At 34.3% G+C, this 114,767-nt stretch overlaps 12 protein-coding genes and 1 non-coding gene across 18 annotated transcripts; 10 read left to right on the top strand and 3 right to left on the bottom strand.

Moving 5' to 3' along the window:
- Positions 1 to 2,930: 2,930 nt before the first annotated feature.
- Positions 2,931 to 7,830, top strand: LOC18098010 (outer envelope protein 61). Of its 2 annotated transcripts, none has more exons than XM_024600254.2 (11): positions 2,931 to 3,193; positions 3,666 to 3,896; positions 4,072 to 4,128; positions 4,237 to 4,365; positions 4,532 to 4,609; positions 4,711 to 4,781; positions 5,106 to 5,155; positions 5,268 to 5,451; positions 6,025 to 6,616; positions 7,007 to 7,150; positions 7,426 to 7,830. In XM_024600254.2, the coding sequence occupies exons 1-11, from the start codon at positions 3,098 to 3,100 to the stop codon at positions 7,570 to 7,572; spliced, it is 1,779 nt and encodes a 592-aa protein (XP_024456022.2). In that variant the 5' UTR covers positions 2,931 to 3,097; the 3' UTR covers positions 7,573 to 7,830. The 2 variants fall into 2 exon arrangements, with proteins under 2 accessions (XP_024456022.2, XP_024456021.2); XM_024600253.2 differs by having other exon boundaries at positions 2,932 to 3,193; positions 5,253 to 5,451.
- A 4,719-nt stretch (positions 7,831 to 12,549) lies between these two features.
- On the top strand, positions 12,550 to 14,093 carry LOC18098009 (uncharacterized). Its single transcript, XM_024599032.2, has one exon. The coding sequence runs from the start codon at positions 12,922 to 12,924 to the stop codon at positions 13,432 to 13,434; it is 513 nt and encodes a 170-aa protein (XP_024454800.1). The 5' UTR covers positions 12,550 to 12,921; the 3' UTR covers positions 13,435 to 14,093.
- Positions 14,094 to 18,863: 4,770 nt separating this feature from the next.
- Positions 18,864 to 22,601, top strand: LOC18098008 (uncharacterized). Its single transcript, XM_006384624.3, has 4 exons — positions 18,864 to 19,572; positions 20,034 to 21,014; positions 21,600 to 21,647; positions 21,801 to 22,601. Exons 1-4 carry the CDS (start codon positions 19,372 to 19,374, stop codon positions 22,215 to 22,217), a joined length of 1,647 nt encoding a protein of 548 aa, XP_006384686.1. The 5' UTR covers positions 18,864 to 19,371; the 3' UTR covers positions 22,218 to 22,601.
- Positions 22,602 to 25,576: 2,975 nt separating this feature from the next.
- On the bottom strand, positions 25,577 to 26,654 carry LOC18098006 (uncharacterized). Its single transcript, XM_006384622.3, has 4 exons — positions 26,344 to 26,654; positions 26,153 to 26,261; positions 25,972 to 26,033; positions 25,577 to 25,797 (listed from the first exon to the last, which is right to left on the bottom strand). Exons 1-4 carry the CDS (start codon positions 26,461 to 26,463, stop codon positions 25,684 to 25,686), a joined length of 405 nt encoding a protein of 134 aa, XP_006384684.1. The 5' UTR covers positions 26,464 to 26,654; the 3' UTR covers positions 25,577 to 25,683.
- Positions 26,655 to 27,987: 1,333 nt separating this feature from the next.
- On the bottom strand, positions 27,988 to 33,495 carry LOC18098005 (putative phospholipid:diacylglycerol acyltransferase 2). The gene is made up of 6 exons (XM_006384621.3): positions 32,002 to 33,495; positions 31,275 to 31,497; positions 30,318 to 30,601; positions 29,765 to 30,101; positions 28,970 to 29,238; positions 27,988 to 28,660 (listed from the first exon to the last, which is right to left on the bottom strand). Exons 1-6 carry the CDS (start codon positions 32,445 to 32,447, stop codon positions 28,177 to 28,179), a joined length of 2,043 nt encoding a protein of 680 aa, XP_006384683.3. The 5' UTR covers positions 32,448 to 33,495; the 3' UTR covers positions 27,988 to 28,176.
- A 13,058-nt stretch (positions 33,496 to 46,553) lies between these two features.
- LOC18098003 (UDP-D-apiose/UDP-D-xylose synthase 2) lies at positions 46,554 to 49,482 on the top strand. Its single transcript, XM_006384619.3, has 9 exons — positions 46,554 to 46,975; positions 47,074 to 47,166; positions 47,333 to 47,440; positions 47,990 to 48,104; positions 48,186 to 48,319; positions 48,409 to 48,510; positions 48,600 to 48,692; positions 48,797 to 48,932; positions 49,026 to 49,482. The coding sequence occupies exons 1-9, from the start codon at positions 46,700 to 46,702 to the stop codon at positions 49,136 to 49,138; spliced, it is 1,170 nt and encodes a 389-aa protein (XP_006384681.1). The 5' UTR covers positions 46,554 to 46,699; the 3' UTR covers positions 49,139 to 49,482.
- A 5,737-nt stretch (positions 49,483 to 55,219) lies between these two features.
- On the top strand, positions 55,220 to 60,293 carry LOC18098002 (BTB/POZ domain-containing protein At3g44820). Of its 2 annotated transcripts, XM_006384618.3 has the most exons (4): positions 55,220 to 55,651; positions 56,028 to 56,097; positions 57,986 to 59,185; positions 59,269 to 60,293. In XM_006384618.3, the coding sequence occupies exons 1-4, from the start codon at positions 55,602 to 55,604 to the stop codon at positions 59,830 to 59,832; spliced, it is 1,884 nt and encodes a 627-aa protein (XP_006384680.3). In that variant the 5' UTR covers positions 55,220 to 55,601; the 3' UTR covers positions 59,833 to 60,293. The 2 variants fall into 2 exon arrangements, with proteins under 2 accessions (XP_006384680.3, XP_024454641.2); XM_024598873.2 differs by lacking the exon at positions 56,028 to 56,097 and having other exon boundaries at positions 55,222 to 55,651.
- A 320-nt stretch (positions 60,294 to 60,613) lies between these two features.
- On the top strand, positions 60,614 to 60,695 carry TRNAS-GCU (transfer RNA serine (anticodon GCU)). Its single transcript has one exon. It is a non-coding gene; the product is annotated as a tRNA-Ser (tRNA).
- Positions 60,696 to 65,308: 4,613 nt separating this feature from the next.
- LOC18098001 (AP-2 complex subunit alpha-1) lies at positions 65,309 to 76,237 on the top strand. 2 transcript variants are annotated; one of them, XM_006384617.3, is made up of 27 exons: positions 65,309 to 65,806; positions 67,499 to 67,630; positions 68,034 to 68,159; positions 68,356 to 68,418; positions 68,506 to 68,603; positions 68,695 to 68,902; positions 69,097 to 69,168; positions 69,249 to 69,341; positions 69,813 to 69,914; positions 70,054 to 70,151; positions 70,446 to 70,527; positions 70,654 to 70,742; positions 71,294 to 71,399; positions 71,498 to 71,563; positions 71,698 to 71,804; positions 71,900 to 72,004; positions 72,094 to 72,214; positions 72,357 to 72,539; positions 72,650 to 72,880; positions 73,144 to 73,224; positions 73,367 to 73,531; positions 73,642 to 73,728; positions 73,824 to 73,949; positions 74,943 to 75,023; positions 75,111 to 75,182; positions 75,474 to 75,553; positions 75,636 to 76,237. In XM_006384617.3, the coding sequence occupies exons 1-27, from the start codon at positions 65,675 to 65,677 to the stop codon at positions 75,772 to 75,774; spliced, it is 3,045 nt and encodes a 1,014-aa protein (XP_006384679.3). In that variant the 5' UTR covers positions 65,309 to 65,674; the 3' UTR covers positions 75,775 to 76,237. The 2 variants fall into 2 exon arrangements, with proteins under 2 accessions (XP_006384679.3, XP_024455469.2); XM_024599701.2 differs by having other exon boundaries at positions 65,359 to 65,806; positions 72,647 to 72,880.
- A 3,644-nt stretch (positions 76,238 to 79,881) lies between these two features.
- Positions 79,882 to 87,435, bottom strand: LOC18098000 (DDT domain-containing protein PTM). 2 transcript variants are annotated; one of them, XM_024600260.2, is made up of 10 exons: positions 87,294 to 87,435; positions 86,225 to 87,204; positions 85,156 to 85,869; positions 83,717 to 84,947; positions 83,252 to 83,540; positions 82,956 to 83,080; positions 82,359 to 82,825; positions 82,223 to 82,251; positions 81,432 to 81,989; positions 79,882 to 81,336 (listed from the first exon to the last, which is right to left on the bottom strand). In XM_024600260.2, exons 2-10 carry the CDS (start codon positions 87,043 to 87,045, stop codon positions 80,408 to 80,410), a joined length of 5,163 nt encoding a protein of 1,720 aa, XP_024456028.1. In that variant the 5' UTR covers positions 87,046 to 87,204; positions 87,294 to 87,435; the 3' UTR covers positions 79,882 to 80,407. The 2 variants fall into 2 exon arrangements, with proteins under 2 accessions (XP_024456028.1, XP_024456029.1); XM_024600261.2 differs by having other exon boundaries at positions 86,225 to 87,095; positions 87,294 to 87,432.
- An 11,942-nt stretch (positions 87,436 to 99,377) lies between these two features.
- LOC18097999 (DNA repair protein RAD5A) lies at positions 99,378 to 108,218 on the top strand. Of its 2 annotated transcripts, XM_006384615.3 has the most exons (20): positions 99,378 to 100,175; positions 100,369 to 100,502; positions 100,724 to 100,859; positions 101,014 to 101,067; positions 101,150 to 101,296; positions 101,382 to 101,533; positions 101,612 to 101,696; positions 101,786 to 102,052; positions 102,193 to 102,339; positions 102,426 to 102,581; positions 103,397 to 103,464; positions 104,028 to 104,150; positions 104,227 to 104,326; positions 104,432 to 104,544; positions 105,148 to 105,426; positions 105,546 to 105,746; positions 106,066 to 106,159; positions 106,284 to 106,355; positions 107,052 to 107,150; positions 107,466 to 108,218. In XM_006384615.3, the coding sequence occupies exons 1-20, from the start codon at positions 99,612 to 99,614 to the stop codon at positions 107,586 to 107,588; spliced, it is 3,114 nt and encodes a 1,037-aa protein (XP_006384677.2). In that variant the 5' UTR covers positions 99,378 to 99,611; the 3' UTR covers positions 107,589 to 108,218. The 2 variants fall into 2 exon arrangements, with proteins under 2 accessions (XP_006384677.2, XP_024455783.2); XM_024600015.2 differs by lacking the exons at positions 106,066 to 106,159; positions 106,284 to 106,355; positions 107,052 to 107,150; positions 107,466 to 108,218 and having other exon boundaries at positions 105,148 to 105,422; positions 105,546 to 105,689.
- A 271-nt stretch (positions 108,219 to 108,489) lies between these two features.
- On the top strand, positions 108,490 to 110,771 carry LOC18097998 (uncharacterized protein C227.17c). Its single transcript, XM_024599009.2, has 3 exons — positions 108,490 to 108,717; positions 108,826 to 108,944; positions 110,384 to 110,771. Exons 1-3 carry the CDS (start codon positions 108,615 to 108,617, stop codon positions 110,498 to 110,500), a joined length of 339 nt encoding a protein of 112 aa, XP_024454777.1. The 5' UTR covers positions 108,490 to 108,614; the 3' UTR covers positions 110,501 to 110,771.
- A 1,259-nt stretch (positions 110,772 to 112,030) lies between these two features.
- On the top strand, positions 112,031 to 114,411 carry LOC18097997 (AT-hook motif nuclear-localized protein 1). The gene is made up of 5 exons (XM_006384613.3): positions 112,031 to 112,677; positions 113,186 to 113,253; positions 113,381 to 113,512; positions 113,610 to 113,771; positions 113,947 to 114,411. Exons 1-5 carry the CDS (start codon positions 112,323 to 112,325, stop codon positions 114,262 to 114,264), a joined length of 1,035 nt encoding a protein of 344 aa, XP_006384675.3. The 5' UTR covers positions 112,031 to 112,322; the 3' UTR covers positions 114,265 to 114,411.
- The last annotated feature ends 356 nt before the right edge of the window (positions 114,412 to 114,767 follow it).

The raw sequence follows: 114,767 nt of genomic DNA, 5'->3' as shown, positions 1-114,767 counted from the left end.
TTTCTCGAGTTGACTCGAGTTAACCTATGAAACCCAGGACCCGACCTCCAGGCCGGGTTTGATAACTATGGTTCAATCAGATCATCAGTGATATAAAAAAATTGATGTGAAATTTGATGATGAACGCAAGGCATTGATATTACTAAATTCTCTATCTATTTCTCTCATGTATGAAAATTTAGTTACAACTCTAATGTGGCGAAAAGAAACACTTCAATTGGAAGAGATTATAAGTGCCCTATTAGGCTTTAATTTGAGGAAGAAAATCAGTACTGAAAATTCACAAGGTGAAGGGTTGGTGAAGAAGAGTAATCAGGAGCATGGTAGAAATAAGTCTCGAAGCGAATCGAGAAACAATAAAGCTTAGTCAAAATCCAAAAAGAGAAAGGGTATAAAGTACAAAAAGGATCCGTCAAAGTCTGCAAATGTAATGGAAGAAGACTTAGAAAGCAATGACAAAGATATGTTTTTTTATTTCATATAGTTTAGATCATCTCATAAATTCTTGGATATTGGATATTCGACATGCTATTATCACATAACACCCAATAAGGATTGGTTAGACACCTACAAGTTAGTTAATTATAGTTCTATTCTAATAGGTAACAATGATCCATGCAAAGTTGTTGGAATAAGGAATACGAAAATTATAATATTAGATGATGTTGTTAGAATATCGTGTGAAGTTAAATATATATCAAATTTGAGGAAGAATTTGATTTTATTAGGCACTTTAAACTATAATGGGTTCAATTTGAAGTCTGAAGGTGGAGTATTGAAGGTTAGTAAAGGTGTTATGATAGTGATAAAGGGACACATATTGCTAGGAAATATTTATAGACTACTAGATACCATAGTTGTAGGTAGAGTTGCAATTGTAGAATTTGAGTCAGATAACACAATTTTATGGCATATGTGATTAGGCCATATGGGTGAGCGTGAGATGATGGAGCTTCATAAGAAGAATGTATTGAAGGGTGTCAGAACATGTAAGCTTGATTTTTGCAGATATTTTGTTCTTGAAAAACATAATAAAATGCATTTCAAGACAACCACACACAAGACATAGGGGATTTTTTTGTATGTTCATACAGATGTTTGGGGTTTAGTAAGGGTAGCATCACGGTGATGATATATGTATTCACGAAAGGTTTGAGTGTACTTCATGAGATACAAATCAGAAACGTTTGCCAAGTTCATAGTGTGAGAAGGTGGAGTAGAAACCAGACAGGGAGTAAGATCAACTGTCTTAGATCAAACAATGATATTGAGTACACATATTCAAAGTTCATGGAGTTGTGTGAGCAACATGGGATAAAAATACACTTCACAGTATGTAAGACACCACAATATAATTGTGTAGTAGGAAGGATGAACAAAACTATAACTAAAAAAAACTAATCACCTAAGGCATTACTAGATGAGAAAGTAACATAAGAGGTAGAGATATGCAGTCCAGTAGATTACTCTATTTTCAGAGTATTTGGATTTTCAGCCTTTATACATGTGTTTAGTGAGGAAAGGTCGAAGCTTAAAGCAAAGGTTTACCATATGAGGAGCTATTTGTTGGAGGTTTATGGTTTAGTCTCTACTTGCACTATCTACTACTGAGTCGGAATATATAACAGTGGCTAAGGCTACTAAAAAGCCTTATGGCCTATAGGTTTGATCAAAGAACTGGGTATTCAGTAAGGTGAAGTTCAGTTGCGTTGTGACAGTCAAAGTGTCATTTACTTGGCAAAGAACCAGGTGTATCATGCAAGGACCAAACACATAGATGTGAGGTTTTATAGGATCTGGGAATTGTTTTTTTAATAAACTAATACTTGATAAAGTTCATATTTCTAAAAATACAATAGACATGTTGATAAAGTTTGTTACCATAAATAAGTTCAAGCATTGCTTGAACTTAATGTATCATGTAAAGTTTCAAGTTATGATTATTTTACTTTTCTTTTAAGGGATGGATATTTATCAAGGTGAAAATTATTATAATTTATGACTTATATAACTATATATTGTTTAATTATCCTTAACCAATAAAATCTTAGTAATTACTCCTTTACTTTTGCTGGTTTAACAAGTTCATTCCTTGCTAGAAAATTCAGTTTATTAAACTTACTTTTATAAATTTAAAATATTATACTATTGCATTTTAGAGTACATGATGCAGAGAAGGTGTAAATAGAACTTTTATTATTATTATTATTGTGACTGTATAAGTATATGTGTGTAAAAACTATTATAAGATGAAGTCTATTAAAAGACGATTTGTTCGTTCATACATATGAGATTTTTTTTATTATTTATTTCACTTGAAAAATAATTCAAATGAAATAAAAAAAATTATATTTATCAAGTCAATCATAGTAAATGTGTTTATTTATACAAAAATCAAACTAAAAAAAATAGTAAATACAATTTATTCCGTGCATTAACAAAGAGAAATTTAATCTATGCTTATTTTTAATCCCAAACCTGAAATAAAATATTATAATATAGTATAACAATGATTTTTTAATGATTGATGCAATACTAACAGATATCTAGCATGTATACCGTATTGGATACAATACTTAGGTTCTTATAATTAATTTAAAATGAGATATAGATGACCTAATTAAACAAGGGAAAACCTGGAAAGGGGACAATTAGAAAGATCATAAAGATCAAGGACTTATTCGCTAGTCACTATATATATTAGGCTTCCGAAGAGGCTTTGCCATTCCAAAATCCAAAACATTAAACAAAAAAAAAAAAAAACAAACAAACAAACATGAATCCAATAACAAATTTACTTAAAAAGTGTTGGGAAATTTTAGGTTTTAAAAATTATTTTTAATATTAATGTATTAAAAAAATATTAATTTAAAATAAAAAATTGAAAAAGCTTTAAAAAAAAATTTAAAATATTTCCGAAACATAATGTTAAACACTACTTTAAATTTTGGAAATTTCCTTTCTCTCTCTCTAATTAACAGCTCTCTTAAAAAGCTTCTTTAATTTCCTTGCCTATATTCTTGTTCTTCTAGTTTTTGTTCTCCGGTTCTTTTTGATCTGTTTAAGCATAAGTTGACAGAGAGAAAGAGAGTTGAAGATGTTTAATGGAATGATGGATCCCGAGCTGATAAAAATTGCTCAGGAACAAATGAGTCGAATGACGCCCGCGGATTTCGCCAGGATCCAACAACAGGTTCGTTTGTTTTTGTTGTTCTAAGGATAATTTTGATGTGGGTTTGTTTTTATTTGAATGGATTGACGTGTAGTTTAGTTCAATTTTGAGGGGAACTGCTTTTTCTTTATGAATTTTGTTTTGGTGATTGTTTTAGCATGGAAAGCATGAATCTTGGCTGTTAATTTTGTGTTTGTGATTTTTTGTTGATTTTAAATTATGGGTTTTATTTGTTTTTCTTTGCTTTCTTTGAATCAGTGAAGATTTTAGTCTTTGGATACTGCAAGTTTAATTCTTTGATTCGGGGCGTTGACTTAGATGGAAATAACTGTTCATTAATGGGTCATTAAGCACTCAAGATGAATAGATTGTAGTGCTGTGGTTCTGTTTAAACATATAACCTGAACTGAGTTTGTGTAATAGATCACTAGAAACTGGTTGCCGGTTTATCTGGTGTTGTTTACATCTCTGGTCGTATTGGTTTTGATTGCAGGTAATGTCTAATCCTGAGTTGGTGAGAATGGCATCTGAAAGTATGAAGAATATGAAGCCTGATGACTTGAAACAGGCAGCAGAACAGTTGAAGCACACGCGCCCTGAAGAGATGGCGGAGATTGGTGAGAAAATGATGAATGCATCACCTGAAGAGATTGCTGCTATGCGTGCTCGAGCTGATGCACAGACAACATATGAAATAAACGTGGCGCAGATGTTGAAGAAACAGGTAAATTTAAATCATAAATCAGATGATTTGCTGTTTGTGTGCATATTGTGTTTTATGTAGTGGTTAATGTACTTACTAGTGTAAATGCAGAAGGGTAACTAGTGCTGATTTTGCTATTGAAGATGAAGCTGTTTTTGTGTTTATTTTACTGATGTAATTGAATCTCCTTTGGCAGGGTAATGAGCTGCATAGCCAGGGAAAGTTCAATGATGCTTTGCAGAAATATTTGCTTGTAAGTGCTGCATCTTTATCTTTCTTATTTTATAAGTATCAGCTCTTCTAGTTGGCATGTCTTTTGGATTTTGAACTGATGAAATTCTTTTCCTCCCTTATTTCTTAGGCAAAGCAAAATCTAAAAGGAATTACATCCTCCAAAGGCAGAACACTTTGGTTAGCATGCTCTCTTAATTTAATGTCTTGCTACTTGAAAACAAAGCAGTACAATGAATGCATAAAAGAGGGCTCAGAGGTACAACAATCCACTAACAAATTCAGTTTACATAGAGAACAGATAGTAATAATTATACTTTTAATATAAATTGTTGATATGAATAGGGTTTGTTCCTTTGCTTGCAAATCATTTTGTTTTTGTGTGAGTCTTTCTTCTTTCTCATTGGATTACTGTATCACTTCAGGTTTTGGGATATGATGCCAATAATGTTAAAGCTCTTTATAGAAGGGGTCAAGCTTACAGGGAACTAGGACAACTGGAAGTAAGTTTGTTTGTGCATAGCTTGCAAATGGTAGTAGTGGTTGTAGGATTTCGCTGTTTATTGTTTGATAAGATATCTAATGACTCCCTGGTACATGTTAGGATGCTGTATCTGATCTTAGAAAAGCACATGAAGTTTCCCCGGATGAGGAAACTATTGCAGACATTCTAAGGTATTATTTCATCTGGAATTCTTAGACCATTGGCTGGGCTGGAAGTTGTACAGTTTGATATTTACTTCCCATATGGTATATGTACTGTTAAAGAGTTTGGAGTCTTTTCTGTGGAGTTTTTAGCTTTAGCTTTTGTATTCTCGATGCCATGTCCTCAGTAGTTCACTTTTAAGTTTCTTGTCCTCTGATTGATGTTTAGGAATTTCCAAATCTTCTGACCTTCCTCTGTGTTGTATATAAGGTGTTAGAATTTCCAACAAAAAGTAAATAATGGTGCTAGTATTTAATACAACATGTTGATTGTAACGTTAATTGCTAATACAGGAGTGCTGAGGAAACATTGGCTCGAGAAGGTGGCCATCATGCACCAAGGGGTATGTTATTTTCCTTTATTTTTTCTTGACACACCTAAAAGTTGCAGGTTCCACTTTCAAATTCTCAATTGACAATTGATTTCTATTTGTTTGATAGGAGTGATAATTGAAGAAATAACTGATGAAGCTGAGACTGTCTCCTCTGAAAACCTCAAGAGTACATCAACAGAGTATCAAGTGAAGCAACCACGGGAAAGTGCTGATATATCTAAAAGTGGAAAGGGAGGTCGCAATGGGAGTTCAGCAACTAATTCAGAGGCCTTGGAGGCTTTGAAAGATGACCCTGAAGCTATGAGGTTATTTTTAATACATCTAAAAATTGCTTGATTTTATGTATTTATATGTTGTCACTGGTATTATGTTTTCAACTATCCTCCTGTCTCCTTTCTAGAGATTGTACAGCAGAGATATTAGATGGAATGTTAAGTTTTTATTCCCCCTAGGGATCAATTTATGTTAATCGATCCTTCTTTTACATTAGTGTAAGTTACCGGAATTTTATTTCTGCAATGAAGGATTACATGGAATGTTAATTGCAGTCTCTCCTGCAAAATAATTGCTGCCATATTTGGTTGTATTTGTCACAAAATATCTCTGATTTTGGTGGTGTTACTGTGATGGCAATTATTTGCAAGTTTGACATTGAGTCAGGGCAAACTTATGAAAACATGCCCAATTTGTTTTGATTAATGAAATAACAAAACAAGGTCAGCATGTCTAATATTTTTCTGTCTAACATTTTGAGGCTGGAGGTTGTTTTCTTGCAGCAGTGTAGCCTTCTTTTGCTGTCAATCAACCAGAAAATTAGATATGAAGCTTGGTTTTCAATTTGTTTTGATTTTCTGTTTTTCCCTTCTGTCTGATTGTAGGTCATTCCAAAATTTCATATCTAATGCTGATCCTGAAACTTTGGCTGCTTTAAATGGGGCAAAAGCTGGAGAGGTGTCTCCTGACATGGTTAAGGCTGCCTCGAATATGATTGGCAAGATGTCACCCGAAGAGCTTCAAAGAATGCTTCAAATGGCTTCCTCATTCCAAGGGGCGACTCCTTTTACTGCAGGTGGATCTTCAGATAGCAGTTTTAATGGCTTCAAATCTGGTGTGGTTCCTCCAAATGTGACACCAGACATGCTCAAAACAGCAAGTGATACGATGAATAAGATGTCACCAGAAGAGCTTCAGAAAATGTTTGAAATGGCATCTTCTTTAAGAGGAAATAGCTCAGTTCCAGCTGTTGCTTCAGCTTTAAACACTGACAGATCAAGTTTGGGTGCTAGGTCAAAACCAACAGAAACTCGAGAAAAATTTGCAGTTAATGGTAATAATGGCATCAGTGAAACTAGTTCCTCGCGTGATTTCTTTTCAAGTTCGAGAAATGCTCCTCCATCAAGCTTTCCTGCCTCAACTTCTGATATGCAAGAACAGATGAGAAACCAAATGAAAGATCCTGCTATGCAGCAGGTATGGGCTTTTCTTGTCTTTGTGTTTCTGAGTTATTGGATTCTTACCCCAATAAGATTTCCCTTTGCACACCATAGAATCTCTTTATTTATTTTGGTCATTTTGAAATGATCCGATCCGTGCATGGATGTACTTTCAGGTTTTCAAAACATGTATTATTTGCAATTCAAAATATCTCTTTTAGAGATTGTTCTGACTCTTATAAATTTCCTGCAGAAAATTTCCATGCTACAGTAAAGAAAGGCTTAGAGATAATTTGAACTTTTGTAATATACATCACACTATTGTCTTCTTGCTTAAAAATTTTATAAACAATATAAGAATACTATATAAATGCATGGCTGTTTGTGTTTGTGTTGTAATAATATCTGGTTGCTTGCAAATTGGCAGATGTTCACGTCAATGATGAAGAATATGAGCCCAGAGATGATGGCTAACATGAGTGAGCAGTTTGGAATAAAACTTTCTCAAGAAGATGCAGCTAAAGCTCAACAGGCCATGGCATCTTTATCACCAGAGGACTTGGATAAAATGGTACCTTCTTTGCCATGCTTACTTCCAATGAAATTGTGTGCTTTTCTTTCAAGATACCCCAACCTGGGTCCAGCTTTTATCTATAAAATTAAGTGGGGTCAAATATTACTACAAGAATTTTCTCTCTCGTGTATTACTTCTGTACGTAAACTTTTATTTTTATTACACGTTTGTTCTGAAATAACGTTTCATAAGTTTCATAGTTATGACTTCTTTTTTATGACTGCCCCGCTTCATTATGAATATATAATGATTTTTCCCATTAATTGCTGCAGATGCGATGGGCTGATAGGATCCAAAGAGGAGCTGAAGGTGCAAAGAAGGCAAAGAACTGGTTACTGGGAAGACCTGGTATGATCCTTGCCATTTGCATGTTGATCTTAGCCATCATCCTCCACCGGCTAGGCTTCATCGGGAGGTAGAGCAGGAATAATAATTTTGATTCATCATTGCTATGCCCTACATGCTCAACTTATAGGGGGTAGTGTCATCAAAACATTATGTGCGTGCTTGATGCGAGGACAGGAAAGTATTACGAGGATATAGATGAGAAAAGGAAAACCCTAGGGATGGAGAGGTAACGAGGGGTACATGTATTCATTGGGTAAAGAAAGACAGATACCCATAACTTGCTCTGCATGTCATTCTGCATTAATGCTTTCGTTACTTGATTTCTCGGAGCTGTTGGCATTTACATTAGTAGGAAGAGAAGATCCAAAGTAATTGAACTGGTGTCTTTGCATGGCGTGATATGCACAACGAGACGTGCAAGATTTCATTCCCAAGGATATGAACTTTGTTGTCAGCAATCCACTGAAGAAGACTCGTTGACTCGAAAAAAAACTTGGTTTCAATTAGGGCTGTTTTACTCGCATCTGAGCCAGAATATCAAAACGCATCATGTCTTCGCATTGAGGGTGTGTTTGGGCACCATGTTTTATTAAATTTTGAAATTTTTTGCTTAATATGAAATTTTTTTATGTTTTTAAATTGTTTTGATGTGTTAATATTAAAAATAATTTTAAAAAAATAAAAAAAATTATTTTAATGTATTTTTAAACAAAAAATATTTTAAATCATTATTATTATTACAATCTCAATTATATTTGGTCGAGTCGAGGATTTTCTTTACCCATGGTCTTTGAAAGGTAAAAATTATATCTTCCTTTATGAATTATAAAACAACAAATAACCTCAATTTCAAATCTTTACATAAAATCCTTCGTATATAAGGTAAAAATCTATATATTATATTGAAAAATAAATTTATAATTTCACAAAATTAAAAAAAAATAAAGGTTTAAGAAAATCTAGTGAGGTGGGGTTCGGTGGGTGGGGTAAACCCTAACCTATCTCCATATCTAACCTGATTGAATGACTCGATAATTATTGTTCTTAGTTTCAATCATTTTGAGATTTTGGCAAGATTGAACCATTATATCTACGTAGTTGAAACAGTTTGAGATGAAAATTAAAAAACAATTTATAAAGATTTAAACAAATATCTGTATTTTGCAAGAACAGAACAAAAAAAAAAACCAAGAATAGATCACAACGAATCATTCAGTCAGGTGGTTAATGTGGGGAGTTATTGATGGTTCTTGTTCTTTCTCTTTTCTTTTTATTGGAATTGATGGCTTTCAGCCTTTCACCGTTCTAATGGTTTATGATTCTTTTGTTTCTATTTATCATATTCTTGATATTTCTTCTTATGAATTAACATTTTTCTATTTTAATATATATATATATATATATATATATATATATATATATATATATATATATATATTATGTTAAAAGAAAAGGTATACCCAAAATATAATGATCTGACCATCCATTGCCACCCTCGCCACCAATTTCTATAATTTCTTCTTGACCGTTTTTTATAAAAGCAAAATAGCACCAAAAATAAATAAATAAAATCTAACAAATTACCCAAAATAAAGCAACAAACTTTCTAATTTTACCTTCCATTATTAACTAAAAATCTAAAATGCTTGGGCTAAATATTGTTGAGCTGACATTATTCACGTGCTCATAAAAAACAATAGACATACTGTTTATTTTTTAATAATTCATTTTGATACTCAAAATTTTATTTTGAATTATTTGATCATAATTGAAAACCAGTTGCTTTTGAATTCTTATGCAATGGTGGAATTGAAACAAGAGGAACCAAAATGAAAAAGACACCAAACATGGATAGCGTGCCAAAAATTATTTTAAAAATACACTTAGATACTCAACTTAAAAAATAACACAAATTAGGTCCCTTTAGAATTCAAATAAATCAATTTTGGTATAAAAGTTTATTTATAGTATTTTACAGTCCCTAGTTATGGAGAGAAGAGAGAGGAGTCGATGTATTTTGGCTATGAGAGAGAAGATCGTCGTTCAAACCATTTCCGACTACCAAAATGGATTTTTTTAGTGTCCACGGGTTTCATAAGATGAGAGGGGTTTGATGGTGGCTGTTTAAAATTTCAGTATTTTCTAAAACAAATATCTAAGCGGAAGAAGACAAATGTAACTCGCTTTGATTTTGTTTTTTGTTTTACTCATTTTCAGGTATTTTGAGCTGATATATTGGTTTATGAGTATTCCAAGGATGTTGGTGAGATGGTTTTGGGTTCAAATGACTTAAAATTGGATTATTATTTTTTTACAAAAGATGCACTCCCTTGATTTTCCAACCACCACTAGGTCGGTGGAATCTCGGCTTGCAAGCAAAATGTCGTTTGTGTTTTTTTCAAAAAAATGTCGTCCTCCCTTTTAAAATATAAAAAATAAAATCAAGCCCAAACACACAGGCTCGGGCATGAAGGCCTACCCATGCGCCTGAGCTTTTCCTTGAAATGGCTCATACACGTTGGGTCATAAGTTATTTCTTGGCCCTCTTTTGGTTTTTTTTTAAAACTTGAATATAAATTTAAGAAACAAAAATTATTGAACTCGATTGAGTGTATGACCCAGAGCACAAATTTGACAAGTTGAACCACAATATTCAGGGTATTTTTTTTATATAATATTGCCTTTTGTAATTGATATCTTTTCTTAATGTCTTTTATATAAATAAGTTTTAAATTTGTGTTTCAATGTATATCCCTTCTTTGTGATTTTTTTTTCCTTCTTATTTAACCTTTTTTAGATAGAGAATTTTTTTTAATGATGTTTTGTATATTTAGTTTTTGAAAAGATTATTTTGATCTATCTATAATTTTTTTAATCTTTTATATAGATGAACTTTATTTCTTAGAATAAAAAATATTTTTTCATATAATATTTCTAATATGTGCAACCTTACATAATAATTTTTTATTATTTTATTCAATCAATTTAATATATGTATATATTTCTATTATCGTTTGAATGAATAAAAAATTAGTTTTAATAAACAAATTCAGCGGGCACAACTATGTAAATATCTCGTATTGAGAGATTAAATATCTTGATCTGTTCATGTCTCTTGATTTTTTTAATTTTTTTAGTTATCGTTAATGATTTTTCATTGATTTTTAGCACGCATAGTTCTTGATTTATTTAATTATATATATGCATAAAATTTTTTATTTACATATTTTTTTATGTATAAAAACATGTTGAAAAGGTCAGTATATGTAATTTTTTTTGCAGAAAAAATTTATCAAACTTGCGGGTCAAATAGCTAGTATTAAAAACAAAACTAAAAGAAATGGAAAAAACACTGTTCAATTAGACACAGTTTACTGTGGACGGGAACAATGTATTCTCCTTCTTGGCCTTAAAAAAAAGCTCTTTCCCATGTGTTTATGGGTGAAATAGTATTTGCCTCGGGACAATTTTGGTATTCTAAAATTGATTGGAGGCGGATGAGTATTTTGCGTTTGGATTGTATAGTGAATTTACAACACTACCCTTAAAAGAAATTAATTTTTGAAATTCGACTTAAGGTTAGTTTTGCATTTTTCAATTAAAAATATATAGTAATATAACGTTTTTATCCTTAAAAAGAAAAAACTAACTCGCAAATGGAGGGTTTTTTTTTTGTCATTTTCAATATTATTGCACAGTAAAAGTACCTTGATGCCTTTGGTATCAAATAATTTAACTCTTAGGTTAAGGAGTATTTGTGTCATTTGGTTGTTGGGTTTTTTTTTTTTTTTGTTATTGATTGGTTGGGGTGGGGTTATTTTAGTATTTTAATAATTAAAAGAGAATAATAAAAAAAAGTTAACGCGTATTGCACAAGCGTCATCTGCTCCGCCATCTTTGGATAGTGCGTGCCGCTAATTCTAGTGGCCAAAAGGCCATTGCGAGGTGGCTTCAACTTCATCTCAACGTCTTCTTCCTGGATACGTGGAGAGTGCATCGATTGGAGGTACGGTTTGTCACCGACAACTATTTCTTTTTTCCCCTCTTTCTTCCTTGGTGTTTGCTCCCTAACACCTGATTTTTCAAGTCAGCCTCTAAACTTATGTTTCTTTTTTATTTAGTCATTTTTTTGTTATATATTTTTTAAACAATCCATTGAATTGGATTTTTCTTTTGATTTCATCCTTATTCAATTTTTTGCTTTGTCAAATTAGACTTTTATTTTTTTTATTGCTATTTTTTTTTGTAGTCTAAGATAATTTTAGAGTTGTATTTTTTTTTATTCCACTCTCCGTATTTTTTTTCCTAATAGATTTCATTCTTATTGTTTTGATTGTTTATTTTTTGCTTTGCAAAATTTTAAGAGTGGTTTTTTTTAACTCGATTTAATTCTTCAACATTTAATTGGTTTGAATTTGAGTTTAGTTAAGCCTGTGTTTAAGGTTTCACATCTTGCAAACTTTGAAAATTAACCTAACTTCGTGAGGTTTGCCTAGTATTGTTTTAGTTTTTTTTTAAACTAATGTTTTTTTTTTATCCTTCAATATTTATTTAATAAAATTAATTTATTAAATATAGGTATTTAATCGATTCTTTTTATTATTATTTATTAATATAAGTATTCAGATCAGTTCGTGGCATAACAATATTTTTCAAATTATATATTAAATTAGTAATATGAGTTTGATTTTATGAGTTTAATAAATTGATAATATGAATTAAGTCAAGTTTAAATTTAATATTAAAATATTTATTGATAAATTTTATGATATTAAACATATCTTTCATATTATATATTGAATAAAATTAAAATTTTAGAAAGAAATATTATAGACATAAAAATATATTACAGTAAATTTTCATATATAAAAAAGTTCGAGAACATTATATATCAGACCGTCAAAGTTAATAGATGAATATTGCGGATTCCTTTCCACGGGCTTTTTTTTTTCCTCTTAATTTTATGGGGTCAAAAGGAGACCAATCATTTATCAATAACAGATAACAAATTAACATAAATACCTAATCAAAGCTCTACAAAGAAAACTCTTCATGTCCGCGTTTAAAAGGAAAAAACCCACCCCTTTACTCGCTTTGCCTCTCGTTTCCTATCACCGCTTCTTCAGCCATTTAAACCTGATCATTCCCTTATTAGTACCTCCTCTTTGATCTGTTTAATCTCTCTCAAGACTCCAAACAGAGGGAGGGAGAAAGAAAGAAAGAAAACCCTTACTTTCTTTCCTTTTCTTGGCTATCAAAAAATGGCCTTTTTTCAAGAAAGTTGTGCCCTTTCTTGAAACTTTGTTTAAATAACTCCTGAGACCCATTAATGCCCAGGAATTTCCCACCTCAAGAACCCAGGAAAAAGAGAGTCTTGGATTTTTTTTTAAAAATTTCTGGACTGGCTGAGTTGACCCAGTATGATTCGACAGGGACTTCTTCTGCGATCACCTTCTTCGAGCCAAAGGTTGCAGCCTTTGTTGAAGGAAAAGACAGGGTCAAAGATGGTGCCGGGAGGAGAGAGGAGGGAGAGGAATCTGGCAAGGGCGAAAACGCAGAGTTTTGGTGAGGTGGCAGGTGGCACGGCTGCGGGGTGTGCGGCGGTGTGTTGCTGCTGTCCATGCACGGTGATAAACCTTCTTGTTTTAGCCGTCTACAAGGTGCCGGTTTCCTTATGTAGGAAAGCCAAGAAACGACAGCGTTTGAGAAGAAAGCAGAAAGAAAGGTCCCTGCTGTCTCGCGCGAGCAGTGGCCTGTCCAGGGATGAGGGATGGGAGAAGGAGGCTAGAGAGATTATGGAGAAAGGGAAATGTTGTGATCAGCATAATCATGATCCTAATGGTGAAACTGATGCCGTTGATTTGGAGAAGGAAATGTGGGACCAGTTTAACAATACTGGGTTTTGGAGGAGTCCATCTCAAATAGGTACATGATGGATGATGCATCATTGGTGTATGGTATAAAGTAATTTGCTGTGGGATTGTAGTACTATGACGGTGGTTAAGGGATAAAAATTCTGGGGGCATTGAACTTGATAGTGATAGATTATGGGATCGGATTTGTACTTCTACAGGAAGGGTACAAATTCAAACTGGGTTTTGTTTGTGGTCCACTGTGGGTTCATGGAGATTATTAACTTATGTGGAAGAACATAGGTTCTGGCTTCTGAGTTCTTTTGACCATGAAGAAGTCTATTGAATGCAATGTGGAGATGGCCCCGTGTTTTTTTTTTCTGCTGGATAATTGACATTTGCTCGATTTTCTTGGGTTCATTCATGGGTTGGATAATCAAATGTCGAATGTTATTTGACATTTGATTAAAAGAGATTCTTGTATGTTATGAAATCCAATTCCACCATCAATAGACCTCTTAGCTTCCCAGTTTTATACTTGGTGTTCTTCACTTGTTTTTGCCCTTTTATGTTCATTTTGTTTCTGGGTTTTGCTTGTTTCTGTGCTGAATGTAGCCCAGTAACTCTATCTTGGATAGGAGAAATTGATGGCTGAAACTAGTCTTTCAGTACTTTCTTTGGTCTGAAAAGAAGGACAAGCCTTCAAGTTGTGGCCGGGAATAATAGCACTGAGTTTTTCAGACACTTGACTCGATAGTTTCATGATTTCTGCCGGACTGATGGGATTGCTGTAAACGAATGATCGTTAATTTTTGAAGTAGTTTTTGAAATTATAGTCTGAAAAAACTAAGTTTTTGAAAAATTTGATTAGTTGTAGTTAGTTGTATTTAGATATGTGTTTGATAAAATTATGGTTGAAATTTATGTGTATCAAAAAACATATATAGTTGCGGTTGTTTTTTAAAGTGTTTTTTACTTAGAAATGTATTAAAATAATATCTTTTTATTTTTTAAAAATTATTTTTGATATTAGAAAATTAAAATTATCCAAAAACACAAAAAAATATTAATTTGAAGCAAAGAAAAAAATAAAAAAAATTAATTTTTTTCTGAAGCGTTTTTAAAACGTAAAAACAAATAGGGTTTTAGGAATTTTTATGAAACTCGGTTAAAAAAACATGTAAAAACTATTACATAAAAATAAAATCTCAAATTTAATTTTTTAATGGGTTCTGCAATATAAAGTATAGTTTGATTTCTTACTGTTTTGTTTGTTTTATCGTTTGATCCCAAACACACAAGCCACAGGAAAACCTCAGAAATAAAAAGCCTAACTTTCTTTTAGCTTTACAATCACTTTCTTTATTATTATTATTATTATTATTATTATTATTATTATTATTATTATTATCTGTTTCATTTCACCCACATTTTAATTTAATGCAAGTAGGTCTATGAATTTTTAGTGGTGGAGGATCCCAATTGACTATAATAATTATTCAGCCCCAGTTTGCTGAGTCAATCTTCCTTCTCTTCCTAGCTGTCTCTATATCTTGCCACGTCAAATATTACCAAGCAGCATCTAAATGCTGGTTTGTAAAACACAATTTAAGAGTTTTTCATATTTCTTCACTTTTATTTTCAATTAAATAAAACACTACGATATATTTTTAAAATTTTAATATTTAGTCAGTGTCATAAATTTAATTCCTATTGTAAATATAATATCAAAATCTCTATGCGTTTTAAGCATATTTGTTGTGTGTACCCAGTCAAATATAATTAATAAATCAAGCAAGTTAATTCTTAATTTTTAATTTTTAATTTTTATAGTCCATTGACTTGTGATTTTTTACAAGGCCGAACTAAAAGTTAAAAAGAGAACGAAACAACCGTAATTTGTAACATTCTCAATCTGCCTAGAAGGCCACATTGCCTAAGTCAAATTTGGACCTCGAAAATGGGCCTTTACGGGCTTAAGTTTTTTTAATCTAGACTTTAATGGGCTTGTAGATATCCTTTTTCTTTTCAGGCAGATTCAAGGCCATTTGCTACCTCGGTTTTTTTTTTTTTTATACCCACCAACCTTCTTCAGGCATTGAACATATTGCTATGCCTTTGTTATATCTTGTTCTTAGAACGTACTTTTTAAGTATTTTATTAAAATACGAAAATAATATTTTTTATTTTTAAAAAATTATTTTTGACATCAGCACATCAAAAAATATTAATTTGAAGCAAAGAAATGTTGAAGAAATCCCTTCTCCAAACATGTTGGATTGGTGATTTGAAGCCCTTGAGCATGACGAGCATGCTAAAATATTGAGCATCCAACAAGGGTATTTAAGATGAATTTGAGATTAGCATGGAAGATAGAAGGGTGTTTGAGGAGTTTAGAGAGGAATTTAGAGAAATGTTGAAGAAATTTGTAATGATGAGAAAGGAATCTTGCTGAGTATTTTGAGTCAGGAGAGTTGGAGGGTAGGGTAAGGGCATTGAGTGTTGAGAGGAGGGAAATAATTTCTTCTGCATTTGAAAAGAAATGCAATGAGAGAGGAGTGGATGTGATTAATAATATATATTTATGATATTTATATTATGATAGTAGTTATTTTTTAAATAATTTATTGGTATATTCTTACATGTTCAAAACTTTCTACGTTCAACTTTATTTATTTTTTGTACTGTTCTCTTAAGTTTTGTTGGCATATTCTTAAGTGTTTAGATTTATTTCGCTTTGCATTTAGAGATTATTTCTATGTTAAATTAAAAGTTGCTACTGCAAGGACCAAGATTAACAAAAAACAAACAAACAAACAGAGCTAATTTTAATTAATCCTTATAGTTTGAAAAATTATAATTTTTAATATAAAGTATCTTAATAATGTGATTGGATGTAATTTTGAATATTCCTGAGATTGATTAATGTGTAAAAAACGAGAAAAACTCACTTGATTCAAGTGTTCGAGTTTTAGACCCGTTAATATTTATTTGATAAAATGATAAATTCATGCTCATTTTTTCACGAATATATCTTTTTTTTTATTAATGTAGGTGTTCGGGTCAGCTTGCGCGTACTTCGACTAATCTCACGGGCCCTAAAGTTAACGACCATGTAAACCTTCAATGATTATCATATTAGCAACCACATGGCTTGAACGTGAGATCACAGGGAGATCAAACCTCTTGATCCCAAATTTTTATCACTGAGCCACTTATTAGATAGTTTTTCATGAATATATCTTAAACTTTGATGTTTATGTAGAGATATTGAACATATTTTAAATTATATATATATATATATATATATATACACACACGCGGGGGGGGGGGGGGGGGGGGGCGGGGCGTCCTACCACTTGTAATTGTTTTTCCCTCATATTTCACGACTAAACGCTCCTTTAATGGACAGTTAAATTTGGTTTTCTCGTTGTGGAATTGGGTTGACCCAAGATCTTGGAGAAGGTGAAACATGATTATGTAGATCAAAAAAATCTCAAGGAGAAGGTTATGTTAAAGTCAACCCATGATTATGTAGATCCGATCAAAATTTATTTTGATTTTTTTTTAAATGATTTTTTTTAATTTTTTTAAATACAAAATTTATATAGATTGACTCAAATAAACCTGAATAAACTTCAAACATCCTAGACCAAGTCTTGTTTAATAAATTTGTCCCCTTGATTACTTGGAAATCCTTTATCAAAGATTAGTTTTTTAAGTTGTGCTACATTGCAGGTTGGATCAAGATTTTTTTTTAGTCTAATCAAAATATTTAGGTTGTGGATAAATTTTTTGTATTGTTATTAAACCTAAGAGGGCCAACACAATAGGTAAACTTTAAAAACTCATGATTTAACTTCTGATCTAAGTTTTAAATTATATTGTATGAGAGTCACCAGTTGACTTGATGGGTCCAAAAACAACTCTAACAACCGGTAAAAAATATGGTTTAACTCTAAACAAAATTCAAGAACACACACACACATTTTTAATACTGAAACAACTACATATTAGATTGACTTGGGTTTTGTGATTTAACCCACTAAACCCGTGATCTGAATCATGAACTCAATTGAATTTAATAACTTTTTACTTAGTTATGATAACAAAAAATAAACACTTGCAAAATTAAGCACCAACCAAATGTTAAGATGTTTGTTTGAAACTGTGATAACTTTATAAAAAGTAAATCAAAATAAATTACGAATACCAGTTCAAAATCAACCAAAAGTTATAGAATAAAATTAATAAAAAGAAAAGCAAAAAAGGATTCAATTAAAAAGAAAAAATTCCACATTGAAAAAATATATTTTTTTTAAACATAAAGTATATATACTAAAAGGTTTCAAATCTCACATTGAAAAAATAAAACATTCTTCTAGTATTTACATAGTGAACTTTTAAAAAAGATTAATAACCAACTAAAAAATATATAAAAAGGGGTTTCTGATTAGAAAAAAAACACATTAAAAAAAATGGTCTCAACTGGGGTTTTGTCGAGTTACCCGGGTCACGAGTAAACTTAGAGTGTGTTTGGTATTGCGGTAGCTGTTGTGGTTGTGGTTTGAAAAAAGTTGTTTTATAAAAAGTACTTTTAGTTGAGGTTGGTTTGAAAAAATAGGTGTTTGGTTAAAACTGTGTTTGAAATTGAGGTTGAAGAAAAAGTAGTTTAATGTGTTTGGTTAAGAATGCTTTTGAAATTGAGGTTATAAAATAATTTAAAAATATATATTAATATTAATGGTTTTAAATTTAAATATTGTAGAATTAATTACTCCTATTACATCATGAAATAAAAAATACTTTATAAAAAATACTTTTTTATTATTCCATTAAACTATTTATAATTTCATTACATACAAAATTCATCCGATAAAAACTACAGTTTTTATAATTTTTTGAGCGTAGATAAAATATTACCAGGTATAAATTGATATTACAGTGCGAGTGAATTTAATTTACTTTATACTAGTGTTTTTTTCAAAAAAATATTAAAAAAATTAACACACTGAAAAAAAAAAAAAATTCACGTGAACAGTGGAGTATGTCTCCCCTGCTCACTGAACAGTGGACACATGCCTCCACTGTTCTGTGAACAGTGGAGGTGGCATGATACACTGTTCAGTGAACAGTGTATCATGGTTGAATTTCCCGAAAGCAGCATTTTTATGCTTTTCATCTTCTTGCGTTCCGCACGCGATTTGGCTGTGGGACCATGCACAGTAAGCAATTTTTTTTGTTAACCAAACGTTTGCTTCCTGCGTTTTTGAAAAAACACAACTTCTAACATGTAGCCAAACGGGCTCTTAATGGATCAACCAAGTTTTACTAGAGTTTTACTTATCTCGGTTTTTTACTTTATCCAAACTGGTTCAGCAACCGGGTTTTAAATTACTGTGAGGCCAGTCAAGATAACTATGTTCTTTAGTGGAACCCGGAGGCCGGCCCAGAATCATCATACGCCACTTGATTACTTGAACCCACATCGTAAATGTTCGTTGCTTTAAATTCCCGGCAAGACTAGCTGTAAGTACAAAGTATTATAAAACTCTCTCAAAAACCCTAATTCACTTTTTACCTCAGCAGCAGCAACCACCACCACAACCCACACTCAAGAACCATTTACTTACCCTCTCCCTCCTTCCCTTTCCCTCTGTCTCTAAAATGGAACAAAATTCCATTTCTGAATTACCCATTTGTAAAATTTCTTTATTTTGCTTCGCAAATTCACTTCCTTGTCAAATTCACTCAACACCCATCTCTTGAAAGTAACCCCCTTGACAAAAGTTTGCTGCTTTTCTCTTCCAGTCTTCTCAATTTTCTACTTCTTCGTCAAATTCAATCAAAACCAATCTCTCAAAACTACTTAGTCGATTTTGACCTCCAAAACCATCCCTTTATTTCTTGTTTTCGTTCTCTAACCAGAAAACGCGTTTTGCAATCTCAGAGACTTAGCAGCCTGGAAGATTTTTTCAACCTACTCTATATTAGTTGGATTTTTCTGTTGTTGCTTCAATGGCAGAGGATAGGAATGGGGATCGAAGCGAAGAGAGTGATTACACTTCGGAAGATGAGGGAACGGAGGATTATAGGAGAGGAGGGTATCATGCTGTGAGAATTGGTGATACATTCAAGAATGGGAGGTATGTGGTGCAAAGCAAGCTTGGCTGGGGTCATTTCTCTACTGTTTGGCTCGCTTGGGACATTCAAGGATCGGTATGTTTTATGGCCTTTTCTTTTCTTTTTTCTTCTTTAATCAATAATGGGGAATTTGTGTGTTTTGGAATCGAAATTCCAGTTTCTTATGTTTGGATTTCCTTTATTTTGTTGTTCTAAAGAGTCCTTTTGTTGCTAAGGAAGATCATGGAAAGAAATGCTAGATTTTTAATCGGATAGAATAATAGGGTTTGTTTAGTCTTAAACGAGGGGGAAAAAAGAGAAACGATAGTAAGATGACAGTGTTGGAGTTATCAAAAACTACTGAGGGTATGGATTGTGGATTTAATGGAGGTTGTAGGCACACAACATTCAATGAAGTTTTTTTTTTCTAGTAATTTTTTTGCTCTTCAAGATTTAGGTTATAAGGTGCTTTATTAGATAATTTCATGATTGAGGAAGTTGTCATTAGTTTTTATTGTTTGACTTTGTTAACAACATGAGAAATTCATTGTTTGTAGCGTTACGTAGCTTTGAAAGTTCAAAAGAGTGCTCAGCACTACACGGAGGCAGCGATGGATGAGATAAAGATCCTCAAACAGATTGCTGAGGGAGATCCTGATGATAAAAAGTGTGTCGTCAAGCTTTTGGATCATTTTAAGCATTCAGGGCCTAATGGACAGCACGTATGTATGGTTTTTGAGTACTTAGGAGATAACCTTTTGAGCCTTATTAAGTATAGTGGTTACCGCGGGGTGCCTCTGCACATGGTCAAAGAGATATGCTTTCATATGCTGGTGGGTTTGGATTACTTGCATCGCCAGCTTTCAATTATACACACCGATTTGAAGCCAGAGAATGTCCTGCTTTTCTCAATGATTGATCCATCAAAAGATCCGAGAAAATCAGGTGCTCCTCTTATCCTTCCAACCAACAAGAACAAAATTGTGGCTGAATCTAGTTCTTCGAAAGAAATTAAGAGTTTGAATGGGGATTTGACAAGGAATCAAAAGAAGAAAATCCGAAAGAAGGCTAAGAAGGCAGCTCAGAGTTGTACACAGAAAGAAGCCTCTTTGGAAAATGATGCTGATCCCAAACCATCTAGTCCTGAAGATTCTAATGCTGATGTGAAATCAAATGAAGATTCTTTTGAGGAACAATCAAATGGTTCTGTGATTAAGGATGATTCAGCAAACAGTGATGGACAGAAGGATGCTTGTCAAGCAAAACGCAGTAGAAGGGGGAGTCGCTCCACGAGGCAAAATCTCTTGGCAGCTGCTGATCTAAAGTGCAAATTGGTCGATTTTGGAAATGCTTGTTGGACGTACAAACAGTTTACAAGTGATATTCAGACAAGACAGTATAGGTGTCCAGAGGTTCTTCTTGGATCTAAATACTCTACTCCAGCAGATCTATGGTCCTTTGCTTGCATTTGTTTTGAGCTTGTCACTGGTGATGTCCTTTTTGATCCTCACAGTGGTGACAACTATGATAGAGATGAGGTATGTGCAGATGCTGCAATATTTTCCCGCCTTACCCTTTTCATTCTTTGCTGCCATGCATCTGTTTAATTAATCGATAACGCCTTTTTTTTTCAGTGAACAGAATTTTTTCTTCTTCTTGTGGTGTCTAATTCATTGGATTTACATTTCTATATAATATTCTCAAACTGTTGTGGATGTTAGAACTTAGAGGGTAGCTTTTGCCTTATCAGACTAAATTTAACCAGATATTTGGCTTCACACATACATTAAAAAGAAAGGGAAAAAAAATATAAGCATGGTTGTTGAGAATAGCTTTTGCTTTTGGGCTCTGATTTATTAATCACCCATTAGATGATTTCTTGAGACTTCATGCTTCTTGCAAATTTGGGTTACCTTTTCTTTTTGCTGAATGCCAAACATATAAAACTGTGTGCAAGGGTTCTAGCTTCATTTACAAGTTTTTTTGGGGTGGTGGTGGGGTTTTTTTTTTTTTTTTTTTGGGGAGGGGGGGGCCGCTGGCTTCCTGCATTATGGTCCAAGCTTAGCTTTCCCTCGTTTGCTTGATTTTTGCTTTGTTCTAACTCATCTAGATTATACTTGCAGGATCACTTGGCATTGATGATGGAGCTTCTAGGCATGATGCCGCGCAAGGTAGGAGTGTCACGTGTTTTACTGATGTCGATTGCATGCTTATTTGCAAGATCATCTCTTTTCTGGATAAACTGAATGAGACCAAAATTAGCAATGCAGTATTAGGTTTTATGTACTTGCTGTGAACATTTACTCTGTGCATACTTTCCTCAGATTGCATTAGGTGGTCGCTATTCTCGGGATTTCTTCAATAGATATGGAGATTTAAGGCATATTCGTAGGTTGCGTTTCTGGCCTCTTACTAAGGTGCTTATGGAGAAGTATGATTTCAGTGAGCAAGATGCTAATGACATGACTGACTTCCTTGTTCCAATACTTGATTTTGTGCCTGAAAAGAGACCGACAGCAGCTCAATGCCTTAATCATCCATGGATCACTGCTGGTCCTCGTCTGCTTGAACCTTCCATGCCAAGTGTTAAGCACGAGGCCAAAAATAGGAATACATCTGAAATCAAAGAGAAGGCGGAGAGGGAGGCTATGGAAGCTGGAGTAGGAAATATAGTTATTGATGGCGCTTCAAAAAAATCCAAAGAATCACAACCTATGGAAAACCCTTCTAAAGTGACATGATATAATTCCCAAGTGGTGTTTAATACCAAACTTTTCACTTGTACTTTTCCAAAAGCGGCTTGCAATCATCTGAGGAACATCAGCTTCCCAATTTCATTGAGATCCATCCATGTGGTGTTGTGGAATGTGATTTATGAATCATCAAGTCGTAGTGTGGTTGATTTGTCAGGCGAATGTTCCAGTTTTTGAAAGTAGGCTCTCACAGGTGCTCAAACTAAGAAATACACCTCCCTCTATTTGACTCTGCTTTGATTTTTCTTTTTGTACAATGTACAAGCATTGTTCCGAGGGTTCATGTATCAGGCTTCTAGATTAGCCGTGTTATTTGGAGACATGACATGTCGAGGTTTCAAATGTACATTTTATTGGATTGCACTTGTTCCATTGATTTCTTCGGAGATACTGCCGCGTGCTGCGTGCTTATCCTCGATGAATTATATGTTATCTTTTCTAATAGCATGTCACAGGGTTCATGTTGACATAATGGTTAAGGTTTGGTGCTTTTTTTTCCTGCCCCCTTAGCACAACTAGGGTTGGCCTAAAGTAAGGTGCCACCTTCAATCATGGCAGCACGACAACGCTGCGAAGACAATGGAAGAGTCACCGTCGCCTTTATTGAAGCAGGAGCTCCAAAGCTAAGATAAACAAGGAAAAAGAAAAGCACAAGCCTGATAAGTCGATATTAATCATCGAAGGGAAATTGGTTTTCCAGAAGTGTAGCTTGCCATCCATCACAATTTTTTTTTTTTTGGGGTGTGTTTTCATTACTCTTCTCGATATAATGAAGGAAAAACAAAATAAAATAAAAGAAAAGAAAAGCAAGGGTTTGATAACTTGATAATAATCATTGAGGGAAATTGGTTTTTAGCAAGTGCATTTTGCAATCACAAGATAATTTTTTAATAAAATTTGAAGTACTCTTCCTGGTATATTGATCACTGAAAAAAATCTTTCATATTTTGCCACATCTTGACGATATGTTTGGAAATCATTGGTGAAGTACTCTTCCTGGTATATTGATCACTGAAGAAAATCTTTCATATTATGCAACAATGGTTTGGTTTGGTCCTTTACGATCGTTGATTGTGGCAACCACCACTTTCTACAGATGGGGTGTGCCGGGTAGCTAATGCTGACTATTCGTTCTTCCCTGTAGCACCAAAACGGTCCAAACAACATTTGAAGTAGAAGTTTGGCACCACAGTCCAAGTCGCTGGTGCAGAAAACATAAGGTCTGTCTGCAAACAATCCTTTCAAAAACGGGCATAAGGAGCCTAATTCTACCAATGCTGATATTAATATTTCCTTTTACCATCTAGACCACGGAGATGATTACCCATTTGATGCCCTGGAGGAATCTATGCCCATGGTTTTAGACCAACTATTGGAATGCAACATTTTGATGCGGATGGAACTTGGAGCAGCAATCCCGGACCTGTAGAGCTAGACCTGCAATCCGACGCTGTGCATGAAATAGGTAACCTACTCAGACTTGGTCGCAGTGAGGACCATCCAGGGGCAATCATGCATCCATACTTTGAGTATGCGATCAAAAAAAGGAATCTGCAAGACCAGCTATAAATTGTTCAGTAGATTTTGGATTTAAGGGTAGTTAAGTTATTTTATTGTGCTAAAAGATTAAAAAACCCTTAGATGCAAGTTTAATGTTTTTATTCAAAGGGCAAAAAAGTCATTTTAATATGCATGAAATGGTAAAAAACCTATTATGTCCTTGTATAATTTAAAAATAACAATTCAATCATGGTGAAAAGACTACATTGTTTCTGATGCATAGCTCGAAGGTTCTATGATTAAAGAACAATTTCTTCATCATACTATTATAACTAATAGGAACAGTGTTATGTGTCTAGCTGCATAATAATTTCTTAAAAAAATAGAATTTTTTTTTTGTTAATATCGAAGGATTCTAAAATAAATGAAGTTGAAATAAAATCATTAATTTTTTCTCTCTTACTAATGCTTAAGCTATTTGCTAGTATGTTAAATAACAAAATTTAGCAGAACTGTTTTGTGGAAGGCCTATTTAAAAGTTTACGAGAATGTGCATTGACTCTACCTCCTGTTGATAAAGTTTTCCACAAGAAGAAGCAAGTTGTGGGAAGAGTTAAATCTTTCAGTGATAATTTGCAATTGTGTTGGATGTTCTAGTCCATGCTTATTCATCTATTGCTGCTTGACTAAATAGTGAATTCCGTGCTGATCTCTTTTTTGGCAGGTTGCCAGCTCCTGTGTTGCTGTTGCTGTTTAGCAGCAAGCATTCTGTCTGATGTGCTCAGTATAGCTTCGGAGATGTCACAGGCAAGCTTTACTTGTTTCTTATCAGAAAAATTCTTCCTGAATCGCAATCTTCTGCAAATATTTAGCCCCTAATTGAACCAGACAAGACACGTTGGATCTTCCCAGAGTTGCCCTTCTTACAGCGATTGCTTGAGGTATTCCCGTTGGCTTCAGATGATGTGGAAGCAAGGAGTGTTCTCCGGCAAGGTTACTCGTTCGAGTTAGAGAGAATGATATAAGCCCGTCTAGCCTGTATCAGTTTGTGTTGGTTCTAGCAAGCAAATCTGAGATTATTGAAGATGATCTTCTCAGCCGACAATTAGATAATTCCTGTGAAGAAACCAAGGACTTTACCAGTTCTAGCTCAATACAAAATACTGGAAGCACAGCAATATCCTGTTCTCTTATTTTTCTTGAACTTGTATTAGAAACACATCAATTTGATTTTGAAAAACTTATGCACATCATACTCTACGTTCTTCTATTCTTTTCTCCTTAACTCGGATGCAGCTCATGAGAGTAGTCAGTATTCTTAATCAGTGGTCCATCTTCCATATTGTTTGTGTGTGCAACACTTCCATTAATGCCCCAAATCTCAGGGAATCTCATGCGGTAGGAACACAACACAGGTCCCTCGGTGCATGGCTACATGCTGTAGCTAAGATGAAATCTCTCTGGACCGTGAGGAAACATAGAATCCAACGATCAGGTGTGGTGAAATAATTGATCCCAGCTCTATAAAGTTGGCTGTTGCCAGTCTTGATGCAAGAATCCGTACCCTCCCAGGAGTTTTGCTGGAATTTGTCAAAATAACAATCCAATTCCTGGAGGTGTTGTGGTGATGGGATGCCCTTCCCCTAAATGTCTATCCTGCCTGATGCAACCATGCTTAAAAGTGGAAACGATCAAATGGTAAAACTATAGCATCTCTGAGTTTAGGTCATGCAAATTTATGCTACAATCTGGGAAATCAGGTTTGCACATTTTATCCTCCATGTATTCTAGTTTCCCCAATTTTCATGGTGGTTTAGAAGAGATTGTTAGCACAGGCACATAAACCATGACTCAGATTTGCAGGATATTTCAAGACTATGAACATGAATACATCTGCAAAAATTTCGCAGTTCTAGAACTGCAGTTCCTTTGTCTGAACAAACAATCTAAGCAATCACATAAACTCTTCAATTAAGGGCTGGTAGAAGAGCTTATATGCCTCCATAACTTCAAGATACCACATTGCTTCTCGATCCGGAAATGCTGAAAGATCAACCATCTTATGAACCTGAAATTTGACAATAAACTGTTATCCACATGATCAACGTCTGAACAAAATGTATTCTTTGCAGGTATTTGATAGAAAATAGGTGGATCAAGTAGTAAGTTCTATTGAACAATGTAAAAACGAATTGTTCGCAAGTATTTGATTAAAACTCGGGGGATCAATTCGTAAATTTACCTTAATCATAGGGGTCTCGCCATGACGGACAAAGTACCCTCCAACTACCATCACATACATCCCTGTACAATCCAAAATTCAGAAATAGACCCAAGAAAAACACAGCGGTCAATGCTAAAATGCACCAATATATGCTAAAATGCGCCAAAAGAAAAAATAAATAGAAAGGGAAAAGTGATACCCGAGTCCCAGTGGCGGAGACGGAAGTCGGGAGAAAGGCAAAGCTCGATGACACCAGTGCCGTCATCGAGAAGGAGACGGCCGTCGCCGTCGTTGGAGACCAAAATCCCCTGAGAACAACAGCAGAAAGGAATTACATAAGGGAACTGGAAGAGGGGTAAATGGGGAACCGATAAAAAGAGGAGGAGGAACCTGTAACCAGGCACGTTGAAAGAGAATGCCGCCGAGAGTCAAGGCGTTTTGAGAAGGAGTCTCGCTGGCGTCTTTCAATTGGACGCAGAGCAGCTTGAGCGCTGCTAGACTGTAATCCATCTCCTGGTCTGCACCGATTCCTCCTCTTCCCTCTCTTCTCTGCTCTACTGTGTTGGCGAGTTATTCGAACGTTATTTTACTCGAAGGGCAAATAAAGATGTGGGGTAAGGTGCGTTTGGTACCTGTAATTGTTCCTCCTTACTACTTTGGTCCCTTTACCTGTAATTGTTCTTCAAACTGGACCAGTCACATTTTCAAGCTGACCGTTTTCTCTCAAACTGTACCAATCTTTCTCCTTTTTTTTTTCCCCCTTAAAATCACCATTTGTTTATGAGGTGCAGAAATGTTTTTAAAATCTATGAAAAACTTGTGAGACCATGATTTAAGCTTTGAAGTAATATGATAAATGATGTTTTTTAAAGTATTTTTTATTTAAAGATATATTAAAATAATATTTTTTTAAGAGTTTTTAAACGAGCCTGATAAAATGAGTTAGGTGAGCTTGCTTGGTCATTGACTTTTTTTTAAATTTTTTTTTAATTAATAGTTTTTTATCTATATATTTTTAATTTGTATTTAAATTATTATCTTTTTTTCTTTTATTTTCTTTAAAGAATCTCTTTTAAATTATATTTACTTTTATAGTTATGCATTTAAATTTGAAGAGGTTTTTTTATCTATATTTTTTTTATTTTTTATATGGATGAACTTTGTTTTTAAAAATAAAATAAAAATTATTTTCAGATGATATTTCTGATATATGCAGCCTTGCATAATATTTTTTAAATATATTAAAATAATATTTTTTTATTTTAAAAATTATTTTTAATATTAACATATAAAAAAATATAAAAAATTAATTTTAAATAAAAAAATTATTTATTTATAAAACACGATTTACAACACTCCAAGTAGTCCCTTCATGCAAAGGGGCCGGACCGAGGAGTGTGGCTGTGCCGCGGGGAGGGGGGCATCAAAAAGAGTTCTACAATCAACTTGGAGGCAACTTATTATATATACTTTTTTTTTTAATGAAAATTCAAGGTCATAATTTAGTCAAGAAACAAATAATTTGGTTTGAAGGGTTCTGCGATCAACCTGAAGGCTATTTGTAATAATTATTAGTAATATATTCTTCTGTAGGCTTTTTTCTTTCAATGAAAGATAAGTAAAGTAAAACACTTCAAGTGAGAGAGAGATAAATAAGTAAGTAATAAATTAGAGTACGGTTGTTTTCGTCTTTTAAAAATAATTTTTTTTTTAATTTTTTATTTTAAATTAATATTTTTAATATTTTCAAATTATTTTGATATGCTAATATAAAAAAAATAAATAAATAATAAATTAAAGTCGGTTTATTTTTGCATTTCAAAAACATTTTAAAAAATAATAATTTTTTTATTTTTTCTGTTTTAAATTAATATTTTTTTAGTATTTTCAAATTACTTTAATATTTTAATGTTAAAAATATTTTTCTAAAATAAAAAAATATTATTTTAATGTATTTTAAAAAAAAAATATAAGAAAACAAATCTTAAAAGACAAAAAACCAATCCACCTTTTCTTAGGGTTCTTCACCAGCTATTGATTGTAATAATTCACATTAAATAAAATATCCATACATCATGATCTTACAAATAATCCAGTCAATGCACCAATAATTAGGTTTGAAGAGTTCTACAATCAACTTTCTGCGTTAGTGCTCTCTCCGAGCCTTGTGGCAAACTCTCTGCGTTATGGTGAATTTTGGCGGTGTCAATACGTGCAACATGATCATAGCCGAAGATTTATTCTGTCAGACATCCTGAAGATGTCGGAATAAACTCTATCACCTCCAATTTCGGCACCAGTGGCCCCAGCAGCAACTCTAAGAACATCTTCAATTAGAGCAAAATTTCCCAAAATGTCCACATGTGCTCCACTCTCCAGACCCCTTCCCTCCAGGAGGCTAGCTGGTGGCTTGTGCTGATATTCCCTTATGTGTGTGGCGATGCCAGATGGATTGAACCGGGTTCTTCCTCTCCACCCCTTCGCACACATGAAACCAGCACTTATTACTGGCACAGTCTCATCACCATCAGTTAAGTATACTCCACCTCTCAAGCAACTGTCTTCATCTCCATCAACTGAGCTATCAATCCGGAATGGAATGCTCTTGCACTTATCATTTGGTGATAGCTTGTAGATATATGATCTTTCGGTGGGGATTCCAACACCATATGAGCAGTATATCTCAATATCTGGTGCATCAGGTAACCTGAAACAGAATCCCAACGTTTACACCATTAAGATTTATGCTTCACTTAGAGAAAAATCTCAACTCATAAGATTGGACATTATGCACTAAATGGAAAAAAGGGCATCAAGACACTAGCTTTTCAAAAAGCAATTATAGTAAAACAATGATAAAAGAATTTCAGAAAAATTTAAATAAAAACCCATCCACTTTATCAAAAAAAATGTCTTCTATTTAAGAATGTATATGGAAGATTTCGAAACGTGAAAGAAAAACTCTGCATGGATGGTTAAATGAAGAGAGACAAAACAGAAGGATAGTTATACTCACTTGGTCTCTAGTGGGTTAGACCAGTACTTGTAACGAGTATATTTAGGATCATCAAGATTGTCAGCTATCCCATAAGATAAATGACTCTCAACACGTTGCATCATTTTCGGAGCCACAAAGCGGAGTAAATCAAGAACAGTTCTAGCTGTATAGGGTTTATTTTCTGCAATTTTTCGGATGGTTTCCCTGCACATCTCATCATATTCAGTCCAAACCTCTCCTCCACATGCTGAGTTAGTGTTCTTGTTGGTTCTTGTGCCCAAAAATTCCTGTTGAAGCATCTTTATCAACATCTATGTATGCAAATGAAAAGAACATTTCTCCAAAATCAAATTAAAGGATCGCTTGATCTCCACTGTTATTAAACAGGGTTTAATAAGATTGAGCGCGAATGGAAACGAATTCCAATCTGCGAATTGATACAATCTTTGATTGTTCACTTTAATAAACTTCAAAGAAGCAACCAATTCATGAAATGCAGCCTCTTTTCTTTGAAGTCCAAAATTTTGGCCGGAAGTAAAGGCTCTCTCTGTTCAACGTATGAAGATCTTGTTTTGTGTTAAGTGCATATGCCACTAAGTGATCATCAATTCTCTCTCAAGAAAATGAAGAATATGTTTCCGCATAGGTGGGAGCCTTACTGCAAGGCTACAGGCCTCTTGTGAAAATGAGTGATATTGTATTAAGGATGGTTAAGAAGATGTAACATCGATCAGATGAAGGATTTCACAGATATTTATCTCATAACCTAGCAAACTCTCACAGTTATAAGTAACAAGATCAGTAAAAGAATACCTTTGTATCAACAGAGGGAAGCTGTGAGGATGATAACTGCAATGTTTCCTTCCCGAAAGAAATGATCCTTCCGTACTTTGATTCTTTCACGTGAAAACCCATCTTCACATCACTGTCATTTGTATCCTTGTCACCTGCAGAAGCTTGCGAGTATCTTTTCTTTGATAAATCACAAGCATGCCCCTCTTCAGCAGACCAATCCAAATTACCCCAGATAGTCTCTCCTCCTTTAGGTAACAATGATGCTATTGAATCCCATGTTCGAGTCACCCGCATGACATGCTCCAAGGCTTGAAGTCTGAGAATCTCAGAATCCAAAACACCAGGATCCATAGCTCTGCATTGTCCGCACAAAAGCATTCCAGATAAATACATTTTCTTATTTTATAATTCTACAATATTGTGAACTTCATGCGAAAAAAACTACATAACCGACTCTGAGATGGACCATTAGGCGCGTTGTCTGTTGAACAAACTGTACTAGCTTGCTCTATCCAGGCATATAGTCACTAGATATATGTCATCTAATGAGAGACAGGTTGCAAATACTAACCTTATAGATGCCACGTCTTTGGCTTCGGCAGAGAACAGATTACTGACTGCCTTAGGTACACCAAGGAATACTGGACCAATATTCATGATTGCCTTTATGTGCTTTGCACACCAACCTGGACCACCACCGCCTCCCATAGGAGGAGGTGTTTCAACCCACTTAAGGAAGTGAAGAAAATAGATAACCCCCATGGAATGGGGCACCACTACCACTTTCATATAGCCATTTGTTACATACATAAGCTCTATTTGACTCTTCAATCTACTTAGTGTCTGGTCCCGAATCTGCTCATCCTCAATTAGAAATGTATTAGTGGAGACTCGATTCAAATTAATCTTAAACAAAATTGCTGATCAGGATCTTAGGAACATGAACAGGGAGGGAAACTGAAACATCAAAAGGATTTTGAATACCACCAGAATGGTTCCGCATTGTTTTCATAACATAGAAAACTTGTAATGGGACACATAAGCATGCTTGCAACGAAGATATTTTATGTTAGATTCTTTAGAAAAATACTCTTTTCAAGGAATCTAACATAAACATTGTGACAAATTGCGATTAAAAGGAACTGAGTGTTATGAGAAAAAGATTTGAAGCATCTTTAAAGCATTTTTCCACATTGCTCAAGTAAGTTTGGAGTTAATTTAGGTATGTTGGACATATTATTAAATAATATATAATTGTAGGTATTAAGTTTTAAATATGTATGATAAAATCATGACTGTTACGTAATATCCATGATGATCTACTTTACCACGATTGAAACTACAAATTAAAACCATGTTCTAGAAAAATTATAACCATTTACACAATGATTACTGCTGGCTATTTTACTTCACTTGATGAAGTGGCGCATATGTACAATAAAAGCTCGCTATCGGAGTCACGACTAGTATAATGTGCTAATCCTCCCAATTTAGTGAATAACTAAAGGCAGGGGAAGAACCTCGATACCTCTGTATTTTGAAAAGAAAGTCTCCAATCATACGCTGCCATGTGCATATTCTTCCCTTCATAACCAATTTTTGCTAAATTCTCAATGAGTACAGCCCAAACAAAGTACCCTGGAGCAAAATAGTCAGCTGCAACCAGCCCTGGCACTGCACGTAGTCGAATGCCTGGAGGGTCAAGACCAGTCTCATTGTGCAAAGCCAGATGCTCCAGCAAACACAATGGCCTAAATTTCCAACACAGTTCACATATAAATTCAGTAATCGGATAACCGAACTGATGGAGCAATGAATGATTTAATCTTGCAAGAACAATCTCACAAAGCAAGGATAGGCTCCAACTAAACGTAGTGGTCCAAAACTCTCAACAATGAGTATTCAACTTTGTCATTAAATTTAGCAAAAAAAAACTATGTAATTTGACTGTGTCAAGATAACCTCGCCTGTCAAGAAACAGGTTATTGAACCAGAGCACAGTGGTCTAAAACATTTGATACCATTCCCACATAAGTTCACAATTACAATCCAATTGAAACACAAAATGACCCAAAAAAAAGAGGTGCTTGCACAATTCTGAGGGGGTTTGACAAAGTGAACCAAATTTGGTTCTGCATTAAGAAGTAGGTGCTTAAACTAACACAATCAACACAAATTACACTATAAACTCACAGATGTTATCAGAATTAAGGCATGAAATGGAACAACATGTGATTCTCAATTACAATACGAACCTTTTTAAAACCTCAGTAAAGCTACCACCCCAGAGTCGCTTTCGGAAAAGACCTTCTGCACAAGGCTTGCCCTCCCACAGCTCTAGCCCTCCAGTGACAATGCCAGGCACCAAAACAACTGGATGAAGAGCTGTCAAGCCTTCAAGTTTAAGTCTTGTTCCAGGTGATTCAAGGACCTGAAAGCCTGGAAATGTAGCTGGCATGCAGTTAAACAAGACCAAAAGAAGCCACCAGGTAGTGCACAAGTACCCAATTGCCCAACAACATGAGTTTATACAGCTCCATTCCTTTGGCTGCCTTTTATTCCTCTTCTCGTTTTTTTCTAAGGTAGTTTTGGCCTCGGTGGCAACAGTTTCTTCTTTCTTGTCAATTTTTTGGGGTTGAAAGGACTCAAATTTCACAGGCTCTACATAACATAGCTTTCTGAACCGAAGAATTGAACCCATTGAAGACTAAAATCACTTCAAACTAATTATTCACCACCAAAAGAAAGAACCAAAACAACCCATTTTTAGAAATGAAAGACTGGGCCAGCTTTCTAGTCATTGGTAGTACAAAAATGTAAGACAGATTGGTTAGCTACTGAGGATTCGCCTTGCATAACAGAAACAATGAACAACCCTTTAAGGAAAACTGTAAGATCGATTGGTTAGATTAATAGACAGGAATGCAAATGTAGTGAATTATAGAGCAAAGAAGGCTATGGGCTTTAGATACCCGTTAAGAAAAGGCAAGAGCACGTGGTGAAGGAGAAGATATGATTGTGTCAGTGGAAGCACTAGCGATGAACACTGCGCTACCTAGCAATCCGATAAAAACAAAGACAATAGAGAGAAATTTTAGCATCTCTCCCAGTACTCTTCAGGCATGGTGGGTGAAAAGGAAGGGAGTTTTTGGAGCTAGCCAGTTGTGAGAGATGATATATACCAGGGGAGTGTAAAACTCAAGTGTATGTGTGTGAACAGGCTTGTTTACGTGCAAACCAATAGGGCATTTGTCTTGTGGCCTTCACGCGCAACAGAGCCGTTCCTTAAATAGTAAGCATTTTGGGGTTCTTTCTGGTTTATCACGTGGCTGTCTCTCCTTATAGTCATTTACACCATTGCTACAGCTCTCTGTATGGGATCAAAAGAGGTGTCAGGGACTGGGAAGGAAAGGCAGAGAGAAAAAGGATGGGAAACCTTTCTGTAGTTTGTCTAAAATGGCAAGTCTCGAGAAGGGTAGTGTTAGGTTTGAGAGAGAGAGAGAGAGATGCTGCTTGTGCTTACTGTTGGGCGAAGAAGAGAGAATCCAAAGGGGACAACGTCTTGCAGCCCCGATCATGGGAAAAACACAGATACCCAAATTGTCAATATGACTCCATTGGAATGGTTGTGCCTGTGGACCCTGATTATTGCACTAGAACTTGCAAGAAGAAGCACTCTGGTAGTACTAGAGCTGTGCCCAAGAACATATGACGGAGTTCTTTCTAATCCGTGCCTATAAATAATATCTTAGTAGGGTTTGCTGGGCCAAGTGATTTTGATGCATTTATTTATTAATTAAAGAGAGATGTGCCTGTTGATATATTAATAGGGTTTGTTGGGACAGCTGATTTAGATGCATTTATTTATTATTTAAAGAGAGATCAAATTAATAACGTGTTTATATTTGCGATTAAAAACTAATTTAAAAAAAATAATTTTTTATTTTATTTAAAAATAATAATTTTTTTTTATCTTTCCAGTATTTTTATATCAAAAATAAATTTTAAAAAAATAAAAAATTATTATTATTTTAATACATTTTCAAATGAAAAACACTTCAAAAAATAACCGCTATCAGAATCTCAAATATTATCAACAATCTCAAATATTATCAGTAATGGAAATGTAATAAAACAAAATCTTAGAAATTAGTTGTATTGTTTTTTGAATTGAGAGACCTATTCTAGACCTAGTGCTTGTTTGGGAGTGCTTTTCAAAAGCGCTTTTGAAAAAATTTAAATTTTTTTTTTTTTGCTTTGAAGTAATATATTTTTGATGTTTTCAAATCATTTTGATATACTGATCTTAAAAATGATTTTTAAAAAATAAAAAAATATTATTAGCACACTTTTCTGAGTGAAAAGCACTTTGAAAAGCAACCACACCCACATTCTCAAACACCCCCTAATCTTTGTTAAACACAACAAAATGGTAATGATCATTGCACAAATTTAAGTGCTAAAATTAATCAGTTGTGTCGGCCATCAACAAAGCATAAATGTAAGCTCTCGAACGGTGGATCGAATGGTATGAAAAGGACTCATTCTAGAGTCTTCATTTCAAATTTGATTTCTTGAGAGTATAATATATTTATTTGCATCTGTTTGATCTCATTTATAAAAGTATCTTAAACTTTAACACTATAGTATAAGCACAGTGTCTGTAAAGGTATGGTAGGAAATTCTTCCTCTGTATTCTCTTCAGCTTTCTTGCAGCTGATGATGCTCTAGAGATTGATATTTCATGGACAGCTTTCTTTTTCCTTTTTCGATGTCCAAGTGATTGAAGGGATGGCTTTCCCCTTTATTTTTATCCGTGTAAAGACAAAATTGACTTCTCCTTCTTCTTTTTTTTTTTTATTTTGTTAATGTTGGTGTTCGGACCAGTTTACGCGTATCTCGACTAATACTACGGGCCCTGAAGTTAAGGACCATGTAAGTCTCCAGTGATCTGAGGTTTGTGAGATTCAAACTGGTGAATTTTAAGAAGCAAATCCAGAACCTGACCAGTTAAGCTACCCCCCTCGTAGTTAAAATTTACATTTTTTTATTATTATTAATGCGTGTGTCTAGCCCAACTTACGCGCACTTTAACTAATCTCACAAGCTTTAAAATTAATAATCATATAAATCTTCAGTAATTATCATATTAATAATTAAAAAACTCAAATCTAAAATTACATTAAAAAAAACCAATCTTTTAATCCTAAATTTTAACCACCGGCAACCTTGGCCACCTGTTGAAATTTACTTCTTCTTTATTCCACAGGTTATTGTTCCACTGAGCTTCACTGCGGCTGTACGTGCAACAGGCTTTTTTGCGCCATCGTTACGTCATGATCTCTGTGCTGGGTTAAGATTTTTATTGTTTGGGATATATTAATGTTAAAAATATTTTTTAAAAATAAATAATATTTTTTTAATATATTTAAAAAAATAAACACTTTAAAAAACTATTAGAAACACCCAAATTGTTACTTTAGAAGTTGTAACATTTTTCTCCTCTTTTTTCTCCGATTTGTCCTGGCAGCTGCCACTTGGCATATCCATTCACGTGGTCCGTGTATAACATGCCAGTTAAGGATGCATGTCAGCAGGCATTTATAGCTTGTCCGAGCATCAGGATTACGGTCTTTGACCTCAACTTTGGCAGAAATAAAAAAATCTCCCATCGTGCACACCATAGTTTCTATGCTATAAAATCCTGCTTCTATACCTAGCTATATTCTGATTTCTTATCTTTACTCTGTGTCTACTCAGTTAAAGATTGATTCTTTGGCCGATAACAATACCAGGAGTGGACAAATCTCCACGAACAAGCACGCTTGCTGCTGGTTGTAGCATTGCAGGTGAACTTAGAATCTGTTCGTGTTTTGACAGGACAGCAGTCAAGCTTTCTATGCTCAAGAGGCAGTACCAGGCTAGGAGATACTGAATGAAGTACAGAGTTGATCTGTTTCGTCTAGCTGATGCTATGAGCTAAAATCCATAGATATTTTATGTATCTTCGATTTGATAGCAAGGTATTTATGCGTTTTCTTTGGGATTTTAAGGGCCGCTGAATTATTTTCTTGTCTCTAGCTACATAATCTACGGTTGCCGCTGCACTGTTTTCGGGCAGCGCATCCTTGTTTCAACATCTTTTTTTCTTTCTGAATAGCCTGTGTAAGGTGGTTTGGTCGAGCTTGACATTAATTTGCTTTTATTTTTTTTAATTTTTTTTCTTGGGTTGCATGATGGCCATATAAAAAATTAAACTAGCCCTTCATTTTCATCTTCATTTTCATTTTCCTTACTTTTACTTTTGATTTATTCTCTTTTCTTGGTTACTTCTAATTAGATTTTATTTTTAATTTCATCCATAGTCATTTAATTTTTTTAATTTTTTTTATTAAATTTAGTCTTTATTTTTTTAATTTCTATTTGTTGTGAGTCATTTTCTTGATCGATTTGTTTTTTCATCCTATTTCATCCCTAATAATTCTTTTAATTGTTATTTTTTTATTGTTTTTTTTATTTTTTTATTTTTTTTTCAATTTCATCCCTAAACAATTAATTTTATCTTTTGAGATTTGAGTTGTTGGAGATTCGGCTTTGTACGATCTTATCATTATGCGTTTGTTTTTTTAAAAAAAAATATTAGTTTTGTGATTATCTTCAATTTATTTTCTATGGGTTTGTCACGATCTCATTATTCAAGTCACGGGTTTTGTATGTTATTTTTTAATATAAGTTCTTTTAGAATTGTTTTGTTTGTGTTTGATTTTTCAACATATTATTCTAATTCATTTATATTATTTTTTTTGTTTTTATACAAATAAAGTTTATTTTTAAAAATTAAAAACATTTATTTTTAAGTAATATTGTTGATGTGTTCGGACTTGCGTAAAGTTTGTGTCTACTCAATTAAAGATTGATTCTTTGGCCGATAACAATACCAAGAGTTAAAACAAAGGAGAAAATGCTGGAAACTCTCGTGTGTTCTGTTCAGCAAGAGATGATGTATATTTATATTGGTAACTGTACAAATTATTGAGGAATCAATTACAGCTGTGTAATCTATGGAATATACATGGAAAGCAAATAATTAACTCCTGGGATCAAGTTGCAATTACACTTACTGATTTGTCGTGATCTGCAATTACACTTGCTGATGTGTCGTGATCTGCAGAATGCATTTCCATAGTATGCCCATTCAAGGTCAACGAGGATGAATACACGTTGAGCTTATCTTTGAGGAAGGCAAATCTGGCTGACACAATTGGTTTAGTGACACCATCAGCAAGCTGGTCTTTACTGGATATGAAGCGAACATCCAGAGTTGTCAACTGAACATTTTCCCTGACAAAATGATAGTCTATCTCCACGTGCTTAGTGCGTGCTTGGAAGATTGCATTGGCCGTGAGATTTGTGGCGCCAACGTTTTCACACCACAGTATTGGAAATTGGGCTAAAACAATATCGATTTCACGCGGCAAGGATTGTACCCAAAGTGACTCAGTTGTGGAATGTGCAACTGCGCGGTACTCAACTTCGGTGCCTAAACATGCCACAATTTGTTGTTTCTTAGAGCTCCATGAGACTAAGTTGTCACCAAAATACAGGCAGAAACCTGAGGTGGACTTTCGATCATCTGGGCAGCCCGCCCAGCCGACATCAGAGTAGATAGAAAGTTGTGTTGACTTGTTTGGCTTAATAAGTAGTCCAAAGTGAATCGAAAATTTTAGATACCGAAGAATCCTTTTGACTGTTGTTCAGTGTTTGTCGGTGGGTTTGTGCATGAATTGGCAGACTTTGTTAACTGCAAAAGAGATATTTGGTTGAGTCAGTGACAAATATTGTAACACCCTCACTACACTGTTGTAAGTGGAAGGATCTGAGTAAGTTGCACCCGAGAACAAAGATAATTTATGAGAAGAGGACATTGGTGAAGAAACCGAATTGGCCTTCTGTTTATCTTTCAAAATACAAAAACATTCATTTTTAAATAATATTATTGATGTGTTCAGCATTGCGTAATTGTTTTTAGGGCTTGGGTTTAAATAATAATTGTTTTTTAGGCATTGTGTTTATCTTTTAGGTCATAAGTTTTTTAGAGTGTAGATTTATTTTTTATTGATTTAAGTAAACAAGTTTAGTGAACACAATCAGGTGAATGTCTTATTTTGTATGATTAAATATCTTAATCTATATTCATCTCTTAAATTTATTTTTATTTCTCTTTTGGTTACTATTAACGATTTTTTTCATTTATTTACATAAATAGTTATTGATTTATTTAACTAGATGCTTGCATAAGCTTTTCAAGTTATTTTTTATTTTTTTATGTTAAAAAACACATTGAAGCAAGCATGTCCAATTTGATAGGTTAACCATACAAGTTCATGATCTAAAGCATGATTTGAATCGAGTTTTAATTTGAATCGGTTTTCACATTAAATGGCCAAACCCAAGTGACATAAAGATTGATTTGCAACTTGATAGATCCAGTCAAACTCTACTAGATCAAGATTAAAGAATTTAACAAATTAAAACGATATCATTTTAAATATAAATAATAGACTCAGATTAACCTGGATATCCAATGTCCTGTGACTTTTCCGATTTAACCTTGACCACTAACAACACCTAATCATTCATTTTACTATAACTTAAAAGCAAAATCAGTTTCTTTATAACTTCTCTATATGATAATGCTAATTTTAATGATTTTAAGATTTAGAGTATCCTCGTAATAATTTTTGCATATCAGTGTGTACAAATGCATTGTATCCTGTGATTCCCTAACCAGTTCTAACCGACACTTTCGATTTAATTATTCCTGATGTCCTATGGTAACAAGAAAAATGCCTGAAAACTCTAGATAGAACTACTTTCTACAGTCGAAACTTCTACACAGCCGAATCGTGATTTAACTGCTATTCTTGGATCTTCTAAACGTTGCTGGAAGTTTCGGGACCTCTCTTATTATTTAAATTGTGCCCTCTCTTCTAAATGTTAAATCTTCGGTGGCAGGAGAGGAGAGAAAAAGGAATATCAAAAAGCAGAGAACAATCATGAGCGAAATCAATTCTGTTGATGAATCGAGGCTTTCTTCCTGTTTCCTTCACTTGAATTTAGACAAAGTTATAACACTAGGTTTAAGAATTGATATGGTAACAGCGATTTGACCAGTCAATTCAAGCAATGAAATCATGTCGTTTTTTTATAAAATAAATGATATTATTTTCATAAAAAAAAAATATTATTTTAAAATAAAATCTAACACAGGTTATATTTATGGTGTTGAAAGTTATATATAACTATGCTTTGGCATGGAAGAAATGTCCAACTTAGTCATTATTGTTTACTAATTATAACAATTGGGTCCCTCTAGTTTTTGAAGTCTTAACAAAAATCAATTTTGGTTTAAAATTTTATTTTCCTATCTTTTTAATTCCTAGTTTGAAAGAGAAAAGAGAAAGTTGTTGAATTTTAATGGTAGAGAGAAAAAAAATATCATTGACATCGATCCCGACCACCAAAACAGTTAAATTTTGTGTCGAATAGTTCAACTATTAATGAGTTTATCAAGATGTTCATGGTGTTTTCTGTGTGTTTTGAGGTAAAAAAAAAAGTTAAAAAAATGAGTTTTTGTTTCAAAAAAGCTTGAGCCCCAAATTGTTTTACCGCTGTTTAGGTAAAATCAGACAGCACGTCGTCTAACTTGGTTTTTGTAATATTTGTAACCTTATATAATATTTTTTTTATTCAATCAATTTTATACATATTTATTTTATTATCGTTAGATTCAATAAAAATTTAATTTTGATAAACAATGTTATTAAACACAACTAGGTCAAAAGTTCATGTTGTGAGGTCAAATATCTTGATTTTTTATTTATTAACCTATATAGTTCTCGATTTATTTTATTACAAGTATTAATAAAAAAATTTTATTTACATATAAAATATGTATAAAAACACATCAAAAAAACTTGCCTATATAATTTATTTTTATAGAAAAAAATATCTAAACCACAGCAAAACACAGGTATAACATAAATATTTTTTTAAAAAAATATATTATTTTAATATATTTTTAAATAAAAAAATATTTAAACCCACATACTCACACAAATATGTCGGTGCAAGAATCAGCACGCTTTTCCTCACCGACTCTAAAAAAGGAAAATAGATGGGTCTAACCCAGTAAGCTTTCGTAGGTAATGGATCAAGCTGTTTTCTTCCAAAGCCCGTCATGGCCCAGTCAAGTTTTTCCCCTTTAAGTAAAAATAAGAGAAAATAGTATAGTTATAGCAGTGGACCCTATAGCAGGTCACTCCTCAGCAGTCAATCCAGCCATGATAAATTTTTGTCGTGACTATAACACCACTGGCGTCCTTTCTGTCGGAACCCTCAGAACACGCGCCAGAAACACCGCGTGGTCTTAGCGACGCTAGATTTTCCGTGTCGGTGCTGTGGTGCAGAATTCAGTGTGGGCCATTGTACGTAAGATTGGGTACACATGAGATTTAAGACCTCTGATTCTTATGCATGTAGTGATATGAAAGTACTTTCCATTTTTTTATAAATGGTTATGTGATGGCCGACCATGATAAATAAAACTAGATATTTCTTTTGAATTAATGATTGAATTCGTCTCTATATGGTACGAAATTTTTAATTTATATTTATATTTTCAATTAAGTAGATTTTATCTTTGCATGTATTCAAGGGCGAGGCAGGAATTTTTCCATCCCTAGACTATTAAATAAATATATAATTTTTTTAAAAGATAAATTATTAATTCATATACATTAATTTTTAAAGTTAACAGTAAAGTTTTAATTTAAATACACTACCTAAAATATTAAAAAATAAATTTGAAAATATATAAAATTAAAGTGAAAGTAAAAATAAACTCACTATTAAAGTTACATCCTTTAATGTTTTGTGGAATATAATTCATCTATAATTGAATCTGAATCGATATTGTAACAACCCCTCAACTAGAATAAAATAACAATCTCATGTCAACTAGAAAACAAAATAATTAAATTTTTTCTCTCTCTCAATTTCTCCTTCCTTCACTTGATTATTCCTTATATTAGTATTTTATAAGTTGGATTTTGTAAGTTTACAAGGTTATTCTCTCACTTTTTTTATTTTTTTTTATTAGATTTTTTTTATGTTTTTCCCTTACTTTTCTCTCTTTTTCTCTCGCCTTTTCTTTTCTTTCCTTTTCTATTATGCTTCTACCCAGTCGACAACATATAAAAGGAAGAAAGAACTGATTTGTTTTATTTTTTAATGGCAAATAATCATTTTATCCTTAATAAGTCGTTTTGCTTTTATTTGATGTTTTTTTTGTTAGCACTACCAAACTCTGTTCATCCTAAAATTTTAACCATATTTTATTCAATATATTTTAAGATCCCTCGTAAAATTCCAGCTTAATTTGATGGCCGGGTAGAAAATTACACCCAATAACGTAAAACTAGTCAAATTGTGATTTTTTTATCAAATTTCTAAATTTCTTCAAAAATTCTGAAATTTTAACCCAAGCTAAAGCATCATATTAGAAAGCTCCACGTAAATTTTCAGAATTTTTTGACACCTCAATTGAGAATTACAAATTTTTTTATATAAAACTAGTAAAAAAATATTTATAAAATCTTGACATAAGCTAGAGCCCACCCTAGCCCATGCATGCCTCCGCACTTGCATGTATTTTTAATATGGTTAATTTACAAACCAACTCAGCAAAATCAATTACGCAATTTGTACGTGATAATAGTTTTTTAATTTTATACATGTTAGTTTTTATTTTTTTTTATTAACGTAGACATTCGGCCTAGCTTGCATGCACTTCCACTGATCACACGGGCCTTGAAGTTAACGACAATATAAGCCTCCAGTGACTATCATATTAGCAACCACATGACTCGAACTTTAGATCACATGAGGAGCAAACCTCTTGATCCCAAATTCTTACCACTGATCCACCTACTAGATTATTATACATATTAAATTTATATGTGTTTCTCACGTGTAAATAACGTGATTAATATTGATAATTTATCTTAACATATGGTTAAAATAATAAATTAAAAAATTAATGGTGAAATTTGCTAAATTAAGGGAACAAAAGCATAATAAATAAATATCAACCATCTAGGTGGTGATCCAGTGGTAAAAACTTGGGATCAAGAGGTTTGCTCCCTCTGTGGTCTCAGGTTCGAGCCCTGTAGTTGCTCATATGAGGGCCACTAGAGGCTTACATGGTCGTTAACTTCAGGGCCTGTGGGATTAGTCGAGGTGCGCGTAAGCTGGCCCGGACACCCACGTTAAACTAAAAAACTTTAAAATAAAAAACACTTTATATAAATACAATTTATCAATTAAAAAACATGGAGTTCGATTGAAGAGTCCCAGTCATGAAAAAAGTTGAGACAGGTCCATGAGGTGTGCTTTCCCGTGCGGAGCTTATTTGCAAGTGTTGTGTGAACAGAAACAATTGTGATAATGTCGAATCTAAGTTCTTGCTAAAATGAACAGGGAAGAAATTGACGTGCGGATTGATTTTTAATTAATGTATTGATATTAAAAAATATATTTTTAAATAAATAAAAATATATTATATTAATATATTTTTAAATAAAAAAACTTAAAAAAATAAAAAGCAACTCTTCTGTAAAAAAAACCTTCAAGGATCATGTTCTTGTGAAAAGAAACGTTTTTATAATGGAGAATCTCACTGTCACACGCATAACCATGCTGGGTTCTTTCCAAATCAACCCACAAGTATCGAACTGACAAGTAGGTTTTTAGCCTTTTAGGTCTTAATCATAAGGAAAGGCAATAAATATTTTATTAAACTGTCACCATCACTCCCCGAGCTTCCATCTGGGTCTTACAAGGAGAGGCAGTAAATATTTCATGTGTTATGACGATCGATTGGTAACAAGTTTAAACCGGTTAGCTTATTTTTTAAAATATTTTTTTATTATAAATATTTTTAAATAATATATTTTTAATTTTAAAAAAATTATTTTTGACATCATTATATTAAAATAATAAAAAATATAAAAAATAATTTTAAATAAAAAATAAAATTTAAATTTTTAGAAATACCCAGAGTCGACTTAAAACGAATATAAGACTCCACAAAATTATAAATGAGGCTTTTTAAAATATTCAAAAAATATTTATTTATTATTTTTTATGTGTATCTAACAAGCGATCTCTTGGGCAATTTTCATTTCATAAAATATAATTGATAAATATACCTTATTTATTCTTAGAGTTCTTTTTATGAACTTAGGGTTTTGAGCTATTGTTCAAGTTGCTCATACACTTAACCGACTCTAAAAATACTGTTTGGAATGCAATTTCAATCAGCCTTGGAGTTTATTTGGGAACTCGGTTCAAACTGCATTCCTTTAAAATTTAATTTTTTTTATTTAAAATTAATTTTTATTTATATTTTAATTTTTATTTATATTTTTAGATCGTTTTGATATATTGATATCAAAACAAAAAAATTATTTTATATATTTTTAAATAAAAAATACTTTAAAACATAAATACTATTACATTTTCAAACAAACATTTATCTAATGGCGCAGAAGAGGTGCTCTTGCTATAGGACCATGGCAACCCGAACTTTGAATAAAATTTACGTTTAGTCCTAAAATTTATGAAATATTACAGATACACCCCTTCTTCCCCTTTTCGCTGTATCTTGGCGTAATTTATTTCTCCGAGTGGATAAAGGAAATAATAAAATCATGTAAAGGTACTCCTGGGAAATAAGATTCCACGGGGATTGGAGCGTGGTGAGGATGCATGGGAGTCGGGGGTGGGTGGGGCTTGTGGTTTCTACTGACACGGAATATGCAAAAATCGGAAACCCACGTGAGCCAATTAGATAGACAGCTCATTGGGAAGAAGCCACTCACATGGCTTGCTTGCCATTCGATACTCTCCCGCTGATGCCAGCATTTTTACTTGTTTCTCGTGTTTCGAAACTTCTATCCCACGTCTCCCTATTTTTTAAATTCTAATCATTGTTTAAATAAATAATCACAGTTAATGTCATAACTTCTGGCTGTTCACGAATATATCTTCTGCTGTCGGTATTAATATTAATTATTAAACTATTCATTAACAGCTTTTAGGAAACGTATTTAAAATCATATTTTTAAAATCATATTTTTTATATATTTTTAGATTGTTTTCATATATTACTATTAAAATTATTTTTTAAAAATAAAAATATTATTTTTATAAAAAATATATTTTTTTAAAAATAATTATTACACTCTCAAACCAAAATTGATGTCACCTTGATTCATCAATTACCAGATAAATCACATGCATTTTAATCCTTTTTTGTTTTTTCTCCTGTGGAGGTGATTGAGGTGAATGGATTGCTAGAATTTAATGCCACGGTTTGTGCTAGGTGCTGATGTCATCAACTATCCAATCAGCTATTACTATGATCTGTCACACGAGGATTATGATCATTCGGATGATGATTTTACTCGCTTTAATTCTCATATTAACTATAAGAAAGATATTTAATGCTACAATTTTTAGTGATTAATGAGATGACTTGTCCGCGTGCTGCCACAGGCTTATAAAATAAATACATTTGATGGTGTTATAATTGTGAACCAACGCTAGATAAGTAATAAAAATTAAAGGTATGATGAAGCAAATATTTCATGAAGGAAAAAAAAGTTGTGTTGGTGATTAAAAACTTAGAGACTGAACAAAATAATTTGTAGCAATCTACAGTGTTTTGTGAGGAAAGATATAGTGCTTTCGCCACATGATTTAGCTTTTCAGTTAATAAAAAGCAAAAAAAAAATACAAAGCTAAATTCTCTACCAACTTAATATTAAAAAAAAACCAACAAAGATAATTTTGGAAGGAAAAAAACCCATGAGAAAAGATGTTGCAGTAATTGACAATGTTTTGTGAGGAAAATTATAGCGTTTTTCCCAATAAAATAAACTAAAAAACTATTTAGATAAATATTATAGCAATCCACAGTGTTTTGTGAGAAAAACTACAACGCTTTTCTCATATGATTTAGCTTTATTGTAATTATAATTCTTAACCAACTCAATATTAAAAAAAAAATCGACAAAGATAATTTTGGAAAAAATCATAAAAAATCACATGGAAAAACACTACAACAATTCACAGTGTTTTAAAGAAAAAAAATAACAAAGCTAAATTCTTAATCGGCTCAATATTAAAAAAAAATCAACATAGATAATTTTAGAGAAAAAAAAACAAACACCAAAAAAAAAGGAAAAAATCATGTTGGAAACACTGTAGCAATTCACAGTGTTTTGTGATGAAAGCTACAGTGCTTCCCCACATGATTTAGCCTAATTTGTAATGATTTGTAATTGTAATTCACAAACAACTCAATATCAAAAAAATAAAATTGAAAAAGATAATTTGAAAAAAATTATAACAAAAAAAACTATACGGAGAGACACTGTAGCAATCCACAATGTTTTAGGAGCAAAGCTACAATACTTTCCCCACATGATTAAGCTTTATTACAAATTTAAATTTTAACCAACTCAATATTTTAAAAAATAAAATCGACGAAAATGATTTTGGAAAAAAATATTACAAAAAAAAAAACACAAAAGAAACTGGAAAAAAACTATGTGAGGAAAAACTGTATCAATCCATAGTGTTTTTTGAGGAAAAACTTGTATTTACTTGTAATTACAATTCTTAACCAGCTTAATATTTAAAAAATAAAATTGACAAAGATAATTTTAGAGAAAAATATAACGAAAACAGAAAAATATTTTTAAGGTGATTTTAATATGTTAGCGCTAGAGATTAAAAAAATTAAAAAAAATTATTATTTTAAATTAAAAATACTTTTACAAAAACACCTTTCACTACATTATCAAATATATGCCTAATATGAAACTATTAAGTAAACAATTGGATACATAGTTGATGATAATTAATAGTTGAAAATTTTGTTTTCCAATTGCACTTCAAAATCTCACAGCTTCATATATACATGTAATTTATCCTAGCCTGTTTATAAAAATGCTAACAGCGCAAGATAAATCACAACTATATCTCTTCTAAAACTCACTCGTGCTTTATTTTTAAACAATCTTCCCATGATTACAAAAAACAATTGTGCTAAATTGCTAATATTTATCGTGGATGTATGAAAATGTGATAATAATTACAGTTTAAAATATTTTTTACTCGAAAATATATTTAAATAATATTTTTAAAATTTTTAACATCAGTACACCAAAACGATATAAAAATATTTTTAAAAATTATTTTTAAAAAAACATAATTTCAACCGTATTTTCAAATCTTATCTAATCTTGATTTCTACTAATCTCAAGCAACACATGAAAATGACACCCCAAGTCCACAACAAAAGATCAATTAAAGAAAATTATAATTAATTACTGGTTTATCTTATATGGGATGCTTGAGATGTTATAGAAATTATCTTTTAAATATTTTTTACTTGTAAATATATTAAAATAATATATATATATATATATTTAAAATTTACTTATATTATTAGCACATTATAAAAATAAAAAAAATTAATTTTGAACAATTATTCTTTTAAATTCAAGTTGAAACGGGGGCGCCAAACGCCACCTTGTTCTCCAATCCCTCAACCGTGTAGGAAATTAACAGAAATAAAAAATCAGATCACCGCACAGGTACAAACGACAAAACAGCGGTTATCTCCTAAAATCCACTATTTCACCGCGTCCCGCATCATATCCACAGCGAGTACAGTCCTCATCCAAATTCGCGTATACAAAACACACCAACAAATTCCCTCCTTCCCATATAAACCACACCCCTTCCCTTTCGTCTTCCGAAAAACACACTCATTTCACCTCCTCTGAACTCCCTCTCTCTCTCTCTCTCTGATTTTTAGCAATGGCATCATCAGTGGTGAGGGTTGATCTTGATGGAAAACCAATAAATCCGCTAACAATTTGCATGATCGGTGCTGGTGGTTTCATTGGGTCCCACCTGTGTGAGAAGATCTTGAACGAGACTCAACACAAGATCTTAGCCCTTGATGTTTACAATGACAAGATCAAGCACCTTCTCGAACCGGACAGCCTCCCTTGGGCTGGCCGGATCCAGTTCCACCGTATCAATATCAAACACGACTCTCGCCTCGAAGGCCTCATCAAGATGTCAGATCTGGTATTCGTTTTCACCTCTCTAGTCATTAAGCTGTAATCAAGCGCTAGTATCTAATCATTGTGTTGATTTGTGTTGTTTTGTGGTAATGTGTGGTTCAGACGATAAATCTGGCTGCGATCTGTACTCCGGCGGATTATAATACACGTCCTTTGGATACGATTTATAGCAACTTTATCGACGCGTTGCCTGTGGTAATGCTTCTGCGTTTTGTTAAGTTTCATGTTTCGTTTTCGGTTGAATTTGTTATTGTAGTTTTCAAGATCGGTTGAAATTGTTAAAGATTCTATCGTTGCTGTTTTTTTTTTTCTTTTTGAAGTTGATGTGTGATTTTTTTTTTTTAATTTTGAATTATTTTAGGCGAAGTACTGTTCAGAGAATGGGAAGCGTCTGATTCACTTCTCGACTTGTGAAGTGTATGGGAAAACTATTGGGAGTTTTCTTCCTAAAGACAGTCCTCTTCGTCAGGTAAAATTTCGCCTCCGTTTTCGTTTTCGCGAATTATATTTATGTCTCCGTGCTTTCTTGAAATGTGTAATCGAAGAAGCATTTGTCGGTGGGTTTATTTTGAAAAGTCTTTGAAATGCATTAACATTTTAATGTTTAAATTAGCAGATCCTTTTGGATCAAGTTGCATTGGTGATATGCTTGCATTTGTAGGTAGAGGGGTTTGGTTCTGTGTCAATGTTTTATATTGGTAATATGATCATATTTAGCTCAATGGAAGGTGTGATTGCGGATTAGAAGTTTCTGTTTCATTAGTTTGTTCATGTCAAACTTGTATAATGGTGTCAGGTGTCATCAGTCTATTTTTTTATTTTGATTTGGCTGGAGTGTTGAAGGTTAGAAACTGATAAAATTGTGATCTTGTTTTGTAGTCATTCTATTATTGACTGTTGCGAGTTACGGAAGTTGTGATTTTGAGTTGCTTTGACCTTTTGATTTGTTCTGTTATTTAATTTTTTATGATATGGTTGTAGTTCGAGATGAGTGATTTTATTTGGCACGATGTGATAGGATCCTGCATATTATGTGCTTAAAGAAGATGCCTCTCCCTGCATTTTTGGTTCCATTGAGAAGCAGAGATGGTCTTATGCGTGTGCAAAGCAATTGATTGAGAGGCTGGTTTATGGTAATCAATATTGACCTATGATCTGGCAATTTTGAGCTGTTTAGGACCTTTTGTTCTGATTTCTTTTCTTAATGATGACAGCTGAGGGTGCAGAGAATGGACTTGAGTTCACCATCGTGAGGCCTTTCAACTGGATTGGACCCAGAATGGATTTTATTCCCGGTGTTGATGGCCCAAGTGAGGGCGTTCCCCGGGTTCTTGCTTGCTTTAGCAATGTTAGTCTAATTTTTTCTGCATGGGTCTTGAGCTCATTTGTTTTCTTTGGGTTCTTTGATTGTGATGTCTCCATCTTTCATTGCCCCAGGCTCTTCTTCGCCGGGAGCCGCTCAAGCTTGTGGATGGTGGCGAATCCCAGAGAACATTTGTTTATATTAAGGATGCCATCGAGGCTGTTCTCTTGATGATTGTACGTGCTAAGCTATATCCTCTTTCTTTCCTTTTTTTATTTATATTTTAATGCTAAAGGAGTATCTGACAGTGTTATATTTCATATAGGAAAATCCTTCCAGGGCCAATGGTCATATTTTTAACGTTGGCAACCCTAACAATGAAGTCACTGTGAGGCAGCTTGCTGAAATGATGACAGCGGTGTGGAATTTTTCCGATGATACCTTTCAGCTTATGTTAGGCGACTACATTATTAATCTCTTCTCTGCATCCTGAAATTGATGCTCAAACTTTTCTTGCAACAGGTCTACGCAAATGTAAGTGGAGAACCTGCTCTGGAGGAACCGACAGTTGATGTCAGCTCCAAAGAGTTCTACGGTGAGGGATATGACGATAGTGACAAGAGAATTCCAGACATGACCATAATCAATAGACAACTTGGTATTGCCTTCTTTCTTAGCTACATTTTCATTTTTCGTTAACTCTACTTTCTGATGTTTAATGTCATCTTGACATTTGTTGGGTGGACACCAGGTTGGAACCCCAAGACGTCTCTGTGGGACTTGCTCGATTCAACCCTCACTTATCAACACAAGACTTATGCCGAGGCAATCAAGAAGGTCATGTCACAACCCACAACCAGCTGAAGAAATAAATGAGACACGATGAAGGGGATATTCCTGGATGGGCTGGTAATTAGCGAAGTGTTCCAATTCTTTTTAAGGCAATCTTAAGTATATCATAATGGTTGGTTCGATATACATTACAATTTTTGTCTTTCTGGTGTCGGTAGTCGGTGGCTCAGTGTAGCTCAGGAATTTGTTTTAAAAATGTCAAACCTCGAGAAGATTCTGATGGGCAATTATGCCCGTGTCATTGTAATTTGTCACTTTGAGCATGGTCTAGGGAAGTGTTGTATTAATTTGTTGACCCGATCAAGCTTATGTTTCTTAAATTATTATTTATTAATTCAATCTTGTAAGCTTCTTTACCTTCTTGTTTGCAAAATCCTGACCTGTCAGAGCTTTGCGTCTGTAGAATGATTCGATGACATGCTTATTTTCGATGCAAATATCTTGTTGAATAAAAGAGAGAGAAAGAAAGAAAATGGATTCATGGAAGCTGCCCACAACTCTAGACATGGATATGTCTGCGCAAAATATCTTGTTGACAGGAGAGAGCGCATGTGGTGTTGTAGAAGATGAGCAAACTAGTAAAGAAGCTTCCATCCGAATCATGTTTCCCTCTGTTTCTTTACATGAGATGGGATGTCTTCGAGAGCAATCTGTTTTATTTATTCTATTGTGTATTTACGAGGGAAATTGGCTTGTTCCTATGGGTGAACATTTCCTGTTCAGTCTGATTTTGGGCAGAATAATTAATCAAATCAAAATTATTATTTTTTCAAGTTTTTGAACCGAACCGAAAACTGGTTTGAATCGATCATGTTCAGTTTGGTTTTTTCCTTTCCAAACCAATTTAAACCGAAATTATTTCAATTGAGTTTTTTCACTTACCATATTTTTTTCAGGAATTCTATCTTCGTCTTGTTTTTAATTTCATAGATCTGTGCTTATTTTCTGAAAAATCTTAGCTTTTTCAACATAGCTTTTTCTTAAAATGGTTGGGCATGCATGACAAAACAAAAAAACAGAGGTCATTTGACTTGAAACAAAAAACAAAGGGAAGATAAAAAAATAGTTTACATACATTCTCATCTGCTCATCATCCATCGAGTGTCAAACTTGATTCTGAATTGTTGTCCTCACAATATCAACATCAAAGAGAATATATAAAAGCTTTTTACTAGTTCAACATAATAATCTTTTTTGGTTACATGTGCATGGAAAATTATACAATAATTACAAGATTATGTGAGAGAATAATTACAGGATTATGTGAGAAATAAAAAAAAGAAGGATAAAAAAATTAAAAGCAAAAATAAAGAGGGGTATGTCTTTTATAGGAGGAATAAAACTATTAAAAACAAAACTGTAAAAGTAAAGAGGGCGGCGTGCCTTTGATAAGAGAAGCATGGCGCATGAGCTTAACAAATAACAGGAGCATGAAGGAGAATCAAAAAATAAAGATGCAGAGATCAAAGGGAGAGGAGAGATGCAGAGAGCAAGGGAGGGGGCGACTAGTTTTGTCTTTAGAGAAAAGCTAGTTTAGGTTTAGGGTTAGAAAAACATCTTGTTTATACTTGTTTTTTTTTTAAGTGCTGGCTTGGTTGAACCGGTTTAGTTCGGTTCAATTGGTTTTAGACTTTGGAAACCAAAATCGAATCGAACCAGAATTGTTTTGTGATTTTTTAATCGGTTAATTCGAGTTTTTTTTTCGGTTCGGTTTTTTTATTATTGTTTTTTTAGTTTTTTCAATTTAATCAGTTATTTGTTTTTTTTACTCACCCCTCATTCAAAGCAGAGAATAGACAAATTCAATAAAAAAAATCAAAAGTTTAAAAAGGAATTCAATTTCAGCATGGAATTGGTTACAAACGGGCTGTAATATGGGTGGGGGGTATGCCTTTGGGGAGAGCCTGATGCGTGTGGACACATCCAGAGATCTGAAGCCTGTTAATGTAGGCTTAAGACTTGTTAGTTCTTTGGCAAGCCCACGGATACTATTCTTATCCGTGAGTGTTGATAGGCTTGTGTTGCACCAGTTCGGTATATTGGCTAGTTTGTGTTTGTATGGGCCAGTTTTATTCTGATTCAAAAACTGTTACCTATAATTATTAAAAGAGAGAGAGAGAGAGAGAGAGAGAGTAATTTAATGTCTTTTCTACCCAAATATATTTTTAAAAAATAATCTTAAAAATGTTGACTTACAGGACTCGGGCTTGAACCTGCTCCACGGACTGGCCAAGCCTTTCGAGCTGTTGGATTGACTTGTGAAGGCGGTTTCCTGCTTTTTCCTTCGTCCATCAAGCATCCTATCACCTGTCAATTTTATTTTTTTTAAAGAAAAGCAACATAATATAATATAGTATAATCTAATTATTAGGTCTTCGATACATTCATCAGTGGTCTCTATCCTGGCCAATGCTGGTGTCTGCGGTATTATTAACATTAGGGTCTCTCTCTCCCTTCCTTCTCTTTTCAATTTCTAAAGGGCGGATTAGGGTCCTTAATTTGACTGATTTGATGGTTTTACCATTATTAGAGACGGAGGGGTTTGGCTTTATTTAGTCACTTGTCCAAAAGGAAACAAAAAGGTCGTATAAAGCACTTCCTTTCCTGCCACACAGGTGAGACTGCTTGAAGATTCCTTTTATCGGCACGCTTTTGCCAAGCATCTGATAACCTTTTGTGCAAGTTCTCTCTGTCGGCATGTCCCCTGAAAAACCACTGGGCGAGTCTGAAGCACATTTTCTTATTTTTGCCTTCTGAAAAATGACTTGTAACAACTTTGTATCTTCATGCACCATCTTCGGTTTGGTTTGCCAAGACCTAAGAATCAAATTAGTGGGGTTCCACCACCAGTAAATTTGAGTACTTTGTATACCTAGTTGGCATGAAAAAGACAGGCAGGCATATGATAGCCCAGTCCAAGAAAAGGAGATGAGTATACAGAACTTTCAAGAGCTAGAAAGTGTTGCCACGGAATCTTTTTGCTCCGACGAAGATAAGGACACCAAGAAGGCAAGTAATTAGAAAACTATTTCAAGTCCGGTCTCAGGATAGCTCAATATCGTGACCATTTTTTGCTGAAGACATCAACATCGTGACAATTCTGCATGTTTTTGGAAGTTTCGAGGCACAGGAACCATTCCGAATATATATAACTTTGACTGCCTACCCGACAAAAATCGATCGCTAACTGGGCCGAAATTTCGTTAAGGAATTAATTCCTTGTCCTTTTTCTCACATGCACTGAAAATCTGAATTCGGGCAAGACGCCTATGCGCAAACAAAGTTAACTCCGAGTGTAACTGAGAATAGTATAGGTGAGATGGTAATTCAAAAGGTCGTGGCACTCGAGATCGTATGATCAACTCCTGCTCTTGAATAATCACTCCTCCTGGCATGTTGAAGGTTGCTTGGGACGAAAGTTAGGATCGGGCCTGTGACATAAACAATCTCGAATAATGGAGTACTAGTAGGGTAATCCGAGACATGTATATAATATATGGTCAAAACAATCAATTGTTGTTCCTTTTGTTTGCATTAATAAAATTATAACTTTACGTGAAATTAGAGGTGAGTAAAAAAATTGAAAAACTGAGAAAATCAACAAAAAAAAACAGAAAAAACCGAACCGTGAAAAAAACCAATTAAAATTTTGAAAAAACTGATCGGTTAGGTTCGGTTTCAGTTTTATAAGCCTAAAACCGAAAAAACCGGACTGAACCCAAACCGAAAAAAACCGAAAAAAAACCAAGCCAAACTGGAACATAACCGAGCCAAACTGAAAAACGGAGCCAAACCGGTTTGAACCAGTTTTTGTCCTAAAAAACCGAACCGAAACCGGCCGGTTTGAACCGGTTTCGGTTTTTTTAAAAAAAATTTCGGTTTAATTATTTTTTTATGATAAAAACCGAATCGAAAATGATCACCATCATTTCTAAAAACACAGGACAGTATCAAAGAAAAGTCAACTTAGAGTTAATTGATTTAACTAAGACCTAATGAATTAACTTATGCTTATGATCCGATTCAACATAATCAAAATTGAATTTAATTTTTATTTTAAAAAACAAAATAATATTTTTTATTGATGTGGGTCCTATCTGAAGATGATTGTTAATAAACAAAATCATTATTTTTATTCGAAATATAATTATTTTTCTTCGAATGGGCAGTATTTTCATGTTGTTTACCGAAGCTAATTTAATGAGTTTGATTTATTGTTTTTAGTTATTAAATTAATTATTCAACAAATTGAACAGCACACAGCGTGTGAAATTCTCACTTTTTTCTTTCTCCGAGAGAAAAAGAAAATAAAACACGAAAATGCGAACCAATTAGTCTCCACATGGAGTTAATTATAATGCTCGGGGCTCAGCAGTCGATAGGGGAGGAAGGCATGACTGGGAGAATTAGGTGCCTTGCCTGTGCGCACCTCCATGAGATTATGATTATGTTCACAGCAAAAAGCTTCCTTATCCTGTAGTGCATGTTTGGTCTCGGACAACCTGGCTAGCAATAATAGCCTAACCACTACATTGGTCGACGAATGATCCATGTTTACCTCACTTATTCCTTCATTAAACCTCGCAAAGCACAGGAAGCCATCTACGTACTTTCTCTCCAGGCTGAGAATTTGAGATCCAGTTGTGTCACTCGTGGATGTGATATGGCAATTCATGTTTAAGTACTCCCTTGTGTGTAGATTATAGTGCTATACGGGGTTTTAAATCCTTAATTATAGAGCTAAGTGTAGAGTCAAGAATTAATCATCATCATGATCAAGTGAAAAGATTGAAGATTGTGGTATCACTAATTTAATCAAATTATATGTAAATCGACAATGTAAATTAGATGATTGCAGGCAAAATGTTCGACAAAAAGCGCGAGACAAACCATCATCTTTTTGTTTTACCATAAATTCCCTCATATCATTACGCTTGTCTCTCTGTTTCTCTCCTGGTCCTTGCCCCCTTACCCCAAGAATCTCGTGCCTTGTTTTATTTCCTTTGCCCACATCAAATCTTGCTCGAACATTTTCCATCACAAAAGTTTTCATTTTCACCTTTCCACTCTTCATACCATGTCGTGATCTGTGCATTCCTTTAATATGTCGCCACATGCCATTTATTTTTGCCCTTTTCACAGTCAGACTATCTTCCTAACATCCCTCCTCCTAGTCCCACCTCAAGATTTTCACAACTTACATTTTAGATAAACTATTCATGTTATATATAATGTATTTTTTAAAAAATTCTCTTCATGCACAATTACATATAGATTTAGTCTAACAAACGTGTAAATCAAGATTCTAATTCTGGTGATTTCATTTTCTTTCGTTGTGATTCTTCAAGTTAAACATTTCATTACTGTATCTAGAAAGAAAAAACAGAGTTTGTGAAGATAGAAAAGATACGTTTCACACGTTTTTTATTTTTATTTTTAGATATTGTTTTAGAAGAAAAGAGATAAAGATAATAAAAAAAATATTTAATTAAAAAGATTAGATCCATCACTGATATAATTTATGAGTAAATATTTACATTTTTAAAACTGAAGGTATAGAATATCCTTTTTTTTGTTTAAAAATAAAAATATATGTGTTATTTTTATTTATAAAATATTCTCAATTTCAAATTTATTCAATTAAAATATATAATGATAAAAGTAGTTATTATTTTAATTTTAAAACTTGATTTAAAAGTCAACCCGTATCAAGAGTCAAAGTGAGCTAACTCAAATTAAAAATAAAATTAAAATGATATTGTTTTGATCAAAATTGTTAAGGAAACTGTTTATTTTTATATTTTTATTTATGTTTCTTTAATTGAATACATTTTTATCCAAATAATAAAATTAATTTTTTAAAAAATTTATTTTATATTTTAACTACTTTATAATCAAACACAATCTTAAGAAATACTACAAGTAATTAAGTTCAATGAACCTCTTAAAAAACAAAAAAAATCTCACTTGGTTTCTTCTGCTATTTGACATGCAGATAGCAACTTGAAAACAAACCCATTTATCACCCTAATAATACCGCATAACTTGAAAATTCCATTTTTTTTCTATTATATGGTCCATCATGCTGTTAGTGGTTTTCTTGTTAACTTGGCATGCAAAATTCTCCACCTTTTAAAACACATCAACACCTACTTTAATCTCTTGAAACTTCAACTTGCATGTGTTTTTCTTAGCTGTAAAGAGGCCCAGTGTTTTTCATGTTGCCAACACGACCACATTTGACTCACCTAAGACCTCTCTTGCCCTCCATTCTCCCCCTTGTGTTTTTGTTCTGCCCTTTTCCTTTTCTTTCCCTTTTTAACACCGTGAAGGTGAAGTAATTAAGCATGTTTTTGTTTTTGTGGTTATTTGCCTTAAATTCCTTTCCTTTTTTACCCTATTGAGATTTTTGCTTGTTTGAAAAGGAAGAACAGAGAAAAAAAAGGAGGCGTGTTGTTTCTCTTTTATCTTGGTTATGGCCCCTGCAGGGAAAGTTACTGGTTTTCACAAAGAGGGTAGTGACTGGTATGTTTCTTCACTATATTTCTTATAATCTCTCAAACCCAGATTTTTATTTTTTATTTTTGGGAGGGGGGTTTGAGATTTTACAGTTTTCTTTGTTGGTTGTGTTCGGTCTTAGTTCATTTGTCACCTGTTTTGTTTTAAAGCTGTGATGGTGTGTAGCTGCCAGAATTGTGCATTGAAATTTGAATTATGGGTTCTTTTTCTTTGTTTTAATCATGCCTTCTATTGTAATTCATGGGCTTTTGAAGAAAAAAGAAGTTTTTTTTTTAAAAAAATGATCGTGGTGGTGATGGTTTGGTTGATTTCCAGAGTTAGAGAAGAGTGTCAAGTGTGTGTGTGGTTGCCCGATAATATGATTTCTTGGTGGGTCTGGCAGGTTCTGCAATGCAGGGTTGCCAAGTGATATCACTGTTGTTGTGGATGATATAAAGTTCCATCTTCATAAGGTAGGCTGACATTTACCTTCTTGTAGGGTTTAAGAACACCCGTAACTGATTCATCTTCGTTTTGTTGTTTTGTGAACCCGTCTTTTAATAATTTTGAATTCTTAATATATGTTTTATGTAAAATTGTGGCAGTCTACTCTTTTCCTTCTAGAGTTTTTGACCTAAATATGTTTGATGCTGATCACTTAATTATACTTACTCTTTTAACTATGAAACTTAATGCTGGTAGATTCTTAGTGCTGAGATATTTTTTTCTTGTAATGAAACGATGTAGTAAATTCAGTTTTATGTGTCGTGTACAATGTGTGTATCGAATCCTTCACCGAAGTCCCATTTCTTTGCACATCTCCTATATACTTGGAGTTTTGATAGTAAATCCTAAAGTTTTCAACTTTTCACATTTTCCGTTGGTTTAAAAACTCTTAAGTGGCCTCTGGGGCGTTCTGTAATGAGTATGGAGTGCATTGAAGTAGTTGTATCTGTAATTTTTTTTTAATGGAAGATAGTAGACTTAAAATGTATTCCTACAATTAGTCCAGGGAAGAAAAATGGCAGGACTTCTGGGGAACTATTTTAGTAGTCAATCTCTGGCCCTTTCCTAGATGCCTTTCAAATTAACCAGCTGCAGTTAGCAAATTTTTGGCCTCTCTTTCTTTGAATTCAGCAAAATTGCTTCTATTATAGCTTGGTCGGTGATCAAGATGTTTAAGGGGTTTTGTTTGACAGAATGGTCTATTCTGTAAGTCGGCAATCATAAGACTAAATATATCACATTCTTTGATGAGTACCAACTAGTGAAGGGTAGGCATTGGCGCGTTCCAGTTCCTAGCTCTAAGATTAGAGTAGGGCAAGAAGGAGCACGGTGTTGTTCAATAAGATAACGTGTTACACTAGCTTTCTCAATAGTTCCAGCCACTTTGGAGAAGTTCTTGCCGCTCCCCCCTTTGCCTATCTTCCTGCTCTGCCATCATACCTCCTTTACCATGAATTGTTCCTCAGACTTGTGTTGAGAATCGAGAAACCCAAAAATTTGATCTCAAGTTTGCGAAGTAACATTTTTCCTAACTTCCCTCATTTAGCTCAATTTTGATTTGAAGCTAAAATCTATCTTAGAACCACCTGTGTAGAAAACAGAGACTCAGATTCTTTCAAGAGAAGAGAATATAGCGCAGTGTATCCAGGAGAGTAAATGGCAGATAAGAATATAACATAAAGATGGATACGAGTCGGATGTGCTCTTAGTGTCAAACGTCTCTATCCTCTGCTATTATTAATTTTATTTTTGTCTGGTTATCTTGTTCTTGATATGGACTTAACACATCTGCAGCATGAGGAGATTGTAATTGCTTGCAAGAGTGAGTTCTTATTGTCATCATGATTAGAGTGCTTGGAATGAATTATAGTGTTTGGTCAGGAGTGCAATGCAGTTTTTTGGTATTACTTGATATTGTAAATAGCTTGATCTTAGGATCATTTGCTGTTAGAGGGGCCTTCTTTTTCCTTGAGACCTTATTCCAATATGCTTTATGTTCATGACACAAAATACCTTTCATAAAAATCCCTGACCATTTATATTGCCACAGGATGGAGAAAATGTGGTAGATAATGCTTTAGCCTGTGAACAGAGTGCCTATTGTGGCGCAAAAAAAACTTGGGAGTTTTAGTTTACATCTTTTTAACCATCTGGTTAGATTTTTCTAAAGAAAAAACAAATCACCATGCCTGATATGAATTTTAATATCTTATCAAATCATCCAGTGCCATCTATGCTTGATGTGATCATATTGCACTGTATTTCCTATTTGTGCAAAGATTTTCTTAATGTTGAGCTTATGATATTAGTCAAGTTGGATTTTAGAAATATTGGTAACAATATATTTTTGTCCAGTTTCCACTGGTGTCAAAGTGTGGGAAGATAGCACGAATATGTGAAGAATCCTCTGAAAAGGCATTCATCGCAGCATTTGAGGAATTCCCTGGTGGCCCAGACACTTTCTTGATTGCAGTAAAGTTTTGCTATGGATTAAGGGTGGAACTGACACCAAGAAACATAGTAATCGTGTATTGTGCAGCAGACTATCTTCAGATGACAGATGAGTACGGAGAAGATAACTTGCTTTCCAAGTCTGAAAATTTCTTCCACAAGAACGTACTTCACAACTGGAAAGACTGTATATTGGCTCTTCAAAGTTCCAATCCTGTTATTGCAAGGGCTGAAAAGCTCCAGATTATAAGCAAATGTTTGAGTGCTCTATCCATGATGGTATGCACAGATCCTAGTTTGTTTGGATGGCCCATGATGATGTATGGTAGCTTACAGAGCCCTGGTGGAAGCATCCTGTGGAATGGTATAAACACTGGGGCTAGAATCCAAAGCGTAGAATCTGACTGGTGGTTTGAGGACATATCATACCTTAGTGTAGGTTTGTTTGAAAGATTGATAAATACAATGGAAACCAGAGGCATAAGGCCTGAAATTCTTGTGGGTGCAATTATGTATTATGCCAGGAAGTACCTACCGGGCCTGGGCAGGTGGCAGAGTGGACAAAGTCGGAAAACAAGAACATTTGCCAGTTTTAGCTTGACACCTGCTGTTGTTGATCAAAAGGTTTTGATAGAAACCATTGAAAAACTCATCCCAGAAAAAAAGGGGAAATCCTTTTGCCGTTTTTTATTGGGACTTCTTCGAGTTGCTCTGATACTGGGTGTCAATCAAATGTGCAAGGACTCTTTAGAGAGGAGAGTAGGGATGCAGCTGGAAGTGGCGACCCTAGATAGTCTTCTTATTCCTGCCTATTCAGATTCTGATACTTTGTACAATGTTGACTGTGTGGAAAGGATCATCCATCATTTCATGGCTTCAGAATCCAGGATTACGTTATTTTCTCCATCATCATTGGACCCAGAAACATCTCCATCATCTGAACCTTTAAGAAAGGTTGCAAAACTGATAGATAACTACATTGCAGAGGTTGCTTCAGACATACATTTGAAACCTAGAAAGATACGATCTCTTGCAGAGGCCCTTCCAGAATCTTCAAGACCATTGCATGACGGGCTATACAGAGCACTGGATATATATTTCAAGGTCTGAAATTATTGGATTTTCTTCTGTAATACAACCTTCTTGTATGTTTCAAAATTTTTCTGATCACTTGTGGCATTTTCCAGGCACACCCTTGGCTATCAGAGAAAGAGAAGGAAGAACTTTGCAACACCATTGACTACCAGAAGCTCTCCATTGATGCCTGTGCCCATGCTTCCCAGAATGCAAGGTTACCTCTTAGAGTTGCTCTTCAAGTGTTGTTCTTTGAGCAGATGCAATTGAGAACTGCTCTTGCTGGCTGTCTACATGTCATGGACACTGAAAGTGCCCCTGCAGGTCCCATTCCTAGTGATATGTTGGGCCAGATTGTACAGAGGGATGGGTGGAGAACAGTTGTGCAAGTGAACCAGGTTTTAAAGGTAGATATGGACAATATGAGGTCTAGAGTTGGGGAACTTGAAGAAGAATTTAGTAAAATAAAACAAGAGATGAAGAGAGTGACTAAGTCACATAGCTCTCTTAGTTCCCCTCGCTTGGTTGCCAGGAAGATTGGGTGCAAGCTTGTTCCACGATCTTCAGATGCACAACCTGATACTGTTGATATTACTGGACCAACACCTAGAGCATCAGTTGAACAAGCACACCGTCCCCACCATTCGAGACACTGGAAGAGTTTCTCTATGTTTTGATAGTAATTTGATGCATAGAAGGCAGTGCAAAGAGGATCACAGTTTGTATCACATAATTGGTTTCAAATCGTATGGAAAACAGAATGCAATTTCTTCTCATCCCTATTGAAGTATTCATCTTTTGAAAGTTGTTTTGACCATTTCAAGGAGGAACCTTTAGGAATTCTCAAGCCGCAGGGTTATGGAAAGTCTTACAGTGCATTATGGAAAGTCTTACAGCGCCTTCAAAAAGCCATATGCTCCAATCCAAATCTGGACTTGTAGAGAAATGTTACACCAGATTTAGAATGGAGCTGTCATACATCATGTATTTATCATAGAGAAAAGGTGTAGTTATTTTTCGTTTGTGGTTTTTCTGCCACCCATTTATGGCATATACCTGTACAGCTCTGTGAATTGTTTTGTGAGATTGTCAAGCACTGGAAATATATCAGAAAATTCATGTTGCACGTTCGAACTTCGATCCTGCCTAGTTTCTATTTTCTTTGTGGTTTGATGTTCATATTTGTATGTTCTCAAGTACACGCATTGAATAGGTTTTGACGATAAGCGGGCTGCATTTTTCTTCCTGCAACCCAAGGCAGTTTTAGAGCCTCTGCCTCCTTGGGGATAGATTAGGTGATAACAGTGCAAATCAAGCAGCACTCTGGATTTGCTTCCAGGGTCCCACTATGGTGTTCGAGATATTACTTTGTACTTCTGAAGTAGGGTAGTATCGCAAAAGTCAAAGAAGAACGTAAAGTTGTTATTTACACATTTATATATAGGATCACCGTCAACAGTCGCTTTGGCCGAGTGGTTAAGGCGTGTGCCTGCTAAGTACATGGGGTTTCCCCGCGAGAGTTCGAATCTCTCAGGCGACGTTTATGTTTTAGCAATGTTTTCGAGCCAACCTCAAAAGACGACTCCGCCTTTGGATCCTGTCTCGTTTGACTCTCGGATATCTTTTTATTTCGATTAGATATTTAAAATATTTCTAATTAAATTTTTATGTTGTTTTTTAAAATATTTTTTATTTTAGAATATATTAAAATAATAATATTTTTTATTTTTAAAATTTATTTTTCACATTAAAACCATCTAAAAACATTAAAAATAAATAAAATTTTTATAAAATATTGCTTGAGCCCCGTCCCAAACAACACTTAAAAGTACATTATATTCCATTTATGTGCTTTAACAAGACATCACGGAGTAAAAAACGAAAGAAAATTACCTTTTATAAAAAAGCTATGCTTTATAAATTACTATCATCCATTGTTTATTCGAGTTTCATGATTCACAAAATAAAGGTTTAATATATTAATTATAACATCCAAATTCTTTATTGAAGATCACATTTTCATTTTACTTTCATTCTATTGAATTTTTTTTTTTCATTTTCAACCCATAAAATTTGATTTAAATTTATTTTTAAATAATATACTCATCCGATATTATGCTTTGTTGGTCAGGCGTGTTTCTTGTTGTGTCTTCCAGTACTAGTTAATTACCAAGTTATCAATGGAGCGTCTGGCTGAAGCATCTCCTCCAGCAAAACAGGTCCGCCTGTTGCAGTGGCTTTCATTGCTGGTGTGCGCTTTGCCAACAATATTTATGGTGGCATGCAGTTTGTAGACAAAACTGAGTGGGGTACTGTGATAGCATGAGTCATGTCTGATATTGTTTTCCTACTGAATATTGTTCCCTCCCTCCATGGACAGAGAGGGTAGGGTTATACTTGTGATTAAACCTGGCTTTAGTTTCCTATGAAAACGCCTTCTCTTTTTTTGTATGGCTTCATCACTGCGAGCTAATTGCTTGGCTCAAAGATTCAGTTGAAAGTACAGATCAAGGGTTAGTTTTTTTCTGGGAGCCAGTTCATCTGAGATCCTGATATGATCTGCTTCCGTCGAGCACTACAACTTCTTCAGCCCTGATTATTATTGACTGGTTGATATTAATTGTTCTACACAGCCACATCTGGAGTGGATTCCCTTTCTTGCTTTCGACTATTTGCTGTGATAAAATCTTTAAGCAGTAAAACGAAAACAAGACGAAAATGATGGACCTGGGAGAGCACATTTGAAGGTGAGTCAGGTGTCCTTGGAGCTCAAGAAACTGTGCCGAAGCTCAGCCATATCTTCAACCATGGCCTCTGACAGATATTTCGCAAGCTTCTTTAGAAACCCAGTCCATCATCACCCATAGGCTTTCTCGAACATGGAAGGTCCCGATTCCTTAAGGTGACACACCTTGACAGAATGACAGGCATGAAAAGAATCTGATTATTGTCGATTTTCTATTGCTAGCCAAAAAGGCACTCCCTGTTAGAGGTTTTGCCGTCCCCAGCTCATCAACGGACCCCATGCTTCCATTCATCACTTTAAGCAAAGAAATGATGCCTCCCATAGACCCACAGAAACCTTTTCCCTTTTCAGGTATTTTGACTCGTGTGTCAATGACAGCTTCAAGGTCTTAACACAGTATCATGTCATGTTTATTAAAACTCAAATATTATTGGCTCCATGAATTCATTTAAACTTCAATTCAAACCCAAAATGGTGAAAGTTCAAGTAGAACCCAGCGGTTAAAATAAATAAATAAAATATAACCTATAATTATGGACTCGGTCATCCAACTCACGTCTGTTTAGTAATATAATAAGGTGTGAATGAACCTGGTTATAATTTTAAAAATATTCTACTAATTAATATACACGATACTTTTATATGGATTTTAGTGAAAATTCTTTTTAAAATTTTAGTTATAAAAAAAAATATAATTTATAGTTTTTTAAACATGTTTTTTTAATTACAACAGCAAAAACTATCTAAACAAACACTCAATCCATGTACCTCACACACAAAATGCATATAAAACATTAGAATTTATATAAAATTCTTTTTATATAAATTTTTTTTATTAAAAATATATTTAGAAATGTGGGCAGATATTATTTTTTAAAATATTTTTTAGTTGGAAATATATTAAAATATTTTTAACATCAATAAAATAAAACACTGAAAAATAATAATTTAAATATTAAAAAAAATTAAAAACTTTTAAAAATATAATTTAACCATAAAGTCAAACAAAACTTAAATTAAGCTCGTCAGCATAATTGTACTCTAGCTAGGAAAACAAGGGACGACTCCGGATAAGTGTGAAGTAACTGATTTATTTGACCAATACAATTGTTTTCGTTAAGGATACTAAACTAGTGCATTCCTTGGCGCAGGTCGAATTATATTTTTTTAAAAAATTAAAAAAATTATGAGAATGAAGATTTTTTTAACAATATTATTAGATCCAATGATTTTAAAATTTATCAACTCGACTCCTTACCTAGCATAATTTTTAAATTAAATCATATGGAAGCTAACATAGAATAAATCATTCAATTTAACAGGTTCAAAGATAATTTGAATAGCCAGTAAATACACAACATAACTTTTAAAATAATTTTGAGACGATAATTTTTTTTTAATATTGAGATGATGCCAGATTAGATCGACCTCAATCGCCCCGCGACCTGGGTTGTGGGCTTTAATAAGTTTAATAACTTTGTTGTTTTTTTAAATTATTTTTATGTAATTTTATGAAAAAATTAGATGCTTGCAAAATCGAGTGTCAACCTTGAAAAAATATGTTTATTTGAGATCATAATAACCCTATATAAAGTAAATAAAAATAAATCATGAATTATATTCCCAACCAATCCAATATTAGAAAAGAGTGAGGTAAAAAAAAACCAATTAGAAAAATTAAAGGACAAGAAACAAAAAAAAAAAAGCATATTATGTTTGATGGGTAAACTCGTAGAACCTGTGAATCGGGTAACTCGAGTCAATAAGTCAAACTTACAAACCGGATAATAAACCCCATTAGGATTAATAACTTGTTTTGTTTTATCTAAACTGTTGTTTATTTAACTATATGATAAAAAAAATAGACAATTGCAAAATTGAGTGTCGAACCAATACTAAGATATTTTTTTTTAAGATTATAATAACATCATAGAAAGTAAAATGAAAAAAAATATATGAAACTCAATTATTAATAAGTCTAGTATTGAATGATGAAATCGAAAAAATTAAATTTTAAAAATAAATAAATAAAAATTAAACTCGTTAAACTCGTCAATAGGCAGACAAACTTTCAAAAATTTATTAACATGTTTTTTTTAAAAAAACCTATTTTTTTAAACTATACGATGAAAAAGAAAAATAGATGATAATATAATTAAGTTCAACTAGAAAAAATAAAAAAAAAAGATACCTCACCAAACCTACGAACCGATGCAACCAGGATTACCTCGCCAAACTCGCAAATCGGGTCATTGGCTCCACAAAAATTAATAACCTAGTTTTTTTAAATCATTTTTTAAACCATTTTCTAAACAAATCATACCGCGATGCTAAGATATTTTTCTAATATTAACTCGATGTTGAGATATTTTTTTGATATCACGATAACTATATAAAAAATTTAAAATAAATTTTCAACTCTAAATCTCCATAAACATATTAATGACTATTTTTTAAAAAAATATCAATAATCAAATAAAAAAAATAATAAAATACAAAAGAAAAACACTCGGGAAAATAGTGTTTTCTCCGCCCCTTCTAACTTTATACTTAATATTTGAAATCAAAAGAACCTTTTAATTAGATAAATGTCGTGTGTATTTGATAATTTGATATATAATATTTTTTAAAAAGAGAATTTTAATTTCAATCTATTAAAATCATAAAAAACTTTAAAATATATTAATTCAATGTTCTTTTAAATTAAAAAATAATTAAAAAATAAAATCAACCCCAAAAACAAATACACCTCAAGCCTATAAATCAAGAAAACAACATGACAGTAGCAAAAAATAAAGAAAGGAAGAGAATAAATGAATTAAGGTACATAACTTGAGGATCAATATCATAAATAATTTGTTTTGTGCTTGATTTGTTATTACTAATCATAATCAATGATACATCACAAGATAAAAAAAATTCCATGATTATACAGACTTGATTAGAGATAACTTGAAAAATATTCAATAAAAATTTATTATTATTTTCCATGCTTAAAAAATACTTAATTTTTGAAAAAAAATATTTGCAATATATGGCAGATGAGAGGAAAATAAAAGAAAATAAAAAGAATTAAATTAAGGATGAAACTCGTAGGTTAAATTAAATTAAAGGGTACGTTAGTAGAGTTTATTTTTTAAAATATGTTTTATTTTAAATATATTAAAATAATATATTTTTTATTTTTTTAAAATTTATTTTTAATATTAATACATAAAAGTATTTTAAAAATAATTTTAAAAATTTTCAACGTCCCTCCTCTTAAAATATATTAAAATAATATTTTTTTTATTTTTTAAAATTTATTTTTAATATTAATACATAAAAAATTATAAAATATTAAAAAAATTAATTTAAACTAAAAAAAAGTTTTTAAAAATTTGCAACGTCCCTCCTCTTCTCCTCAGGCCACCCTTTCTCTCTCTAGAAAAAAGAGGAAGAATTAAATTACAGATGGGACTCGCAGGAGGTTAGGTTAAACTAAATTAAATTAAGGTAAATAAAAGTCGTCCCTCCTCTCCTCAGTCCACCCTTTCTCTCTCTAGAAAAAAAGGAAGGAAAACGCAAAAGAAAATAAAGTCCCATCTCTCTCTCGATCATCCCGTCAAGTCTCCGTCTCTCTCCCTCGCCATTCCTGCTCCAAATTCACACTCAGATCTCCATCGTTTTCTCTTAGATCTAACCGTCATCGTTCTATCAAAGAGAGACGATTTCGAAGAAAAACTGAGAACTAAAAAGAGGAACCCTCTCTAATTGTTGGATCTGAGAGGGAAATGGCGTTATCAGGCATGAGAGGTCTCTCTGTCTTTATAAGCGATATTCGAAATTGTCAAAACAAAGAGCAAGAAAGGCTTCGCGTCGATAAAGAGCTTGGCAATATCCGCACTCGTTTCAAAAGCGAAAAGGTTAGGGTTTTTATTTTTTCAATTCTTTTTTATTTTTACAATTTAATCATTTTTTGTCTATTTATATAACGTTAATTTATATCTGATTACTTTAATCACCGAGAAATTTCTCAGTGAAGTTTGAAATTGAGCTGAGCTAATGCAAGTATATATGGCATAAGAGTAATAATGTTAATCTTACATAAAGTTACTCACTTCTGGAAGAGCTGTATCAGTTGATTTTGTTGACCACAGCGGTGGGTCTGGTAAATCCAATGGCTGGGATTTTTCGGGAATTGAATTCGGAGAAATTTTTTTTATTTAGATTAGCATAGCTTATAGCATAAATGTTTAGGGCCTGTGGAAATGGAGAGTTCTTGTTGTGCGAGCTCGTGGCAATGAATGGCGGTAAATTTGGATTTTTTTTCTTGGTGTTAGTTCTTTTTAGTGAACTGTCAGGCGTGGAGATATATAGTTTAAAGATTAGGAGTAGAAGTGCGTTGACGCTGATTTAGGTCAGAATGAGTAATTCTCAGCAGTTCGATGAAGGGTCAGGTTGGGCATATAGAACATATTTTCACTGTGGTTTACTTGATCGAAGAGTTTGAAACGTTGATGGAACAAAAAGGAAAGAAGAAGTAATAGGAATAGCAATCAGGTTAGAGCCCTTTTAGTTAGTGTGTTTGGATATTTACTTGTGCTGCAGATGTGAACTGATGATGGCACTGAGAGGACATTCCTTTTTCACTGCATTGAAATACATATGGCTGAATGATGTTGAGTTTGATTGGACCTCGAATGGGAAAGGCTTGTGTGGAAAACTTTGGTATGTAAGAAGGGAAATGTATCTTAGTTTCTAAGATGTAGCTTTTTGGGATGGAATGGTTGTGACATCGAGTAAAGGAAATAAGTTAGTAGCTATTGCCTATTCATATTTAAGAACCGTGTTGGTTTTCAGTATTGTTCCAAGTTAGTAGCTATCGTCTATTATTTGACTACATATAATTTGAAGATGAGGAAGTGCTTTAGTTGGAAACAGAAATCCCAGTTCAAATCTGCGGGTTAATGTTTTGGAGATTGCACTCATGCCTTTAAATTTGTTTGTTGTTGGTGGGAAGCTAAAGAGTTGCTTTCAACCCACGTAAAGGCTTTGTGTATTTGGGAAAAGGCTTATTTTTTCTTATAGTGGAAGAAAGAATTTGCTCAAGTTAAGTTTACATATATTAGATCCCATACTTGTGTTAGATCTGTGTTTTGTTAAAAGCTCAAGATTGCTCTGGGTCTTTGAGTTTCAAAGATTTTTTCAGGTGGTGATAATTCGATCTCGTGATATAGTTTGACTGACCATGTTTTGATTCAGAACTTTAAAAAAGGCCCAGTTGGAGAAATTTAGAATTGCAGGGGAACCTCTTAGGCATTAAAAACAGTTTTTGAAGTTTGGTTTCTCACATTCTTGAATACTGGTTTGCTGCTGCATCTTGTTCCTGTCTGCATCACCTTGTTGTTCGTCCTTAATATCTACCTGAAAGTTGTATGCAATTTATTGAATTGCTGCTCAATCAGAACAATACAACGTCAGGGAATGATGGAAATGCTTTTAGATACTTATGTAAAAGTTTATGCATTGTTAATTCTCCCATGTATCCGACAACACTTGCAATATTCTATTAAATCGAGAGAGCTGTTATATGGATTTTTTTGTTTCTTTGACAGGGTTTGACTCATTATGAAAAGAAGAAATATGTTTGGAAAATGCTTTACATTCACATGCTAGGCTATGATGTAGATTTTGGTCACATGGAAGCTGTTTCCTTAATATCTGCGCCGAAGTACCCTGAAAAGCAGGTAAATTTTGTCTATGCTTTTCATGATTTCTAATGATTGATAGTCATGTGGCTGGCTGGTTATTGGCTTGTCTAAGTGAATCATTGAAAACATTGGTTATACTGGTTTGTTTGCCATAGTCAGTGGATGTACTAACAATCCTGAAGAGCTCTTCTACATGTGGTCAATAGGAACCATTAAAATGGTAAGGAAAGCAATATCTATACCAATTAAATTTTGTATAGGAATGGAAGCCTTCAAGATCCTTGGAAACAACGTGTTTGTAGTATTTCCTAAGATAAATATAATGTGTTCCTCAAAAGCTACACCTCCCATGATGTGAACTTATGCATTTCTGTTTCCTTTATGTTCAGAATTGGCTTTGCTGTTCAATTAACTTTTGCTTTTCTGCGAATGCCTGCAGGTTGGGTACATAGTGACATCATCTTTGCTAAATGAGAACCATGATTTTCTGAGATTAGCAATAAATACAGTGCGCAATGATATTATTGGTCGGAATGAAACTTTTCAGTGCCTGGCTTTGACTATGGTATGGTAACAGAAGATGTTTTTTAGTTTCTAGACTTGTGTATTTTTATTTTCAGATGATATTAAGATGTTTCAGAAAAGTACCTTCGTCTGTTCCTTTTTATTCTATAGTCTCTCCTCTTTTCCTTTCTCTGACACACCCTACAACATTTATTTGAAATCTTACCTTTGAGACTATTTTGCTTTAATTATTGCAGGTTGGGAATATTGGTGGAAGAGAATTTGCTGAATCTTTGGCACCAGATGTTCAAAAGTTACTCGTAAGAGATGGCAATAATTTAGAGTTTTTTTTACTGGCATATTTTGAAAATGATTGATGTGAACGTCTCCCTCGTTTTTGGTTTTAGATTTCTAGTAGCTGCAGGCCGCTTGTGAGAAAGAAGGCTGCATTATGTTTGCTGCGCTTGTACAGAAAAAATCCAGATGTCGTCAATATTGATGGCTGGTATGTTTTTGAAGGTTACCTTCTAGGCTATTATCCAAAAATACCTTTTATCTTTGTCGATTTTAATGGTCTCTTTTTTCAAATGCCTTAGGGCGGATCGGATGGCACAACTGCTAGATGAACGTGATCTTGGTGTTTTGACGTCTTCTACGAGCCTTCTTGTTGCTTTAGTGTCAAATAACCATGAGGCATACTGGAGTTGTCTACCAAAGTGTGTTAAGATATTGGAGCGACTTGCGAGGAACCAAGATATCCCACAAGAATACACTTATTATGGTATCCCATCTCCTTGGCTTCAGGTCAGTATATATATGTTTTTTTTTATTGTTGTCTTTTGGAGAAAAAAAAAGAGAGAGGGAGGGAGAGGGATTCATAGCAAGGTTGATTACATATGATCCAATCTACCCAGTTTTCCTCCTAAATCTTGTGAATGTTAGCAGTCAGAAGTTTCTCCATTCATAGCTTACAAGTTCATGCTGATTCAATTGTACAGGTTAAGGCAATGAGGGCGCTTCAGTACTTTCCAACTATTGAAGATCCTAATGTTAGAAGATCCTTGTTTGAGGTCTGACTGTTTTCAAAGAATTTAATTTGACATCCTCGTTAGGATTTGTGTTTCTAATAAAACCTAATTTGTGATCTCAGGTCTTACAGCGGATACTAATGGGAACTGATGTTGTAAAAAATGTAAATAAGAACAATGCATCACATGCTGTTCTCTTTGAAGCCCTTGCTCTTGTAAGTTGACTGCTCAACTAAGCATGTTGGTACATCAATATGTTATATATATAACAGCTTATGTATTGTTTGTTGATATAATATACTGTGTTGTTATTGACAAGCATGTGCATGTGATTAAAGAAATGATTTGATTTTGAAGGAGCAGAATCCCCCCCCCCCAAGTTGATTAGTTGTGGTGTTTACATTACCATATGAGCTCTCAGCCTTTAATTTCTCTACTATGGTTGGAAATGCATGTGATAGGGTTTCTGCCCTCTTTTTCACATTTTAACTACATAAATGCTTAATGAAGTAAATTTATAGTTAATGAGCATTCTAAGGGTCCTGGTGTTGTGCTTTATTTATGGAGACAAATGATATGCTGGCAAAGATGGGACTTGAACTCAAGTCCCTCCCTACTTTGCAAGCGTACCAATGTGTTAGAAGCCTGCAGATTGTGGTTTCTAGATCTTAATTTCCTTTTTGCAGGTAATGCATCTTGATGCTGAAAAGGAGATGATGTCTCAGTGTGTTGCCCTTCTTGGCAAGTTTATTGCTGTACGTGAACCAAATATCCGATATCTTGGCTTGGTGAGTTGTAGTTTTATCATTTTAGTAACTCAATAAACTTACTAAAGTGGATATATGTCTAAACTTTGATGGGTGAATCTATTTGCTAGTGTATAACTGCATGATTGAACATTACAATTTTTTTGTTGCTTTGCTGCAGGAGAATATGAGTCGGATGTTGATGGTTACAGATGTGCAAGATATCATTAAAAGACATCAGGCTCAGATCATTACCTCGTTGAAAGATCCTGACATCAGGTTAACTTTGAGTGTGTTGCATTTTATGAAAATTTTATAGTTCTTGATGTGGTTTCTGATGCATATGACTTCTGTGTTTTTTACTTTGTTTCCTTTTGAGATTTTCATATGATTATAAAAAGAGGGCATCTTATCCACTAAACATGGCTCAGATGTATGCGCAGTGTTTTGGATATCTCGTGTTTATGAGGATGAAACTGATTGCGTACCCCTAAACGCCAATGGATAGTTTTTGAGGTTTTAGATCAATTATATTCTCAGATTTATTTAGCTGACTTCAAGTTTTCCCTACAGTATCCGTCGACGTGCTCTTGATTTACTCTATGGTATGTGTGATGTTTCAAATGCAAAGGACATAGTGGAAGAGCTGTTGCAGGTATAAATATATGCATTGAATATGCGGACTGACATTTTGATATGAATGTAGTTCACAATTCTATTGGCATTCTTTATTGGTCTACCAAGAAAGATGAGAGTGCACTGATTTTTATCTGATGTTCAGTATCTTAGCGCAGCAGATTTTGCAATGCGTGAGGAGCTGTCTCTTAAAGCTGCCATTCTTGCCGAAAAGTTTGCTCCTGATTTGTCTTGGTAAGGATCTTTTGCCATTACAAGCTATAGGGAAATGCTGGGCATAGTAGTTGTGAAAGCAAAATTTCTTTATCATTTGGATATACATTGAAGGAAACATGAATGGACTGGCTTTTGATTTTTAAGTCATAAACATCATTGGCTTTTGGCTCTAAAATGAAATGTCGATATGAATTCTGGCATTAAAAATTCAAACTTGGAAAGACACGTCTCCCTGGCAAGCAACTGCCTTAAAGAATCTGAAATTTCTTGCAATGCTGAGTAATTTCCATCCTTCTTGTATGGCTTTTCTCATATTTCCTGCCCATATCTGTGCTGAACTAATAATCTACTTTCTGCAAGACAATATACTATCTTTTCTGCTTTATATTAGTAAAAGAAGATTTCCATCCCTGTGCAACTGAAATCAGTAGCTTGAGCTCATCACTCACCATTTTTCACTGCTAGTTTAACATTGCTAGATTCCAAGTTGTTTGTTATTGATCTGAAGCAACCAAATACCAAGTTGCTTGCACTTGTTTATCTGTGTATACTATTTATCTTGAGCACAGGTATGTGGATGTGATACTTCAATTGATTGACAAGGCAGGGGATTTTGTCAGTGATGATATATGGTTTCGTGTTGTGCAGTTTGTTACAAACAATGAAGACCTACAGGTAATTAAAATATCCTTGGTTTAAGCATAATAAATCTTGTTGATAATAGAGACCTCGATCTAGAGACTTTTCTACTGAAACTTGAAACATTTGATCAGCCTTATGCAGCAGCAAAAGCCAGAGAGTATCTTGACAAGCCTGCCATACATGAGACCATGGTCAAGGTGTGTAGTTTTGTACTGATACCTTTTGGCACTATTACTAGTTTGTAAATTACTCTGATATGAAAAGAGAGGGGTGTGTGTGTGTTAGATATAGATGTCCGACTCGTTTTGGTATTGGTATGTGGGTGTAACAGGTCAGTGCATATCTCCTTGGAGAATACAGCCACCTTTTGGCCAGAAGGCCTGGTTGTAGTCCAAAGGAAATATTTAGTGTCATACACGAGAAGCTCCCTACTGTATCGTAAGAACACCTAACCTTTGCCTATCTTTTCTGTCATATCTATATTTTATTTTCACTTAGTCATTGATATGTTAGACAAATGAATGTGTCTGCAGAACTACAACCATTCCAATTCTTCTTTCCACATATGCTAAGATCTTAATGCACACTCAACCTGCGGACCCAGAACTACAAAAAATTGTCTGGGCAATATTTAGCAAGTGAGTTTTACTTTGCTTCTCTCGTCCTCTGTTAGGTTGTTATGTGTTGGTTATTCTGCGAACCTCAATAATTTTGTGTGTTTTCATAGATATGAGAGTTGCATTGATGTTGAGATACAACAACGAGCAGTTGAGTATTTTGCATTAAGTAGGAAGGGTGCAGCTCTAATGGACATTTTGGCTGAAATGCCTAAATTCCCTGAGCGTCAGGTATATGCATTTACTTACAATAATAGATCCAAATAAAGAAATTATTCTAGGTTACCACCTGCAAACTCATCTCTGACTCTGATTAAGGGATTCAATTGCGTGCTATTGGAACTAATTTTGGTCTTTTCACTTGGAAATTCAGTCTGCATTGTTAAAAAAAGCTGAGGATGCTGAAGTAGATTCTGCAGAGCAAAGTGCTATTAAGTTGCGGGCACAGCAGCAAATGTCTAATGCATTGGTTGTAACAGACCAACGGCCTGCTAATGGCGCACCTCAAATTGTTGGCGAGCTTAGTCTAGTAAAAATTCCCAGCATGAGTGATGATGTGGGTAGTTCTTGTCTATTATTCATGAATCCTAGTTTTTCCTTGGAAGAATGTATACATGATTTCTGAGTTGCATTTGGGAATCTGTTTTTTGTTTAACTTGATAGCAGCATACTTCGGCAGACCAAGGATTGTCCCAGGCAAATGGGACTTTGACTACAGTAGATCCTCAACCTGCTTCAGGAGATCTCCTAGGTGATCTCCTGGGTCCACTGGCTATTGAAGGACCTCCTGGAGCTATCCAATCTGAGCCAAATGCAGTTTCTGGACTGGAAGGGGTTCCAAGTTCAGCGGACTATGCAGCCATTGTTCCTGTAGGAGAGCAAACCAATACTGTTCAGGTATGTAGTTCTGCTATGGCATGTTTAGTTTATAGGAAATTTAAAACATGTAAAAACTTGGAAGTCTTTTCTCTTTCAGATTTGTTTGTGCCATTAATTGTGTAGGCTGATGGATTTGCTTGGGCATGTTTTGATGTATAATGCAATGCCATTCAAGCAGGTTTAGCATAACTCAGCTGTAGTGCATTGGCAGATCGAACATGACTTGTATACCATTTTGATTCTTGCATTTGACAAGCTGAGTTTGTTCATGATGATTGCAGCCAATTGGAAATATCAACGAAAGATTTTATGCTTTGTGCTTGAAGGATAGTGGTGTTTTATATGAGGATCCAAACATTCAGGTATGAGTTGTTGTTTCCAAACAATTACTTCTCTTTGTTAGATATCCAAGCCACTTCCCTTCATAGCATTTAAAGTTGGCCACACAGTTCTTTCAAAGCTTCTACAATATTTTCCCTGGTTTTAGCATCAAATATCTTGCAGATTGGTATTAAAGCAGAGTGGCGAGCGCATCAAGGACGTCTTGTCCTTTTCTTGGGAAACAAAAACACTTCTCCACTTGTTTCTGTTCAGGCTCTGATACTACCCCCTGTCCATTTAAAAATAGAGCTCTCCTTAGTACCTGAAACTATTCCTCCACGGGCACAGGTAAAATGCTTGGAATTGGTAACTGGCTGTTGATCACCATGTGTCACCGTTTCATCATTATTGTTCCTTAATCATCAATTATTCTTAAATGTTTCCTCTTGGTTGTATAGGTGCAATGCCCGCTTGAATTAATGAATCTCCACCCAAGCAGGGATGTCGCTGTTCTTGACTTCTCTTACAAGTTTGGTACAAACATGGTACATAATATAGGAAATGTGTTCCACATTGCTAATTTTTTAAATAGCCTGCTATGTTTATCATTTACAATTATATAATTTTGGACTTTTTGTAGGTCAATGTCAAGCTTCGGCTTCCAGCTGTTCTAAACAAATTTCTACAGCCTATTTCAGTATCTGCTGAAGAGTTTTTCCCACAATGGAGATCACTTTCAGGACCACCACTGAAGCTTCAAGAAGTAGTATGTATATTTTGCTCCTGTTCAAAACATGTCAGTTTTTTTTTGTTGTGCTGAAAAGTTCTTTCCCTGTTTGTTCCATGTTATGATTCTGATTTGATTCATGCTGCTGAGTGTCGCTGCCTTTATACAACCTGATTGGTAGAGTGATGTATCAAGTCTTGGCACCAGTTGATAAATATTATAGGCTTTCACACAAATGATTTGTGTGCGTGTGTATTCTTGCACAAGTTTGTTACACTGTTCCAGCATTAACTGTTACAGCTGCCTTTAGAGTGGTATATCTTGCTTTCTCATTCATGTTAGCAAGGATGTGTCATGTAGGACAACTTTGGATGTGTGCCCACAAAGATTTCACAGTGAACTGGATTTTGAAAATCGAGGATTTTAGGCCTAAATTAGGTTTTTTTACTGTAGCTGTGGAAAGGGTCTCATAGGAAAGAAATGGAAGCACCTGGACAGAGAAAAAGGGAGAATGCTCGAGGCCACAGCTCTCTAACTGAATGAATTTCAAGTCCACCGACAACTTAGAGTACTTGAAAATAATCAAGTCTACCTGTTACATCAGTAGTTATCATTCTCAAGAAGAAGAAGCAGAAAAAGGAAAGAACCATAAATGACAGAAGCTCCTAGCCAATAGTAACTTCCTAAATAAGCGAATTTCTAAATATTGTAATGTTCACATTACAAAGTAAGATGAATTCCTAGATAAACTAGGTTTACAAGAAATCTCAAAATCTAAAATTAAATTAAAATAATCTATAAATTCCTCTTGGTTGATCAATATGAAATGGTCGATCTTGCTTTTAGAGGATGTAGGGATCTTATCATTCATGGTTTCAAGGATGTCTAAAATCTAAACAGCCAATCTTTGGTGCTGAAACTCGTCAATATTGTTAGTTGCAAGCACAATTGCCATTTATTATGTTGCTATTTCTGATCCCCTTGCATTGACTAACATGATCATTTTGTATTATTATCTTATTAATTGTACAGGTTAGAGGCGTTAGGCCATTGCCTCTCATTGAAATGACAAATCTATTTAACAGTTTGAGGTTGACAGTTTGTCCGGGGCTTGTAAGTGATTCTTTCTTCTTCTTTCTGTCCACTATCGTCATTTTGAGTTATATAAAGAGTTGTTCACTGCTCTGTTTTCTGTTTTAGGATCCAAACCCCAACAACCTGGTTGCAAGTACAACTTTCTACTCGGAGAGTACACGGCCCATGCTTTGCTTGGTGAGTATATCTTTTATTGTCTTTGTTTATTTGGGTTAATAAATGGTTTTGTAGTTCTATTTGCTGTCATAGAATGAGCATTTTGTATGGTGGATTTGTTAGTGGGTCTCATTATCTTACCTGGTGTATAGTTCTAGTCTGTATTCATAATAAGAGTTGAAAATAAATTCACATGAAAGCTTTCCTAGGCTGCTTGATATAAACACTTGTAACTCTTTCCCTCTTCACAATCGGTTCCTTCTTGTTAGTTTGAACTGCTCTTTGACAGCCTCTTTGTATGCAATATTTCAGATAAGAATTGAAACAGACCCAGCAGATCTAACGCAATTGCGGATGACGGTTGCCTCAGGGGACCCAACACTGACATTAGAGTATGTATTTGATGTCCAAGCCTACAAGTCTGTCAACCCACACTTAAAAACATTTACATTTCTCAAACCTTTCCTTGTGCAGGCTCAAGGAGTTTATCAAAGAACAATTAGTTAGTATTCCTACAGCATCACGTCCACCTGCACCGGCACCAGCAGCAGCTCAGCCAACCAATCCGGCAGCTTTGACAGATCCCGGGGCTCTGCTGGCTGGTTTGCTGTAACATAGAGGTGATTGATGCGTGAAGATTTGTTCAATATACACTTGTAAACTTGATTTATACGGTTGGTCCACCCATCTGTTCTCAAGAGGCGGATCAGAAATTCCACGAGCTGGGGCTGGCGGAATCAAGGGTGAGCTAATCTGCGAGCAGCTCAAGTATTCGAATTGAATTTCCATGGGATGGTCGGGATTTTGAGATTCTCTTGCACTATTGTAATGTGCTTAGTGAGGTTTTTCTTTCTTTCATTTCTAAATATATTTTGGGGCGAGGGTTTCTTTGATTTCTTTTTTCCGTTGAAAAAGTTTTACACTCCTTTCTCTTCCCAGTTTTACTGGATTGGTCTCTGGAGCACAAAAATTTGACAGCATTGTAAGATATTTTACATGAAGTAGAAACAGTTGTAATAGTTTGTATCTAATTCTCAATGCCTAATTATATTTATTCAACAAGAGTTATAAACTGAGAGTAATGTTATTTATTCATATTTTGGTTCGTACCATTTTTTTTTTTTAATTATTATTATTCAGATTGTGTGTTTTATGGTTGCGTCCCATTCTGAAGAAAACTCATTCTTGTACTGTTTACAGTCTGGCCGGGGGTTAATAATTGAAGGTTAAAATATTGAGGTTAAGGGTGTAAGAAAATGATTAATTATTTTGTTTAGTGGCGTGTAAGAATTATTTGTAGTGACAAAATTTCACAATTTTTATAATGATATTAAAATAAATATAATAAAAAATAATAGAATTTGAAAGGAAAAAAAAAGCACAAACTTCAAAATTTCTGTCCTAAAATTTAGTGCCCCCCCTTCCCTTGTCAGGCTAATTCAGGCTAATTGAATTTAATTTTAATGGTTAAATTAATTTGTGTTTGGAATTTTGATTTTGATTTCTAAATGAAATTTAAATTATAAAAAGCAAGCAAAAGAAAATAGGAAGACTTTCTAATTTGCTATATTAAAAAATAATCTTCAAATTTGTTTAAAAAAATTAACACTCAAAAAACATACCAGTTTAGTCTGCCGCAAATAAATCTGGTTTGTCATTCCCTTTTTGCTACAGTACTCTTCCCCTCAAAAACATCATAATAATCCCCCACCAAAAAAAAAAAACATAACAAAATATTAGTAATTCTAAATCTCTTAAAAATTTATCCATAAAATTACTAAAAAAAAAGGATTTAATCGAAGCGAAAAAAAAGTGAAAAAATGTAATATACAATTTAGATGAAACATTTAAAAGAAGCAAGGGAAGTTTGGAGCAACTAACAGCTAGTGAGATAATTTTTCTTTTTATTTTACAGTTTATTTTTACATTTTAAAAGTATTTTTAAAAAAATTAAAAAAATTTATTTTTTTAATTAATATTTTTTTAATGTTTTTATATCATTTTAATGTGCTGATATTAAAAATAATTTTTTTAAAAAAAAATATATATTATTTTAATGTATTTTTAAGTGAAATTAAACAGTTTAAAAGGAGTGAAATGAAGGTCAAATGATAGGTAGATATCAAAATAGCTTCTTGAAGCGGGTTTTGAGAGACAATTTCAAATAATTAAAGAACAAAACTTCAAACATTTTTGCTACAAAATTTGAATCTAAATAACCAGGTAATTCAAGAACCAACCCTTCTTGGTTTACTGGAGGGCGGGATTCTGAATTAAAAGGAAAATTTCTTTTAATTTCATAGGTATTCTAAACACGAATTCAGTTTTTTGACGTAATATTTTATTTTAAATATAAAAATTATAATAGATCATCAATTAAATTCAAATAACATATGATTTGATTCCCATCATACCACAAGTATTAAACTTTTTCTCTGTTCTAAAAAATCTTCCAAACAAGATTAAAGAGGGTTAAATGTTAACCCCTTTTAACACTAAACCAAATACATTACTAATGTCAAGACTTGAGTATTTTTACTGTTGTCGTTGAAAGCTGAAATGGGTTAAAGAAATCGGAACCCAAGTTCGCCATTTCCTTGAACTCCGGCGTGAAAATTATAAATCTGCTGTATATATCCATCCATGGCATACATAGTAACCTTTGCTACTTCATCTTACCTTCTAAGGGTTCTTTCTACGTTCACCAACGGACATGTAACTAGAAGGCGGCGGTGGTGCTCCTGAAAATGTGAGATTTCACGAAATTTTAACCGCAGCCTGCTAGCACAAAATTAGATGTTCGGATTGGTCTATTCATTTCTTTGGTATGGGGTTCTAGGCCTGTAGTTTTTAGTTCAACTAGTGTGGGCCGTGGGCCTGTATTGATTGGATCATTCATTTTGTAAGGAAAAAAAACAGAATTCCCGCCCTTTTGTAACCTCTTTGTTCTTTTAGTCAAAAAAGAAATGGAAAAAAAACCTCCCTCCTTTTCTCCCTACAGTATCCAAAATTTGCCAGACCTATACACAAAATGGGGTGGGTCTAATTTACATTTCAATACCATAATTAAATTCTAATAAATAGTGTCTTCGAGATTTGAGAAATTGGTTGGGATTTCGGAGGGCTCATTTAGAAGTCATGCAAGAAGAGCAACAGGATACTGTTTCTTTAAAAATGAGCCGAAAGAGTTGGCATCTTGCTCAATCATTCAGGAACGGTACTCAACTGGAAGCCAATAATTTTCGTCGGGAACAATGAGCGAAAAGAGATGCGGGAGATGCTATGCTAATGCTATATACTATAATGGGAATTTGCAATGTTTGTCTCTGTTTTTTTTTTTAAATAATAATAAAAATGTGAAGGTTATTTGATTTGTTTTTCTCATAATAATTATAGTACTCTGTATTTCCATGAATAAGTTGGTTGTTTTGTACGAAAAGGACTTGGCATGCTTGTAGTTAGTTTTCTACGGGGTTACAGGGGTTTTGCTCCTCTGATCAGGAACTCACCATTCATTATCTTGACAAGAAAGTCAGGGATGAACTAGTCTCTTGCACTTCACTTCACTTATGCTGTCAAAGATTTTGATCTTTATAATAAACATCCCTGGGAGATCTGGCCCATGTAGTTTGGAAGAAACAATGTGGTTTCTGAATTAGATAAGTTTTCTTTACACGACTGAAGAAGAGGAGTGGTAAGGATTGTAGAATTTCTAGGTGGTGGAACTTGACACGGAGAGGGGGCTGGTGACCTGATTAAAAGCGCTGATACGGAATTGCCAATTGGGTTGGAGAACAAGAAATCCCCTCACTGTGGGAAGTGGATGATGTATGAGTTTAGTCTTCTTGGACATTCAACAGATTATGCTTTGAGTCATTAAGAGTGAAGGACAGGGATAAGAAATCGTCAGAATCTGAGCCAGTAGCTGTTCTAACAAAACAGAACAATGAGAAGAGAATCAGAAGCAATTGCTAGTGGAAAAAAATTCAAGATTAAAGAAGCCTGAACCTTGTTCTGATGATGCCCCTGAATTTGAGGTTGCAAAATCTCATTGGGCCAACTCTGAATTACTAGTTTCAGATCCTCCTATTATAAAATTGACTAGAGATGATGTGGCTGATGAGATTTTGGGGTGCTTGGAGGGATCTAACAAGGCAACCATGACTGCAAAGGATGGAATTCTCTCTTACTAGTTTCAGATCCTCCGCCGGCTGAAATATTTCCTCCGCCCCTAGCTGGTATGTCGTAGAGCAGCTCACTTTAAGGAAAACTTCTTGAATAGGCCAATGTTTTATGGAGATCATGAGTGATACTTTTTAGCGTGGTAGGGTTACGAGGCAGAATCATAGAATGCACTTCATTATTAGTAAGAAGTTATTTACAACTCGTTTTCTGTAGAAAAAGTTTGCTGGTCAGCAGTCAACTTGTCGCCCCTAGTAATGCCATGTGAAATATTCCAGTAAAACTAGGCTTGCAGACCACCATATATTGTATTGTACATGACCAAACCCTAACATAAAAAACAAGATTTATTACAATTTTATAAGAGCTGAGACAGGCTTGAAATTTTCAATGTGTGGATCACACTAGACTCAGAGAGTTAAAATTCTGTACCTATAATAAAAAAGAAAAATTCCATCCTACGGGAAGCTGGGAAGGCACACTTCTTGATGAATCTTCAAGAAGAAAACACGTAAAAATTATCAAATTTAAACCGATCTCAAGAAAACTTGTGGTTGAACTTTGATTTATACAAGCAATGCAATCGGATAAGCACAAGAAAAAAGGCTTGCTTATCTCCTCTAATCTGGGAAAATATTTTAAGCTTGTGAAGTAATTCACTCCGCAAGTATGATTTTAAGAGTGCCAAATGGAGAGCCCTACATTAGCAAATTACCCCAGCTAATTCTTGAAAAATAAAAAAATATATATGTGATTTTCTAAGCTTCCGAACCCGAATGATTAAATGGGAGGGAACTTGCAATGACGCATCATGTGTGCCAAGTGCCAAAACATCCATTGCTAGAAAGGGATATCACCATGGCATTTTACAAAACCTTCCCTGGCTTTGACAATGATGAAGCATAAACTGGTTCATCATCATCTTTACTTAATAGTGCACAACCTCAGGGCAAGCCTGCTTCATGGGAGATTTTTCAACTGCGGTTCAATTTACAACCCCATCCAACAGAACACTGAAGAATCCCCGCATAACAAAAAACAAAACTTCATGAAACAAAAGCCAGCTACCGCCACTTTCGGCAATTGCCACACCTCCAGCTGCTGCTGCCTTCAACAGGTGAAGACTCCACCCAAGGAGAACAATAGCGGTGTAACATTAAGCCACATACATCACAAGAAAGATCAGGAGATGGTACCGAGTCCAAACACATCTTACATGGCTTTGTGTTAGGAGCAGATTCCAAAGACATGTCGCATGAAGTACCAAGTGTATGTTGCTTCTGGAACTCGTCCTCTGAAGCTGCATGAAACTGATTTTCATTGTTTCCCAAAACATTCCCAGTGGCATCAAACCCATCCAATTGGCTACCATCATCAGTTGCCAGCAACTCCGTAAACGAGAAATATGTCTGTGGCTCAAACGCCATATCCTCATAGTTTACATCTTCATAATCAAACACCATATCACTGTCAAGGCCATTGCCGGAAACATCCCATTCAGCACAAGACATCTCTTTGTTCACGTTGTTGTTTGTTTCAAGAAACATGGATGAATCAGTAGGGTAAAGATTAGACACAGAAATATCTTCAGCATCTCCTTGACGCTTCCCTTGTCTTCTGACTGGAAGCTTCTGCGGCCCTTGTCCAGCAATGTTCCGTTCAAAATCCACTCTAGAATTCTGCTCTGTAATTTGCTCAACTCTTGAAAGGGAGAAAAGAAGAGGATCATCATCCTGTACGTAAACATTCTCCACAGGAAACATTGGAGTAGTTGGCTCACAGTCTCTGGATTCAACAATAGTTCCAGAGTCAGCTCCTATTCCTTGCTCCCATGCTCTCTTTCGCGGCGTCAGAACCTCTGGCTTCTCATCTCCATAACCATCCCTGTAAGGACAATTTGGTGATTTTATCCTCCGACATTTGCAACACTTGAAGCCTATAACATCAGAGAGTTTTGACTCTTCAAGTTCAACAGCTTCGGCATGAAACCAATCTGCAAAAGAACAAAAAAAACATGTTTCATATAACAGAAACGAGCTACATTTTCTACTAAAGAGGAATGGCACCTATAATGAGCATAAGGCTTACTTGCACAAGTCTCGCAGTGGATATACATCAGATCACAGTTATATTCCTTTCTGCATAGATTACACTCTGGCATTAACCGTTTTCCATTTGGACTGCCCCTTGATAGAATGTTTTTATATCTGAAATCAATGCCTGTATCCTCGTTGTTCTTCTTCCTCCATATGATGCCCCAATTACGTGATCTACTTTCAGTTTTTGTTGCCTTCCTAGATGAGGAAATAGCTTGTTTCACTTCAGAGCCACTAACCTGGGTCCTACTTTTGGTTTTTGTAGCCTTACTAGAAGTAGAGGTAGCTTGTTTCACTTCAGAACAACTCTCCTGGGTTCTGACAGACATAAATGGTTGATTATGAAGTTTAATCCTGGTGCTTTTCATGACTGTCACTGCATTATGATGTTCTTGCCATTGCAAGGGCAAGGGGCTGGTTAGAGATTCATTCCTCTTTTCATCATAAATAACAGCTCTGGCACTGTAGCATCGCTTGCAAATGATTGAAAACTGAGCTTCCTCGTTTGTATAAATTCTTGAACTTACAGTACAGGCTTGATGACAGTAACCTAACCACAATATAACCCAAAAATGGAATCGTTAGTGTGATATTCAAAACAATCATACTCTTTCAACTGCTTATATAAAGGAAAACCAAAAGAGCTAAAAGGCAGCTTAAAGTCCCCAACAACGCACAGCATGTTTGTCAGTTTATAAACTATCCAAGAAAAATTTAAAAAAAAAAAAATAAGTTCATGTTTTGTTTTGTCAGTTAAGAATATCAACTTAGTTATAATCATACCTTGGCAAGAACTGCACGTGACCGTATCCCTGAAAATCACACCATCAAAAAGAATAATAAGCAGTGAGCTTTTTCTCCCAGTATGACAATTGCTGTGAATTTAAAAACAAAATCAGAATTAAGTACAGAATATTACCTAATTAAAACATCATATTGACATGAAGCACAAGAGCAACTGTCCAACTTATCTCTCTTAGAGGCAAGATATGAAAATATATCCCTGCGAGAATCTTTCAATTGTCTTCTTTGCAACACAGATAACTCATTTGAAGGCTTCTTGGCTGAAGGTGGAACGACTTCATCTAAGCTTTCTTCAAACTCTTTGATCAAATATAAAGGAACGTGCATTTCAGAAAACCAATACTTATCCTTTCCATTTTCACTTTGCTCGATTTCAATTATATTCTTCATGATGCGGGAAGGAAGATGCTTTTGGTTCCCAAAAGCAATTCCATACCTAGTCTTCTTTTCTTCAATTTTCTTATCACAGATGACAGCATTTCTAAAAACAGATGACTCGGTCTCCGAACCTTTTCCATCCTGGAGGTTCTGCTCTGGACGAACAAGATCACTCCATCTAACATGAAAGTCTAGGTATCTGACCTGATGAAAATTCCAATAGCATTTTCACAAGTTAGACAACCACAAACTATCACAGACAAATTGCTGTTAGGCTTATAGACAGAACATACCAAACAAAAGAAGAAGCAAGAAACAGAATATCATATCAAACCTGAAGTGCAAGTTGTGATGCATTATTACTCCTTTCAACTGCAGCTCTCCAAACCAACTGTCTGCTTCTATTAGGAATCTCCAAATCATCAGTGTAATGGATCCCAGAAATCTTTCTCGAGCCACCTATGACCAAAAAAAATTACAAAATTACTCTTAACTCCGTTTAAAACAATTACTTAATGCAACTAGCGTACAGCTGGATATTTCAATAATATGTATAAGCAAACAGGAAAACAAGTATGGTTGAATTATTTATTTATTTATTTATTAGTAAAGGGATGATGAAAAGAATACCTTGCCTAGCTGCCCTTCTAACCATTGACTGAGGCAAGATTGCTTTATTAAAAACAAGTTTTAATAGCTTCCCTCCTCGCCACCAGACAAAACTTTTGTCATGGCAACCATCTGCTGTAGTATCAGTCACCCCAGAATGTTTCTTATGTCGTTTCCCATTCACTCTTCGTCGGTGAGCAGTTCCAATACTGATTGCAGAACTTTGGGTCATTGGAGATTCAACCAACCAATCGTCCATTGCCTTGACCCAGTCCCCAGAAAGAGCAACAAGACGGGTGTTTTCCTCAAGCTGAAAATAAACACCAGGGGATCACATAAACCAAGGTGAGTCTGACATACATTATGATAAATAAAAAAGGCATTTAGCACACATAAAGGGGGGCTCAAGAAATGAACAGCTGTCCCATGCTTTACTAGGCTGAAAACAGGGCCGGCTTAGTGACCACACATCAATTGAAGACTTACTTCAAGCAATGGCTGTTTTATTGCGCTATAAGTTGAAGCATCTTCTACTTGTCTACGCCACAGTTTTCGGTGACTTGCACTCAGAAAGGGACCAGTTGTAAGACCACATAAAACCTCCCCCATGTATAGAATGTACGTTGATATGCTAGAAAGACTTCCCTCTCCATTCAAAATTGGGCGAAGTCCACTGATCACCTTCAAGGCACCTTTAGTAGCAGTCAAGGCAGCTGAGTTTAACATGCATCCCCTTCGATTGCTGGAGGGCAGCTTGCAAGAATAACACCAACCACACCTCTCTCTTGGCACTTCCACAAGCTTTCTTTCAGAACTTGGCCAGAAAAAACGAGAGGCTGCTGTTGAAAAAGCTTTTGCTTGCAATAAAATGTCAGTAACAACTTTCCTTCCATTGCCTGATTTATGAGTCTCTGTGCGGCTTTCCTCAGATGAAAGAACATTGAGATTAACAGCAGCGGAGGCTGCAAAATCTCCATGCATGTAGTGATTTATGTATGCATGTGGTTTGAAAAAAGTTCCCACATAAGAACAATTGTTTGTTGAATTTCGAACCCTTTGAATGCCTTGATGATTCCCTTCCTTGTTTTGAGAAAACACAGAAGCTGGTAAACAAGTACCATTTCCATTCTCAATACGACTGCCAACACTGTTTGCTGATGTGCAAGTGGCAAGTTCCATTGCACTTGATCTGTGAACCAGGCTTTGCTGGGTTATATCAGATGGATCAGCTAACTGGTTAACTGATTCAGTAGACTCCAGTTTAATCTGCTCATGCGGCTTCATTCTCATAAGATGGAAATATCCTGTTCTCGACACATCACCATCGCTCACAATGTACTGAGGACCAGCTTGAATTACTGCATCAAGAGAGGTTTCAAGACTTGGAATTGCTACAATATCTGTATTGCTTCCATTTACACTAACTGCATTCTCAGCCACAACATTGTCTACAACTTTACGGCTTTCCTCACGAGGAAGAGATAGAGCAGAAAGTTTTGCATCTTCCTCAACAGATGCAATATCGAAACCTCTTCCTGTTGTTTCCAACAGTGAGAATGCACTTTGTGGCATGTTCCAGTGTTGTGCAATTGCCTTGCAAATCTCTAAGTATAGTGATCTATGTTGCATGGATTCGGAAAGTGCTTGCAGGACCTTTTGGATGTCCATCTGATTGTAGTATCTGAAACACGGTTCTCCACTTGTAGACGCTTTCAGCCTGGGAAAAAAAAAAACAAGAGGAAAGATATGAACAGGAAATCAATAAACTTGAGAAGCATTTTAAAAGACAGGCACTCACAGTAATAAAACAGAACCTAAGAACAATTTTGACCACTTAAAAGACACTTGTTTTGCAAACAAAGTGAAGCTTCATGGTGCATTCCATATAATTGGAAAGAAAATAAACAGAGGCAGCTAATACATACACAAGTAAGTGATCACAAGTACCCAAGAAGACTTGCTCATACAAATCAATTCCAAATACTTCTGCTCCTCTAAGTGATGTTCCCATTGTAATAGTAGGTCCCAACTTGTTGATGGTGCACTCCGGACAATACCATGGACCTTCAGGTATATACATTTTGACAACGCCTATACATCTTGAATGATATGATGAAGGGCACCCATCACAGCAAAGTAAGGTTCCATCCAAGCCACAAAGGCGGCATTCATCCCCATTCCCATCTACATCAGCATCAGATACATTCCCATCCCTTTCAGCACCTTTGGAGGCCAGGTACATTGAATTACTGAAAGACTTGCTGCCTTGGCTTTCAGCAATGATATTCATGGCCTCCCTATCCTTGCAAGCTGAAGTCTTGGAATATCTGGGATGAACCCTTCTTGGTCCATGTCCATTATCAGGAAGATTGGTTGTAACAGTATCTGGATCTATACCAAATTCTGACTCTTCACGTACATCAACTTCAGCTCTTACATCTGCTGAGTCCAAAACATCATCACATAGGATTTGCAGAATCATCAGCTTCCTACCCACTGGCAAGGAATAATACTCTCTTTTCCAAAGATTATCATAAAATCCTTTCCACTCAGATCCCTTCACATATCCCATTATTGTAAAATAATGGACCAAATAAACAGTCCAAGTAAGTGAATCAAGAAAGCGCCAATCCACGCTCCTGCATACCAGAAGTGAAACATAATTCTATACATTAATGTTGAGTAGAAAACCAAAGACGACATCACATACAAAAACAGTCATACACAGGAAGGGGAATTAAGAATACATGACAGAATTGCCTAAGAATACATGCAAGAGCAATACCCCATCAAAACATCTCTTTTAATGACAGAAAGAAAGCAAACTCCCATTCCACTGGAAGAATACCAAATTTATTATCTAGTCATTTAGTTGTCCCCCTGAGTGATTAAAATCTTTCAGAGATTGTGGAATCTATTACAAAATTGCCATAAAATCCCCAGTCATTTAAGAACTCTAATATGCAAATTAAGTATCAATATTTCTATATATACCTCAAGCATTTCGATGCAAGCTCAGAACCATCTGAAGAGAGTGCTTCAAGATGACGTCTCAATGCCCGCATCAAAGCAACATGAATGGCATCCAACAACGTGTTCTGAGCAGGGCAATTTACCGCCCCCACTAAATCATCCAGTGTGAATGGGCTCAAGAAAAGACGGATATTAAATGACCTCAAAAACGTGTACACTGAAAAGAGATGTGAGACATACTCGTCTGGCACACCTATACTCGCTGACGATGAAGGCAACTGAGGTGGTGGAATAACTGGAGTCTCCACTTCCATTCCCAAATCCCCATCCCGCACACACTCACATGAATCACTCGAGGAGTCTGCATCATCCTCAACTTGAACCCCACCATTCTCAACCATCAACGCAACACTCACCGATGGTTCAACCTTAATCACCTCCGTTTTCAAATCCACCACATCCTTCTCCGCTTCCTTCTTCCTCTTCTCACTCTTTTGCAAAACAAATTCATCTAGCTTGACCCTCCTAAAAAACAATTCATCATCAAAATCATCATCCCCTAACAATATCTGACGCAACTCACCACTCTCTAAATCCTCGCAGTCCCCATCCTCATAATCCACCCTATACAACCCAGTATCATAATTCACTATCTTCCCCAAAAAAATCCCACTGTCAAACTCTTTCAACACATACCTACCCACTAATGGCTTCCATCTAATATCCAAAGCTTGCTTTTTCAAAGCATTAGCTATTGATTTCATCTCTTCACTTTCTTCCTCGTTTGGCTTCCGCTTTCTCGGTCTACCTCTACCCCTTTTCTTCACCTCCATAGACTCCATTATGGAATCAAAGTCGGATCTAACCAAACCCTAAATCCACTTCAAAATCCCTGAAAATTCAAAGTAAATATCACTGGATCACAGATTTGAAAGAAAGGAAAAACCTTCAATATAATACTCGACTCTGTCTCCTCGTGGATCTAAATTTCATCCAGATCCCTGCCAAAAAATAATCAGAAATCAAGAATTAGAAGATAAATTTGATGCTCGTGTGTGTGTCTTTGCATCTGCGGAGAGAGTGAGGTTACCTTTTTAGGTTTTGGTGGTCACCATTGAAGGCGATTCCGAGGAATTTGAGAGAGAGAGAGAGAAGGGTGCCCTAATAAGAGAGAAGGACGGCATCCCTCTGCTACGAAATAGTGACTAATAAAAAAGACCCATATCGGGCTACGTGTGTGACTCAGATCTGAGTTTAACTCGTCTGAGTTGTTTTGCACTCGGGTTTTCCTTTTATATTGTTTACGTGTTGACGTGGATTATTTTTCCTTTTTGTAAATTAGAGAATTTGAGGGAAAGGGATTGGTATGGTGTAGGTAGCCTTCTGGAAAAAGTGTACACCCTCACTCTTGTTTTTCTGGTACGTTTTTATACTTTGACTTTTTTTTGTAATGATACCATGGGAATTTCTACTAGTTGACTAAAGGATAATATTGAAGAAAACGTATGTGAAATGGTGATATATAATTAATTTAGTTTAAATTATTGGATGAAAGATACTTAATGATGTGTAAATTTAACAAAAAAAAAATTAAAAATAATAATTAATGATTTAATATTTATGTTTATAAGATAGATAATTATATAAAATTGTAATCTTGCATACATGAGAACTTCAATAATTTTTTATATATATATTTTAAATATTATTGTTGAATTTATATGAATGAAATAAGTAATTTTATTATTTTATAATTAACCATCATAAAATATTTATTAAAACCATGACTTCTTATCCTTTATAATAAAATAAATGATAAATAATAATCATATCAAATTTATTCTTAACTTTAAAAGATTTTTTAGCAATTCATGTTATAAGGTATTTTCATATCGGTTTTCGTATATCAGGACTCTCAAGCACCCGAGCGGGCCCATTAGTTGAATCGTACCATGACTCACAGCAAAAGTCAAAACAATCACACGAGATCTTTGTACGCGCACCTGTAGACAATACTGTCCTGCCAGTTAAAATGCTCAAGCCACCATCCATCTGAATATTTGCTTGTGACTTGTAAATTTAAAACAAGCGAGAATTTTAGAATCCACTCGTTAAGATGAGTTGACGCGGAGTTTTGTCCGATTCAGTTACTTAAAAGATCAAATTAAGGTACAAGCACTTGTGTTTTTATTCACTTACCTCAAAAGGCTCGAACGAGACATAAAAATTGCGTGGGTTGGCGGGAACATCTTCCACGTAATGACACTACCGCCAGGATTTTTAAATATGATTGGAAAAAATGGTGGTACCGAGGATGCCATCCAAACGATTTTTCAAAAAAACAAATTGAATTTAAAAAATATTTTTATATATTATTTTAATATATTAGTATTAAAAATTAAAAAATATTATTTTGATATATTTTTAAATAAAAAATCTTTAAAAATTAATAATTACCATACTATATAAAATATATACTATACTCAATCTATTAATCTGATCTAAATTTTTTTTTTAGTTTAACATGGGTGTTCGGGCCAGCTTGCGCGCACCTCGACTAATTCCACGGGCCCTGAAGTTAACGACCATGTAAGCCTCCAGTGGCCATCATATGAGCAACCACAGAGCTCGAACCTGAGACCACAAAGGAAGCAAACCTCTTGGTCCCAAGCTTTTACCACTGGGCTACTATCTAGATGGTTAATCTGATCTAAATTTTAGATGATAAATTATAGGAGATTGATCCACAAATTAATATTATAACTGGAAAAAAAATTATTTTAATAAGAAAACAAATTCAATCAGGATAAAACTTAAATCAGGTAAAAACAAGTTCTGGATCCGTAAATTAATTAATAGATCATTTAAGCTTGACAGGTTTTATAACTATGAGTATCATGGCTAAAGATGAAAATCGTTAACATGGTCAGAATTTTTATTTGACATTATATTAATCACTTGCTATACACACAGTACATGTGATTATGTTAGTGTAGTGTTAAAGTTACTGGCGATATTATTCAAGCAATGAAATTTAAATTAACCTGCCTGATACACAATTTTTATGGTAACCGGTAAGGATTACTGAATCATCCTTTTTTATTGAATTCCAGGCAAGTCAGATGCATCTGAACAGATGTTATATTTCAGTTTTTGTTTTCATGGTCTATCTATTAATTAAAATTTAACTGTTAAAAAAAAAAACTCTCAATCAACATTCAAAGAGCAGGGTGGCTATTGTTAAGTAATATTTATCTAGTTTTATTTATTAAGGGTAGAATAGTATTTTCAGTTTAACCTATATATAATTTCTTTGTATTTAGGTTAACTTAAGCACTCATAATAAACATATTATTGAGAATTCTAGCCTCCTTTTATGTTTGATCTGAATTACTTTAACATGGTATCAGAGCCTAGTTGATCGAACCCTTGGCTTGTTAATTTTATGGAACTCGCTGCCCTTGTAGAAATCATGTTCACCAATGTCAAAGCCACTGCTCGTATCAAAATCGTTATCATCATCCACTTCATTCCCTGTAGGATGTTCCAGCACGCTCAATGCATTCCTTTGAAGCTTAACTTCAGATCCATTTTTCAAAACATCAGACATGGGTTGTTTGACCTATTAAAAGATGGAGGATGAAGATCAGGTTTTGTGCTTGCGGCTGAAGAATTAATATCTGAAACTTTATTTTAGATTCTTCAGCTTCTGCAATTTGGTATTTCTGTTCTGTCTCTGCAATTGTTTTGGTATTTCGTCTTCTCTTCGGTTTCTGCAATTTGGTATCAGCTTCTGCAATTTGGTATTTCTGTTCTGTCTCTGCAATTGTTTTGGTATTTCGTCTTCTCTTCAGTTTCTACAATTTGGTATTTGAGTTAAGTTTCTGCAAAAAAAATTTGGAGTGATATTTTGTCTTCCGCTTCTGCAAAATCTGGTATTTCGACTTTCCTTCAGCTTCTGTCATGACATTTACTACCAAAGAGATTGTTTGGTTACGTTGGTTACTTGCTGATATGAGAGTTTTCTTTTCTCATCCTACTCCTATGAATTGTGACAACCAGAGTTCTATTCAGATTGCTCACAACTCGGTTTTTATGAGCGAACTAAGCACATTGAGATCGATTGTCATCTTACTTGTCATCATCTCAAGCATGGCACAATTACTTTGCCTTTTGTTCATTCTTCCTTGCAGATTGCAGATTTCTTTACCAAGACGCATTTCATATCTCGTTTTCGTTTTCTAGTTGGCAAACTCTCGATGCTTGTAGATGCCGCATCGTGAGTTTGAGGGGAGATGTTAAGTAATATTTATCTAGTTTTATTTATTAAGGGTAGAATAGTATTTTCAGTTTAACCTATATATAATTTCTTTGTATTTAGGTTAACTTAAGCACTCATAATAAACATATTATTGAGAATTCTAGTCTCCTTTTATGTTTGATCTGAATTACTTTAACAGCTATATCATCCAAGACAACTAGTTTTTTTTAGATTAACATAGGTGTTCGGAATAGCTTGCGTGTCTTTTAACTAATTCTATGAGCCCTGAAATTAATGATCATATAAGTTTCAATAGCTTTGAGATGACTCGAATTCATGGCTATTAGGAAGTAAATTCAAGGTCTGACTAGTTGAGTTACCTATCGGGATTGACAATGTGGTTTTATTTTATAGATTGTGAGTGATATAAATTTTTTATTGTATATATATATATATATATATATATTTGTAAAACTTGTATCGGCTTTGCATAACTTGAGATTTTGATCAATTCAAGTTAAATAAATAAAAAAAAAACTTGAATGACTATCAACCTCCTTATCAGTTTACCGTTTATATTTCTATCCTCGAGTGTTTTTATGGAAACTCGTGGTTATATCAGCTGATGATCTAGGCTGCTAATGTAGATCAAACATGCATTATTCATCGATGTGGTATGGAAATTGTTCAAATGGATATGCTGCAATTGTTGGGCAACCAGTGAGTGTTCAATCGTTTTCCTTGTACTATGTTTTTTCGTCTCGTTTTCCGGACAAGACGTGTAAGATGCTTGCATGCATGCGGAGCGAGGTGGTATTGAGCTTCGTGTATTATGTGATTTTTTACCTACCTGGCCAGACATTTTACTCGGCATACACCACATCAAACATGATAAAGAAATGTTGTTTATTTTGATTATAAACACGTCTTATTATTAATTTCTTATTCTTGAAATTCTAAAAAAAAATGATTGTTTATTAGTATTTAGAATAACTTAATTGATCAGTTTTTTTTTTTAATGATCACGAGTTTAAGTTCTCTTGGAATTACTGAAGGTTTACATGTCATTAATTTTAAGATATGTTAAGTAGTCGAGATGTATATAAACTGTCTCAAATATTTAAATTAATAATAATAAAAAAAAAATTTGTTGCTAGCAAAATTAGCATCCCAGGTCTCCCTTGGCCCCTCCGAGGTCACACCTTTGCAGATATTATATTTTATTCTATATCTCTATTTTACGACAATAGCACTTGCTTTTCATGTTATCGCCAAGGATGGATTTAGAATTTCAAGAATAAGAAAAATAATAGTAAGACGTGTTTGTAATCAAAATAAACTAATGATGGGTGTATAACAATGAATAATTTTACCTCGATGCGATATGCATGTTCCCGGCAAAATAGATCTTGGATTCGAGGATTGATTTTAAGAACTTTAAAGCTTTTGTACCAACGGTGACAAATTTGATGTCACTCTTGAATAATTAGTTGTTATATAAAGTTTAAACAATATTATTTATTTTATTCCTCGACACATACTCTATTACATTAAAGTTCTTTAAATTTAAAATTTACATAGGTTTATTGCTACTCAATGCTTAATTTTATCAAATATAATATGAATGGTGTGATTCAAGCACGTAACCTTTTGATCAACAAGATTATAATATCTTACCATTTTAAAAAATTAAATTGGTAAATAAAATTATAATATATTATTTATATTATTTTATAACAGTAATAACATTTAGTGGTCGCTTGCCCATATAATTTTGTTGTGTTTTAAGTAAAAAAAAAAACATTATTTCTTAATGACTTTTAGCTTGAAACTAGACTTGTTACCCCAGCTTCACCGTGGGTAGAGCATATTTTATTTTTTGACACAAAAAAATGTTACGGTGGAAAAAAAACCAAAGTTCCGAGTCATTGGTTCAAGTAGTAATTAAACAACGTGAAAATACAAACAACAATAATAAATAAAATAACAAAGAAGAACAACAAATAAAAAAAAAGTGAAAATAACAAACCCGAGTCTATTTGGATTATTAAACAACCTAGCTAATGTTAATACAATAAAAAATAACCATAAAAAATAACAAAGCAAAGCTAAAAAAGAAAAAAGAAAACATGAACTTTTAAAAAAGAAAAAAAAACAACCAAGAAAATTCAGGTGAACATTTTAAACTCAGTGCCTTCTTAAAAACTTGCAAACTTGTTAAATTCTAGACCTGACTTTAATCAAGAAGTTTAACTCTTAACCAATTTAATCTCTAACGATTTTGAGAAATATTAAGAAAAATAATTTGAAAAAACAAAAACAAATAGAAAAAAAAATGAGGATAAAGTTTGAGAGGGGGAAAAACCCAAGGAGGATAAATTTTTTAAAAGTAAACAATTTTAAAAATGATTTTAAAGAAATAAATACTAATTAAAAAAATTATGACAAGATTTGAAACATGAAACAATCATAGGAAGTGAAAAAAAAAATATTTATAATTTAATAGATTATTTATAGATTAAAAAAAATAACAAGTGATGAAATTGAAAGAAAAAAAACCATAAAGGACTAACAAGATAAAATCAAACAACACAAAAAAATAATAAAAAATAAGAAAACATCAACTTAAAACAAAATAAAAAAAATAAACCCAAACGAACCTCCCAAATTAAGCATAATCTCTAAAACCTATAATCTGTGAAATCCCGAACCTGGGATCAATCAAGAAGTTTAACTCTTAACATATTTAATATTGAATGATGAAATTGTGGAAAATGTATTAATAAAAAAACTTACAAAAAAACAACGGAGATAAAATTTGATAGAAAAAAATCAAATGATGATCAAAATTTGTTAAAAAATAATACAAAATAAATAGCAATTAAAAGAATAAGAACCAAATTTAAATGAAAAAAAAATTCATGGGGTGAGATTAAAAAAATATATAAAATTTAATAAATTATTTATAGATATATATATTTAAAAACGACAGAGGTAAAATAAAAAAAAAACCAATACATTATTTTCAAGTTTTCCAAATGCTTATATTACACGACGAATGTTTTACAATTTTCAAATGTTTTATTTACACACGCCAGTCCCGAAGTAAAAACATCAACTAGGTTAACAAGGCGCGTTTCTTACGTGAAGATTATTATTCTATAACTTAAAACCCATGGGTTTTTTATTATTACATAGGCAAGTACTATTTAGGCACACACAAATCAATGCAGATGCCACTGTGTTGCATTGTATGTTCGTCAAAAATTCATTTTAATCCTCAATTTCTTTTTTAATGTTTTAGTTGTAATTGCTGGTCAATTAATTGCGATTTCTTATAAAAATATGAGGTTGAAATAAGTGGGATTGGAATGAAAAATTATTCTATTTGATGATGAGAGTTAATATTATGTGTTTTTTTCTCCCTTAAAAGTCTTTGAAAAAACAAATTTTAGCTCAATTTGATTTTTGGTTTATTAATTTTGGTTTTCAGAGTATTTTTTTATATTTTTAGGCCATTAATAGGTTTATCATGGCTTCTAAGATGTTTTAGGTCAAGAATTAACAAAAAAGATTGAAGCACGATTTTTCAACCGCTATTATTGTTGGAATTTGAGCAGCATCAGACAAGGTGTTCTTTAAATTTTTTTTTCTGAGAAAAATATGAGGTAACATGCCCCAGATGCAACCAAAAATAGGGCTTAGTCATACGAGTCTTAAAGAAATGGACTCGGCGGCGCATGGTCTTTTTTATTTATGTTTTCAATTTATGCCTTTTTTATTTTTACTTTAAACAAATGTTTACTTTATTTGTGTTTAAATTAATACTCATTCTATATTTTATTTTGTTTATAGAGCCTCTTTTAAATGATGATTTTTTTAATGCATTTAATTTTTAAAAAGGTTTTTCTTGTTCATATATATTTTTTAAAATCTTTTGTACAGGTGAACTTTGTTTTGGAGAGGAGAAAAAATTTATTTACAAATAATATCTATAATATGTGCAGGTTTGCGTAATATTTTTTTTCTTTTTATTTTTTCAATCAATTAATATATGTTTATTTCTATTACCATTTGATTAAATAAAAAAATTATTTCAATAAACAAATGTGGCAAATACAACAGGATAAGTGTCTCGTATTACGGGATTAAATATCTTAATTTACATATATTTCTTAATTTTTTTATTTTTATTGTTAGTTATCATTTTTTTATCCATTAACACATGCAATGCTTGATTTATTTGATTACGTGTATGCATAAACTTTTTAATTTTCACTTGTAATTTATTTAACAACAAAAACATGATGAAAAACCTTGAATGTACAATATTTTTTATTGAAAAAACATATAACTCGCGGTGAAGCGCGAGTCAGGCACCCGGTAACAATAGAAACATAGAAGATGACATTTTACCACACAATCATTGTTATCCTAGCATGATCTTATTTATGGAGTGTTGATTTCTTTCCTTCTCGTCGTAACCATTTCTCAATCCATGATTATTAAGATTGAACAACTTTTTATCATTGATATTAAATTAACATAGTGAGTTAACCCGGTAATTAATTAATTCAAGATCTATCTCGGGTCAAGTTGCAAATTAAAATGAATGAAAGTTGACTTTATCATAACCGGCTGACTTGATAAGTCAAATCAAAATCTAATTTAATTTTTTTTAAATCAAAATAATATCATTTTATTATTATTTTTTTTAATACATTAAAACAATATTATTTTAAATTAATAAATCAAAACTGCCCACTCCACGTTTGGCCCAATCCTTGCCAAGTTTAATAGCTTTCTCACCACGAGTGGGGGCCCATTGCAACATAGCAAGAGCCGAAACAATCGCACAGAAATGCTTATGCGTGCCCGCAGACAGCATAATCTCGCCTTCGAGTTGCTTGGTGCCTTGGCCAGCGCCTCAGTCAAAATTCAAACAATTATCACATCATTTTATAAATATTTTATTGTAAATTACAAATATGTGAGAATTAAAATCCGCCAGGACAACGAGTTGACTCGGAGTTTAGCCCGTTTCCGGTTACGTGCGCACTAATCGAGTTAAAAAGTTAGTGTAGACACGTTTTTGTTTCTATTCACCACTTTAAAGGGCTAAAACGGGACATAAAAGTGGGCGAAATGGCGGGAACAACTTCCACTCAATGGAATTACCCGCCAAGATTTTCAAATATAATTGGAAAATAAGTGGATGTGCGTGTAATTGGAAAGGGTTCGTAGCTAACTGTGGCCGTTGTTGATATGATCCACCTAAAGTCTTTGGTTTGACACGTCGTAGGTATTTTTGAAGAATAACAACTTCTTTTAATCCCTTGAAAGCTTTCACGCAGATGATTTTCCTTTGATTTTTGTTTCGTGTGTCGATCCAACTAGAATAGGCCGAGCAAATGGAATTTAAATCATCATATCAACTATGAATTTTTCAAACCCACTTGACCATTGAACTCAGAAATATGTGGGTCGACTCATAAAAACGATAAGAAATGTATTATATGAGAATTACCAAAAACATTTTAAGTATGAAGTAAGTATAAGAGATTTTGGGGACCTTTCGCAGTTGATTATTTAAAAGATTGATTAATAGTTCACGAACTTTTACAGAACAAGTTTTTTGTACAGTATAAGTAACTTTCCAACATTTAAGCTAGCATAAACATAAAAAATAAATTAATTTTGTTCAAGTTGCGTCTCTCGCCTTGATATTTCACGTAAAGGGCACAATTAAGGACTCGTTTGGATACGTGGTCCAACCCGTATTTAAAAAAAATAAAATTTTTTTATTTACAATTAATATTTTTTTAGTGTTTTTTAATTATTTTGACTTTTTGATGTGCTGATATCAAAAATAATTTTTAAAAAATAAAAATACATCATCTTGATGCATTTCTAAGTAAAAAACACTTTGAACCGCAACCGTTACCACAATCCCAAACAGACTCTAAAATAAAATTATGAAACTCCGATATATCGATTGGATGAAAGATTTACGGGTTGTCTGGAACTGTGGTGTAAATTTTTTAAAAAAAAAATTTTACTCAAAAATACTTCAAAATAATATATTTTTTAATTTATTATTAACATCAACACATAAAAAATATACAAAAATATTAAAAGAATAATTTGAAGGAAAAAAATCAAATTTTCATAAAAAACAGGTTGAACTGCACGTAGTGTATATTTAATATTATAATAATTTTTATAGTCGTTGTTTAAAAAAGTTACAAACTATAACTTTTTCGTAGCCAGTATTTAAAGAGAGAATTTTCAACAGGGCTTAACAAAATCATGGTGTGTACTTTCAAAATTATGATATGAATAAAACGCAGTTTCAATCACACCTCGTCATACCACCAAACAACCCTTAATAAAAAGAAAATTTTAAGGATAGAGGTTGAATCAGGGCCATTGTGACTTTAGACTCTATCTAGATTTGTTACACGCACTTTGTCGTAGACCAAACAATTATTTTTTTTGAGATGAAAGAAAATGACAGGGTGAAGAAAAAATCTAATACTCAAGTCATTGGTTCAACTAGTAATCTAAATAATATAAACAAAAATAATACAACATCAATAAAAAAATTGATAGAAAAATAGCAACAAAAAAGTAAAGAAGAACAAGACCTTAGCCAACCTGGTTCATCAAACAACCCGGTGTTGAAGGGTGAGACTATAAAAAAAACAATTAAAAAAACCCTATCAAACTGATTGAGCTCGTAGACCCCGTGACTATGGGCATAAGATTGAGATAATCTAATAAAAATAAAAAAATAGAAAAAATGTTTGAAAGATGAAGTTGAAATAAACCAATTTAAAAAATGACAAAAAAGAACGAACCCGTGATAACTTTTGAAACCGATGATCTTGATCAAGAACCTGGGGCTAAACTCATAGAAGGAAAATTGTAAAAAACAACAAAGCAAAACTAAGAAAAACAATGATAAAAAATAAGAGAACATCAACTTTTTTTAAAAAAAAGAGAAAAACCAAGCAAACCGAGGCGAACTTGTTGAACATGATCTAACTTCTAAAACTTGCAACCCGTGAAATCCTTGACTCGGGTTCAATAAAAAAGCTTAACTCCTAGCCAATTTAACCTTGATGAATGTAACCGTGGAAAAATATTTATATTAAAAAAACTTGCAAAAGCAAAAAAAATAGCAACAAAAAAAATAAAAAAAAAGTTTTATAGAAAAAAACCTAAAGATGATGAATTTTTTTTAAAATAAAAATGGTCCCAAATGAAAAAATAGCAATTAAGAGAACGATAACTGAATTTGAAGTAATAAAAATCACAAGGAGTGGAATTGAAAAAACATTTGTAATGTGATAAATTGTTTATAGTTTAAAAAGTGGTAGAGGGTGAAATTAAAAAAAAAATTGTAATGTCATGGACAATTCAAAATAAAAAAATAGTAATTAAAATGACACGGACTAGATATGAATGAAAAATAAATTGTAGGGGTTGGTCTAGATTTTTGAAGGAACTGATGAAAAATCCAAGGTGGAGAGAGAGAGAAAAAAAAGAAACGGTCGTCGACACTATGCTCGAGGAGTGTTTGGGGCACGCGCCACCCCATCGTGCTAGAGGCACAAAAACTATTCAAACGCAGTGTTTGGAGGTTGGACAACCCCACACGCGTCACCTGAACAACAACTATACTCGAGGAGTGTTTGGGGCACGCGCCACCCCATCGTGCTAGAGGCTCAAAAACTATTCAAACGCAGTGTTTGGAGGTTGGACAACCCCACATGCGTCACCTGAACAACAAGAGGGTTGTCCACATACTGGCGCGTGTTACGCACGTACTAGAAGTTTTTTTCAATAATATTTAATATACATCAATTACAATAAATACCTTCAAGCAACATAAAAAATCAGGTGACGCCAACATAAAATTACCAAAAAGCCATTGCAAAAGAGTTATGTTGATTTTATCTCCAAGTCCATCAAAGTAATTGCATTATTTTAAAGAATAAAAAAACCAAAATGCCATTAAGGGAAGGGAATTGTATTTTTTTTACTTTAAGGTTAAAATAGTAACTCTACCATGCAATAAAAAAATGATTAGTCTAACTTTATATAATTTATTTAAGATAATCGTGTCACATTGAAAAAATCACTTAATTTACCTTTAAAATCTAGTTCAATAATTTTTCTGTTTAATAACAATCTTATAATTATATTGTTACAATGAATGATCTATTTTTAAGTAAACAATATTTTTTAAAAATATCACACACCACAATACCAAATACACTTTTGATGTTATCACTTTATTAAACTTCCTTTTTTTAAAACGAATAAGTCACCATGCAATTTGGTATCAATGTTACTCTTTTTTTTTTTCTAAAAAAAAATCCCTCATTAAAACCTCTAATTTATAATATAAAAAATGAAAAACACATAATTTAATGAGAAAACTAGTATCTCAAGAAGCCGGCGAGAGGTGGAAACTTTTTTGCTGAGAAAATTTTAGTTTACAGTATTTTTTAGAATAATTATTAATTTCAAGTTAAAATGAGATCAATGCGATCAATTCACTTTTTGTTTTTTTACTTTATTTGTCATGATGCGTGTAATGGTTTTTTTTTTTTGAAATACAAAAATAATGCTGAATATACAAGAAGTCAAAATTACGAGTTTCTTGGTCAACGAAAAGAAGTTGGAGTCGCCAGAACTTGGTTTGAAGGACGGTTAGCATTAACCAAAAAACTAACATAATCTCAGACAGGGATTGGATCAGCCTTTTATCTGGTAAAGGGACTTAATTGAACATTTTGTAGAAGTGAGGGGGCGAATAGGGTCGTAAGCCCTGAAAGAGGAAAGCACGCACTCACCCTTAAAGAAAACTAGTTCTTAATAAGAACTTCTTATAAAAGCGGTGGGGCGGGAAACATGATGTGTAAAGCGTCTTTCGTCCGCCTCCTCCCCTATAATATTCACACACCGCCCCCGCCTTTTCTACCCAGACAATCACTCCATTCTTTTCAAACCTCTCCTAACCTGCACCGCAAGCGCATTTTAGCGCCAGGACCCTCATCTCTCTCCTGGTTTCCCACAATTCCTCCATAAACGCTCAATTCCAAGAATCAGGGTCAGTATAATTAGAAGAAACAGAAGATGGGAACCAAGGTAACCGAAGAGCTAGTCTCCACCGTCCGATCAATCGTTGGCTGTGATTTCTCCGATATGGACATAATCAGAGCTCTCCACTTGGCAAAAAACGACCCCACCGCTGCAATCAACATCATCCTTGATACCCCGAATTTTATTTCCAAACAAAAAAACCTAACCCCCAAAACCCCAAATCCAAAATCTAAAACCGTACCCTACAAGCCACCAAATCTTGTCGTTAAAGATAACGGAAACCGTAACTCGAGCCAGAATTTAGAAGTCAATTGCGTTGAAAACGACGCGAGTGACAGCACTGTTGGTGATAATGGGAGTGTTTCGGGTTTGGTCGGGAGTGAATGGTGGTTTGTTGGTTGCGGTGAAGTTGCGGGGTTGTCGACGTGTAAAGGGAGGAGAGTGAAGGCTGGTGATGAAGTGGATTTCACATTTCCTTTGAAGAGTAAAAGTTCGATTTCGCCTTCGCCTTCGCCGGGTAAGGGTTCTGGGAGGAGAAGGCAGACTGCGACAGCGTGCTCAGAGATTGTTAGGTTTTCTACGAAAGATAGTGGAGAGGTATGTTACATCATTTGTTTTGACTCAATTGGGTGATTTATGGTTAATCCAAAAGTAATTACTTTTAGAATGAAAATTATGTGATACTTCACACTGTTTAATGCACTGTAAAGAAATGTGAGTAATGCTGGGGGTGGTGTTTAGATGATGCATAAACGTGAGTTTTATGTGCCGTGTTGTGATTTTTTGGCAGCTTGGTCGAATACCTAATGATTGGGCACGGTGTCTTTTGCCGCTTGTTAGAGATGGAAAGGTCAGGATTATGGGATGTTGTAAATCTGCTCCTAACGTTCTAGGCATAATGGATACAATTCAATTATCAATAAGGTGAGGTAAACTTGCAAATGTCGGGGTTTAATTTATTTCACGAAGTTGTGCCTTTTGTTTTTGTCATCTTTTATCACTGAGTGTGCAAGCTAAATTTAACAATTCATAGTCTGCTTCATCATATTTGTGAAATTACAAAATATCAATGATGGTTGGTTGCTTTTTTATGCTATGATACTTTGTTCACTTACAGTTTCTGATAAATCCGAACCTTGTCCCAGTGTATACTTGAATAGTGTAATGTTCCACAAGCACCACCAGACCTCACTTAAAGCAACTGCCAATTCCACTGAAGAAACAGTCGGTCATCCTCTTTCAATCCTTTTCTGCTTGCTTGGCCTGACCCCTTTTAAGAAGGTTGATAGTCTGTCACTTGACTCCGCTCTGTTATTGTTTCTTTAAAGCTGAATATGGAACTTGTGAATTTTGCTACAGGATGGTTTTTTCTTTTTACAAATAAGATAAGGGTTTTGTCTCTCAAATATGATAATGATTTTTTTTTCATAATTAGGCAGAATTTACACCTGCTGATTTGAACACAAGGAAGCGACCTCTGAACTCAAAGGTAAAAAAGCAAGGACTTGTCCTTTCCAAACACCTTTCTCCTGTCATTGGATTTTTTTTGTCACCACTTTTTAAATGAACAGGATGGTTCTGGTCTTCCCGTGTCATTGTTAAACGCCAACAAGTCTAAGAATCAATCTGGAAATGGAAATGAAATTGAGAATGAGGAGTCCATTTCAGATGCAGATCTTGAGAATATTGTTGGTGGTGGAGACAGCTCTGAGTTAGAGGTACTCATGTGCATGGGAATATTGTGTGTGTGGAGCTTCTGAATGCACATAACAGGTGACTTACTTGAAAATGGTTCTGATTTAGGAAATGGATCCTCCAAGTACACTCCAATGTGAGCTTCGTCCCTACCAAAAGCAGGCCTTACATTGGATGATTCATCTGGAGAAGGGAAAATGTATGGATGAGGCAGCAACAACTCTTCATCCATGTTGGGAGGCTTATCATTTAGCAGACAAGTACGTCAGATTCTTGTAGCATTCAATATGTTACAGTCACTCTGAGATGGGTATTAATAAGGTATCTGTTTTAAACAGGAGGGAGCTTGTTGTCTATCTGAATGTTTTTTCAGGTGATGCTACAATAGAATTTCCAAGCACACTTCAAATGGCCAGAGGAGGAGTATGTATCTGTACATCAGCTTCTATTGAAACTTGAATATGTACCTATTTTGCTGTGTGCAGTGTCTTGACCAGATTATGATTTTGAAGATTCTGGCAGATGCTATGGGACTTGGGAAGACCATCATGACCATATCCCTCCTACTCACTCATTCAGACAAGGGTGGGTTATCAAATAGTCAATCTGGGAATCAGCTTTGCACTGGAGGTGGTTCAAGTGATAGCTCAGACCAACATCCAAATCAATTGAACAAGGCAACAAAATTTTCAGGCTTTGATAAGTTGAAGCAAAAGAAGATGCTTGTAAATGGTGGCAATCTAATAATATGTCCAGTGACTCTTCTGGGCCAGTGGAAGGTATTTGTATTGCATTTTGGTACATAGCCTTTTCCTTTTTCACTTGCATTGTAGCATTTTGGTACTCCTTTTCACATGTCCGTGTTATCTTGTTATGCACTCTTTTGTTTATGAAAATGATCATTTGAGTGCTTTGTCAGGCGGAGTTAGAAATTCATGCCCAACCTGGTTCTTTGTCTGTTTATGTTCATTACGGACAAAGCAGAGTGAAGGATGCAAATTTTCTTGCCCAGAGTAATGTTGTAATAACTACATATGGAGTGTTAGCCTCAGATTTTTCAGCAGAGGTAGTTTTAAAGGCTCATTGTGTTAATGGGATTTTTTTCTTGACATATTGTGTGGAGAACCTTCTGCTTAACTGTCTGCTTTGCAGGATGCTGTAGGGAATGGGGGACTCTATTCAGTCCATTGGTTTAGAGTGGTTCTTGATGAGGCCCATACCATAAAATCCTCAAAAAGTCAAATTTCGATGGCTGCTGCTGCTCTGGTTGCTGATCGTCGTTGGTGTCTTACTGGGACTCCCATTCAGGTATGCTCTTATTTTATAAATCCCAACCCTGATTTAATGGATCCCAACATCCCCTCCCTTTTTCAAATAGTCAGCAGATTAAGGGTGTTTGTCTCATTATAAAAAAAATGATAAAATGTTAGATCTTTTCTAATAGGAGTATCATTTTATATTATAGAGAAATTTGATTGCTTGAGTTCATCCATAAGGTATTCTATGGGATGAACCACTACCATAGACATCATGTTAATCAGCCAAAGTACAATAAACTTAATTCTGATTATTTTATGGGGATGTATCTGTAACTATGGGGTCAAAATGCCTTTGTTACATTTTTTTATTAGATGGTGCATATCTTTGTTAACTTCTCTTATTTGGAGTCTTTGAAGTTCTGAATTCTGGATTGGTGGATGAGCTCAAATACTTGATGGTGTGCCAACTGCTAGATATTGCATGTGTTCAGTTTTTAATGTTTGAGCCACAAGGTTATATTGTGAGTGTAGCTTTTTGACACGTGTCATGCATTATCTATGAGCAATGCCCTCTCAATCACTTTGTTTTAATTTGGAGTTACATATGAACGCTCCTTTACTAAATTGGTTAGATAGGTGATACCTCGAGCTGGTGCATGGAGCAGTTTTTGGACTCATAAACATCAATATGATGTCAATGCACTTTGAAAATTTGTGTAGTTTGATTTTTTCAGCTATCTGCAGCTGATAGGACTTTTCTTTTCCTATAGATGAAAAATTTAATTTCCATTCCATCTTTTTTTTTGGGTGGGGTCTCTAACTTGTAATTTTTATGCATCCTGACATGTAATTTTGTCATCTCAGAACAATGTGGAGGACATTTACAGCCTTCTTCGGTTTTTGAAGGTGGAACCTTGGGGAAATTGGGCATGGTAGGTCATTTATCTGTTTTTGGTTGCAAAAACTATAGAATTGGTTACAGTTAATTGGATAATAGTTTTGAATTCAAAGGTGACTTTTTATCCAAATAGTCCCATGGACATGTACTGCTATGGCGTAAAACTTAAGGAGAATCTCAACCAGATCTCTGGTTGAGGTTTAAATTCTAATTTCTTCTCCAGAAATACTTGCTTCTTTCATTTAGGAACATCACTTTTACAGTTTTATAATATTCATGTAGACAACTGCTGAGGCATATGAAAGAATATATTTTTTTTGTTGCTTGAAGCATTCTTGCATAAAGAAGATAGGAAAATCATGTCTTATGAACTTGATGTCTATGCATTTAATTTCTAGAAAATGTCACCCCGATCATATGCATGCATGTGTTTAATCTCATCATTGTTAAACATGTGCATGGATTATACATGCACTTCTCTTGGTAGGTTAATCATTTGTTAAAGTTCTGGGGATGTAGCATTCTTACTGTTATTATCTTTTAGAGTTTTGTGGCATGACAATTATGTTCATTAAATTGTTCCTATGTGTAATGTAGGTGGAATAAACTTGTCCAAAAACCATTTGAGGAGGGTGATGAGAGAGGGCTAAAGTTGGTCAAGTCCATCTTAAAACCTATTATGTTAAGGAGAACAAAGACCAGTCGAGATCGAGAGGGCAGGTGCAGCTAATGGCATATTACTTTGTCCCTTCTCTGCCTTCTATATTTCTTCTCTTAAACTTTTTGACTGTCACAGGCCAATTCTAGTTCTCCCTCCAGCTGATGTTCAGGTGATTTACTGCCAACTAACAGAAGCTGAAAAAGATTTCTACGAGGCTTTGTTTAAAAAATCCAAGGTATACATATTTTACTGAATTTCTATTATTGTGTTTCATGTGATTATTTGATTATAGCTTTTCTTTCATGTCTTTTATATAACATACTGTTGGGCATTTTTCCAGGTTAAGTTTGATCAATTTGTTGAGCAAGGGCGGGTTCTTCATAATTATGCTTCTATTTTGGAATTACTTTTACGTCTTCGTCAATGCTGTGATCATCCTTTTCTTGTGATGAGGTGTGGACTTTACTGTCCTTAGCTTACTCCCTATTATCTTCCCTGCATACTAATGAATTCATTTTGAATGATAGAATGGTGGTTCAACAGAATTCAAGGGTTCTGGTGTATATATTGGCGTATGCTTCAATCAATGTTCATTGAACATATCTGATACAGGAAAAGAAACTTTTCCACAATTTTTTTATTTGTATTAAGAGAAAGGATCACAGTTGTACTGCTATCTCTGAATGAATATTTTATTGTTTTCACATAAATGAATTAGTAATCAGTGAAACTTGATAATTTTCTTCCATAATCCTATCTCATTTCTCTTGATGGTTTTTTTTTTTAAAATGCATGCCATTATCAATTTGATTTTTTTTCCTTTTGCAATCACTTCCCTGTTGTTATTACATTGTGGAAAAACTCTCCGCGAAGGAGATTGGTGGCATGTAGATTAAGTATTGTGCATGTTTGTAGACTTGCCACAGCGTGGTTGGAAACCATCTGGTGCAGAGTTTTTCTTACACTGAATATTCTGTACATTAGTTTTGATATTGCTCTTTTTTGACGTGAGAGAATTTGTTAAATTCTTTGTAATGGATGGCTTCGTGTGTCCAGTCGAGGTGATACGCAAGAATATTCTGATCTGAACAAGCTAGCTAAACGTTTCCTTAAAGGTGACCAGATTGTCCTTGAAGGAGAAGCAATAAATGTGCCTTCAAGGGCATACATTAAAGAGGTTGTGGAGGAGCTAAGTAAGGGAGAGCAGGGAGAGTGTCCAATCTGTCTCGAGGCATGTGAAGATGCAGTATTGACTCCTTGTGCTCATCGATTGTGTCGAGAGTGTCTCCTGGCAAGTTGGCGAAATGCTAGTTCCGGTTTATGTCCTGTTTGTAGGTATTTTTCAATCTTTGTTTTGCAACCACAGTTGTTTTTTAAGTTTTAAATTTACTGGTCTTGAAGTCCTATATTTGCCGGTCCTAGAATTTAAGAGTTGTTCATTTGTCCTTTTACAGGAAAGCCATCACAAGGCAAGAGCTTATTACAGCTCCGACTGACAGTAGATTCCAGATAGATATTGAGAAAAATTGGGTTGAATCTTCCAAAATTGTGGCTCTCTTGCAAGAACTAGAAATTCTTCGTTTGTCAGGATCTAAAAGCATTCTCTTCAGTCAGTGGACTGCATTTCTGGATCTTTTACAAATCCCTCTTTCCAGGTACCAGTTCTGAGCTGCTTGAAGAACTCATAGGATGTTTTTAGTTGTGAGCATTTCAGTGATGGACATTTCCACTGTGTGTGTCGGTTGGTGTTTACACTGGGGAAAGAGACTAACATGGTGTACATGGGATCCTGCTGGCACTGGCTTCACTATTTTAGAGGGACCTTCTTATCTTGCGCATCTATTTTATTATGCTCATGAAAAATTCAATAATTTTGTCCTGTCATGTGTATATTGTTCTTTATGAAATGGTGCCTTGAGTCACTGTATTTCATGCATTCAGTACTAATGGAGTTATCATTGTAATTCTTGCCAGGAGTAACATTTCATTTGTTCGTCTTGATGGGACTCTAAACCAGCAGCAGCGTGAAAGAGTTATAAAACAGTTTTCAGAAGATGACAGCATCCTGGTTTGTGAAGCTTTCTTTTGTTTTCTGCTCTTTCCTTTTTCCTTTTGTGATGGAAGCTGGGTATTGTATTTGGTAGTTTTGTAGACAGCTTGGACTTGATTATTTTGCGCATTTGTGCAATTAGGTATTGCTGATGTCACTGAAGGCTGGAGGGGTAGGGATAAATTTAACAGCAGCGTCCAATGCCTTTGTTATGGTATGCACAATGTTGAACTTCCTGTTATCTAAATTGTGGCAAGATTTTTCCTTAAATTTGCATTTTCATATGCCCATGTACAGCCTTACTCAGAACTGAAAACCTTACCATTATGTCTTGGATTAGAGTTAAAAGAAGTAGCATATTGTTACATTAATGCTTTTATTTTAATTAGGGGCTTGTAAAATGACTCTAGGTCACTTGTGATATGATTTTTTTTTTGGTGCGCGCAATGTTTGTTTGATAAACATTTGCCTAACACTTTATGTTTTGTTGGTTTGCCGAGTGATCTTTTGCTGATTATTTACCTGAACATTTTATATAACCACCTGTATTTTTTCATTCCAATGGTTTACACAATGGGTCAACCCTCTTTTCCCTTGATTCCTGGGGATTAGATCCTGTCATCCCACTCGTCCATGCATTAGGAGAAGTGACTTTGTTAACTAAGCTAACTAGTAGCTGTGGATAACTGCATTTACAAGGTGTATTCTGTTAGGTAGATTTCTTTATTTTCCACACCAAAATTCTTTGTTCAGGTTCAGACTACCTTTTTTCTTTTGGCTGTTTGTTTATTTGGTTCAACCTACACCACATGAACTTCCCTCCGGTTGTTCCTCTTCCATCTTCACTATGCTTTTGGTTCTGTAACTGGGACGTTATGCAAGAAACATTAATGTTCAAGTTTTTTCATAGGATCCATGGTGGAATCCAGCTGTAGAGGAGCAAGCTGTCATGCGTATTCATCGCATTGGACAAACTAAAAGAGTGATGATCAGGCGGTTCATTGTGAAGGTACATTTTTTCTTTGTTTTGTAACCCATGCAATTGGAGCTTATCAATTTTTTTGTCTGCTATGTTATTGACTCTGGCAGTAAAGCCTTTTCAAGTACCTGAATGGCTCAACCACTAAACTTTTTTTTTCCATGAAAGAAAATAAAGACAGACACTAGTAGCTTGTTTTGTACCTGTTCTGGGAATTTTAAGTTTGAAGGTCACTTGATCAGCGTCATTGTTTTCCACTATTTGAGTCATCCAGGGGCACTGATCTGTTTCTGACCTTTCACTAACATGACTGTTTGCACTCTTTTGAATATATCTGGATGGCAGGGAACAGTTGAGGAAAGAATGGAAGCAGTGCAAGCGCGCAAGCAGCTAATGATTTCAGGTGCCTTAACTGATCAAGAAGTTCGAACTGCGCGTATTGAAGAGCTGAAGATGCTGTTTACATAGATTAGTGATGTGTATGGAGCTCTTTTGCGCTTATCTTGGCACCATTACTCTCAGGTGATCATGAGCTTCCAATACCAAGATGATTAGAGCCCAACAAAGTTATATGCCTTTCATATAGCAACCAGGACCTTGAAGGAGGCCGGGTATACCTTTGCTTAAGGCAACAAGATTTGATCTCTGAGGCAAAATTCCATATGGGTTGCAATCTTGTCTTACTTGAAGCTTGCTCATCTAGTAGAAGGGTGGTCCTTTCGAGGCTGAAATGAAATAGAGCTGCTGGACATGGAAGGGAGACAGGGCCAATATTTCCGATCATTTTTTTTTTAAAAAATTATTTATCAAAGTCCAAAACTGAACTTGTGGATTTGGAATCCATTTACATTCAAGGGCAGATTCTTAAACAGCCCGTTGTATATAGGAAGACGATTTTGGACAGGTGGGATGTAGAGGGAAAAGATCACCCCCCCAAATGTAACTTCTTGTTAGTTGATAGGTTTAACTCTGCACTATCCTGCATCAGCGACTGTATTATCATGTCTTCTAGAAAATGCAAAAAATTGTATTCTAATGTTAGAATTATGGTAAAACCTTTGGCAATTTGGTTTGGGTGGTAAGCAAGTTTGTTTTTCATGCCATCTCTCTTGTTAGATTTGAAGGTGTTCGTGAGTTTGCAAATCCCAAAATTATACCCTGCCTATTCAAATTCCTCCTATTTTTAGGGCAAAGGAATTAAGGGGAAGGTACATTTGTATCTTCCTAGGCATCATAAGAAAGGAAATTGGGCCTGATAGAGTGAGGCATGCTCATTAGTGGGCTTTTGTAACAAAAAAAAATTAAAACAAATGGGCTTTTGGTTCCAAAAATAAAATAAAACCCGACAGGATTATTAACGGCGCGGGTTCTTGTTAACGAGCTTCTCAACCCGAACCCGACCAGAAAAATTATCAGAAATTCAGAATCACTCTCTCCCCTCAAAATACAGGAAGGAAGCTGTGGACTTTGGGTGGCGGATCCATTTATTTAGAGATGGCAACGGATCCAGAGCGGGAAGCAGCCTCTTCCTTGTCTTCAACAGCCAAACGGCGCTTATCTTGCACTACCTGCTTCGACGCTCTCTGGTTCTGCTACTGTAAGTACTTGCTGCAAAATCACAGTATAGTTATTTCTTGAATAAATATTTGATTAAATAACGAAAATCATGGGAATTATTCATCATTAATTAATAATTTTGGGGCAGCTCCAGTGCATCAAATGCAGCAATATTACAGGCTTGGACTTTTTGATAACTGTTCTCAGAAATGGAGTGATTTGGTCGACTGTTTGACTCTCAAGACTAAAAGATCTTCTCAAGTCCAGGTCTCTCTCTCTCTTTCAATTACCGCAAAGCTTTGTTTTATTGCCTTTTTAAAGCATATTTATACGCATAAAATTAAGGGTTCTTTAGCATTTATTCTTATCACTCTCTGTTAATGATTTCTTGTCCTGGTAGTATAATTATTGGGTTCTTTTTTTCTATGTATTTCTTCTTTTATTACTCATAAAAGATTAGAAATTTGACTGTAAGGATCAAAACTCTATGGTAGAAGTCATAACAAAGTTCTTACTATAATTCTGAGGAAATATCCTTTGAACATTCTTGATCCTTTTACTGCAAAAAAGGGGTTCCAACCGCCAAATTCCAATGTTTGATTATGATTACTCATGCATGAAGGCGTCAATCTTCATCACTTTGTTTTCATATTGGAAGCCATAGTCATCTTTCTGGATCATTCCCGTGTTTATGTTTTCTGTCTTGACTGTAATTGTGTGCATTTGTTGTGTGATATTGATGTGAATGGGTCTGCATCTCATGTGCTGTCAAGTGTCAACTGATGAGGATTGGGTCAAATAGCTTTTTTTTTATAGTTTGTATTATGTTTGCCCAGTATTTTTTTGTTTGCAGACATCTTTGCTGTGCTCCTTGAGTTCCGACTTTAGTTTATTCACTTAGCCCCTTTGTCTGATTATTGTTGCCATTGTTCTCTCTCTTGGATGTGAATAGGGGGTTTTGTTTCTGTGGAATTTAGATTAAGTAGCTTGCAATGTGCAGAGCACAACTACCTTCTATGGTGCTTTAGGTCTTAGTTTGAAAGTTTCAAGCTTGTAGTGTCTGAATTTGTTCAACATTCTTTAGCGTAAAACACCTTTTTTGTTGTTCCAGGATTAGGGGTTGAAAATAATGGTTCAGAGCTGGCATTAGTTATCGCAAAATAAATGGTTCTGAAGCGTTTGTTAGTTATTATGGTATGTAGCACTTAGAATAGATGCTGTGACTGTACAGAGAGGGACAGAACTTTATTAGGGCTTACATATGCATATTTGATACATAGAGCTTAGGATAGCTACACCTGTGCAGCGAGGGAGAGAGAGCTTCAATGGATCTTATGTTTGCATATTTAGTGCATAGAGCTTAGATATTGTAACTGTACATAGAGAGGGAGAAAGAATTTCAATGGAGACTTTTTAGGTTTTCAAACTCCTGTTTGAGTCTCTTGCAAGATGGTGTTTTTGGAATCTGGATAAGCTTTGCATTTTAAATCTTCTGAAGGTTTGAGTGACTCAATGCAACAATGTTAGTCTCTTAACCAGTGATTGATGAAATAAAGTTCATGAGTTCGCAACATAGTTTTGATTCGCAGGTGTCATTCATGGAACCACTATGTGCACAGATTACTCCTTTTCTTCCAACCAGTCTGCGTAGTTTATTTTCACTCTGCCCCTGAAAGTAACCTGCCAGAGTGGACTTTGAAATGCAGGAAATTCTAGAGGCTCGTGAGAAAGCCAAGCCCCACCTTTGGAAGCTGCGGACACCAGAAGAAGCATCAGTGCACTGGAGACAGCTGTTTGGACACTTGGATGATGAAGTGGAATGAAAACCCTAAATCACAGCTTTCTTTCTGAAGCAGATGGCTGTATTTTGTTTTTTTCTTTGTTTGCACTGTCCCCTATGGTTACCAAAATAATAGAATAGAAATTACTGAGACAGAGTATGCAGAACAAATCCATTGATCGATACAGGTAGGGGAAACATGATTTTGTTTGAGCTTATTTCATGTTGTTTTATAGTTAATAGAAATGGCCAATTAAACCATTTGAGTTAGCTAGGTCCTGGAAGAAATGGTAGGCTACTTATCTTAAATCCGATCCGTTTGTGTCTTCTCCATCAGCCTGAACTTAATTAAATTGCTGGTGTTCATGATGAAACTCTAGTGATCAGACTGCTGCTCTACCGGGCATTCTCTTTCATGGCAGTTCAATTCAATAACCTTTGTAGAGTGCTCCCTGCAACCCCTAATGCAAGACTGGTTTCAGTTACTTGTTGTGTTGATGGATGCTGGTTCCGATGGAGAGAAAGCATCTGAGCCTCCTATTAATATTGAATCTGGCATATCCTGTGAGCATTTATTGTTGGTGCAGAGATTTTACTGCTCCACTTTTGCATGCATGCAGGCAGGGTCGAATTATTAGATACCAAAAATGTTTTGTGTTGATTCATTATTGTTGCTGTTGATGTTTTCTTTGTTGTTAGTTGCCTAGCTGTGCATGGATTATTTATAGGATACGTCTTTTTTTTTTTTTTAGTATTTTCAGAGAATGTGTTTTCAAAGAAAGAGCTTCTGATATGAAAAAAGAAAAGCAAGGGTTACGTTTACTGCACTTAAAATATTTCCCTCATTTTCCATATTTGGTTTATTTAGAAAAAGGGAAAAAAAGTCTAAAATAATGGAAAACAACTCAAAACTAAAATACTTTATTTGAAAATATATTAAAATAATATATATTTTTTATTTTTTAAAATTTAATTTTGATATTATCAAAACGATTCAAAAATATATAAAAATTAATTTATATAAAAATATTAAAATTTAGCGAAACGACAATGACTCGTTGTGACAAACAAACACTAATATTCTTTTTTTTTTTTTCCTCTAAAGAAAGAAGCTAAAACTGCAAAACAAATAAAATAATTGCTAATTTAACATAAACAATAATGCAAATGTCTGCACCAAACTCATCTCATGTATTTGCCCTATCTTTTTCATGTATATCTATTTCACTAGTTGAGAACATCAAATTTATTGTATTTAGTGTCTAATATGGTGCATTATAAAGAGTTTTGATCTAATAAAACAATTTGTTTGAAATTCAAAAAATCAAATTTCAAAAAATAAATAACAGCGTTATAAATATTACAGATTTTCCAGCTATATTTGGAAATAAAATCTCTTAAACATAATAAAAAAATCAGTTTTAGTCTTAAGCAAAATGATTATTTTATTACTAAATAAATCAAAGATATTTCTTTTTTATATTATTAATTAAGGCAGATTCCCTTCCCCTTAAAGAGTTAAAAACCAGTAATTAATATTGTAACTCCAATATTTGTCCTTTTCTTATAGAAAATAAATATTTTAAGGAATTAATTCTCTCTCTCTCTCTCTCAAAAGAAAAAGGAAGAAAAGGCCCTTCTCTTTTTTCTTCCCTATATTATTGCATAGCAATCCCACTAAGCTCACAAGCAAGAAATTTCTCCAATATATAGGTTTCTTTCATGGCGCCTTTTCCACACCTTCAAAACCATTTTTCTTCCATAATCTCCTAATTTCTTGAGCAGAAAAAATATATATATATATATATATATTTTCTTTTTTCTCCTCACGTGAGTTTAGTATAGTTTGTTCTTTTTTAGTTGCTATGGATTACATGGAAGAGAAGAACATCATAGTTTCTGATGAGACTCCTATAGTTACAACAAAGGATCATGCCCCGCCAGGGAGCCAGGTGGCAACAGGTGGCAGTGATCCTACCCTAGAGCCAAACAACCCAGGTGGTGGTGTAGTGGGCGGCTCCGGAGGGTCAGGCTCAGAAGGTGTTGTTGAAAGCACCGTGAAAAGAAAGAGAGGAAGGCCTAGGAAGTATGATGTGGATGCAAACCTAGTATCATCACCGCCTCCGCCACAGGGCCTCTCTTCTTCTCTCTCGAGTTACGAGAAGCGGGGTAGAGGGAGGCCCCGTGGTTCTGGTAAACTGCAACTCTTGGCTTCCCTTGGTGAGTACTCAAAATCTGCAAAGGCTTTTATAAGCAGTAGTTAACGTTATGTTGCTTCCTTCCTTCCTTTCCTTTCTGGTTGGATTAATTGTTTGAAATTTTTTTCCTATTTATTATATGCAAAATTTCTGTATTTTTGTTAGTATTTGTTTCGTTTCTTTCTATTAAATCTTGATTGATGTTTAGTATCAATGCATGGTAGAATTGTAATGGAAATTTTGATTTGGTGTTAAGTGGATTAAACAATTAATATTTGGTTGGATGAACAAAAACATGATTCCAATTCCAATTTCGAAGATAATTATTATTTTGAAATTGAATACACATGAAAAAAATTCAAGTTTAATTTCCTGTTGAAAGAGGAAGCTTAAAACTATCTTCTTCTTTTTTTTTAAAAAAAAGGGATATATATATATAGTCTGATTCAAATCAAAATGTGTGATATATTGTGTATTACATTTTATTTTCCATCCCTCCTTTGACTTTTGTTGAAATTCTCTCTGTAAAGGTGGTTTTGCAGCAGAAACAGCAGGGGGGAGCTTCACCCCTCATGTAGTGCCCGTGTATACTGGAGAGGTACTGTAAAATATGTGAGAATTAATTAAGGTTTCTTAATTGTTCTTTTTGTATATTTGTATTTTTGTAGTACTTCCCATTGCTTGTCCTGTGTCAAGATGTTCTAATTCTGTTTTATGGCCTGCAGGATATTGTTAGTAAGATAATAGAATTATCTCAAAAGGGTGCTCGAGCAGTTTGCATTCTTTCTGCTACTGGTGTTGTCTCAAGTGTTATTATGCGTCAGCCTGGTCCTTCTGGTGGAATTTTGAGATATGATGTATGATATGATCGTACCTGAAAAAAACGAAACTCTTTTATCTTGTTTCTCTTCCTTTTTCTGATGTAGCTTCTGGTTAATTTTCCATTTGATCTAGGGCCGCTTTGAAATTCTATCTTTATCTGGATCATTCACTTTCGGCGAAACAGGAGGTTCAAATCGCAAAAATGGCATGCTAAGTGTTTCACTGGCTAAACCTGATGGGAGAGTTTTTGGTGGTGGTGTTGCAGGCTCTTTAATAGCAGCTGGCCCTATTCAAGTATGTTCTGCTTACTCATTTTTCTAAGAAAGCGTTCACTAGATGGCTGTGTCTCCTGTCAACAGTATGTCGTGTACAGAATACAGAGTTCAAAAATTTATGAATTTTCTTTTCAATTAAACTGACTTATCAGCTTGTTTGCAAATCTCACGCTAGGTTTGTTTTGATTTACCAGCTTGTTATTGCCAGTTTCAAGCAGAATATCGGCAAGGGGATTAAAAGGAGGCAATCTGCTGACCCTCCTGCTGCTCCCAGTCTGCCTGCCAATTCTGATGTAGTAAGGGTTCCTGTAAAAATCGCTGGAACCACAGACGGGGAAGATAATTGCACTACACCAACATCTGCACTTTCAGAACCAAGAAATGAAGAAGCAGGTAACACAGTCATTTCAAACCAACAAGCAAATACTGATTCCCAAAACAGTAGTGGTCAAAATGTCCTGCAGTCCCAAAAGCAAATACTGTTGGTGTCCCCCGGTTATGAAAATCTCTAGATTTGCATCCGTGACAGCATTTCTTCATAAATAACATTAAAACGTGGTGTTAGTATGATATTTCTTCCTTTATTCTGTTAGCTCAAAGGCGTCAAAATCTTGTACCTTTTTATATCAGCTTAAGACAGAAACTACTCTTGCTGTCAATTGTCAGTTGTTTCTGGTGCTTTTAGGAATTGAGCACTCTATATATTCAATCACTAAAGAAGAGTAAAACACGGGTATACATTTGGCTACTGATACTGTGAGCCAATTAGCCAATATGCCATTTAATCTAGTCAAACATTAGCGAATAACCTATATGTTTTGGCATCAAGAACTATTTGTCTGACTGCTGCAACTGCTGCTATAATCCCTATTGCTGAGAAGACCATTGCAATAGTAACATTTAACCAGAAAATAATGCTCCTCTTCGATGGCTTGAAGAACACTACAGGCAAGATAAAGTCTGGAGGGATGAAACCAAAAGCTCCAATCAATGAATTGATATCTCCAAAAAAATG

Source organism: Populus trichocarpa, chromosome 4 (assembly GCF_000002775.5).
Source record: "Populus trichocarpa isolate Nisqually-1 chromosome 4, P.trichocarpa_v4.1, whole genome shotgun sequence".
Lineage (NCBI taxonomy): Eukaryota > Viridiplantae > Streptophyta > Magnoliopsida > Malpighiales > Salicaceae > Populus > Populus trichocarpa.
Note: the sequence above shows the minus strand (reverse complement) of the source record. Positions and strands in the feature narration are given on the sequence as shown.

Bases quoted from the DNA above. Each gene is read 5' to 3' on its own strand.
- LOC18098010 (XM_024600253.2), top strand. From the start codon at position 3,098: ATGTTTAATGGAATGATGGATCCCGAGCTGATAAAAATTGCTCAGGAA. The intron at 3,194-3,665 runs GTTCGTTTGTTT...TTTTGATTGCAG, and splicing joins TCGCCAGGATCCAACAACAG to GTAATGTCTAATCCTGAGTT. The intron at 4,129-4,236 runs GTAAGTGCTGCA...CTTATTTCTTAG, and splicing joins CTTTGCAGAAATATTTGCTT to GCAAAGCAAAATCTAAAAGG.
- LOC18098005 (XM_006384621.3), bottom strand. From the start codon at position 32,447: ATGGGTTCAATTCTTCGGTTCAGAAAGCTATGTTATGTAGAGCCTGTG. The intron at 31,498-32,001 runs GTTCGTATTGTA...TTGGAAATTTAG, and splicing joins TTTACTGAGGTTTTAAAAAG to GCCATTGTGTTTGCTGGAGC. The intron at 30,602-31,274 runs GTATCGAGGTTC...GAGGATGAGCAG, and splicing joins TTTCTTTTCAAAATACAGAG to ATTCGGGACCAGACACTAAG.
- LOC18098003 (XM_006384619.3), top strand. From the start codon at position 46,700: ATGGCATCATCAGTGGTGAGGGTTGATCTTGATGGAAAACCAATAAAT. The intron at 47,441-47,989 runs GTAAAATTTCGC...ACGATGTGATAG, and splicing joins AAGACAGTCCTCTTCGTCAG to GATCCTGCATATTATGTGCT. The intron at 48,693-48,796 runs GTGTGGAATTTT...TTCTTGCAACAG, and splicing joins TTGCTGAAATGATGACAGCG to GTCTACGCAAATGTAAGTGG.
- LOC18098008 (XM_006384624.3), top strand. From the start codon at position 19,372: ATGGCAGAGGATAGGAATGGGGATCGAAGCGAAGAGAGTGATTACACT. The intron at 19,573-20,033 runs GTATGTTTTATG...CATTGTTTGTAG, and splicing joins CTTGGGACATTCAAGGATCG to CGTTACGTAGCTTTGAAAGT. The intron at 21,648-21,800 runs GTAGGAGTGTCA...TACTTTCCTCAG, and splicing joins TAGGCATGATGCCGCGCAAG to ATTGCATTAGGTGGTCGCTA.
- LOC18098001 (XM_024599701.2), top strand. From the start codon at position 65,675: ATGGCGTTATCAGGCATGAGAGGTCTCTCTGTCTTTATAAGCGATATT. The intron at 71,400-71,497 runs GTAATTAAAATA...ACATTTGATCAG, and splicing joins CAAACAATGAAGACCTACAG to CCTTATGCAGCAGCAAAAGC. The intron at 75,554-75,635 runs GTATGTATTTGA...TTCCTTGTGCAG, and splicing joins GACCCAACACTGACATTAGA to GCTCAAGGAGTTTATCAAAG.
- LOC18098006 (XM_006384622.3), bottom strand. From the start codon at position 26,463: ATGGATTACAGTCTAGCAGCGCTCAAGCTGCTCTGCGTCCAATTGAAA. The intron at 26,262-26,343 runs GTTCCTCCTCCT...TGTTGTTCTCAG, and splicing joins TTCAACGTGCCTGGTTACAG to GGGATTTTGGTCTCCAACGA. The intron at 26,034-26,152 runs GTATCACTTTTC...TGGATTGTACAG, and splicing joins TCTCCGCCACTGGGACTCGG to GGATGTATGTGATGGTAGTT.
- LOC18098002 (XM_006384618.3), top strand. From the start codon at position 55,602: ATGGCCCCTGCAGGGAAAGTTACTGGTTTTCACAAAGAGGGTAGTGAC. The intron at 55,652-56,027 runs GTATGTTTCTTC...TGGGTCTGGCAG, and splicing joins CACAAAGAGGGTAGTGACTG to GTTCTGCAATGCAGGGTTGC. The intron at 56,098-57,985 runs GTAGGCTGACAT...ATTTTTGTCCAG, and splicing joins TAAAGTTCCATCTTCATAAG to TTTCCACTGGTGTCAAAGTG.
- LOC18097997 (XM_006384613.3), top strand. From the start codon at position 112,323: ATGGATTACATGGAAGAGAAGAACATCATAGTTTCTGATGAGACTCCT. The intron at 113,254-113,380 runs GTACTGTAAAAT...TATGGCCTGCAG, and splicing joins TGCCCGTGTATACTGGAGAG to GATATTGTTAGTAAGATAAT. The intron at 113,513-113,609 runs GTATGATATGAT...CATTTGATCTAG, and splicing joins GTGGAATTTTGAGATATGAT to GGCCGCTTTGAAATTCTATC.
- LOC18097999 (XM_006384615.3), top strand. From the start codon at position 99,612: ATGGGAACCAAGGTAACCGAAGAGCTAGTCTCCACCGTCCGATCAATC. The intron at 100,503-100,723 runs GTGAGGTAAACT...ACCTTGTCCCAG, and splicing joins ACAATTCAATTATCAATAAG to TGTATACTTGAATAGTGTAA. The intron at 105,747-106,065 runs GTACCAGTTCTG...AATTCTTGCCAG, and splicing joins TTACAAATCCCTCTTTCCAG to GAGTAACATTTCATTTGTTC.
- LOC18098000 (XM_024600260.2), bottom strand. From the start codon at position 87,045: ATGGAGTCTATGGAGGTGAAGAAAAGGGGTAGAGGTAGACCGAGAAAG. The intron at 82,826-82,955 runs GTTTGATATGAT...AATTTTCATCAG, and splicing joins CATCACAACTTGCACTTCAG to GTCAGATACCTAGACTTTCA. The intron at 82,252-82,358 runs GTAATATTCTGT...TGTGATTTTCAG, and splicing joins CAATATGATGTTTTAATTAG to GGATACGGTCACGTGCAGTT.
- LOC18097998 (XM_024599009.2), top strand. From the start codon at position 108,615: ATGGCAACGGATCCAGAGCGGGAAGCAGCCTCTTCCTTGTCTTCAACA. The intron at 108,718-108,825 runs GTAAGTACTTGC...ATTTTGGGGCAG, and splicing joins CGCTCTCTGGTTCTGCTACT to CTCCAGTGCATCAAATGCAG. The intron at 108,945-110,383 runs GTCTCTCTCTCT...TTTGAAATGCAG, and splicing joins AAAGATCTTCTCAAGTCCAG to GAAATTCTAGAGGCTCGTGA.
- LOC18098009 (XM_024599032.2), top strand. From the start codon at position 12,922: ATGATTCGACAGGGACTTCTTCTGCGATCACCTTCTTCGAGCCAAAGG.